A 144,179-nucleotide genomic window follows, 5' to 3' on the forward strand; every position below is an offset into this window, starting at 1 on the left:
TTCCACAGCTTCATTGTACCATGTGTGGTAGTATATGCGAAGAACAACTCCTTATGAGGAGTCACATGAAAGCTAGCACCCGAGTCTAGTATCCAATTCTAGGCATAACACTTGTCAAGAGCTAAGAGTGTATCAGGACTCAAATCTAAGGTGAAAATCAACACATCTGATGGCTTCATGACATCAGAAACAATCTCAACAGTAGGAGACTCAACAACATTCAATTCTTCTATCTTCACAGCTTTTAGGTGTGTCAAACTTCACTTTTTCTTTGCCTTTTCCACATTGTAATGCACAACAATCCTTCTTCATGTATCCCTTTTTATGGCAATGACAACATTCAACATTTTTTATAAATTATGGAAAATATATATGCATCACCATGCCCACTCACATCAAGAGACTGACGTCTAGTCTCCTCCGTGAGCAATACACTAGTAACATCACTGAAAACTAGCTTGTTGCCAAGTGTTGAGTTACTTATGGCTATATTGAAGGTATCCCATGACAATGGCAACAAACACAACAAGAAAATGTTCTTCATCTCATAATCAAAGTTAAGACCGTTGGAAGTAAGCTACAAAAAAACACTATTGAACTCATTCAAATGAAGCTAACACTGCTGCATGCTTCCATATTCATGGGCATAAGTTTCTTCATGAGAAAAACTTTGTTCGAGGCATTTTTACCGTCCCATTCTCTACATAAGGCATCTCATAAATCTTTGGCATTGGTCTTATCCATTACTGTGAAGTAAACGGATTCAATAAGGTGCTCGCAAATGGTCGCCATAGCACGCTGATTCAACTCTTCCCATTGATCATCAGTGTATACATTCTCTTTTCTCTCACGCGATGGTGCTATCAATTCCTTCTTGATTAACACATCTTGCATACACTGGTACCTAATCACAAACTTTGTGCCATCAAGCTTTTTGATGTAGTATTAGCAGCCATATTTCAAGAGAATGTGACAAAAGACTTATGGCAAAAAAATTGGGAGAAGTTTGACAGAGTTTTCCATGTAATAGTAGAAAAATCTCTAAGACAATATACAACAAAATCACTGTGTAAACAATCAAATGTGCCAACAACGCACATGGACCAACTGTGGCCTCTATTTGGGGAGCAATATCTCTGTTGGGGGGTAAAGACGTTTGTGACTTGCCCGACTGCCCAAGCCATGGGTGACCACCCACTGCTCACCTTATTGTGTATACATATATACAACAATAAGGAGTAGCTCATTAGAGTCTTGCTCCACCCACACACTATCTACTTTCTCCCTCTCCCCTTCTTGCACCCACACATTGCACAACACATGCACGCATCCGCACACACACGCTCTTCAATTGGTATCAGAGCTACTATAGTGATCCGCGTGTGCGACAGCTTCCCAGTCTGACATAAAAACGACGGAGCTCGGGGCTTCGCGACACCAAATCAGAGTGGTTCGAGGCAGACCCAGCAAGGATCGGTTGCACTCAGAGGAGATCGGTGGATCTGGGAGCCCCTAGCTCCCGCTCTCTTGGGCTTTGGGAATCTTGAGAATTCTCGGAGAATCTCCTCAAAAATAGGATTCTATAGAGTCTGCATAGCAGTGAAATAGAGGAGCAAAGCCAGGTTTTGGGATCTTGGAGCATAGAATCAAGCAATGTGTGTGAACTCGAGAAGGCAAGCGAGGGAGAATCGATCAGTGAATTGGCCACAATAGCAAATCGAGCAAGGCTCTGCAAGTCGGGCAACAAGCCATTGGATCGACTTGCACAAGCATGAAGTGCAGAGCATTGTGAGCCCTGGAGAGCTTGAGTGCTACAAAATTCAGTGTAGAGCCAAAGCTTGGGAGCTTGGAAATGTGTGGTTGTGATAACACACACACACACACACACTTGGCACTTGTAGGGAATCGAGCAGCAAAGATAATGAGTAGCAAAGATTTGGAAGGCTTGGAGAGTCGAGGCACCAAGGGCAGCTTGGTGTGAGAGCACTTTCTCTATAGTGCAATTGCAAGGCTTGCCATAAGGAGAAGAATCCGGCACAAGGTCTTGGAAGCATTGGTAGGCAAAAGGGAAAGAGAGCGGTCAAAAAGCCATTCAACAACATTGAAGGGGGATCATAGAGCAATCGGGCAGAAAAGTAAGCACTGCAAAAGCAAGCAAATTGTGTGTGTTGTGGGTACACACACACGCACAGTCCTCGGCTCTGAAGCAGACATCAAAACAAAAATTGAGTTATTTTTTTTAATGTCTCTCTCTGTAAGACTGAGGGAACTGCTGTCAGGTTTCATCCGCCCCACCACCCTTTATATAGGCCCTTGGCCATCCGTATTTAGAAACCCCTGTCCACACCTAGAAATTGGCCCTTGGCCTGGGGCTGGGAACCCCCTGGGTTTGCCCTTGGCCTTACATTACTCCCCCCTTGGAGAAGCATTTTCGTCCTCGAAAAAACAGAAGTGGTTGTATCTTCATAAGAACACTGATCTTGTCCACAGTGGCATCCGTCAGGGATCCAATTGTTCATTTTTTTAGAACACAATTCAAAAGGAGGTTCAAGGAAATCGAGACTAACATCTTGGTTTTCCACATTTTTGTCCCTTTGCAACCGTCTTGTGTAACCGGCCCATAACCAACATAGCGTGTAAACTCCATTTAGAACCCACATGAGCCCGCTAAACCAGTTATAACAATACAGATGTACCGCAAAGAGTACCTATTTTCACTTACTTATGAAAGTAACTGGCTAACGTAACTCATCGACAAAACTTAAGTCCTTGACTTGTTATCTTATTGTCTCTGTAAACAACCCCACCATAACTAGTGTTCAAGGTTGAGAATCTTACTTAAACATGAAGAGAAACCTAGTCGCAAACATGCTTTACATTATGGTTAGCAAACTCCAACTTAGAGCGATACATTCTTTCTAATTGGATTGTTTGATGCTAACGTACTCGCTTCGTATATCCTTTAGCATAAGACTACACTTTGTAATCTACCTACAATTTGTAATCAATCTATCCTCTTTGGATAACTGATAGTAGTGAGGTATGTTTTACCCATTGTTTACAGTCAATCGTCTTCAAATGAGTGGTAAAATAGGAATCATAGTGTTGTACAACATTGTTGAGGAATCAACAATGTGATGAATAACCATCTTGGTTAACTTGAAAGATCCACAAGCACCCAACCCTACTCATGACCTCTATTGGTGATTTGTAGATCCAAAAGTAATCGCATAGAGATATTGCACATAGAGTGCAAGATGATTTATAAGCAACTAATGTCATGATTGTGCATGCTATTCCAAACCAGCCTTTGCTAAACATTAGGGCTAATAACACTTAATGTGCATGCATTTAGCAAAAACATATCCGAACCTGCAAATCCATGTCGTCCCGGCCATTGGCCCTCCATTGGACCATAATGTAACGTGAAAATCAATCACACCTAAGTACCAATGAAACATGTTTATCAATAGAACAGAGCCTTTGCTACATGTATAAACAACCATCCGATAAAGTTGTTTAACAACACTTGTGCCTTAACAAGTCTGACTAGGTATCCGACAATTTCTGGCCATTGAAATTGTTCCTGATACGACGTGCGTAAATGGTCTTATAAACGGATTTGACCAGCACCTAGGGACTTTGTTGCAACACATAATTGAAATAGCGGGCGCCAATGTCAGTCCTAAAGACTCATATTCTCCACATGTGGAATATGTCTCAACTAAGGATGTCTGAAAAAAGAACATCCTTAAAGTACAAGATGTACTTGTGCGTGGAGGTAGCTGGAAACACTCGACATTAGTGAGAGGGACCCTCATTAACCTTGCTCCACATTGGCTAGACTAAACTCCTTCAGTTCCTAGACCATGTTGTATCCCATGTGACAACATGTGCCAAAGAAAACCATTCAAAATGAAGGAATGTATTTGGGACACTGCGGCCTAAAATTCTTGGCTCTTGTATGACCTTGTCATCTTTCTGAAGAGCAAAAATGGATGAAAGCATTCAAACTTATTCATCCGACTTGAAAAAATCAAGCAAAGCATATTAAAAAAATTAAACCAAATCATATGCATACCTAGAGATTGAACATAACGTTCACTTACCTATAGTTAGGTGCACTTTGCAAACCTAAAACATACAACTGGCAAGGTGCCTTACCATAAAACCAGCCTTGAATCTATCCACTACCCCTTGGTAGATTGCAGACTTATTTCCTTGAAAGTACAATTATGTTGAGCTCAAATCATGACTCTCAACACCTATGGAATGATTGTGTATTAGTGGAGTCATACTCTTGAAAAAACCACTCTTAGAGACATAATCAATGTTGTAACTAAGCAATGGATCTTTTACAGTTGGAATCTTATTCACAATAGTCATGAGATAATCTTCTTCCTCTATGAACCGAGGAGAAAGATGTCAAATAGCCCCAAAGAAAAATAGTCATAATAGATTTTCTCCAGTGTTTACAGAAGAGACTACTTGCATGGAGGTTCGCTTAATGTATTCATGTCTTCCCATGATTTAATTGTTTGATAGCTAGGCCATGCCTACTTGCTACCCATAAAAACAGTCAGTGGGATTGGATTCACCTTGTGCATAGAGCCAATAATGTAAAGTGCTCACCATTATATACATATACAATGATCGGCCAGTCTTAAATCTTCGTAGACAGAGTAGCTGATGGTATTGTGTAAGCGTATTCAATGATGGGGTGGTTGTATTGCCATCATATTTGCATGCCATACGTGCATATCAAAAACTAAATTGGTAAGCCTTTGGCTTCAATAACAATCTCAACTTTGTGAGCTACTACTATACATGCCTTGCATGATTTAATGGCATGGATGCATCACACTGCATCGTTGTCAAACTCCAATTGTGAACTTATATCCACTTAGTGCCAAATATTTGTGCCATTATCCTTGATCTGAAGTCAATTGATAATACCTTGGCACATAAGAGAAGCCTTGCTTCACATGAAATCTGGTAAAGCACTTTGCGTTGCACAGTAAAGAAATCTTTTTGAACTTGGAAGGTTAAATTGCAAAAAAACAAGCACAACCTGAAATTGACTAACCTTGTTGCCCCTTTGAGACGAGTGGTCATCGCTTGAACCTGGCTCATAGCCATGTATGCTGAGAAAGTGAGAGCTATTGGATGTACCCTACGTGCCATCGTGGCATGGGTCATACCGACCTCTAAGAGAAAATCTAATAGTCATGGTGCCAAGTTTCCCGAAGTCCGTATGCTAATAGCATATTCCAAACTTTGGAAACTTCTATGAAAAATGCCTTGAAGTGAAGCCTTGCTTCGCATACGTTCATCAAAAGGATGCGATAGAATGCAACCTGAGTGCTCATAGCTAACAGGTTCTCCTGTTGACACACATATGTCAAAGCAGAAAAGAGTCAACCTTGTTGAAATTGCATAGAGAAGCGGCCTTGTTGGAATCGTGCAACTTATTGAGAATCATAAGATTATCCAATATTGATAGAGATAGCATTGTGAAAATTCCTACAAAAGTGAATAAGATCAAACTTGAAACTTGAAGTTAACATACTTATCAACTGCCCTTGGCAGCATTGAAAGTCATAGCATCCCGTATGCGTGGTGGTTGACATTGGATTCAACTCATAGCTGTGGATATCAATGTGATTTCCGATGTTCTTCCTGTACTTATGTTGCTTGCTCCCTGGCAAGCTACAATGGCAGCATTGAAAGTCATAGCATCCCGTATGCGTGGTGGTTGACATTGGATTCAACTCATAGCTGTGGATATCGATGTGATTTTCGATGTTCTTCCTGTACTTATGTTGCTTGCTCCCTGGCAAGCATCCAATGTAAGGAGTCATGCTCTTGAAAGGATTTCTTTCCCCCTCCTCTAGGTAGCACAAGGAGGAGATATCAAAAATATAATAGCTGATGTAATACGCAAGTCAGTTTCTTGAGTGTCAGTATATGGAGCCTTGCTCCCGTAATGTATCTTATGGCAATGGTAGATTAAACAAAATAGAAAATTAACTTCATCAATTATCAACCTTGTCGAATAAAATATCGTAGTGGAAGCATAAAAATATGGACAATAAGTGCATAAACAAAGCGTACATGCCCAATAATGTACCGTATGTACCTGTGAAACTCGTCGGATCACGCTTGGCAACAATGGGTGGATCATATCCTTGTCTGAGTGCATCACATGCAAACAACTTGCCTAGGAGTCAAGCCCTAGCAACTTGCTTGAGAGTTTTGTGGAATTGTAGTTAATGGTCGGCCTTGCCGAGTACCTTGACCATACTAGTCATAGGTTTACCATTCAAGCCACAAGCCTTGCCTGCACTTGCACTTACTGCTAAGCAACCTTGTTTAAATTTCATGAGCGTCATAGAATCTCGTGTTGATCTTAGCCTTGCTATAAGCCAAACCTATTGACACTCGTCGGGACACTGTGTGCTCCCTCTGCTTGAGAGGAGCTTTGAAAGTGGTTGAATTTCCTTGAAATCCACAACCGCTTAATACATATTCCATGTAGAGAAATGGAATTGGCTAGGTTCAATAACAAATGTGTTGTAACGACAATTAATCCATGCATGGTGAAGGCCGACATACCCCTTAGGTGGAAATCATCACAAGTCAAAATTCACAACCCTAAAGAACATGCATATGATTGCATAATCAATGCGAAATTGAAGCAAAGAACATGAGTACCTAGATGTACCAATATGCCTTGCAACACAACGAAGTTTCTTCCATCGATACAAAATTTTGTTCGCAATCTTTAAGTACTATATCCCTTGGATAGTCGTGCATGCATGTGGAAAAAAATTCACCCGATTGTGTCCTACACTATCTTTGAATCCATCCCCAAAGCTTGATGCGTATCTTGGTTGGATAACATGTTCCTTGGAAACTCCTCGCAGTCGTATGACCATTCCTTGGTCAACTTGCCTTGTCTTCCAACAGAAGATGTGTATAATTTTTGTGTATTTTGAAATTTTTGAAATTTTTGAAATTTCTTTTTTGCGTCATTGGTCCCTTCGTCCAACATGGCGGCTTGCCGAGCTTTGAGGCCGACTCAAGGACCAAATGAGGGGGGGGGGGGGGGGGGGGGGGGTTGACCTTGTATGTGGATACCCTCTCTAACCAAATTTGAATTGCCATAAGGCCTTATGGACTTGGGCAATTTAGTGTGAAAGAAAAGCCAACCCATAGTTGGCAACTATGGTGGGCACAACGACGCAAGAAGAAAGAGAGAGGGCGTTGCCTGTTGTTTTGAGCCTGTGACAAGATTTGCTCCCCTCAACCTCGCACTCACAACAAGCCCTCTCGCTCTGAGTTTGCTGGTGGTCGAGCTTGCTCCCTCCCCACCACAAGCGGCCCTGCACACGTGGTGCTTCTCCAGTTATGCCTTCCTCGCCTGTCAAGGGTTCTTCTCCACTGCTCAAGTTTTTAATGAGCATGCAAAATCAAGCAAACAAGTGAAGAGGACCACACCCTTCCCCCCAAAATTAGCCTAGCTCTGATGCCAATGTAAGACTGAGGGAACTACCACCATCACGTTTCATCGGCCCTACCACCCTTTATATAGGCCCTTGGCCATCCGTATTTAGAAATCCATGTCCACACCTAACAGTCGGCCCTTGGCCTAGGTCATGACCCCCCTAAGTTTTCCCTTGGTCTTACACTCTTAGCGTGTGTTTACGCGCGCGCGCACACACACGTGACTCTCAAAAGCGATAGAGAGTGTGAAGAGAGATTAGAGAGCCGACATCAATACGCAAACGGAAAGGAAAAAGAAAGATAGGGGGGAGAATTTTTTTTCTCGCATTTCGACGTTATTTTTGGCATCAACCTGACTCCCCACGGTGGCCTCTACTCTCAACCTTAGCTCTTGACATTGGAGAGCTATAGCATCCCGGTTGAGAGAGCATCTCCTGGACAATTTCTTCTCGGCATAGACGATTGGCATCAGTCAGTGCATCGGTTTCGACAAAGATTTGGTGGGTTTTTTTTTGGCTTTGGCATTCTTCTTAGCATTGACAGCTATGACCTTGGCGATCGCTTCCGTCCAGCAGCAAAAGGCAACACCGGCCAGGTTTTTCTTGACTCCGACATAGTGAGAGCGAGTGAGAGCAATTTCATCTCTCCTCCAATGTAGCTTCGCCAGCAACTACCTTCCCACGTGGTCAGTCCGGAGCGGATTTTCTTTGCCGGACATTCCACAGCATCTTGGCCTCAATCTAGCATTTCGGTTTTGACGAGTCCCATTTTCCAGCTTTGACTACATATACCGATGCATAGCGACTTTGATGGTCCATTTTGGAGCAATTTTTTCCGTGAGCGCACCTCTCAAACGATGATTTCGACCACAAGCATCTAGTCGTGCTTTGTGTTTGGTTTTCAATCAACGTGTTTTTCCAATCGATGAGGTAGCGTGCCAAATTACCAACCACTTTGCTCACTGTTTGTGCTTTCTTGCAGTGCATACAATGTATGACTGTGTGGGTCAGTTCAGAGAGTAGTTTCATCACGGTTTTGTGCAGTTTCATGCCATGTATGCATTTGCGGATACAACGTGAGCTAGGTATAGCTCGCAAATAGAAGGTTCACAAGTTTGCAGCATTTTTAGACAAGTACACGTCCATAGAGCCACTTTTTTAGGAGTGAGCTTGTTTGCCAGGTTTTTGGCATTTTATGTATACTATTTTGTGGATCTTCTACATGGTATTGGTGAGATTTTTTGAGTTTTCACTCAGTTTTCAGGGGAAACTGTCGGATTTTTCCCAGATTTTCGCCATGTTCTATGCGTATCTGCAGTTTTTCTCTTTGATGGTTTAGTGGTCAAGTTTGACTCCCACTTTGACAGGTTTTGTCAACTTGGATGTGGTTTAGTGTTCTTGTACCCACTCTCACAGGAGTGAGGATTGCGTATGCCTGTGTGGCTATAGACACACAACCACAAGTTTCACAGGTTTTTTGCAGGTAGTTTCTCTTGAGGAATGCATTTTGAGCTAGTTTGCTCACTACTTGCGTATATTGTTATGCGCTTTACGCTCAGTTGAGTTGTTTGTCCTAGATTGTATGCCCGCAGTTTGCAGACTGTGGAGTTGTTTTATGCATATTCGAGCATCGGGTTTGTTGCATTTCACCATGGTTTCCATGATTGTCTAGTGGTCATTTATCTCCCACTTTGTTGCTAGTTTTGGCATGGTTTATGGTAGAGATTATACTTGAGTTTTTTTGCTCAGTTTACAGAGGAGACTCTGCAAGATTTCTCCCAGGATTTCTTGCCATTGTTTGGTTTCTTGGCATCCAGTTAACAGACATGTGTGACAGTTTAGAGTCTACAGTGATGACTCATGAGAGATGACGGTCTCGTAGTTTCCGATACATGCGATGTTGGCATTGTGGTCACACAGGGTACATTAGCGCCATTGTTTCAGACGTATGAGACAACAGTGGAGATCTATCAATGGTGCAGATGAGGTTTTGACACATGATAGTGATGATGATGTCACGTTTGTCTTTAGCGTTCCTCCTGATTACATGTCTTTGAGAGGTGACACTTCTCCACGTTGGTTGTTAGATGAGGATGCAGTTTTCCACATCACACCACATCATGAGTGGTATAGCACCTTCTCTAGTGGGAGCTTTGGTTGTGTGCACTTGGTCGATGGTTCGACGTTTGATATTGCAAGTGCAAGAGATGTTTGCTTGTCATTGCTTAGTGGTGCATCATATACGCTACGCATGTGCGCTACGTTCCTCAGCTAAGATAGAGCTTGATCTCAGTGAGACAGCTAGCAGATTGAGGGTGTCAGATACTGCTCAGAGAGTAGTCTTTTTAGATGCATTGCGGTTCATTAATGATTGCCTGAGGAGCCCGCAATGGCTTGGTATATCCTATGTATGTGTCTGAGATTTGAGACGGCATGGTCTCGGTTTTGTTGATCGCATGCGTTGAGAGAGAGATGAGACATGTCTCTTCGCGGGCGAGCTCCACCATGCTCACGAAACTGAGCATTTAGATGTGCATGACGTGCCAGTAGACTCTATAAAGATAGAGATAGAGCGGCAATGCTCTAGTTAGACACAACGGCTTTTGTTAGAGTCTGTGCAGGCAGAGGTAGAGCGGGTCTACTCCCTAAAGACACAGGCAGAGATGGCAGGCATGGAGTTCTTTGATATGATCATGCTGGAGGTTGATAAGTTGGTGCCAGGACGTAGAGTTCCACCTATGAGTGAGAGGGACATAGCCATCCCAGTGTCGATGTTGATCCATCCATATGCAATGGATAGTCCTGATGATGCAACGATTGCAAGGGATGTGAGCACAACCAGGTTTGTGCAGATTTTAGGCAGCGTTCGGGCGTCTCATGTACAACCTACTAGTGTCGGTGCCCGACCTAGCAGCTGCAATGGGAGCATTTGCAACAGGGATTGTGAGTCGTATGGTGACTGACACTAGCATGAGGCATAGTGGAGTTTTGTAGACCATACAAAGTAGTTTGCAGGATTTACATACACACTCGCCTATCGCTAGAGCCGATACAACTGCATGTAGATCGACTAAGTGAGACAGTGGGCATAGGTTGAGAAAGTATCTCACCTGTTTTCTTGTACATACTACTAGTTTCTCTAGTAGGACCCACTTATTGGCACATTCACCTTTAAGTGGAAGATTGTTGGAGTAAAGAAGCGCGTCCATTGCTCACCTTAATATGTGTACATATATACAACAATAAGGAGTAGATCATTAGAGTCTTGCTCCACCCACACATTGTCTACTCTCCCCTTCTTGCGCGCGCACACCACACCACATCCGCATTGCGCACACATGCACTCTTCAATCTCAACCCAAAACAAATGTAAAACAATGCATATACAATATCAAATGATCTCAAATCATGTACTCACAATGCATATACAATATCAAATGATCTCAAATCATGTACTCACATAAAATGGTAGCATAAACCACTGACAGAGCACGTATAATCGCCAACTCGGCATCAAAAGCACCTATATAAATCTATACATAACCTATGGCAAGGCCACAAAAGGGATCTCTAGTGATCTAATCCACCTCACACTGGGTAACATGCCCCCAAATGCTCGGCTTTAAAAGACCTCACACAACGGCCCTCACAAAAAAGGTTATGCAGACTCAATGACTAGCCACAATCTCAGAAAGGGCTCTTATAGACCGAATCTCGAAAACGACCGAGTAACTGCCAAAAAAACACCAAAAATGGCTCCACAATGTGTACAATACGCAGTATCTGTAACTCAATGTACATGTGTAATCACGCACAAACAGGCACCAAGAATTGTTGCATGCAGTAAATAAAATCCATGCGAGGATATCTACCCTCAAAAGAGCTCAATAGCACTGTGTGTGCTCAAGAAAAGGTGCATCTATCAAAGCATAGCCATTCATAGAGAAACTGCGGCCGAAAGTGCTACCAAGAATACCTGTGAAGGCGATGTGCCTATAAGTGTCTGAAAATATGGAGAAATTGGTAGATGTGGGCTCAAAAGCCCCCTCGAAACCTGCATGTCGGTATAGACTAGGAATTTGATGTCAGTTTTTCGTCGTGGAATGGAAACGCTAAAAACACCAAAGACCAAAGCCAAAACCGTGTTGAAAATGTGACCGATGTGCTTGATGCCAATAATTCCGAGTGTCACTCTTTTATGATAGAGGCACCTCACTCGCGCATGTCATGAGCACTATTGTCCACGGGAAATCGCTCATCCGTGAGAACGCCAATGATGGGGAAAATGCTCAAGAAAAAAGCCGATTGTGTCAGGCCGATGTTGATGCTGCAATTTTTGAAACCCAAGCTCAGCCTCATGCGTGTACCATTCCCATGATCTATCTCTCCAATGTTGGGAATTGGTGAGAATCTGAAGCTCTCTCGGCCTTGTTTTTTTGTAGTGTTGAATAGAGGACTTCCTCTTTGTCTCTCTCAATTGAGGCCAAACTTTATGCTAAGATTGTGTGTGTGTGAACGCACCCTCACACACACCTTAAACAAAAAAAATTGTTATTCCTTGCTCGATGCTGATGTGCAATATGTGTGTGTGTGTGTGTGTGTGTGTGTGAATTTCCTAATCACTCTACCCGTCTTGCAACTTGCGCTATTTTCCTATGCTTGTTTGCTCTCTTCCCGATTCTCACATCCCTGCAAAGCTCACTGCTCAATGCCCTGTAGACTAAGCTCACTACTCGATGCCTTGCAAACTCAAGCAATGATAAATTTGGAGTGTTGTTGTTGATGTGGCAGCAACAGTAGCCATTGAAAAGTTCAAAGTGTTTGAAATCAGCGACGTTCAAAGCGCTCAAAATTTATCCGTAGGTTACAGACTTAACTAAATTCGCTGCTCTAAGCTTCAAATGCACAACTTGCTCATGAGCTCCAAGCATTTCCAAGCTTTCAATCTTTGCTTGCTTGAGTTTGCCTACACAGTGCTGCCTGCTTGATTTTGAGCTTGCTCTCTCCGCTGCTTTTAATCCAGCGCTACAAATCCTTTAAAGAAAAAAAATTCCAGTCCGATTACGAGCTTGACTATAGATTTTCTTGACTTGCTCCATTCTCTGCAGCTTTCCAAGCTTGTTGTCTGTTGTCCAAAAGCTCTCCAATTTGATGTTGAAACCTGCTTTCAATTTGGAGATCTTTAATTACTATGAGATTTGCTAGAATATCTACCCCTTCACAACTCGTTAGCTGCTGCAATATCAAGCTTTGCTCACAATTTTTCAAAACTTCAATCCTAGACAAAGTAATCACCTCCCACTTGCCCCGCTCCTCTTTGTTATCCGTTCACATCCACTTGTGACTTCACTCCTCGGGGGCAAACAATTGCTGGCAAAATTGTTTGCGGACAATTCTTTGCTCTTCATAAAAGCAAACTCCCAGATGTCAAGAAGAAAATCAAGATCATCCAACTGTTTTCTACTGCATCAAGCTCTAAGTGCATCATTGAAAAATCAAGCTTGATATTACTCATTGAAATCGACTCATTTGAGGAAAATTGTCTCCAGTGAGAATGTCTTGAGATACCTTAGGGTGCCTCTTGGGGTGCACATTTCAGAAAAACGAAGATTCGGCCGTGTCTTGACCAAAATCAATAGTAAGATGAGAAGGTGGGAACACTCGCTCCTCCCTTCCACAACTGTGATTAACTCTTTCACGATTCCTTACACTCATTTCATTAAAAAGAAGAAGCAAAAAGCCAGTGTTTGTAGACACTTTTTACTACTTTCTTGTTGATTTGATTAGGAGTAGGGAAGAAGAGCAAACTTAGAGTGTTGGTGGAGCTCTCAGTGAGGATTGGAATTACCTCACTACTCCTTATTGTTCTATTGAAAATGGACAAATGTAATAGGAAAGAAATTTTGAAGCCCATCAAACAGTTCTATGGAGATCTAACACAATAGACATGACTCTTGGCAGTGGGGGAATATTGAAATGGGTGGTGAGACCCAAGAACCAAGGAGGCATTGGAGTCGTGGATCTAATAGTAAACACAAAAGTGATGTACACAAAGCTAGCAGTGTCCTTGACAAATAAAAGGTTGAATTGGGTGGTCATGGCTCGAGATATGATTGACAAAGCAAAGCTTTACTCGCAAGGAGGCCCATGGAGGGAGGCTAAGGTGCATATAACAAAATTCTACCTCCAAACCGATCTTTTCTAAAACTAGGGGGATGCATGCGGGAAATTTAAAACCCCTTGGTTTTCCAAGCTAGGAGGAGGATCCTTGAATACCTTTTGGAGATAAATTTCTAAAAGGGTGAATAACAAAGGGATCTCCAAGTTGGGACGTTTTTGAGATGACATCAACTTTTATTGGAAGGATATGGACCAGTTGGTGGTGCAACATATTTTGAATCTAATGTAAGGCTACTAATGAGTAGAGTCTCATAAGTGCTATGCAGTAGCCCAATGCTCGCCAAGACAGAGGCTTGATTGGAAAGCTTGGAATTGGCCCAACGACAGGATCTTTGCTCTTCCAAAAACTTTGGGAACTTATAACAAGATGACTTGTAAAGCAGATTGGTTCATCTACTCATCATATTGTGGAAAGTGAATTGGTCAAAAGAGAAGTGGTCGAAGTGTGCAAACAAAATTGGGGGGGGGCGGGGGGAAATGGCTCAATGAAGATCTTCACTTGGAAGGGGGTTGATCCCCATTGGGAATGGGATTCTTGAGAGAGGGCCTATATGCAAAGCTTCGTTGAAGAATACCGTGCATCTATTTGAAGACTAGCCTTCCTTGCCGGGTCTTGTTGTCAAGGTTTGCAAATGGGTGCAAGAGACACAAAAGGTGCTATTCTTTAAGAATGACTTAGTTTTGGGAGGGAGAAAATTTCAAAACCAAGCCATTCCAGTGTGCACACAACTAACAAGGTACTGTTATATGAAACAGATTTGGAAATCTCGAAACCAAATGATCTTTGAAGGACAACTTCTGGTAGCTCACTTCAAGGATATCGTGCATGAAAGCACTAAGCTTATTTATTTGCTAGGATCTAGAATAGGGTCAGTTGTAAAAGTCAAAGAATGGAATCATGCATCAAGTTGCTTCGTCTGCTAGGGTTATGGCCTCTAGGGGAGAACAAACCGCTGGTCTATGGCATGATGGTTAAGAAAAAATCAAGGTTTCATGCTTATGTATTGTACAACCCCTTTCCATAAAAGTTGTCCCCTCGAGGCACACGTAGTGCTTGAGGTTCTTTGCACAGTCTTTGCTCTGTTTATGGCAAAAAAAAAGTAAAAAAACATTGGCGAGTTGTTTCATTCCACTTACCTCAACATTATATTTTTTCTCTCTTCTTCTTCACCTCATCCCTCTCTCTCTCTCTCTCTCTCTCTCTCTCTCTCTCTCCCCCCTTTTTGAAAAAATAAATAATTAATGTATGAAGTTATATTACAACTCTTGTGTGACAATTACATCCTCTACATGAGGTGCAGAGTCTCATCTCTAAACTTCCCAAAAGGAAGTGCCCATCAGTCTTCCATCACTCAAAGTTTTATAGCCTCCCAAGGAATAAGATAAATGGGAAACTTCTCATTATCATAAAGCACAACATTCCTCTTTCATGAATGAACCACAGAAAATCATAGAAACCAAAATGAAAAAGAGATCAGACATAATTGCACAACGTATGCTTGCCTTTTGCAAAACCAAGTGTCACGTTGGACTTAAACAATTTAAGCTGTAGCTAACACTTCCACAAAGCAAGAAACCGTGTGAACCTATGAGCAATGCCGGAATGCATGCTTTACAGTTTTCGATTTATTACACCTGAGGTACATTGTCGTATAGAGTCTTTTTTTGAGCATGCCATCATCCAACGGCAAAGCTCCTACCAAAAGTTGCTGGATGAAGGCCTTATGTTTGAACATACATTGTTCTCCAAATACTAGCCAATAAATGTTGCCACCATGATTGGGATCGAGCGTATCCCCAAGGTGCGGTACATTTGTGGTATATAGACGACAGAGGGATAAGTCATAGAACTATTTGGTTTTGGAGGAAGAATATGTTCTCATGTAGTTGGCATTATGGGGCACCTCAAGTTTGAATGTGAGCGCACACAAAGTATGCCATGCATTTCTATATCCATTGGTGAATCTGTAGATTCTCATATCTCTCTCTCCCCCCCCCTCCCCCCCTTCTCTCTCTCTCTCTCTCTCTCTCTCTCTCACACACACACACACAAACACACACACAGTTTGAAGTGCTTTCAAAATCTGCAATAAACACTTCAGTACTAACTCTGCAGGAGGTATGGCCGCCACCATATTGAAGCCCGCCATATCCACCCATTCTAAGCAGCAGGAGAGGCTTTGCCAGCGTCACTCGTTGTACTCTTCCAGTTTTCTTAACGCGGAGCGAAATGTGGACTGTATCTCAATGGTCAAGAGAAGGGCAGTCTGCGCTGCTCTGGCAGAAGAAGCCCTTACTCCTCTTAACAAAGTTCCCGATTCCTTACCTTCTAGATTACCCTCCAAGTAAGAGAACCAGCAGTTCTTTTCGCTCTCTCCTTGTGCATTTAAAAGGACTGAAGCACTACTTAACATGCATAGACTGAAATTAGCCTCCTTTAATCTTTTATGGTTCTTTTTGAGCTGGATTTTCTGACCTCCTTTTGGTTTCTACTTTGCTCTTGCAAATCTTGCTAACAAGTTGTTGTCCTTTCATGGATGAAAACAGAGTCAATCGGTATACGATCTCTGTTTTTGTTGGCGATGAGAGTGGCATGATAAATCGCATTGCAGGGGTGTTTGCAAGAAGGGGCTACAACATTGAGTCTTTGGCAGTTGGACTCAACAAAGATAAGGCTCTCTTCACAATAGTGGTTTCTGGTACAGATCGAGTACTGCAACAAGTGATGCAGCAGCTCTACAAGCTCGTCAATGTCCTGCAGGTATGTCTCTGTTTCTTATGAGTGTGTGCTTGGGTGGTGTAAGATAGAACAAGGATGGGGTTACATATGTAATACGTGAGATGATGTATGGTATGTGAGACGTTATATCTCCTGGATCTTTACCTACATGTAGGATAGTGTGTGTCTGTGTGTGTGTGTGAGTGTGCTCGCGCTTGCATGTAGTGGTTGTTTGTGGGCTGGCCCTTCTTTTGTAGACTTTGAGGAAGGCTCCAATGATGGGGGCACGTAAGAGGGCCCATACTCTCCAATTTTTGTAACCATAGCTTTGAAGTATGGAGACCTATTAGAATTTACAAATAGAGAATCCAATTAGTATGCTATCAAAGAGGCCTTGCAATGTTGTTGCATAGAACTAGAAATTTTGCTCATCGAGCTGCATGAAAGGCAATGTGGTCCTAGTAGAGAAGCGAGCCACCAACCTATCCACATCTTCTTTGAATGTGATATTCCAATTCTCTTCGAGGGTGGATTGGCGATGGGGACGATCGGCAACGGAAACACCCGATGCGGAAGGAGCATGATGATGTGCTTGAGAGTTTAAAGGTTCCTCAAAATTGAAGCCACCCTTCATCTCCATGGCGCCGATTGCTCTCTCGGTCTCGTCATGGTGAAAGGATCAATGGCAATACGTTGGCCTCTCTTCGTCGCCTCGGTGGCTTCAAACAAGTGAACTGAAGAGATGCATGGCACATGAGACACGGAATGGCGGAGTTCCATCCCAAGAGAGCACTAGCCCAAGGATGGCGCTGCTTTCGGTAGTTCTTTATATTGCTTGAATAGTGTACAATTTTCTGGCTCTGCTCTACTTCTTCACGTGGTACAATGCTAGATGGAAAAGAACAGATTGAACAGACTTTAAACGCTTCAAAACAAGTGAACTAAAAGAGATGCATGTCACACGAGACACGGAATGGCGGAGTTCCATCCCAAGAGAGCACTAGCCCAAAGGATGGCGCTGCTTTCGGTAGTTCTTTATATTGCTTGAATAGTGTACAACTCTGTGGCTCCGTTCTACTTCTTCACGCGATACAATGCCACAGAGAGAGAGAGAGTCCACAATTTTTATTTAAAGGCCCTTGGCCCTCAAAAGCAATTTACACGAAAAGCAAATTATCTAAAAACATCTGGTGTTCCAAAAGCTAGTGCTAATGGGCTGTCTGTACAAATTGCCACATCATCACTTTTAACGCAATTCGTGGAAGTCCATAGAGCTTGCCACGTCAGAAGTGTAAAATTCCATAAATTGTTGCGTCAGCATGTCAGTTGACTAGGGTTAGACTCGGGGAGCCCTAACCGAGGCGGTCTTCAGTGGCTTGTGACAAGCATGCACTTTTTTGGCGGCACACTATCTTGGCATCGGTGGTCCTCTTGTAGGAGTAAAGCTTTCAAGCCCAAGCTCTTGCATCACCACCTTGGCCTTCGCCATTGGAATTCACCTCATCCCACCATGTCCATGTTTGCACAGCGGGGTGTCTTCAAGAGGTCCCGGGTTGAGAGGATGCCATTGATGTGGAATCCGGATAGAGTAGATAGACTCTAGAGAGTAGATAGAGAGATCAGGCCTTAAGAGTCGAACTTGAAGCCTTGATGCTTGAGAGAGTAGATACTAGATAGAGAGTAAATAGAGAGATCAAGCCTTGGGAGCTTGATGCTTGAGAGAGTAGAGGGAGCTTGAGAGCTTGCCACCAACAGCCAAGGCCCAAGTGAGCTTACAAGTGAGGCTTGAGACTTGAGCTAAAGTATAGGACTCAAGAGCTTGAGCTTGAGGTTTGAGTATCGCATTAAGGAGGCCTTCTTTTAAAGGACTCCAGAAAAACACCTAAAACTTGTGTAAAAGGGTCTTAAAGATCCCCAAAAAGTAGTTGTTTTCCAGCTATTGGAGGTTTATAAAACTTGTTCGTTGGCCGTCCCCCTGGCGTTCTGGACGGCAAGCCCTATGATCTACCGGCAAATGGGTCAGCCCGGTCCGTTTCCAGCCTTTGTCCTCGTCCGTCCGTCCCTCGGCCTCAAGGATGCAGTTCCCTATTTCTATGCAAAAAACACAAATTTGGATTATTCAACACAATATCAAGAGACCAAGGTTGGATAAGTGCTTTATAACAAGAGATAGGACTTAAGAGTAAAGAAAGAACAATGAATCTTGCTGCTGAAAGCAAATGGCAACTTGAAGATAACAACTAAGAAGAGGTCTCTTGCTCTACTTCATTACATGGATCACACAAGCCACCCCATTTACATATAGAGGATACAACAGCCACATAGGTTGTTGCCTGCCATTTGATGGATTGCAAGGTTTACTTAGGTGTGTGTCCTTTTACCTAAACTCGGCTAAGCAACCTGAAACTCCTCGTTTCATATATGTGAAACGTTTTGAAACGCCATGTGATAGCCATTTTGGAAATCTTGAAACGTTTCGAAATGGGAAACGTGTCATGGAGGTTAAATCTGGCGTTTCATCCAAGGGGACCTTTCTGGGTGTTTCTTGCAACTATGGTGACACATGGTTTATTGTAAAAGGTGTTTGATGGAGTGCCATGAGCCTCCTTTGTTGGGAATAGGGACATAGAGGCGACGAGGGTGTTGAGAGATACTTCTATTACACAACTTGAGAAGGATGCGGATGAGTTTGTACGTATTGTTTGGTATGCCAGAAAGTAAGGTATGGCAGGCACAAAGTGACAAGATTCCTACAACCTTTTTCGACTCCAGATCGACCAGAGTATAGATATGGCTTTGATCTTTTCAAGACCGAGAGTGGGCATGATGATATTTGGACTCTTGTAGACTTTGGACTCAGTACGCTGAACTTCTTGTTGATGTATGTTCATGTGTGTGCATGTGGTGTGTTGTGTCTGGGACATGCACTTAGGGTTAGTTGTGCACGTGACATCTAGACATCTGCTAAAGATCGGTGAGATCTGGATGCGATGGCTAAGTGAGTCAGGAATGTGATTCTAGTGCATTGAGACTTCAATATGGATGAGATGACTGGATACGGATGACTGGATATTGATCTTCATGCATCAAGAGTTCCGAAAGGATGAGATAGCTAGATAGTGATCCATGTGCACTTTATACTAGATGAGATGACTAGATTGAGTGTGTGCACCTCAGTGTTTTGGTGTGAACTAAGTGTTTGATTTGTCTTGTGGTTGACTACCATGGGTCTATACCTTGCACTTTCCTTTAAGGGTTAATCTGGGCTTATCTTGGATTCATTTAGGTATATAGGTGTTTGATTTATGGAATACATGCTCTATGAATGTACTCTCTCATGGGGATGGTTGATGGAATGCTTGCCTAAAATGTGAGAAAGGATATGCATTTGATCGTGACCACATTTAGTAGATCAAGACATCCGTGAAAGGATCAGTGTAGTCTGGATGTGATTGCTAAATAAGTTACAATGATCATGATTTGTATTTGAGATCTCGACAGAAATGTGATATGAACCTGCAGTTATTGTCATCTTTGTGGCATGTGCAAGTTTTGGATGTGTGCAGTTTGGTGCATGGGTACATAGAGTCAGTGTCTACTGAGCTAGTTTTTGTCCTTTGTTTGTTTTACAGGTGTAATCGAGGGTGATTACTCTTCTTATAAGAGGGGGGTATGTAACAAATTTTGATGATGTGGCACATACCCTAGAAGGGCTAGAGGATCTGGACAAACTTGATCGCAAGAAAAACAAGCCGTAAAAATCTACTGACGTGGCAATTGCGTACAAGGTGGATAGGTACGATAAATACGATACTAAAAAAATGATAAAAAACATTGTACAGTATGGGTAATCACAACCAATAGGAAAAATACGTTAAGCACTAATTACAAATAGACGTACATGTCTACTTATGCATGGTTGCATACATGTAAGTATGCATGCTCACGCATCGACATACATTCACACGTATGCATATATACATACATAAGTCTATAACCTAACAAAGGATTGTGGAAGTGTGAATTTTCTACCTATTCTCTCAATTTCGATGCATCTAACATTTAATTTTCAATTTTTGGGTTGTCTTAGCATGCATTGCGACCAATTTAAATCGCTACTTTCCAAGGTTTGATTGCACATTGGCTGGCCGCCAGAGCAGCCCCTTGCAATTTCGACCTTTGCTACAACCACTACCAGCTAGCACACTCGACGTTGCTCTCCCCAATCAAGCCTAGCTGCGTGCGCTTCTATTGGTAGACTCGCCCTCTTGTGTTGCCCTCATGTTGTAGTTGGATGCCTTGTTATTCTCAGGCATTTAGTTTAACAAACTTGGACACCCCCACTCAAGATTCTGTCGCGACACAACAGAGATTCACTTCAAAACACTTCACAAATTTAAGAGTCGACACGGCCCGGCGTAGTTTTGTGCCAAGAGATATTGGCCCCAAAAACTGGCGCCCCTTTCGGTATTTCTTTTATATTAATCTTTGAGCAAAATATACTTCCCGTGGGTGCTCGCTCTCAGACTTTGCGTCTAGATGCTCTGAGAATTTCTTTTATATTAATCTTTGAGCAAAGTGTCACTTCCCCCGGGTGCTCCCTCTCAAACTCTACGTCTAGATGCTCTGAGAAGTGAACCCCCTTGGGTCACTTATAAAGATTACAAGGGTTGCTAAAAGCAGAGCCCCAAAAGCATGAAACTCAAAAGCACTTTAATCTCAAAAGCAACTTGTCTTCCAAAGGCTGAAAAGCACCAGTGCCAATTGCGGAAATTTGTACAGGCAGGCCATGTCAGCAGCCAGCGTAAAACGTGGAAGTCCGTACACTCTGCCACGTTAGCTAATCAACGCAAATCGCGGAGTTCTGTACAGCTGCTCCGTCAGCCAGTCAGCGTTGTTTGCGGGCGTCTGTATTGTTTGACACGTCAGCAGTTTGTGACACGTGCCAAGAGATATTGGTCCCAGAGATTGGCGCCCCTTTCGGTATTGTAAGGTGCAGCGGAAGTGAATATTGAACTTTGCTCAAGATGAGTGCTCCGAACTGTGCTCAAGGGTTCCTTTTACTTACGGAAGGGAGAGCCTTCCGTTCCTTTAGTGAGAGAGTGCAAATGATCACAAACAAAGTGAATGACACTGTAAATGAAGGAGCTGCGAGAGAGAGAGAGAGAGAGAGAGAGAGAGAGAGAGAGAGAGAGAGAGAGAGAGAAGAATACGACACCAGATGGTTGTCAAACCCTCCTCCAAGGGCCCCCCTGAAACCGGCCCGTAGGGCGGTAGGCGTTGGCTTTCACCCGTAATTCTTTACTTTAGACACACACACGGAGCACTTCGCAAAGGAGACCTGTAGCGGGAATTAACACTTAATCACACACACGGCTGGGAAGCTAGAATGCTCCGAGCAGACACCGACAACGTGTAGGCCCCAAAATTGGCGCCCCTTTCGGTATTTCTTTATTCTTTAGGAGGGTAAATCACAAGGTAAAGTCTTGGGAATCCTTCACGTGTATCCACCTAGATACCATTTGATTTGGCCAAATTTCAACAGCATAACAGCCCCAAAACTTGCGTGAAACCAATTCCCCTGCTAGAACTCACTTGCCTGGCGTATACCCTCTGATTCCTGCCCAAAAACAGTAAATTCAGCACACTGTATTTACTGGTTTTTGCCCTGTTTTCAGCCCCAAACAGTCCCCTAACTGTCCTCTGCCAGTGGGGCACGATTCCCAATGGTCCTGACGTCCGTATGGCTAAAAAACAGTCAAATTACAGCGCATACACAGCGCTGATTTTGCACCTGTATGGTGAGGTTATGACCCTCACCAGTGCCTGCTTTGGAGTAGCAGCTAGCTACCTCTGTTCCTGCTCAAGGAGGCTCTTGCCTCAACACAAAAGCATGAACCCACACAACTGTACATCAGTCAAATGAGGAGCCCTCTTGTGGGGCATCACATAACTGCACGTAGGGGAGAGAGAGAGAGCAGTGTGTAGTGTGCAGGGCATCACTCCTAGCACCACATTGTACATGAGAGGGAAAGGAAGCACTCCATAGCTCTTAACCTGTGATGACAGAGAGTGAATGAGTCTCCTCTCAACTTAAAATTCAGCGCCCATTTTTCTGGAAGAGGCAAGTGCATGAAAATGTGACACTTGGCGCATTTACAAGCATTTTCCCGTTTCGGGTTCGCCGCTAAAAAATATCTTGACCGGTTGCCCAGTTGACTTCGTGGTAGAGTTGTAAAATGTTCCCCTAGTCATACCGGAGGTAATGACGCGAACACATTTCACGGCCCAAAATAGCAGTTCCCTAAATTTTAGGAGATGCTTCCGTTGGGCTCCCATTGGTCTTCTGACCATCTATCCTCATTGGGACCGCATCCAAAAGTGCAATATGGCCCAACTGTCGGATACTTTTTGTTGGTAGCCCCACCTTGACTTTACGCCTTAATTGAGTTCACTTCCTAGTATCCACCAACTTGCTCAGTGTGACGGGGGGACCTATATGATCTTGCTCTGAGCTTAGACATCCTCTTACCATACGAATTCCAGTGTCGACCACTACCCATCTGCGGGTGAAACTACCATTCACATTGGCCATGCAATGTCCGACCGTTTGCTACTTCAAAAAGAGGGTCTCAAACAAAATAAAACAAAACCCCATTGGAAAGAAACCAACAACGAAGGTTAGCAGTTGCCACATCTTTGTGACATAGTTAACAGTTGCCACGTCCCCGTGACATACCCCCCTCTTGAAATCGCAAACGTCTTCAATTGCATACCATAAATACACGCCACTGATGATCTTGTGCTATCAACACTCTTTTATCATCGCATGTATCCGCAAGAAAGGTCATAACATATAGATACAAATGACTTAATGAGGCCTTCATACTTTTGTCATTCCCATCTATTACACTGAATTCATATGTACATATGATGTACTAGCTCTATCATTACCCCTCCTTTGCACACGTTGTGTTGGGGCATAAGTAGGATGTAACCCAAAGGCTTCAAGGTAAAGCTGCAATACATTTGGTGACTCTGACAGTTCATGCTCTTCCATCCACTTTGCATCCATAGGCGGATAGTTCTTGAACTTCACCAAATAGCGTCTTGCAACTTGTCCTTTAACTTTTCTGTCCTTATGTGCCAAAACTTGCTCAGGTACCAGGATCTCATCAAGTTCCTCAACTTCTGGCTGATCCTCAACTGGCATATCTTCTGGCGCATCACCCAGGAAGGGTCTTAGAAGACTCACGTGAAACGCATTATGAATCTTCCACGCATCAGGCAATTTCAGCCTGTAAGCCACATCGCTGATCTTGTCAAGCACTTGAAAAGGCCCATAGTAACGCATGCTGAGCTTAGGAAACAGCCGTTCCTTGCCCTTCATCTTTTTTAACCTTGCCTTTTCTAACCTTAACAGAACCCAATCACCAGGTGATAACAGCAATTCATGACGGTGACGATCAACAACCTTTTTCTGCTTTGCCTGAGTCTTCTCCAAGGCAATTTTAATCTTCTTATATATCTCATCCATGTTCTCAACATATCGATCTGCCTCAAAGATCTTGTCCTTTGTATGCAAAATGGGAGGAACCTTTTTGTTGCCTTCAACAATCTCAAAAGGTGCTTTGCCAGTAGACGAATGCACCGTATTATTGTACGCATACTCAAGCATAGGCAAATACTGTTCCCACTTGCCCTTATTATCTGACACGTAGCATTTCAGCAGATCTAAGACAGTAGAATTAGCCTCTTCTGACTGTCCAACCATCAGTTTGTGGATGAAACGAAGACGAAAACTTGAGCGTAGTGCCCATGTTCTCAAACAATCCTCTCCAGAACAAACTGGTCATGCGAGGATCACGATCACTGATAATCGATTGTGGCATTCCATGGTACTTAAACACATTGTACATGAACAAGCGTGCCATTTGATCAGATTTTATCTTCTTCCTGACAGGGATAAAATGGGCCTGCTTGCTGAACCTGCAGATAATGGTCCATATACCATCATTCCCTGTTGGCGTCCTTGGAAGATCAAAGATAAAGTCCATAGCAATGCTTTCCCATGGCTTATCCGGAATCGGCAGTGGTTGTAACAACCCTGGTGCCTTTTGCTTGTCAAACTTTTGAACTTGGCAAACTATGCATGCTTGCACAAAGGCATCCACATCTCTCCTCAAGGTAGGCCAATAGAAGAATGTCTCTACCGCTTTAACTGTTGCATCAATGCCACAATGCCCTGCATATGGTGGGACATGACTCTCTTCCATGACCTTATGTCGCAGTGGCCTAGTGACACAAAGTCTGCCATGCATCATCATAAAACCATCTCTGAGGAGGTAGTGCTCGTGATGTTGCCCCTCTTGTAACTGTTCAAAGATCCTTGCAAAATCTTCATCAGCGGTATACTGTTCCTTCATGTCATCTAACTCATGATGATAAGGAATTGACACAGCTGAAATTTGTGGCTTTCCTGATAACGCATCAGCCACAACATTCTTCTTGCCTTCCACATGCATAATCTGGAAGTGGAACATGGAAAGAATGTTTGCCCATCGCATATGCTTTTTGGATAACTTTGATTGTGTCAAGAAGTATCGCAAGGTCTGATGATGTGTTTGGACAACAAAATCAGCACCTAAGAGGTAGTGCTTCCAGCTAGAAAGCGCATGAATCACGGCCAAGAGCTCTTTCTCATAGACTTTCATAGTCCTCTCTGGCCCTTGCAAAATTCGGCTTTCATAAGCTACTACCCGTCCGTCTTGCATTAGCATTGCTCCGATGCTACTGCCACACGCGTCACACTGGACCACAAATGACTTTTTGAGATCTGGCAAAACAATAACTGGATCTGAAGTCAACTTTTCCTTTAAGAGACTAAAAGCTGAAATCTCTTTTTGGGTCCATCTGAAAGTGACCTCTTTCTTTTGCAATGCGTGAAGAGGCGATGCTATCTCTGCAAAATTTCTGATAAACCTTCTATAGTAGGAACACAATCCCAAGAAGCTTCTGACATCGTGCACAGTCTTCTAGTCTGGCCATGTCTTGATAGCTTCGACCTTTGCGGGATCCATTCTAACACCATCCTTTGAGACTATGTGGCTCAGAAAGTGGATCTCTTCGAGGAAGAATTCACTTTTCTTAGGATTGACAAGTAACCTGTGACTGCGCAGCTCTTCAAACACAATGGTCAAGTGACGCCTATGCTCCTCTTCATTCTTCGAATACACTATCATGTCATCGAAGAACGTGCCAACAAACTGTTGATGCGAGCGGAAAATTTGGTCCATCATTCTGTTGAACATGGCAGGAGCATTTGTTAGCCCAAACGGCATCACTAGAAACTCATAAAGACCAAATGTCGTTCTAAACGCAGTCTTGTGCACATCCTCTGGCCTTATACGAATCTGATGGTACCCACTCTTAAGGTCTATCCTGCTGAAAATTGCAGCACCCTCTAAACGATCGAGAATATCATCAATTCTAGGAATAGGGAACCTATTCTTGATGGTATTCTTATTCAACGCACGGTAATCAATACACATGCGCCATGAGCCATCCTTCTTCTGCACTAGGAGCACTGGGGAGCAAAAGGGTGAAGAACTAGGCTGAATCAGCCCCTTCTCTAATAACTCCTCAACCTGGCCCATAATCTCTTTTTGCTGCGCCGCACTAACCCTGTAGGGAGGTCTATTTGGTTGGCTACACCTTGGCACCAAATCTATCCGATCGTCCTCAGGTCTCTCTGGCGGCAATTGCGACGGTAATGAATCAGAAAAACAGTCACTAAACTTTTGCAAAAAATGCTGACCTTTCTTTATCTAACACCGATAAATTTGATTGATCACCATCTGAGACATCATGTGCAAAAATCAAGTACACAGAAAGATGATTCTTTATTACAGAAGTGATAGCAGAAGCAGATACAATAGGGACTGACTCTCCTTTAAGCTTTACATCCAAGATGTGAGTTTTGCCCCTATGCTGTACAATGATCTTTTTGTTGTAGGCATCCAAGACTCCATGCACTCGGAACATCCACGGGATCCCCAACAAGGCGTCACAACCTTCCAGCGGCATGATGTAAAACTCTTCAGTGTCCACATACGACTGAATATGCAGACGCAGTTTTCCAATGATGGGAGTAACACACTCTGATTGGCCAGGACATGCCAACCCTGCCTCTGCTGTGTACCCCATCTCTTCAGCTCTGATGCCCAGCTTCATAGCTAACTCTGGTGAGATAAAGTTGGCTTTGGCACCTGGATCAAAGAAGATGAGTGCCGTCTGATCCCTAACTTTACCCCATGCCCTGCATAACTCACTGGCATCTGTGCCGGGCCTGTCACCCACCATGTTTAGCACTAAATCTGCCGTGGGTTTTGGCTTCTTGCCTTTCTGATCTTCTTTATCCTCTGAGTCAGCTGGCCTTTTCCTTTGTGGACAATTGATAGAAAAGTGACCAGGCTGCTCGCATATAAAGCATTTGTTCTCAGCCATTAGGATCTTCTTTTCCTCGAGCGACTTGCGCATAAAAGGCTTCCTTTTCTGTTTCTTTGCCTGCGCTCCAGAAGTCCCAGTTGAATCCTTGTCTTTGGTGGCCTTTTCTGACCCCTGTGACGCATGAGGAGCCCTTTTCACAAAGGGCTTCTTCGCTGAATTTTTCTTTTGCTGCCCTCCTTTGTCACTGCTCGGAAATCCACTGTCCTCTCCTTTCAACAAGGCAAGACCAGTGTTCGCAACTTCCATAAGTTGAGTAAGGGTAGCCACTCTGTTCTTTGTACAGTAATCGCGAAGCCCTCTAGGCAGCCCACAACAATACTTCTCGATCTGCTCTGTCAATGGCACAAATCTATAGGAGGTCACTGAGAGTAACACTTTACAAAACCTCCTTTTGTACTCCAGCAAGCTCTTGCATGAAGCTGAAGTAAGCTGGTTCCAGTCTGTCATGACGTCTGCTTCAAATTCATTTGACAGCCAAGCAGATGCAAACATTTGCTTGAAGTAAACCCAAGTGGCGGGTGCCTGTCCTTGCATTAACAATGTAGTCCACCATGTAAGCGCATTGTCCTTTAAGAAAGTGGCAGCTTTCCTGACCTTCGAGTCCTCTGTAAAATTCCCTCCCGCATAAGCTGTATCAAACTGCTGGAGGAAAGTGAGGGCCTTTGTCTTATCCTCGAAACCACTGAAGGTACTGAACTTTACTGCTGCACCACTTTCCTTGTAAGCGGCTTCTCTAGTGCCCCCAAGTTGTCATACGGAGTGGTCTGCAACATGGGCACTGTAGTAGGCATGATCGACACGTGTTGGCCATTCACATTTTGCATCAGAGGTGCGATATCTGGCTACCAGCCATGCCAAAATGACCTTGTGGCACCCCAAACTGGCCGTGGTTGCTCTGAAAACCCTGCTGCATGCCGATACTACCATACATGGGGTTTGGCATGATGCCTTGCATACCTCCGAACACTGTTTCTGGCATGTACGGTTGACTTCCAGGCGCATAACCAGCCATACTTTGGAACACTGATCCACCCCCGAAATACCCAGGATGTACCGTGGGTGGCGGAAAAACTGAGTGCATTGCTTGGTATCCAGCTCCCCATCCATTCAAAACAGCATGCTAGCTCTGAAAGGTGGCGGGCTGAATTGGCATAACCTGTGGAATAGGTGTTCTAGCCACCTGTTCAAGCACGGGAGGAACCTGCTTTGGAGCCCCCGACTCCGCAACATGCGAGTGTTCCCTTTCCTCCAGTGCCACATGAAGTACCTGGCCTTGAGCATCAACAAGCTCCGTACGCGGCGTAGGTTGCCTATTTTGCTGTTGCACTGGTGGCACTTGCAAGAATTCCATAAACCTCGGATTCTGCACCAGCTGCAAAAAGACATTCACCGCGGCAACTAACTGAGTCTTGAACGCATCATCCTCAAGTTGCCCAGTCATAAAGCCCTGTACTACTGGAGGGACATTCACATTGACAGGAGGTATAGACTGACGTGGCCGAGAGCTCTCGCCAATCTCAAAAACCATAGGAATCTCCTGCATGTCCTTTGAAGAGGAACCCTCTTCCATAATTCCCTTCCCCTTGTCGGCCATAGTGTAATCCCCGCGTTCCCGCGCTCTTGTCTTTATCCCAAAACAATCCAGGCTCACTCTTTAAGGAAAAAGTGATTGATGTCCCGGCAACGGAACCATGAAACCGGCCCGTAGGGCGGTAGGCGTTGGCTTTCACCCATAATTCGTTACTTTAGACACACACACAGAGCACTTCGCAAAGGAGACCTGTAGCGGGAATTAACAATTAATCACACACGGCTCGGAAGCTAGAATGCTCCGAGTAGATGCCGACAACCTGTAGGCCCCAAAATTGGCGCCCCTTTCAGTATTTCTTTATTCTTTAGGAGGGTAAATTACAAGGTAAAGTCCTGGGAATCCTTCACGTGTATCCACCTAGATACCATTTGATTTGGCCAAATTTCGGCAGCATAACAGCCCCAAAACTTGCGCGCAACCAATTTCCCTGCTAGAACTCACTTGCATGGCGTATGCCCTCTGATTCCTGTCCAAAAACAGTAAATTCAGCACGCTGTATTTACTGGTTTTTGCCCTGTTTTCAGCCCCAAACAGTCCCCTAACTGTCCTCTGCCAGTGGGGCACGATTCCCAATGGTCCTGGCGTCCGTATGGCTGAAAAACAGTCAAATTACAGCGCATACACAGCGCTGATTTTGCACCTGTATGGGTAGGTTATGACCCTCACCAGTGCCTGCTTTGGAGTAGCAGCTAGCTACCCGTGTTCTTGCTCAAGGAGGCTCTTGCCTCAGCACAAAAGCATGAACCCACACAACTGTACATCAGTCAAATGAGGAGCCCTCTTGTGGGGCATCACATAACTGCACGTAGGGGAGAGAGAGAGCAGTGTGTAGTGTGCATGGCATCACTCCTAGGACCACACTGTACATGAGAGGGAAAGGAAGCACTCCATAGCTCTTAACCTGTGATGACAGAGAGTGAATGAGGCTCCTCTCAGCTTAAAATTCAGCGCCCATTTTTCTGGAAGAGGCAAGTGCATGAAATTGTGACACTTGGCACATTTACAAGCATTTTCCCGTTTTGGGTTCGCCGCTTAAAAATATCCTGACCAGTTGCCCAGTTGACTTCGCGGCAGAGTTGTAAAATGTTCCCCTGGTCATATCGGAGGTAATGACGCGAACACATTTCACGGCCCAAAATAGCAGTTCCCTAAATTTTAGGAGATGCTTCCGTTGGGCTCCCACTGGTCTTCTGACCATCTATCCTCATTGGGACCGCATCCAAAAGTGCAATGTGGCCCAACTGTCGGATACTTTTTGTTGGTAGCCCCACCTTGACTTTACGCCTTAATTGAGTTCACTTCCTAGTATCCACCAACTTGCTCAGTGTGACGGGGGGACCTATATGATCTTGCTATGAGCCTAGACATCCTCTTACCATACGAATTCCAGTGCCAACCACTACCCATCTGCGGGTGAAACTACCGTTCACATTGGCCATGCAATGTCCGACCGTTTGCTACTTCAAAAAGAGGGTCTCAAACAAAATAAAACAAAACCCCATTGGAAAGAAACCAACAACCAAGGTTAGCAGTTGCCACATCTATGTGACATAGTTAACAGTTGCCACGTCCCCGTGACACCCCCTCTCTATGAGAGAGGTCTATGCTATTGATTGCACAAATCTGGTACAATGGTCTAGATGCAATGGACTTGCCGACGATGTGACAACGAGACATGCTGAAATCTGAAAACGTTAGGGGCTGAAATCTGCAAATTCTGCTAACTGTTGAATTCTGACACTGTGTCGGCGAGGACGGCAATGGCGACGACGCGTCAACGATGCACTGAAAATGTAGATGCTGAAATCTGTGGACAGCGGGCTGAAACTCAGAATGCTGGCTGATTTGACCGTGCGTCGAGGAACTGCTTCGGGTAGGTGAGATCTGCGAGGCTAGAGGCAGGATCTGCTGTGTCTAAGTGCTGAAAATTGAAAACCCTGATGCTAGGGACCGATCTGACGCCGGGAAATTTGCAAAACGCTAGAGTAGCCTGTAAACTGCAGAAACGCCAGGCTGAGTCTAGGATCTGCAGAACGCTAGGCCTGATCTGTTGCCAAAACGTTGGTCTTGATCTGTTGTTGGCTGGAAACGCTAGGTCATCCGCTGGTCTTGTTGAGAAGGTGCACTGTAAGTTGGTGAACTTTTGCCGCCTCGTCTGCCAGATAGTGCTAGGCTAGGTTTCTTTTTTAGGACTTGGCAAATTTGCCCTACCCAATTTCCCAAACAAAGTCACTTATTAATAATAAGTGAAAAATGGATAAAATAGGGAAAATGGATTCTGTGGACTGAAAAATGCTCATGATGGGTACTGATTGTCATGTTGATGATCATGCTATGTGCAACCAGAGCATATGTAACTACTGGACATGCACGGCCTGCGAATAGGCTCACAAAGGTGCCAGAACACTTCCTAAGCTGACATGAACCGTGGACCTGAAGTAGCTTGTCCACATGCATATAGGGTTAGATGTGCACGTGACATCCTCTCTTTTTCTAAGTGAGGTACTCGTACCGAGCTGTATGGCGTCGAGGGAGAGCGCCAACAACGTCTGGAATCCTGGGAAGGACTCTTCGTCGGCCCACTCTGATGTGTGGGTCGTGCGATACTTGAACTTCATGAAGGTCTGCAATGCTTGCTTCTTTGGGCCGTGCCGAAAGCGACACAAAGGGATCTATGGCTGCTTCGAAGTTCCAACTTCGGCTATGGACGTAGGTCCACCTTCTTTAAGAATCTCCGAGGAGGAAAATTCCTGAAACCACTTCCAACACAAAATCATGAACATACCCATTTCATGTAGAGTGACTGCAAAAATACTATGCTTCCTCAATGACTATGTATGCAATGGAGATGAACAAAGTGACGGAGTGTCAAACCATTCATCAGACACATGCAAAAACTGGGATCGGAACTTGACTTTTCGACCTAACTTTATCAACTGTTGCAAATCACAACGGAAATGCCGATGCTTGATGGTCAATTTTTCTTGTGCTCGTTCTGAGACTGTGCCATGCCAAGGAAGAGACATGGAATGTGAATTCCTTGAATGCAAGCATTTCTTCTTTTTGATAGTGATGGGGCCACCTGCTACAGCGTGAGGCTCCCCTGCTGACGTAATTCTGTCCAAAAGAACCTCTGAATGAGCTGCCCCTTGACTGGTCCTCATCTCAGCCATTGTAATCTCGGTCTACTGCCACCAGCCCCTTGGGTGATGTCCCAAGCCCCCTAAGCCTCTTGAGGCACTACTGTCCTCCCTTCTCACTCTCCACCACCGTGTTGTAGGAGATGGCGCCCGTCGACCTCAAGTCAACTATGCCCCCCTGCTGCAGTGTTCTCCTCGGCTCGGCCTTTCCATTGTTTGGCGCCATTAGAGCTTGATGACTGTTAGGTGCAGCGGAATAATTGTTTGCGCTTTGCTCAAGATGAGTGCTCCGAACTGTGCTCAAGGTTCCTTTTAGTTCTTATGGAAGGGAGAGCCTTCCGTTCTTGATGGAAAGTGCTATGATCACGAACAAAGTGAATGGACAATGTGCGTGCAAGTGTATGAGACTGAGAGATAGAGAGTCTAGAGAGAAGAGAGATACGACACCAGAGACGTTGTAAAACCCTCCTCCGAAGGCCCCACTCTCGTCGGCGAGAGTGGTCTACTTTTGATTGCACAAAGTGGTACAATGCGTATGGAATGGACTGATGCAACTTGGGACTATGCCGACGACGACGACGACGACTTTAGGGCTGATCTGCTGCTATTTCATCCGCTGAAAATCTGCGTTTTTGACTGCTGAAAATGGGGGTCTTGTGCAACCAACTAGGGCTGAATGGTCTTCTGTCCAAGAAGGCTGAAAACGCTGCTCTTCTGCTGTCGCTAAGGCTGAAAACCAAAAACACTGAGGCTGATGTGTAGCGTTAGTAAAACGCTAGGCCAAATCTGGGACTTCTGCTGGCGATTGGGGGGATCTGCAATTGCTAGGGGACTGGAGAGGATGGCGATCATGCAAGGGCTGAAAAACGCCAAGTGACGGAAATGCCCGGCGATGAAGGAAATCCAAAACGCTGGGGGAACTGCTAGGGTTCTGCTGAGAAGGTTTCTGTTGAGCATGTGCTCCTGTTGCCTCTTCTGCCAGAAAGTGCTAACTTAGGTTTGCTTATATATTAACTGAGCAAAATTGCCCTACCTACTTTTGTTGGAAAGTCACTTAAAAATAATAAGTGAAAAATACCAAAAATAGGGAAAATAGGCTAAATGCACTGGAAAATTCCCATGATTGAATCTGATGGATCCTAAAGGGAATACTGATTATCATGCTGTGTGCAACCAGAGGATATACATCTGAAACACTCGAACAATGCGTGCGTATCAATGATGCGAACACATAATACTTCCTGGGAGGGTTCTTTGGACCTAGGCTTGAGAGCCAAGATCGCTTCTTCCTGAATGATCGAATCATCCTGTGGGGGTTCTGTAGACATCGACTCGAAAGCCAAGATCGGTTCTTTGTGATTGATCGTATCTACAACGAGATTAGTTTCGCTAGAAAAAGCATCAACTAACACATGATCCTTGTGAACAATCACATCATCTTCATGTAACTCATCATGCTTGTGAGAAATCACATCTTGATCATGCAAATCATCATGCTTATCATTGTCATCCAGATCATCATGTAAATCCTGTGTGTCATGCTATGGAGAAAAAGAGACTGAGAGAGTCTCCTTATCTTGAATCCTTTGAATCTTGTCCTGCATATTAGCAATGAGAGATGGAGAAGGAGCAATGTCCTCTCCATGAATGACAATTGGAGAATCACTTGTGGCATTGAGAGTTATAGTGTTAGTCTCAAAATCCATGAGAGTGTCATTATCACGAAACCATCGAATGCCCAAAATCATATCACATCCTGAGAGAGGAGAAACAACAAATCTTCTAGTGAAGGCAGTCTGTTGAATTGCAAACAACACATCAAGGCACTTCTCCGTGATGAGAGCGCCCATATCGGGGCGAAAGCCAGAGACCTCGATAGGAGATCTCAGACTAACTTCGAGGCGGGCTCTCTCAACAAGAGAGGAACTAATCACATCATGCATACTACCTGGGTCAAACAATATGACAAAACGGTGCCTTGACGTACGACCATAACATTTAATGAGAGGTTCATCAATGGGAGGGTCCTGAGAAACTTGGGACACACTCGTGTTATCATTCATTGCATTGACAGAGGAAGTGGGTGCTGTGGGTTCTTTAGATTCATTTGATTCAAGCTTAGGACATGTTCGTTTTATGTGACCCTTAACGTGACAATGAAAACAACGACCTTCCTTAGAATAAGTGCTTTGTTCTTTCGACGTGATGTATCCTCCTACAATTCCTTGTGCTACCTTTTCATCTGGAGTAAGCTTAGGTTTAGCAATTGTGTTAGCCTTACCCTTAGATTCATTGGAAGAATTCTTTGCTGAGAGACTGTTGGAAGATTGGTTAGAAGAGTTATCATTCTTACCATTCTTACCGTTCTTACCGTTCTGAGGGTTCTGAGAAGTCTGCGAGGTACTTGTGGTAGTCTTGTTCTCCTTAGGCTTTCCCTTGTTGTGCTTCATCTCCTGTGCGAGAGCAATCGCTACCGCCTTGTTGAGATAGAGTACCTTGACATCGTACTTGATATACTCGTCCAATCCAAAGAGAAAAGCCTCTTTGCACTCATCATCCGATTTTCGTAATTGAGTACCGAGTTGCAAAACATGATTAGAAAAAGACATAATCGGCATACCATTTTGCTTAAGAGAGCGCCAATCGTCCTTCAATCGTGCGAGGTACTGAGGAGGCATAAACCGCGCCTTGAGCTTGTCTTGGAATTCAGCCCAATTGAAGGAAAGGGGCCTGAATCCGTCGGCTTCTTCTAGGTGCGCGGCTAGCTGTGCCTCTTGCCATGCGTGGTACCAATTAATGGCATCACCAACAAGGTACATAGCTGCCGTCAAAACTATGCTATTTCCTGTCTTCTTAGTTGTCGCAAAAATAAGCATTAAATTGATGTAACCAAGAATGAATAACGGTAGCATCCATCTTACCGTCATACTTACTGAAAGTCAACTTCTTTGTGACTGGATGGTTGGAATCCGCATCGTGGCTTGCGCCACTCAATGAACTCCCACGATCTTTGGGTGGTTCGGTTTTCGAGGCTAGGACTTGGGCAAGCAATTCTTAGAGTGCGTAGCTCCCTTCGAGCTTTACGCTCGGCCTCCAAGGCCGCGCTTCGTGCTGCCGCTTCCTCCTTTCTTAGTTCTTTTCTTTCTTCTCTTGCGTCGCGTTCGCATTCTAAAGCAAGGCGCTTGTCTTCTTGTTGTGCGGCAAGTCCGGCGTTTCTTTCGTCGCGCTCGCGGTCCTTGGCTTCTTGTGCATGGTCCTTTGCTGCTTGTTCTTCTGCTTTACTTGTGAGTTGTGCCAATGCAACTCGATTCGTTTCTTGTTGTTGTGCCATCATGTCCAACATCGACTTGACCATCATCTCCATAGGAGTGAGTGCAACTCGTGGCGTAGATGGCAAAGGGGGAGGGTCGAAAAAGTCTCCTGGTGGGGAAAAATTCTCGCCGCCTCTCTCATGCTCATCACCTGTATGCGAAGTATCCATTCCGCTTCGTGCGACGACTATGCACTATGATCTTTGGTTCTTAAGTTCACGAGGAACTTGGGTTCTTGAGGGTCTTGGTTCTTGGGTTCTTTAGGATCTTGAGGTTTTCTTTCGCTTGCAAATCGCGTTGAGAAGGATTTTCTCTTCACCCGAGTTCTACTCTTTTCTGCGGGCGCACCCCTTGGCGGCCTTGCGCTCACACCAAGGTTGCTTTTTCCCATCTCACGTTGATTGGCCGGCCGCTAAGTGCACGGTCCGTTCTCAATGAGTGAAAAGAGACACGGGGAGGCTGGACAAGCCCTTCTTTCTTGGGAGTCCTGTCACTTTTCAACAAAACACGATTAGGAATCGACATGCCCAAGCGAACTTGGGTTCGTGCGACCTCAACAAGCAAAAAAATTCTTGTGGTTCTTTCCTTGAGTGATACAGAACACTGTCAAAGCTCTGATACCAATGATTGGTGCAGCGGAATGATTGTTTGCGCTTTGCTCAAGATGAGTGCTCCGAATTGTGCTCAAGGTTCCTTTTAGTTCTTATGGAAGGGAGAGCCTTCTGTTCTTGATGGAAAGTGCTATGATCACGAACAAAGTGAATGGACAATGTGCGTGCAAGTGTATGAGACTGAGAGATGAGAGAGAAGAGAGATACGACACCAGAGAGGTTGTAAAACCCTCCTCCGAAGGCCCCACTCTCGTCGGCGAGAGTCGTCTACTTTTGATTGCACAAAGTGGTACAATGCGTATGCAATGGATTGATGCAACTTGGGACTATGCTGACGACGACGACGACGACTTTAGGGCTGATCTGCTGCTATTTCATCCGCTGAAAATCTGCGTTTTTGACTGCTGAAAATGGGGGTCTTGTGCAACCAACCAACTAGGGCTGAATGGTCTGCTGTCCAAGAAGGTTGAAAACGCTGCTCTTCAGCTGTCGTTAAGGCTGAAAACCAAAAACGTTGAGGCTGATGTGTAGTGTTAGTATAACGCTAGGCCAAATCTGGGACTTCTGCTGGCGATTGGGGGGATCTGCAAACGCTAGGGGACTGGAGAGGATGGCGATCATGCAAGGGCTGAAAAACGCCAAGTGACGGAAATGCCCGACGATGAAGGAAATCCAAAATGCTGGGGGTACTGCTGGGGTTCTGGTGAGAAGGTGCTTGTTGAGCATGTGCTCCTGCTGCCTCTTTTGCCAGAAAGTGCTAACTTGGGTTTCCTTATATATTAACTTAGCAAAATTTCCCTACCTACTTTTGTTGGAAAGTCACTTAAAAATAATAAGTGAAAACTACCAAAAATAGGGAAAATAGGCTAAATGCACTGGAAAATTCCCCTGACTGAATCTGATGGATCCTGAAGGGAATACTAATGATCATGCTGTGTGCAACCAGAGGATATACATCTACACTAAGTGACTAGGCATGCACTGTCTACGAATAGACTCACAAAAGTGTCAGATCACTGCTAAATCTAGACTGACTGGACTGACTGAACCCTGCTGTGGTGTAGCTTGTCCACGGATACATAGGGTTGGGATGTGTCACGTGACAATGACACTGCCTCTTGACTTTCTCCTCTTGGCTTTGCCTGCACAAGGCTCGACTCACTCTCTTCCCATCACCTGGTGGTCGCCCCTCATCGCCCAAAACTATCAGCCCCTTTTGTGACGGAAGACCTCGTCTATTGCAGTCCCCAACACCTCCGTCATGACTGGTTGTCGGATGCCTCTCTTTCTCTTTCAACCTTCCCAAGTTGTTCGGAAGATCTTCTTCCCTGTGTGGCTTCTCCCCAAATAGCCTCAAGCTGCCCCTATGTTGTCCTCAAAAGCTACTGTCCTTCTCAGTCTGCCTCGAATCTTCTCGTTTTCCCTCCCTTCAAGCTTGCTGCCCTGCATCACACCAAGCGACCGCCCTCTTCTCCATTGTTGCCTTCCCCATGGGCGCTTCAGCTTGCAGAACTGCAACCCTCGAGTCTGCTTGCCCCAAAGCTAGGCGCCTCCTCTCTGCTCGCCATACCGCCTTCTATATATGGCAACGACCTCTCTCTCAATTGTTTTTTACATCCTCTACAGTTAGTCCTTCTTGCCTCTTCATCGGTTGATCTCCCAATGATTGACTCCCATGATAAATCAGTTGACCATGCTGCCCACGTGTACAACACAACCGTGATAGCTGCCAGCATGTATCACATTAATATGCACACCAGGCGACGAGCAAGAAACGTTTAACTCTACATCTTGGGCTACACACTCAGTAAGCCACCAATGCACTGTGCAAAAGCATGCTGGACTCTTTCTTCAGCTTGGACGAACGAGAATGTACCCCCTGAGACCTCACATATGGCATGCATGATAGCGGCATCATGATCAGATCCAAAGCCAAAAGCCCGACATGCTCCCATTGGTATCAAGCACGACAACGAGATTGATAGGGGCATGGGATTGAGGCCTCTCAGGACAAGAAGAGGGAGATGCATGCATACCACGACCACAAAGCATACCAACTGTCTGACCCAAGAACCCTTGCCATTGCATTTGCCCTCATTGACCAAGTCGAGACCACCAACTGCAAGCACACATAACTCATGAGACGATTTGACAAACATTCCAGCGCTAGAGATTGACTTTTTGCCTATTCCAAAAAACGCTTGACAACGTGACATTGATAACATCGACCTTCCTTAGAATAAATGACTTGTTCTTCTGCCATTATGTATCCTCCTATAATTCCTTGTGCAACTTTTTCATCTAGGGTGAGTAGGCTTTCCCTTGTTGTGCTTCATCTCCTGTGCGATAGCAATCGCTACCGCCTTGTTGAGATCGATTGGATAGAGTACTTCGACATCAAACTTGATATACTCGTCCAATCCATAAAGGAATTCCTCTTTGCGCTCATCATCCGATTTGCGTAATTGGTTGCCGACTTGCAAAACACAATTAGAGAAAGACATAACTGGCATACCATTTTGCTTGAGACTGCGTCAATCGTCTTTCAACCGTGCTAGGTACTTGGGTGGCATAAACCGCGCCTTGAGCTTGTCTTGGAAGTCGGTCCAATTGAAGGAAAGGGGCGTGCCTTCGTCGACTTCCTCTAGGTGCACGGTCAACTGTGCCTCTTGCCATGCGTGACACCAATTAATGGCATCACCGGCAAGGTACGTGACTGCCGTCAAAACCTTGCTATTTCCTGTTTTCTGAGTTGTCGCAAAGTAAGCATTAAATTGATGCAACCAAGAATGAATAATAGTAGCATCCATCTTACCGTCATACTTATTGAACGCCAACTTCTTAGTGAATGGGTTATTGGAGTCCGAATCTCAGCTTGTGCTACTTAATGAACTACCAACATCTTTGACCGGCTCGAGCTTCGAGGTGAGTACCTGTAGGAGCAACTCTTGCATGTGTTGGTCTCTCTGCGTCTCACGCTCTAACTCCAAGGCCGCTCGTCTTTCTTCGGCCGCCAAGCGCGCTTGCTCACGCTCACGCTCCAAGGCTACCCTTCTTTCGTCGGCCGCCAAACGCGCTTGCTCGTGCTCACGCTCACGCTCCAAGGCTAACCGTCTTTCTTCGCGCTCACGATCCAATTATGCCTTTCTTTCCTCGGCCGCCAAGCGCTCTTGCTCACGCTTGAGGTTCAAGGTGGTGCGTTGTGCCTCTTATTGTAGCATCATGTCCATCATCGTCTTGACCAAAGTCTCCGTAGGATTTGTTGCAACCCTTGGCGTAGATGGGGAAGGGGGAGGGTCGGAAAAACCTCCTAGTGGGGAAAATTCTTCTTTGGCACCTCCATGCTCATCACCTCCACGCATAGTATCCATTCCGCTTCGGGTATGACCATACACTAAGATCTTGGGTGCTTAAGTTCACGAGGAACTTGGGTGCTTGTGGTTCTTGAGTTCTTGAGGTTCTTGAGTCCTTGAGTTCTTGAGGTTCTTGAGTCCTTGAGTTCTTGAGGTTCTTGAGTTCTTTCTTTAGCTTGCAATCTGTGTTAGAGAAGGTTCTCCCTTACCCGAGCTCGACTCTTCCCTGCAGGTGCACCCCTTGGCGGCCTTGCGCTCACACCAAGGTTGCTTTTTCCCACTTCACGTTGATTGGCCGACCGCTAAGTGCACGCTCCGCTCTCAATGAGTGAAAAGAGGAACGAGGGGAGGCCGGACAAGCCCTTCTTTCTTGGGTTACCTGTCACTCTTCAAACACGCCCAAGTGGACTTCGGTTACGTGCGACCGCAACAAGCAAATTTTTTTCTGTGGTTCTTTCCTTGAGTGATACAGAACATTGCCAAAGCTCTGATACCAATGCAAGGTGCAGTGGAAGTCAATGTTGAACTTTGCTCAAGATGAGTGCTCCGAACTGTGCTCAACGGTTCCTTTTACTTATGGAAGGGAGATCCTTCTGTTCCATTAGTGAGAGAGTGCAAATGATCACAAACAAAGTGAATGACACTGTGAATGAAGGTGCAGGGGGGGAGAGAGAAATACGACACCAAACGGTTGTCAAACCCTCCTCCAAGGGCCCCCTCCCTATGGCGAGAGGGGTCTATGCTATTGATTGCACAAATCTGATACAATGGTCTAGATGCAATGGACTTGCCGACGATGTCGTCGATAGTGATGACGATGACGAGACGGGCTGAAATCTGAAAACGCTATGGGCTAAAATCTGCAAATTCTGCTAACTGCTGAATTCTGACACTGTGTTGGCGCAGACGGCGATGGCGACGACGCAATGATGATGTGCTGAAAACGCAGATGCTGAAATCTGCGGACAGCGGGCTGAAACTGAAAATGCGGGCTGATTTGACTGTGCAGCGAGGAAATAGATCCAGCAAGTTAGGTAGCGTTTTCAGTTTTCAGCCTTTAACCTTTGCAGAATCAGCCCCTAGCTTCGCAGATATCACCTACCCGCAGCAGATCCTCGCCGTACCGTCAAATCAGCCAGCGTTTACAGTTTCAGCCCGCTGTTTTCAGATTTCAGCATCTGCATTTTCAACGCATCGTCGCTGAGTTGTCGTCCTCGCCATCCTCGCCGACGCAGTGTTAGTGTTCAGTGTAAAGTCAGTGTTTCCCAGATTTCAGCATTTCAGCCCTGCCGTTTTCAGTTTTCAGCCTGTCCTCGTCGTCATCATCATTGTCGTCGACATCGTCGGCAAGTCCATTGCATCTAGACCATTGTACCAGATTTGTGCAATCTATAGCATAGACCTCTCTCGCCATAGAGAGGGGGGACCCTTGGAGGAGGGTTTGAGAAGCGTTTGGTGTCGTATTCTTCTCTCTCTTTCTCTCAGTCTCAGCACTTTCATTCACAGTAGCATTCACTTTGTTTGTGATCACTGCACTCTCTCTCTAAAGGAATGGAAGACTCTCCCTTCCATAAGTAAAAGGAACCCTTGAGCACAATTCAGAGCACTCATCCTGAGCACTATCAACATTCACTTCCGCTGCACCTTACATTGGTATCATAGCTTTTTGCCAGTGTTTTGTATTGCTCAAGGAAAGAACCAACAAGAATTTTTTTTGCTTGTTGCGGTCGCACGTAACCCAAGTCCACCTGGGCGTGCCGATTCCTAATCGTGTTTTAGAAGAGTAACACGAAACCCAAGAAAGAAGGGCTTCCAGCTTCCCCTTGTTGCTTTTTTCACTCATTAAGAGCGGACTGTGCACTTAGCGGCCGGCCAATCGACGTGAGGTGGGAAGAAGCAACTTTGGTGTGAGCGCAAGGCCGCCAAGGGGTGCGCCCGCAAGAAAGAGTTGAGCTTGGGTAAGAGAAAAGCTTTCTCAAACACCGATTGCAAGCTAAAGAACTCAAGAACTTCAAGAACCCAAGTTCCTCAAGAATTTAAGTACCCAAGATCTCAGTGTATGGTCATCGTGCGAAGCGGAATGTTTACTTTGTGTGAAGGTGATGAAAGTGGAGTTGGTGAAGAAGAAGTTTCTACACCAAGAGGATTGTTCCCTGATCTTCTCCCATCCCCATCTACGCCATGGATTGCACCAAATCCTATGGAGGCTTTGGTCAAGTCGATGATGGACATGATGCTACAACAAGAGGCGCAATGCGCCACCATGGATCGCGACCGCGAAGAAAGAAGGGCAGCTATGGAGCTTGAGCGTGAGTAAGCACGTGAAGCTCAACGCATAGCGGCTATGGAGTTAGAGCGTGAGGTGCAGAGACCAACGCATTCAAGAGTTGGTCCTATAGGTACTCACCTCAAAATCCGAGCCAATCAAGGATGTGGGTTGTTCATCAGGTAGCACAAGTAGAGATGCGGACTCCAACAATCGAGTCACTGAGAAGTTGACGTTCAGTAAGTATGACAATGAGATGGATGCTAATGTTATTCATTCTTGGTTGCATCAATTTAATGCTTACTTTGCAACGACTAAGAAAACAGGAACTAGCAAAGTTTTGACGACAGCCATGTATCTTGCCGATGATGCCATTAATTGGTATCATGCATGGCAAGAGGCACAGTTGGCCGCGCATCTAGAGGGAGCTGAGGAAGACGTGCCCCTTTCTTTTAATTGGGCCGACTTCCAAGACAAGCTCAAGGCGCGGTTTATGCTACCTCAGTAATTAGCGTGGTCGAAAGAAGATTGACGCAATCTCAAGCAAAATGGTATGCCAATTATGTCTTTCTCTAACCGTATTTTGCAGCTCGGCACCCAAATCGAATGTTGAGCGCAAAGAGGCATTCCTTTTCAGGTTGGATGAGTATATCAAGTTTGATGTCGAAGTACTCGATCCCATAGATCTCAACAAGGCGGTAGCAATTGCTCTCGCACAGGAGATGAAGCACAACAAAAAAAAGGCCAAGGAGAACAAGTCTTTTCACAATACCTCTCAGATTGTCACAAACTGTTGACGTGTGAAAGCCTAAAGAATGGAGCCAACTTGCGGATGCCGGCCGAGGGGCCTAAACCCTAAGAAGAACAAGTAACAGAAAAGTCCTCCCAACTTATGGAGACCCCGTCTGATGGGGCCCCAAGTGACATGAAGGAAGTAAAGCAGGACTCACACACACACACAAGAACTCGCGAAGCAGGCTGATGACGTGGGAGATTTTCGAAAATCACTTTGGCTGATGACGTGGCAGAACTGTACGGATTTCCGCTTTTCACGCTGGCGGTGCTGACGTGGCAGGATTGTACGGATTTTCGTAAATTGTGTTGGCAGCTTTTTGGCTTTGCTTTTGGACTGGATGCTTTTGAGTTTGAAGGCTTTTCACTGTAATTGCTTTTTAGGCCAAGGGCCTTTAAGTATGAGGTTATGGCTCATTCTTCGACATGCTTCCTGGAGAAGGTGGAGAGTCTGGAGTACCGGTTTGTATATTGTTGATGCAATATAAAGAAATACCGGAAGGGGCGCCAAGGTTTGGGGCCAATACTCTCTGGGGTGGAATTCCGCCACTCCGTGTCGCGTGTCGTCTCTCTCTGTCAGTTCAGTTGTTATTGAAGTGCGAAAAGTCTATTCAGTCTATTCTTTCCTATTGGCACGTGGTGCTCGTCTTGTGACAATGGTATCAGAGCATCAGGCGTGTGCTTTTCTGAAAACACACCGGTCCCACAAAAGAGCAAACAGAGCAAATCAGAGACTTTATTCGAGGTGTCTTCGCCCTCCAACCCGGACTTATAGCCACTCCCATCCTTACTTCATCGCGCATCGAGCGTGCTCCCGTCTTCATCGCTGCGTCTTACAGGGCATAAGCCATAAAGAACCCAAGACTTGGAATTCATGGATTTAGCAAATATTTGCAGTTTTTGCTCAACGAGCTTCCCGACATTCTTTCGCGGCATCCTTAGTAGAATCCTCCGATGCTGCAAAGTTTTCAACAATTTGAGCTACATGTTACCTCCTCTGATGCCCCATGTGGTACCTCCTCCGACACCAGAAAGTACGAGAGCTTCCAACCGACAACCTTCTTAGCCGTCTGTTCCAATCGGGGGAGTCTTCAAAAATATGGTGCAGCCATCTGACCCTGATCCGCCTTTGCCACCGCCATTGCCCCGACCTCCACCACCACCGCCACCAGGCTACAATGGTTGGAGCCCATATGGATACCCTTATTATCCATACCCGGGATATGCGCCTAACTAATCCAAAGATTTCAAAGATGGTGGCACGACATTCAAATTTTTCAGTTTTTCCGGGGTGAAAGATCGCAAGAAAGCATTGCAGTTCCTACAACAATTCGACAACATCTATACTTTGGGGAAGTGTACAGAAGAATCCAAGATTTCTCGAGCAACGGGATTTCTTAAAGATAATGCTATGCAATGGTGGAGTTCAATTGTGACAACTGCATGCTCCAAGGACTTGGCAAGCTTTCAAGAAAATTTTTGCACGTAGTTACATGACTTCGATGTTTAAAGTCCGGATTTTGGCATAGTGGGGTAACTTGAAAATGCTTGCCACCGAAACCATGGATGACTGTAACCAAAGGTTTCTCGACGTGTACCTTCCGGTGTCCTTTCAAGTTCATTCCCTTGGAGGACCAGTGCGAACGCTACAACTGTTAGGTGCAGCGGAATGAATGTTGTATTTTCTCAAGATTAGTGATCTTTATTGCTCAAGGTTCCTTTTAGTTCTTAGGGAAAGAGAGAGCTTTCCGTCTTGTAGAGTGCTGTGGTCACGAACAAAGTGAGTGGATTGTGCGTGCAAGTGAATGAGACCGAGAGAAGGAGAGAGAAGAGATACGACACCGAGAGGTTGTAAAACCCTCCTCCGAAGACTCTCGTCGGCGAGAGTGGTCTACTTTGATTGCACAAAGGTGTACAATGTGAATGCAATGGACTGATGCAATGGGACTATGCCGATGACGACGACGACGGTGACGGCGACGACTTGGCTGAAATCTGAGATCTTCTAGTTGCTGAGTTTCTTGGACTGTTTTGGGGCTGAATTGGTGTACTTCTATCTGCTGTCAAAAGGGGCAACTTCTGTGGTTCTGAGAGGTCTTAGGGCTGATTCACATGGCTGAAATTCCCTGTTTTGACGAGGAATTTAGGGCTGAACAAAATGCTGGAAAACAGGGTTCAAGGCTGCGTTTTTGAAGAAGCTGCCTTGGCTGAAAACGCTGGCTTATTGCAGTTCTAAGGGCTGATCTGTACCTGTTATTGTGCTTGCTGAAAACGCTGCCCTTGCTGTGGGTTCCAGGCTGAAAACGCTACACAAAACGCTGATATGGCTGATTTGTTTAACGATTCCAAAACGCTAGAGATGGGGGCCGCTTGTAGGTGATGAAGATTTGAGATCCCAAAACGCTAAGGCTTGGGTGTTGATGCAAAAACGCTAGGGATGGTCTGAGGGTGGTGTCTTGCCCAACGAGGATTGGATCCAAACGCTGGGGGTGCTGGGGGGTACTGTTGAGAAGTTGCCTGTTGAGCGGGAAGCTCCTGCTGCCTCTTTTGCCGGAAAGTGTGAACTTTGGTTTGCTTATATATTAACTTAGCAAAGTTGCCCTACCTACTTTTGTTGGAAAGTCACTTAAAAATAATAAGTGAAAATCCCAATAAATAGGAAAATAGGCTAAATGCACTGGAAAATACCCCTAACTGATGCTAATGGATTCTGATGGGAATTCCGATGATCATGCTGTGTGCAACCGGAGGATATGCATCTATGCTAAGTGACTGGGCATGCACGGTCTACGAATAGACTCACAAAAGTGCCAGATCACTGCTAATCTAACTTGATCGGATTGACTGAACCTTGCTGTGGTGTAGCTTGTCCACGGACACATAGGGTTGGGATGTGTCACGTGACAACACCATTGGACTACCATCACCATTGCAGGAATATTGTCTCTCCAAGCAAGTCTCTACCATGCAAGAGCTTATGGACCATGCCACGGTCGGCTACAAGCTCATGAAAGGAAAGTTGGAGTTTACTACAGAAGAACCTCTGGCCACTAACCAGAACTCTTGGCAACAACAGACAAATTCTTGGGAATCCCGTGAAAACCAACCTCAACGGCCTCGTCTGACACAACGTCAACGAGATGCCTTGTTACAAGAAGGCCGATGCTTCGAATGTTTCCAAACAAGGCATACGTTCAATACATGTCCTGAGCGAGCCTCGACGTCCTCAGTGCAACCTTCTGCTCCCACGACAGGCAGATCCCTGGGGCCACCTCCGGCCAAGAAGGCTAGACCTGCTATTGGACTAGTACTCGATATCTATGGTATACACCTGGAGAGTTTTTATGAATTATGCAGAGCTTATGGAAAAGTCAACGGCTTGAAAGCCCTTATTTTCTTTGACCCCGGAGCTATGGAGAACTTCATCCATCCAGAATTCTTGAAGCAGATGCACTTTGATTGTGATGCAGAGGGTGGAGAAATTGAAGCTGAGCTAGCCACGGGGCAAACTCAGAAAGTGGTACCGCTCATTGGTGCACTTCCAGTGACTATACAAGATTATCATGGAAAAGCCGATTTCCACATTATGAAGTTGGGCAATTGCGACGTTCTCTGGGGCATGTCCAAGAATGAGTGCAACTCTCCAGGTCCGGAACCAAACCATCACCGTGATGCAGAAGGGCAAGTCCGTTGTCCTCAAAGTTCGGTTGTCCGAACAAAACCCTGAATGACCTCTCTAGTTGTTTTCTAGTTAGATACTTTTGAACATTGTTTAAGAAAGTATTGTTTGAAATTTGTTTGAAATGGATGCTATCTGTTTTAAACTTGTCTTGGTGCTGATTTGAATTGTTTGACTTTGGTTTTAATACTGGTTTCAATGATTGGCGATTTTACTCCCGGGTGGAGAAGTGAGAAATACTGTTTTGGTATTGTTTGAACCTCGGAACAACGCAGGCTGATGCCCGAGGAGTGTTCCGTTGTATGCTAGAAAACCTCTGAACGACGCAAGCCGATGCTTGGGAAGCGTTTGGTTGTATGCTTGAACCTCCAAGCGACGCAGACTGCGATCTGGGGAGCGTTTGGTTGTACAGTCCTTTGAGCTCATGGCCCGGACCTTTTTAGGTTATTTGCGGGGGGAGTGATGAGGTAGTTGTTGAGTAGCTTCATACCGTAGACCGTTTGTCTCGGGGGAGTGCTCAGCGGTGCTGTTTGTTGTGTCTTGTAACATGCATATGTAAGCATTTGTGTTGCATTGTGATGTGCCAACTAGTGAATATTCCTAATTGGATGAGATTGTGTGGATATGTAATTTTAGTGCATCAAGACACTCGTGGAAGATCAGTACGGTCTGGGTGTGATTGCTAATTTTACTACGCCGGAATATCAAGAGTTCCGATCTGGACGAAAGCAGAAGCTAACTCTGTGATCAAAAGATTCAAAAGGAGAAGCTAACCCCTTGATCAAAAGAGCCGAAAGGAGAAGCTAACTCCGTAACAAAAAGAGCAAACTGATTGTTCCTCGGAATGACCCTTGGAAATTTTTGAGCTAATTTGAGTTGTTTTGCAGATTTGCTGTAATCGCGGACGATTACTCTCTCTCAAGAAGGAGAGATGTTACAAACTGCGGACGTGTCAAAGACTAAAGAATGGAGCCAACTTGCAGATGCTGGTCGAGGGGCCTAAACCCTAAGAAGAACAAGTAACAAAAGTAAAGGAAATAAAGCAGGACCCACACACACACACACACAAGAACTTGTGAAGCAGGTTGATGATGTGGCAGATTTTCGAAAATCACGTTGGCTGATGATGTGGCAAAACTGTACGGATTTTCGCTTTTCACGTTGGCAATGCTGATATGGCAAGATTGTACGGATTTTTGTAAATTGCGTTGGTAGCTTTTTGGCTTTGGTTTTGGACCAGATGCTTTTGAGTTTGAAGGCTTTTCACTGTAATTGCTTTTTAGGCCAAGGACCTAGGTTAGGGCTCATTCTCTGGCATGCTTCCTGGAGAAGGTGCAGAGTTTGGAGTACCGGCTTGTACATTGTTGATTCAATATAAAGAAATATTGAAAGGGGTGCCAAGGTTTGGGGCCAACACTCTCTGGGGTGGAATTGCGCCATCCCGTGTCACGTGTCTTCTCTCTCTGTCAGTTCAGTTGTTATTGAAGTGCTAAAAGTCTGTTCAGTCTGTTCTTTTCTATTGGCACGTGGTGCCCGTCTTGTGACACAGATTCCTCAGAACCCATAGAACGGTAAAAAGGGTAACTCTTCTAGCCCATCTTCCTCTAATCCTTAGGAAAAGAACTCTCAAAATGAATTTAAGGGTAAAGCTAAAACACCTGCTAAACCTAAGCTAACCCTAGATGAAAAAGCTGCACAAGGAATTATAAGAGGACACATAACACCAGATGAACAAATCATTTATGCAAAGGAAGGTCGATGTTATCAATGTCACGTCAAGGGTTATATAAAGAAGGCATGTCCTAAGACAACACCACCTAAACCTAAGCTAACCCTAGATGAAAAAGCTGCACAAGGAATTATAAGAGGACACATAATGCCAGATGAACAAATCATTTATGCAAAGGAAGGTTGATGTTATCAATGTCACAAAGTTGGTGGCCAGGGGATTCTTACGTCCTAGTGTAAGTCCTTTTGTTGCTCCTATTTTATTTGTTTGCAAGAAGGATGGTTTGTCTCGTTTGTGTGTCGATTAAAGGGCTCTGAACGAGATGACCGTCAAGAACAAGTTTCCGATGTCTCACATTGAGTATATTATCCATAGACTCAATGGGCAAAGGTTTTTAGCAAGGTCGATCTCAAAAGTGGATACCATCAAGTAAGGGTATTCAAAGGCGATATCTATAAGACCGCCTTTCGCACAGAGTGAGGGCAATGGGAGTATGCGGTTATGCCTTTTGGGTTGACAGGTGCCGTGGGTACATTCAACCGTCTCATGGTAGGCCGTTTTGGCGATATGATTGGCGTGTGTGTTTTTATCTTTCTTGATGATATTCTCATTTTCTCTGCATCGTGGGAACAACATGAAAAGGATGTAGAAAGGGTTTTAGCCTGTTTGGATGAGTGTTGGCTGTACATTGCAGTTGAGAAATCTGAATTTTTCCTCACTAAAGCTACTTATTTGGTTTATATCATTTCTGTAGAAGGTGTCAAGGTCAATCCTGCGAAGGTAGAACATGTACGTAATTGGGATTTACCCAGATTTATGTCATGCATATAGTTCACACAAAGAATTTTGCACGCATTGCCGCACCCAGCACCCATGATAGATGTTTTGAAAGGAGCTAAAACTCGCCGACAGCGCGTGGTTTTGTCTGAGGTAGCCGTTGAGGCTTTCGCAGCTCTCAAGGTTGCGGTGATAGAAGCGCCATGTCTCATCCTTGCCTCTTGGGACGACCCCTTTGAGGTATGGACGGATGCGAGCAATGTCGCAATAGGTGCTGTGCCTCAGCAACATGGCCGTCTAGTTGCATTTCTCAGTCAGAAGTTAAATAGTGCCGAAAACAATTATTCAGTTTATGACAAAGAACTTCCTGTTTATCATTCACTCTCTCAAGCATTGGAAGCATTTTTTGTATGGTAGAGAGTTCATAGTTCGCATAGATCATCAAGCTCTCAAGTGGCTCCAGTCTATGTCTAGTGCACATTGGAGTGATCGCTAAGCACGGTGGTCACAATTTTTTGAGCAATTTGGTGATTTGATTGAGTATGTGCCTGGTAAAGCTAACCCTGTTGTAGATGCGTTAAGTCGCAAAGGACAGATCTTGGCTCTTGAGTCGAGATTCACAATTTCTATTCAGGGTGTCGCTTTCGACAGCATGAAGAACCAGCATGCGGACTCCGAATTTTGTAAGCAATGGTTGCAGGCTCTTGCTCCTGAAGGGCCCAGCAACTATCTCATTCGTGAAGGTTGTATTTTCGTCATCGTCTATGTGTGTTGTTCTCTCTCAGGACAACCATATTGCACGATGCTCGTGACTCTCTCACGGGTGGGCACAAGGGAATGAACACCACTTTGGAAAAGATAGAAACATTCTTTTATTGGCCTAAAATGCAAAAAGATGTGTTTTGTTATGTCACACAATGCACCATTTGTCAAAAAGTAAAAGCTCCTTGGGGTAAGCAGTAAGGCCTCTTGCTAATGCTGCCTATTCCCGACGGGCCTTTTTAGGACATTTCTATGGATTTTGTGACTAACCTTCCACCTAGTTTGCATTCAAGGAACACTCAATGTTTGACAATTGTTGACCGTTTTAGTAAATTTTGCATGTTGATTCCTTGTAAGGCCACAGTCACTGCAGAGGATGTAGCATGGTTTCATTAAGCATTGGTTCCCCCTCTGTGCTTTGCCAAAGTCAATCGTTTCAGATAGGGATGTTAAGTTCACGTGAAATTTTTGGCGAGCTCTCTTCGAAAATTTTGGCACAAAGTTAAAATTTTCATCCGCTTTTCATCCACAATCGGATGGTCAAACAGAAATTTACAATCAATTGGCTTTTGATGTTTTGAAGTCATATGTGCATGATCAACAGTCTCACTGGGAGCTCTATCTCCCATTGGTCCAAGCAATTTTGAATGACTCTTATTCCTCTACCATTGGTAGAACTCCGTATGAGGCAGCTTTTGGCCATCCGTTCCAGTCACTTTTGACTCGCCCGGTCAGTCAAATGCTTGATGCCAATGCTGAAAGTCAGTCGTTGGATGAGATTTCTGAGAGTGTAAAGGTTCGGCTAAGTAAGGCTCAGGAATCTTACTCATGACAGGCTAACAAGCATTGTCAGGATGTTACTATCAAGGAAGGGGATCGTGTCTATTTGAGAATCATGAAGCAACGTCTTAAGCAAGTCAGAAAGAAGTGTCCTAAGTTGTCTTTCAGAATGTATGGTCCATTTCCTGTCATTAAAAAGATCAATGAGGTTTCTATGAAATTACAATTGCCTAACTCATGGTCAATGCACAATGTTTTCCATGTTTCTTGGTTGAAAGTGTTTCAAAGTACACCTCCAACGGACATTTCTGAAGAAGAAGAACCAGATATCATCGATGAAGCCGAAGTCATGGAACTGGAGCAGATCTTGTTGCATCGGTTTCGCCATGGTTCAAAGAAGCAAGTCAGACATTATTTTTTGAAGTTCAAGGATCGAGGAACCCACGAGGCAGTGTGGGTCGATGAAGAATTTTTCAAAGATTATCCAAAGTTGTTGGCAATCTACAAGGAAGCCATGCAGCAGTACCTCATTTAAAAAAGGAGGGGATGTCCCGTGCACATCTAACCCTATGTGCATGTGGATAAGCTATCTCAGGTCTAGGGTCCAGGTTAGCCTAGGAAGTGTTTTGACACCCTTGTGAGCCTCTGCGTAGGCCGTGCATGTCCAGACACTTAAGAGAAGTTGCATATCCTCTGAGTGCACACCCAGTACCCAAGCAGCATGTCCAAATTCCGGTTAGTTTGGGGGCAGAATATTTAACGGGCAATTTGACATTTTATTTATTAAAAGCACCATTTTCCAGGGTCGTGGGGCTGGAGGGGAGCTTGCTCGACCCAACATGAGATGGCTATATAAGGGGAAGAGGGGGCTCTCACTACAGTCAGAAGAGGCAGCAGAAGAAGTTCCGTCAACTTGCGGTGCATCTTCTCACCAAGATCGACAGAGAGCTCTAGCATTTTCAGCCACAAGAGCAGCCCTAGTGTTTTCTATTGCAGATCAGCCCCAACGTTTTTTGGCGTTTTTAGTTGCAGACTAGACCTAGCGTTTGCAGTTTTCGTAGTCAGATCCAGCCAAGTCAGGTAGCGTTTTCAGTTTTCAACCCTTAACCTTTGCAGAATCAGCCCCTAGCTTTGCATATCTCACCTATCCGCAACAGATCCTCGCTGTACCAAGGTTGGACCAGTCTGTACGTGCTGATCCGTACAGTACGTACAGTACGGCATGTCCGTACTGTATGTTTTTTTTTTTTTTTTGACGGCCTCATGGCAGCTACCAGGGTCCATAATTTTTCACATATTTCAGTAGGGTGTTTTTATTTATGTATGCTTTATTAGGAGCCATTTTGGCTTGACATTTGTCATGAGTGTGGGTCGCTCCTTATAGCAGTTATGGGCTACTTGAAGCAATGTTATGTTCACACTTCTGACTCTTTATTATGTAGTATGTGCACTTTCATTGTTCAATTGTGAGCAGGTACTTCTATTGATGAATGCTTGAAGGTTTTTCATTGTTCTTTTGTCACTAGATACAAATGTTTAATGTATGTTTTACACGATCCTTACAAAGGTACGTATTTTTATGTACATTTATCCATACAGAACGATGTACAGATACGTACCGTACATTACGTATGGTACCACCTTGCGTCGTACTGTCGGATCAGCCTGCGTTTACAGTTTCAGACCGTTGTTTTCAGATTTCAACATTTGCGTTTTCAGCGCATTATCGTCGAGGAGTCGTCCTCGCCATCCTCGTTGACGTAGTGTCAGTGTTCTGCAGAAAGTCAGCGTTTCCCAGATTTCAGCATTTCAGCCCTAGCATTTTCAGTTTTCAGCCCGTCCTCATTGTCGTCATCATTGTCGTCGACATCATCGACAAGTCCATTGCATCGAGACCATTTTACGAGATTTGTGCAATCTATAGCATAGACCTCTCTCGCCATAGAGAGGGGGGCCCTTGGAGGACGGTTTGAGAACCGTTTGGTGTCGTATTCTTCTCTCTCTTTCTCTCAGTCTCAGCACTTTCATTCACAGTAGCATTCACTTTGTTTGTGATTGTTGCACTCTCTCTCTAAAGGAACAAAAGGCTCTCCCTTCCGTAAGTAAAAGGAACCCTTGAGCACAGTTCGGAGCACTCATCCTGAGCACTATCAACATTCACTTCCGCTGCACCTTACAACTCCTTCCTGCGGGTGCACCTCTTAGTGGCCTTGCGCTCACACCAAAGTTGCTTTTTTCCACCTCACGTCGATTGGCCTGCCGCAATGTGCAAGATCCGCTCTCAATGAGTGGAAAGAGGAACGACCAGGAGGTTGCACAAGCCCTTCTTTTCTGGCTTACCTGTCACTCTTCAAAAACATAGGTTAGAGGGATTGACACGCCCAAGTGGGCTTGGGTTACGTGCAATCTCATACAAGCAAAATTACGAAGACTCTTTGAAAAAGAAATGAGAGATACTGTGAGTGAGGTTTTGTGCACGAAGGGGAGAGAGAAAGGAGACTCACACCATATGGGATCCCAAAAGCCCTCTCCAAGGGGCCCCTCTCTCTCTCTCTCTCGCTAGAGAGGTATTTGCTTAAGATTGTATAAATGTTGATACAATGGCCCGGGATGCTGATGGGATCTTGGGGTTAGATGCTTGGATCTGAGAGGCTAAGGGTTGGAAATGCAAAATGCTAGGGATTCTGAAGGGATGTGCTATTGGCGACGAGGCTATGGGTTGATTTGCTAATGCGGGTGTTGATGATGAGCTGAAAACTGAAAATGCTGGCACTGATGATGTGCAGGAGGCTGATCTGGAACAAAACGCCGATGGGCTGGCTGATGCTGATGAAGAGTGCTGGCTGAAAATGCTGATGATCTGCTGGTCCTGCTGGATATGGCTGAAAACTCTAGGTTGGGGGATGGGTGTGTTGAAGAAGAGGGCGATGATAGCTGAAAGCTGATGCTGGGCAAAACGCCAGGGTGCTGAAGAGGTACTGATGATGTGTGGGAGGCTGATCCGATGCTGCGGCTGATCTGGAACAAAATGCCGATGGGCTGGCTGATGCTGATGAAGAGTGCTGTTGAAAATGCTGACGATCTGCTGGTCCTGCTGGATATGGCTGAAAACTCTAGGTTGGGGGATGGGTGTGCCGAAGAAGAGGGCGATGATAGCTGAAGGCTGATGCTGGGCAAAACGCCAGGGTGCTGAAGGGGGACTGCTAGCCAAAAACTCTAGAGGGCTGATGGGTACTATGGGCTGGCTGCCCATGAGAACGTACTGCTGTTCTGATCCTGAGAATGGTGACCTTGGGGTCATCTATATAGGGAACCAATCCTTGGCTGAGCAGGGCAATTTGACATCCCACGACTTGCTAAAATATTGCTAATATGTCACTTATTAATGAGTTAAAAAACCCTTAATAAGAGGTGCTTCACATGCTGATACTACCTAGGGCATGGAAACACTCCCCAATGTCTACACCTAGCAGACATTGGCTGTGCTCATGTGCAATTAGAGGGTATGCAACTACTCTAAAGTGCTTGAACATGCATGCCGTGGGTACAAGCTCACAAGGTGCCAGGGCACTTCCTAGTCAGTCCTTAATCCTAGGTGTAGGAGTTACACGCACACAGGGTTAGATGTACACGTGAAATCTTCGTTATAGCCCCCTGGAGATTTCCAGCAGATCTAGTGAGACCGGGGCCCTCTCGTGGTTGATGTATTCTTCATGCAGTACTCTGGAGGGGTCAGGACGACATGGTGTAGATTCAAGACGATGTATGACCACCAGCAATCAATGATCTTCTTTGGGGGAGTTGAAGGAATAACTTGAATGGAGTTGCGACAGAAGCAATTCTTCAAAACATAGTAAATGGGCAGGCAATTATGAGTACCCAAGAGAGGCCCATTCAAGAATTTCTAGTTGACGCCATGAAGAACAGTAGTTAAAAGAAGTGGAACAATGGCTAAATTGGACTCTGATTTGTCGAGAAAGTTGTGTCCTGTTTTGCTTTCTTGTTTTGTATGTGATGGTGAAACTGCAGTAGGGCTTGTTTTATGCTTTCTGTGCCTGTTTTATTTTTTCTGTCATCTTCCCACTTTTATTAAGGATAGTGTCTGGCAGGTTGAAGACTTGTCAAAGGAGCAGCGAGTAGAAAGAGAACTTATGCTTATTAAATTAAGCGTTTCAAGTGCCCATCGGACTGAGGTTTATGTTATCTTTTTGTTTACCCCCATCGTTTTTTGTTGTTAGGAAGGAGGATTTTTATAGTTGAAGCTCATGCGTGCTTCAAGATATATTCAGGGTGTTAAAGGGATCATTGTGTCTTACTTGAGTTTTTCCTTTTTCACCAAATCGGTATTTCAGGCTCTTGGGCTTGTGGATATTTTCCGAGGTAGAGTTGTAGATGTGTCAGAAGATTCGTTAACAATTGAGGTATGGCTGTTAGTAGTGAAGTTTCTTTATACAGAACATAGTTTTTGCAAAGAAATGTGAGTTAAGATGCATGGGCACTGTTGCTCAAGTGCAGGTAACAGGTGATCCAGGAAAAATTGCAGCTTTCCAGCGATCAACGATCAAGTTTGGGATAAAAGAGATAGCGAGGACTGGCAAGGTAGGATGGTACATGCAACCTTGAAAAATGGAAGCCATGCAGAGTTATAATTATTGAACATGATCATGCAGATTGCCTTGAAGAGGGAAAAATTGGGTCAGAGTCTTCCATCGCGCAGAATGAATGTCAGCTCATCAACAGAGAGTGATGGTGAGACTTCACGAAGTGAGAGCTGGTTGGTTGATGGAAGCTCACCATCGTCTGTCAGATATGAATTGCCTTCCAAGGTTTATTGTTAAGTGCCTCTCTTTTCGGAAGTTGAGTTTAATCACTTTTGAGCATCAAATTTGGAATGTTTGTTGTGACCCTTGATACTAATATTTGAACATCTCTACTTGCATGTTGAAGCTATTTGCATCAGTACTCTGCTGGTAGAAGCAAATACAATATTGATCAAGTTCTTGTTGAGCAACTTAAGCAAGTTCTCCTCTCATATTCAATGGAGAGGTGTTTACAACTCCTTCGTATAGGTGACGAAGGAAGCTGGATCGTGGTGGCCGTGTGGTTGGTCCACATATGTCAAAATGCCCCATAATTCTTGACTTTTCTTATCTGCTCCCTTGCTTTTGTTGTGCAACTTGTCAAGCACTTTTGTCACTTTTGAAGCGAAAAGTCTGTAAATCGCTAAGGGTACTCTTTTAGAGGGTTCAGCTTTTACCAAGTCATGAAGGAAAAATTGAAAAGTTAGTTACTCTTTGAGTCTATGCAAGAGTGACCCTGGGGTTGTAAGCTAATTTCAATTTACAAGGGTGTCCAAACCTATGTGCATTTGTGAAGGAGTTCACCTCCCAAGGATCAACTTTCCACCCTCATTTGTTGTTAGATAGATACCTATTGGGTGCTGACAATAGCAATATAGGACCATTGTGTCTCTCTGTTCTCTCTTTCACTCTCAGGTCAATGCTACCGTGAGCTTAGGGCACCTTATCATGGGAGGGGTTACAATGTACATACTACATTGTAGTGGCCCATGTGTGAGTTCCTTCCATGATTGATGGCCAATATCCTCTTGTTTTTGGGGCTCGTCCATTGTATGAAACTCTAGATTCATCACTCCATATTCCTAGGTTGTATTCAATGACTTCACTTTCAGATTGGAATTAGTGACTCTCAGATAGCCCGGGCCAAAGTGGCTTGGCAGGTCATCACTCTTCCTTGTTCTCAGGGGGGGTTGGAGATCATAGACCCGGCACAGCAGAGCAGAGCCCTTCTTGGGAAGTTTGTTATCAGAGGATTGCTTCTAGGGGAGGAGCCCTGGAATGAGTTTTTGCCTCAACGGCTTAGTGCTACAGTGCCTCAGGCTGGAGGCCCTTGGAGACCTTCGACTAGATGGATTTTTACAGAGATGCGCAGAGTTGGCTTGAGCAGGAGACTGGAGGACCGTTTTGCTGTGAGTTTGCTCCGCTCTTGGGAGCAGTTGAGGAGAGGCCTGGAGCAGCACCAGCCTACTTGCACGGAGGAGCGTCTGCGATAATCCCTTGTTTGGAACCCCATGGTTAGCACTCAGAGAGGCCACTTGGTTGGTAGTAGGCCTCATGTTTCTTGGGGTCCCATAGCAGAGGGTCTAGCACACACCTTAGGTGAGTGGCTGCAGTTCTCAGGCTTGTCAGAGGAGCTTCAGAGCATCCAGCTACTACAGGGCATGAGAGGAGTGCAGAGCATGTGTGAGGACATCACAGAGGCATCACGATCTGAGTGGCTCACACCTCTCGAGTCAGTAGCGCCCAGATGGATGGGGGCCTTCACGCGACCGGAGGTCCTCATCGCAATTCGGGCTTGTTCAGAGACTGTACCTTCCCTGTTTTTCCAGCTACAAGGTGAGGGTCGTTTACACCGAGTTTCAGTTGAGGTTCCACAGGTTACAGAATGCTGTTTTCAGAGGATCTAAGTTGTGGGAATCTGTGGGAGGACTTGTGTCATAAATCTTGACCCAACAGCTCTTGAGATTGGCCACTGGAGGCTGAGGGCTTGAGAGAGCTGTCCACTGGCATGAGTGCAGTGGGATCCTGGAGAGTGGTTTTGGCGGGGACCCTTTCGCCTCAGCCGACTATCCAGGTGTCCCTTTCTTTCAGTACACTGTTTGACTGGTACGTCACATACTGGCAGCTCGGAGAGAGGCTCGTCTTGTTGCAACACCTCATTGGCAGGAGGAGGGTCTCACAACTGAGTTCTTGTCAGCTTTTTGGGCGAGGTTGTGGGACGCCAGACAGCCGCGGCGAGTCACACTGTTCCAGTGGCTGGTTGCACATAGAGCTACAGCAGTGGGGAGCTGGCTTGTACATAGTGGTCTTTCGGTAGCATGCGTAGCTTGTGGCCACCATGTGCAGAGTCAGCGTCATTGTCTTTGGGGCTGTTCTATGGCACAACAGGTTTGGCTTCGTGTCCTTTGGCAGATGCCAGCTTTTTCCACAACACGACAGTACACGTGGGGGGCAGCTGCTTGGTCCACTCTCACAAGCCCGACATTACAGTTTGAGCTATCCTCCACCAGCAGGATGATAGTGATCCAAGGGGGTCGACCTACACTCCAGCTTGCTACAGAGCTTACTCCACAGGAGTGGTGCAGTGAGAGAGAGGAGTATTGGGAGCTCATCTACGGCCTGACACTTTGGTTCATCTGGCGGGCCCGCTACCGCATCTTCGAGACTCGCCCTGTACCACCAGCAGAGAGTTCGAGATCTTTGTCTAGAGCTGATCCATACTCTCAGGGGACAGATAGACCTCCGACCGCATGCGGGAGCGTAGAGGGGCTTTCCTTTGACTCTGGTGCCGTGGGCCTTTCTTCACCATGGTCTAGGGTGGGCTCAGATGGCACTACCGTCCACCTGCGTGGCTTTTCCCTCCTCCCATCTCCTAATGCAGCCTCATTGTACATATGGTGTTTTTTCATTGGGAGTCTCCCCTTATGATTGCTATAACCCTCTCTAGTAGAGGTGGTTGTAGCCCTATGGGCAGTTTCATTAACTAATAGAAGGATCTTTTTCTTGGGAAAAAAAGTAAGATTGGAATTAGTGACTAAGCTTCAATAATCCAGGAAATACAGCTTAAAAGAGATTTCGAACGAGTTTCATCTTCTAGAATGTTTGACATGGAAAGTTCTTAGATCACAAAACACAACTAAATTTGTTTCAAATGTGGTTTAGATTAGGGCATGTCACAAGTGAGATGATGGTGGCATGCCCTTATGGGCACCTAAGGGGCTAACTGAAGGGAGCAAGGCTTGGCCAGACATAAAAATGCGTAGAGACCAGCCCAACCAAAAACAGGCTTCCGTGTGTTAGTCCGAATGGCTAGATCTGGGGCAGCTTTTGCATGAGCATTGTAGGAGCTTTTCGCGTGGAGCTTTTGGAGCAGTTGAAAAGCTAATTGGGCGCCCTGTTTTTAGGGGCCCATGTAAACCTATATAATAGTGCCATGGGGTCTCCCTCTGGCAGATTACCTTGGGAGCAATTGCGGAGGAGGAGCATCCCTAGCCGTTGTACTTTTGCAATCATCAAGAAGAAAGAAATACCGGAAGGGGTCCTAGACTTTGGGGCCAATGCATCTCGGAGCGGACCTTTCTGAGTCAACAAGTGCAAAGGCAAAGTTATCTCTGCAAACTTCCGAATGAACCGCCGATAGTAAGAACACAAGCCCAAAAAGATTTTAACTTTAGGACCATTGTTCAAGTCAGGTCAATCGCGGATAGTCTTAATTTTGGCCCGACCGGTCCATTTGTACTCCTGTTGTAAAACTCTCTAAAAATCCCAAAAGTCGTCCTGAAAGCTGTCTTGTAGACGTCTCCAGGAGCAATTCAGATTTGATGATAACCACTCTTCATATCAATTTGGCAAGTAGAATTCTGAACTTTGTCGAGTATATCATCGATTCTCGTAATGTGGAAATCTGTTCTGGCTCATTGTTTCTTTTTTTTGGCCTCAGCTAACTCTGTAAGATGACCGGTTGGGTGGTGTACTTCCAGGAATTAATGATGTGATCTTCAGGACGTGAAGGAGGCAACACGCTTTGTACGCCTTCAGAGAAACAATCAACCTCTATTGCAGAAAATCTTGGTGTTCCTTTTTGAGGTCAAACATATTCGGCCTTCAATCATCATTCAGTTCTTTCAAGAAAATCGATTAAAGAAAACTGGATTTCATCAAGTATAATCTCTTTGCCCTTCTCATTTGTCAAAGTCGCTTTCTTAGCCTAATACTCAACCACGACGTTGTTCTTGTGGTACCAAGGGATTCCTCAGAGGACATCACACCCTTCCAAAGGCATGATATAAAAGTCCTCGTGCCCTAAACATCCTTGACATTGCAAACGACGTTTGCCGATGATCGTTGTAATGGCAACATCCCGTCTAGGTGCCGCTAGAACAGCCTGCGCCTGTGGCCTCAGCTTGTCATGCATAATTCCAAGTCGAGTTGCCAATTCAAGTGAAAAGAAGTTGGCCTTGGTTCCTTCATCAAAGAAAATGAGGGCTTCCTGATCTTTCACTTTGCCCCATGTGCAACAAAGTTTTGTGCTTTCGTTCATCTGATTCGGGTCGGTCCCCACGCAATGTGGTACCAGTTCTGCTTTCATCTTTCCTTTTCTTCCACACTCGTCTGTTGCTTTGTAACTCTCAAGCAATATGTTAATATATTGCAATCCAGTAGGGTTGGGAAGGATTATCTCCCTATTTTGGAGGTTTCTTATTGCGTATTATGACTTGGTTAGGTGTTTCGCAAGTCTCGGGTCTATGGAGTACTTGATCAATTTTTTCACAGATGTGTCAACCTGTAGTTGACGTTTGTACTCCGTTCTGGTAGAATTTTCCACCAAGAATTTGTGCAAATCTTCATTCTTTTCTTCAGTTCCAGCGCCGGATTTCAACTTTTCTTTGCCTTCCCACTGAGAGGTGTTATCTTTGTTAGATTCTCCACGAGAATCCATGTGTAATTTGGGATTCTTTATGGCTTTATACTTTGTAAGACAGAGCGATGAAGACAGGAGCGCGCCCCATGCGCGATGTACGAAGGGTGGGAGTGCCTAATCAATCAGGGGTCGGGGCACGAAGATTCTTTCACAAAAACCTCCGTGTGTTGCAAAAAGGATCGGATCCTCTGTAGAAGAAGAATCTTTCTGTGCTTTGATACCATACTCCAGCACGACGAGAGAGAAAAGAGGAGAGACGAGAAGTACACAAGCACTGGGTTCAATCTCCCCCCGTGCAAGAGTGAGCATTTCCCTCTTGCACGTATTTATTTATAAATTCTCCAATGCTAAAAAATGAAAACACATTGGTCGGGAGGGCATAAATGGCCATAGCTCATAATGAGCACTTGAATAATAAAGGTACATAAAATGTGATATCTTCGCCTAGCCTTAGCTTTTACCACCTGTTAGCTACAATAAATAAACAATTATCAATTTCCATTACATACCTCTCCATTAGAAAGCAACTGTCCTTAGTTGCGAAGATAGGAATCTGCAAACTATACTTTCAAAGACAATGGTTAGTATTTTGTGTCAAAAATATCACATATTGAAAGAAAAAAATAAACTTAAACACCATTGCTTATGCATGTCGTCATACACATACTACCTATTCTAGTGTCCCATTTCACTAGAATAAGCACGTTATGCCATACCCTGATGAATTAGGATATAATTGGTCACTCATCGTTTAGTAAATCAATTCTCATAAATCTCAATTCCAATCTTATAAGTACTATTGCAAAAGGAAATCATCAAATACCAATTTTAAATCCAAGATATAAATCCAAATTCAATGCAGTGTCATTATATACCCAAGTTAACAAAATCATACCAAGGACAATGGTGGCGAGCCACTGCAACATGATTTTGTGATCGGTGTTGCCTCAACCGACAAATCTACACCAATGAGACGTGCTGTCTAAATCGGCGAATCTGTCATTATGTTGCCCAAACCGGCGAATCTGCATTTAGTTTTGTGCTACCTAAACCGGTAGATCTGCACGGACATTGATGTTGCCTAAATCGGTGAATCGACACCATGATGAATATTTACACACTGCCTAAATCGACAGATCTATACCACCAGGATGAGCATTTACACGCTGCCTACATGGGCGAATGTATGTACACGTGAGCAATGGACTAGACAAGGTAGAAAAGAAAACGGTATATAAATTACCTGTTTGATATCAAATTGGAGTACGCTCGAATGTTGAAGCATGTATCAAATGTTGGCGATCGTTGCAAATGACTGAGCTCACGTAAGTAGTTGTATGACAAGTCATCTTGGTAAAAATTCCAATCAAAGTAAGTACAAGACATGACGTTAGAAACAATGGATTTTTCAACACAATGTAAACAAGTAAAAGAAGCTTTGTCTTCTAAAAGTGTCTGGCATAATGGTATAACCTTTTTATCACCCAAGTATGGTAGATTGGTTATGCCATTTCCCTCTTGAATAACAAGTCTTGAGTTCAATTCTCCTTGTCGGATAGATCTTTAAGGTCTCTTGGGATAGTTTCCTACAATGTTAAAATTCTCTTCTTCTTCTTCTTCTTCTTCTCTCTCTCTCTCTCTCTCTCTATATATATATATATATATATATATATATATATATATATATATATAGAGAGAGAGAGAGAGAGAGAGAGAGAGAGAGAGAGAGATCAGTTGCTGCAGTCACTGTTTGTGTGTTGCTATTGATTTCTTGCTTGGGTGTCCAAACTTGTTACAACCCTCTTGAATATTATGAGTTTTCTCTGGTTTTCAATTTAAAAAGGGAGGACCAGAGGTTAGTGTAAAACATATATCAAGTGTGGATTTTGAAAATTAGGCTGCATTGCATGTATATCATAAAGTTCTACTGGGTATAAAACGTGAGTACCTGGCCTAATTAGGCATCGTGCTGATGGCTTCTGAATTTCTGAAGTCTCTTTTTACAGGGAGATGTGTATCCAGTGGAGCCAAATGAAGATGAAGTGTGGCGAAATCCTGTGCTAGATCCAGATTGGGGACAGTTGGAAGGTGATGAGGTATTCTTTTTTGTGTTTTGTCTAGCGTAAATATGATTGCCATATCATCGTTCTCTCAGTAGTGCTTGCCAGGTAAAAGAAGAGTGTGAGGTCCCTTCAATGAAAACTTGTGTTTGAGCTGGGTTAGCTGGTCTTCGTTTGGAAAAACGAAATCCCCACACTTGCATGAACACACCTGAGCCAAAATTACGTCCTGTGTGCAATTGTGGGTCCGTATTATGCCTTGCACCCTTATACAGAGGCATACTCACATGCATTACTTTTCTTCTGTTTGCAGACCTTGGTATGAATGCAATAAATCTGTAAATTATTTGTGGTCTCAAAAGGAGTACAAATATGAAAGCTCTGACTGCTGGTTATTTAGAGAGGCAGATGATTTTGACCAAGTTTACCAGCCTTTATGTTTGTTCTTGCTTGCTCATAAGAATTCTTTTGATGGATGAATTGATTCTCAATTATTGGTCTTCGTTTTCTCTCAGAGTTTCTTCATCATATCACCACTGTCTAAGGTTGGTTTTGAGCAGTAGAAATCCAGATTATTATGCTTTTCTGTATGCCCAATTCACATTTGACAGAAAAAAGAGCTGTATCCAACTTGTCACTATGCAAAAGGTCATCACAGTACATGCATGCTTCTGGCAGGATTGCCTAGTTTATCCCATATTTATAAGTTAGGCTAAGTGGGGTTTTTGACATTGTCTCCACTGCTATATTACTTGTCAAACACTTAATATTGGTGGCTGGTGTGTGAGCCGGATTAGAGTGGGCACCTGTTTTTTAGTAGAAATCATTCCCTTTTGATGTAGGGTACTGGCTGCCTTCTTCAAATGACATATCTGTTATTATGTTGGTTTGTGGCAGCCCAGTGGCTTCCGTTCACACACTCTGTCGATGTTGGTGAATGATTCTCCTGGTGTTCTGAATAGAGTGACAGGTGTATTTGCAAGGCGAGGCTACAATATCCAGGTTCAATTTCATCCTGTTTTATTGACATATACCTTTTTAAGCAAATAAAAACGTTGTAACTGCCTTCCTAAGGGCACTCACACAATTTGCCTTAGCATTCTTCAACCACCCTCGTGCAAATGATGTTTTGCCAGCTTTAGTAGTCTTAATTGCGCATGGAAAGTGTTAACCCTCAAAGGAAGTCTTTCCTCCAATGTATGTAAGGGCTTGGTTCCTCTCTCTCTCTCTCTCTCTCTCTCTCTCTCTCTGTGTGTGTGTGTGTGTGTGTGTGTGCGTGCGCACGCATGCGCGAGTGCACGTATATGCACACGCGCAAAAAAGAAAATGCTGGGTGAATTTCGAGTCTTGATGGGTGAAAATGCCTTACTCTTTCGCTTGCTACCCCCCCCCCCCCCCCCCCCCCTTGCAAAAAAGAAAATGCTGGGTGAATTTCGACTCTTGATGGGTGAAAATGCCTTACTCTTTCGCTTGCAAAAAAGAAAATGCTGGGTGAATTTCGACTCTTGATGGGTGAAAATGCCTTACTCTTTCGCTTGCTATCCCCCCGCCCCCTGCAAAAAAGAAAATGCTGGGTGAATTTCGACTCTTGATGGGTGAAAATGCCTTACTCTTTCGCTTGCTACCCCCCCCCCCCCTTCGCTAGTGCTGCCAGTGTCCCTAGCTGCGCGCGATGCCCCTCGTCTTCCCCTTGCGCTTCCCCCCTGCTCGCCTCTTGTGCCCGCCCGCCCTCGGCCCCCGCTGCCCGATGCGTCACTTGCCACCATTGCGTTGCCCCTGCCCGCTGCCCTCCACAGTGCTGCCACTTCACCCGCTGCCCGCTGCGTCCCCCCCCCCTGGTTCATTTCGTCTGCCGTTCTTTCCCCGAGGTTTTTTTTTCGATTGGCTCTGGCAGTGCTGGTTCTTTGACAGTGCTTGTCGGGGTCCTTTTGCAGAGAAATTGCTTTACCCACTCTTTTTCCGCCACAGCAGCAGACATATGGAGGCTCAAGCTCTGCCACAGAGGGACTTTGATGAAGTCCCCTCGCCCGACCCCGCTGAGCCCACCATTCGACTTGCTCTCTCACCGACAGAGCAAGCGAGCCTAGCCGTAGAGGTGGACCGCCTACATGCGACTTCTGTCATCTGCAAGATTCTCGGCACTCGACCTAGCAGAGGAGAGCTGCGTGACCTCCTCCAGGCAAACCTTCTTGCAGAGGTGGGTAAGATCTTGGACGTGCAGTTCCTTGGACGAGGCTACTATCAGATCGAGTTTGAGCCCTCCGAGATTGCGTCCAAGGGCATCGCCATGAGTCCTTTGACCATCCGAGCAGTTCGAGCCCACTTTCGACAGTGGAGACATGGTTTTGACCCAGCTTCAGATGGAGGCAGACCTCCCCATCTCAGTCTGCTTTCCTTGTTTGAGGAGAGAGTACCTACCTCTTTTGTCCAGGATCGGCTCAACGATTGGGACCGTCCTGGAGACACCTCGCATGGCAGCGTTTGTAGCTGCCAAGGCGGCCGGCATTCCCTCGGTACGCGTTCTGGTTAGGCATACCCACACTCTTCCGAAGGTCATCCTACTTCCTCGGGTGAGTGGGGGTTCGTTTAGACAGAGCGTGGAGTATTCGGGCCTCCCGAATCAGTGATTCATTTGTCGACAGATGGGCCATCTTGCGAAGGCCTGTCCACGGAGGAGGCCTCGACCTACACCACAGGCCTAGCCCCAGCCTTCAAGGGCTGGCCAACAGCAACAGGCAGAGACACAGAGCACACAGGCAGAGCCACCCTTCGAGCTTGGGGCTCAAGCGGAGGAGGGTTGGTAGACAGGTTCGTGGTCGACGACGGCAGGGGCCTTAGCGCCAGCCTGACACTCAGAGTGGTCCTCAGGCGCCTGCCCAGCAGCAGTGGGTTCCCGCGGGGAACCAATTTGGCCCTCTTGAGCAGGACGAGGTCCCCACTCCAGCCTCCACCTCAGCGTCACCCTCGACAACCCCCCCTCCCCTTGAGAGTTCCCCCCATCCTCTTCAGTCCCCCCCCTCCTCCGCCTCTTGCTCCCTCCTCCTCTCCACCTCGCTCTCCTACCTTTGCCGATCCCCCTCGCCCTCCCTCTCCACCTGATGCCCCTGCTCCCCTCGCCCCCACCCGCTCTAGTCCCTCAGTCGACCCAGGGGCAGGGCCATCCTCGGCTGCTAGGAGATCTCTGGATAGCGCCTTTGCCACGAGTCGCTTGGCGAGAGAGAGACAGCCTTTCTTGCGACCCCTTCTCCTGATACATACGTCTCTCTTTGCAGCAGTCCCTGCCACGAGTCGCTTGGCGAGAGAGAGACAGCCTTTCTTGCGACCCCTTCTCCTGATACATACGTCTCTCTTTGCAGCAGTCCCTCGTGGTCTGATGAGCTTCGACATTCGGCGTCGGTGGGACTTCTTTGCCTATGACTTTACACAGTTTCTCGGCGACTCCGCATCTAACCTTGAGGCAGCCTGCTTCAGGGTTCATGTTGTGTTCCTTGCAGCTAGGGGGGGTAGAGGCCTTAGACTCAGCGGTTGGCTTCTCTTTTCCCCTTTGTGGCAGGGACCAGACTGAGTGGACTTTTGACTCAGTGTTGGAGTGGCTACAGACACCGGCCCTAGAGTTCTTTGATCACATGGGAGACCTAGGGGTTACAGACATGCTTCAGACTTTTTGGCCATTAGCCAAGTTTGCTATGACACCTCCAGACGCAGCAGGATGTAAACACATTGTGGTTCACTTTTTTGCTGATATGCAATGCGTGCCTTGCTATGTAGACATACATGAGGACTCCTGGACAGAGGAGGTGGCTTTACGCACGGCTCGGTCTACTTGGGCTTGGGCTAGACACTCTGTGCAGTCACGCTTATCTCGAGGACGCCCGGATGCGGATTACTCCCCATCCAAGCCAGCCTCGAAGATAGCACGTTTAGCTGCTGCGGCAACAACTGTTCTCTCTCGCTCCCCATGAGGATCGTCTCATGGAACGTACAGGGATTAGGTGGGTCCCAGTTTCAGCGTCAGAGGGGCGGACTGCGCGGCAGGAGCTTCAACAATGCCTTGTGGGAGAAGAGATTGACATTCTGATGCTACAGGAGCATCATCTGTGTGAGAGCCGCATTAGACGTTGTGGTCATCTTTTGCGTGGACGATATGATACTATCTAGTGAGCTGCTTTTGGACCTGGAGGCATCCAAGGCGGGGTATGTATGACTATTGCGGATTCTTTGCAGCAGGCCATTGTGGGCAGAGGGATTATTGTGCCAGGCAGGGCTCAATGGATCACTATGTAGGTTTAGGGTTGTCTTGTGAACTTCCTGAACATCTATGCGCCCTATGTGGCGAGTGCACGAGTAGAGTTTTGGTCACAGATTGTTGAGTCTCTGCCGCAGGCAGAGCAATGGTGCACAGGGGGTGACTTCAACATGTTGGAGGACCCCTCTGACAGGATTCTTGGTAGCCATGCTACTGTGCATGGAGTTGAGCTGGCAGCTTGGGAGAGGTTTTCTATGACTCTGAGGGTTTCGGATGTGTGGCAACATTCTAGCTTTGTGAGACCCCCAGACAGCTTGGCCTTCTCTCATTTGGACCGCAGAGTGGAGGGAGTGAATCTATCGCGGATAGATCGCTTCTACACTAGTGACCACTTCTGTGACTTGGGTGGGACAATTGGCATTCTGGCAGGGACTTCCTTTTCGGACCATGCACCAGTGATCCTTACAGTGACAGATAGGCAGAGGAGGGGGAGCACGATGCTTCGCATCCCTGAGAGGGTCTTGCTGGGCTGTATGCTCAAAGAGCGAGTGGAGGCTCTTTGGATAGAGAGCTTAGACATGCAGGATTCTCTTGTTGACAGAGTGGCCTCAGGACTAGGTCAGCTTAGTCGATTCTTTCTTCAGGAGTCTTTGGCTCGCGTGGTTGCAGGGAGACAGGAGGAGCAGCGTCTCCGACGGGGCGTTGCTTCCTTGCAGAGGATGCAGGAGCAACATCCAGACAGTCCTTGGTTGGAGGAGAAGTTACAACAGGCTCGCCAGGAGCTTGTTAGCACAGAGGAGAGGCGCCATGAGTTTGCTTTCCATCGACAGGCATCTCAATGGACCCAGGTGGGTGACAGAGTGACCGGTGCTTTCTTTGAGACAGTGGGACCTCGGCATTCGCATGCCAAGGTCAATCGGTTGAGGAGGCTCGATGGGTCAGTTGCTTCAAAGCCAGAGGACATGCGTGCAGTTGCTACTGACTTCTACCGTGATTTACTATCTGCAGAGCCTCAGTCGGAGTGTCAGGATGCATGCAGAGAGTAGGTGTGGGCACAGATGCTTTGTCTTGTGACTGAGGAGATGCGTCAGAGGCTTGAGCTGCCTCTTCAGCTAGAGGAGCTGCACACGGCTCGTAGTGCACTCCCCCGTGGTAGCTGTCCAGGTGAGGATGGCTTGACTCCCAGTTTTTTCTTGGAGTATTGGGACTTGCTTGGCCCAAATCTCTGTAGTGCTTTTCAGTACATTCTGCACACAGGAGAGATGCCTGACAGAATGAGTGAGGGCTTGATCTACGTCATTTCCAAGGAGGGTGGCTCCTTGGATGAGATTCGACAGTGGCGCCCCATCACTATCCTCAACTCAGCCTACAAAATTCTTGCCAAGGCTCTGAGTTTGAAGATTCAGCCACTTCTAGAGAGCATTATACATGGGACTTAGACAGGTTTTGTCAAGGAGCGTAGTATCCTTAACAACAAATTTACTTTTTGGGAGGCTTCTGTCCTTGCGCGGTTCCGTGGTGAGGATCTAGTGATTCTTCTTCTCGATTTTGAGAAGGCTTACGACAGAGTTGACTGGGACTTTCTGGAGGGCACTCTACCTAGGATGGGCTTCTCAAATGCTTGGATTAGAGGGGTGTCAGCTTTGTACAGACGGGCACACAGTCAGGTACTGCTGTCAAGAGGTAGAGGTGATCGCTTCATGCTCACACGTTCGGTCAGACAGGGCTGCCCTCTTGCCCCCTTCCTCTTTCTGTTCTATGCTGAGGCAATGAGCAAGTTTTTGGTGTCGCAGCAGGTTGGTTTACGTGGCTTAGCACTTCCTATTCGGGGAGATGAGCTACTGGACGCTGAGTTTGCAGACGACTCAGCCTTGTACCAACCTTCACAGGTGTGAGCAGGCTCTTGAGACCTTCTGTTGTGCATCTGGTTCATTGATCAACTGGAGAAAGATTGTGGCTTTCTTGGTTGGTAGTGCTCCTATACCCGATTGGATGCCAGGTGAAGGTTTCAGGTGGTTTCCCACAGGGGCTGCAGTTCGGTACTTGGGCTGTCAGGTTGGTTTGGACTTGTCTCCCGAGCAGCAGATTGCTCCCCTCCTCCTGTCTATTAGGAGGAAATTGTTACATTGGAGCTCCACACGACTTTCTCTGGCAGGCAGAGTTATAGTGGCCAACCAGGTGTTGTTGGCTACTATGTGGTACATCACTTCTTGCTCGGCAGTACACTTGGGGGGCAGCTGCTTGGTCCACTCTCACGGGCCCAGCACTTCAGTTTGAGCTATCTTCCACCAGCAGGATGATAGTGATACAGGGGGGGCGACCTACACTCCAGCCTACCCCAGAGCTTACTCCACAGGAGTGGTGCAGTGAGAGAGAGGAGTGCTGAGAGCTCATCAGTGGCCTGACACTCTGGTTCATCTGGCGGGCCCGTTGCTTCCGCATCTTTGAGGCTCGCCCTGTACCACCAGCACAGATGCTTCGGGATCTTTGGCTAGAGCCGATCCATACTCTCAGAGGACAGTTCGAGAGACTCCAGGGCAGCTCCGACCGCATGCGGGAGCGCAGAGAGGCTTTCCTTCGACTCTCGCACCCTGGGCCTTTCTTCACCATGGTTCAGGGTGTGCTTAGATGGCACTACCGCCCACCTGTGTGGCTCTTCCCTCCTCCCATCTCTTGATTTAGCCTCATTGTACATATGCTGTTTTTTCATTGGGAGAGTGTCCCCACCATGATTGTTGTAGTCCTCTCTTGTTGTAGACGTGGTTGTAGCCCTATGGGCAGTTTCATTAACTAATAGAAGGATCTTTTTCTCGGAAAAAAAAAACTTGTATGATGGGAAATCGCATCCGTGACAATACCCCCTCCTCTAGTGACTGTCACAAAGCGATACGTGGCTGCCCGCTCTGCAGGAAACCCTAATTTTCTGAAACCCTAACCCTAACCCTAACCCTAACCCTAACCCTAACCCTAATTTGCTGAAATCCTAACCCTAACCCTAACTGCAGAGAATCAGAAAACCTGATTTTGCTGAGATGGCAGTTGACACGTGGCAGCTGTACGGATCCCCGCGTTTTGCGGCGCAAAATGCGAAGGAACAAAAAAAAAAGATGCGGCAGATTTTTAAAGGTTTTGGACAGCTTTTGGGCATTGCTTTATGCTACGCAATTGAAAGGAGGGATAGAGCTCTTTTGTTTTGCTTTATTGCCCTCTCAAGAGAGAGAGAGAGAAATTGTGGAAAAGCAGAAAGCTTTTAGGCTTTTGATTTTCAGCTTTTGGGGCTCTGCTTTTGGCATCCCTTGTACCTTTAAATACGTGAGTAGGCTTCTCACAACTTAGAGCATCTGGACGCAGAGTTCGAGTGTGAGCGCCTGCCCGCACTCTTGTACTTTGAACTCTGATTAATATAAAAATAAATACCGAAAGGGGTGCCAGTCTTTGGGGCCAATATCTCTAGGCACGGAACTCCGCCGGACCAAGTGTCGAATAAATTGTGAACTGTGAACTGTTTTGAAGGGTTATTTGGTGCTGTCGCGGTAGATTCTTGACTTGGAGTGTCCAAGTCTATTATTGTGGTATCAGAGCACGGCCGATTTCTCTTCTACGGGAAATCCGATCCCAATTTTTTTTCCGCGGCACCTATGGCGTCAAGCAAAGATCAGTTGACTCCCTCTGCATTCGGAGATGCGGGAAGGGATCGCAACGAAGAATCCGGCAAGGAGTATAGCCCCCCTCGGCCTACTTAGGCGGAGCGTCGAGAGATGGAGCGTCGTCAATTGATTGGCGATGCAACAAAGATGATGCTCAATTTTGCGAGGACCCAAAATTTGCAAAATATATGAGCGAGACCTCTTTTCAAGAGGTGCATGCGCAATGGCAGAATACCACACCACCCCCCCCCAAAACCCACTCTCAAGAAACCTTCTGCTCACAAGAAGTATTCAAAGAAGGAATTGGAAGAGGTGGTTGATGCACGAATTGCACAGCTTTTTGACGCGCAGAACAAAGCTAAAAAGCACGGCAAAAAGCAAAAGAAAGGCAGTGACTTCCCGGGTTATTTGGGACGTCAGTCCACATTTCAAAAGGCAAAGAAACAGAAGAAGCGTGTTCAATTTGAAGGAGTACCCAATTCTTCTTCTTCTTCTTCTTCTTCTGACAGTTCTTCTAGCTCATCTGATTCGAGCGAAGAAGACCGAAAAGGCAAAAAGCGAAGCAAGAAACAACGCTTTGGTAGGGCAAGAAAAAGGCAAAGAAGTCTAAATCTTGCCCCGTGAGTGACTACAGAGGACTCGTCTACAGACAGTTCAGACTATGGTGACAACAACTTTTATGCAAAGTAGAAGAATTTTTACAAAGCCAACCAGTATGACTTTCTGGAAGACAAAAGCAAGAAAGTCCAAGAGTTTAAAGAAGGTGGACAATCAATTAAATTTGACACGTTTTCGGGATATAGAGATGCTTCGAAGGCTTTGTCTTTTGTACAGCAGTTTGACATGTCTTTCGCGGGAGGACGTTACTCAAAGCACTCTAAGATTCGGAGAGCTGCCTCTTACTTTAAGGGGAATGCTCGAACTTGGTGGTCCACGCTTCTATTAAGCAAGACTGCGCCAGTTAAATGGCTGAAATTCAAGAGGCTTTTTATTTCTCCTTGGTTGACTCGAGAGTATGAACGGGATATCCGAACTGCTTCGAACCATCTTCGAATGACCAAGAAAGATACAGTGGACGCTTATTGCGAGAGATTCGGAGCTCTTTTCTACCCGCCTCTTCATTTAAGATCTCGTTCAAGGAACAGATTGAACGATTTACCTTGGGTCTACCTACAGAGATCCGAGATCACTGTTTGGAATAGAAGTCAGCTTCTATTCAAGAGTTGATGAGTCATGCGAAACGGGGTTTTTCCATCCACTCTGACTTACCCCACGGATGAGATCATGACACAAAGTGCTGAACCGACTTCGACAAATGAAAGTAGAAAGAGAAAGAGCAACTCAGAAAAGAAAGATGCACGACCCAAGCTTACTCCTCAGGAGAGAGCTCGCTTCATCAGGGAGCAGAAGTGCTTTGGATGTGGGGAACCTGGACATATATATCTCCACGAAGTGTCCTAAAAAGGCACAGAAAGAACAGAAAGAACAGGACGACGAAGACCTGAGAGTTCGAGAGTAGCTGAGGAACGTGGAAGAAAAGGCAAGATGAAAATTGGATTGGTTCCAGATTGCGTGGGTATCGATCCGAGCACGTTGGACGAGAGTACATAACTTTGCCGAGCTTGGGGCAAAGTGAAAGATCAAGAGACCCTGATCTTCTTTGATGGAGGAGCCAAGGCCAACTTCATTTCACCGGAATTGGCGGCGCGGCTCGAGATCACTCCCGATCGGATGGGACCACTTGCGGAGGCAGTTCTAGCGGCACCCGGCAGGAACGTAGCCATCACACCTGTCATTGGCAAACTACGGTTGCATTGTCAGGGGTATTTGGGGCATGAGGACTTTTACATAATGCCTTTGGAAGGTTGTGATGTTCTCTTGGGAATTCCGTGATACCACAAGAACAACGCCGTGGTTGACTATCGGGCGAGAAAAGCGACATTGACTACAGAGAAGGGCAAAACCATTGTACTTGACATTAAACTGAAGGGCGAGTCTGTCCCCATTGTATAGACTTCGGCCATTTCTAAATTAATAAAATCCAGTCTGCTTGCTTACTCGATCTTTATGAAAGAGTTGAGGATGAGGATAGGACAAATATGTCTAAACTTGATAAAGAACGCCAATATTTTCTCCACTCTCATGCCGATTGCTTCTCAAAGGGCTTGCCAAGCGAGTTACCACCTGCTTGTCCTGAAGATCATACCATTGATCTGATACCTGGAAGCACACCACCGAACCGACCACCTTACCATGTGAGCCGAGCACAGAATGAAGAGATTATGAACCAAGTGAAAGACCTCTTGGAAAAGGGTCTTGTCAAGCCTAGTACTTCACCGTATTGCTCTCCAGTGTTGTTGGTTTTGAAGAAAGACGGATCTTGGAGAATGTGCATCGATTATAGAGCTCTCAACAAAATCAACATCAAGAACAGATTTTCGATTCCTAGGATCGATGATATACTTGATAGATTACAGCGATCCTCGTGTTTTAGCAGGATTGATCTTAAGAGTGGATATCATCAGATCCAAATCGCGCCGGGAGACGTCTACAAGACAGCCTTTCGGACAACTTTTGGGTTGTTTGAGTTTTTGGTCATGCCTTTTGGCTTAACCAATGCTCCTGCGACATTGAACCGGATGATGGACATGATTTTTCGGGAGTACACTTTCTTTGATGATATCATTGTTTTCTCCAAGGATGAGGCAGAACATAGAGATCATCTGCTTCAAGTCTTTCAGACATTGCAAGATCACAAGCTAGTGATTAATGCGAAGAAAAGTGAAATTTTCCTACTTGAGATACACTCTTTGGGACACATTGTGTTAGCAAAGCAAGAGTACAAGTGGATCCGGCCAAGATAGAGACTATCTGTGATTGGCCCGATTTGAAGAATGTCCATGAAGTTAGAAGCTTCTTGGGATTTTGTTGGTACTATAGGCGGTTCATTAGAAAGTTTGCTCAGGTTGCTTCCCCTTTGCATATCTTGACGCAGAAAGAAGTCGCTTTCTCGTGGAAGACCCACAGAGGTGACTGCCTTTTAGACTTTGAAACAGAAATCGACTACGGGAGCGGTTTTGACTTTGCCGGATTTGCAGAAGTCATTTGAAGTATATTGTGCTGCTTGTGGTCGTAGTTTGGGTGCGGTCTTAATGCAAGAAGGCCATGTCATTGCTTACGAGAGCCGATTGTTCTCAAGGCCAGAATTGATAGCACAGATCTATGAGAAAGAGCTTTTGGCGGTGTCAGGAGTTTTTTGGAGCAAGAGATTGCGCATATGTACATATACATGCATGGTGCATCAAATAAAGAATTGCCCATTTTTCAGAGCCAGGTGGTTACGTGGGGCCCACATGTGTACAGGTAGGACAGGGTGTACATAGTGCATCGATTTTCACTATTACCAGCTACAATAAGGAGGAGTTGGTAGCGCGTAGAACTTCTCGAGGAAGCTATCCGCGGGCCGACGACATGAGGTAAGCAGGTACGTCAAATGGCATCGAGTGGCGTCAGGAGGTCGAACGGGGTCAATACTTGCACTCGGAGAAGTATGGACACGACGTGGGTGTTTTCTTGTGATACTTATGCAGAAAGGTCATCATGAGGACCACTTTTTGGGGCCACTTCACGTGGTTGCAGGATGCATTATTTGGAAAAACTGAGTGCCAGGTGTACGGATGATGTAAAAAGGTGACAACTATGCACTGCGAGGTCGGTTTTTGGCTTGTTCGGGGTCCGTTTGAGGTCATCTAAAAGGCCACGGGTGCCCAACTAATAAAGCTAAGTGTGGGAACTGAAAAAACAGAGAGAAGACCAGAAAAAACGTGGAGAAGAAAGGAGGAACAGCCGCAAGTGTGTTTTTGCTGTTTTTGGAGCATTTTTTGGCCCTAAATTGCTCATTCGAGGTCGGATTTGAGCACTGTGACATTGTAGGGTGGGTTTTTTGGGCGTTTCGGACGCAATGGAGCTGTCCATTTTGTCAAATTCCTCACAGATTTTCTGCTGTTTTTCTGTGTAATCTTCTCCGGTGAGTGAAGCCTCTGCTTAACTTTGTGGTTGTATCTGGTGTATTTCCTCAATACTGTGTAAACTATTTGCCCCATTGGTGTTGGGCTGAGCTTCATTGAGTCTAAACAACAGCAATTTGCCTCCTTTGAGCTGAATTGAGAGTGTGTGTGTGAGTGTTGAGTGGGTAAGTGGGAAATCTCTCTCTTCTCACTCCGTCTGTGTGTTTCCTGTCTCGGCCAGGCTGGTTGTGTAAGCCGAGTGGTGCCCCATAGTGTGTGTGTATCTTCCCAAGAGTGTGTGTTGGGTCATTATAGAGGCGCTGTGTGTTTTTTCATCCCGTTGACATTCTTTTGGCGCCCCCACGGAGGATCTTCTTCGAGTACCTTCTGCTTCGAGCTTCAAGCTTCGAGATTCGGGATTACAGGTTACAGGTTACAGATTACAGGGATAGGTACAGGTACAAGTGATTCACACATGTACATGTAGCTGGAGTACAGTGATATACTAGCAGTGATGTCACTTGCAGTTGTTGTGGGTATGCATCACTTGGCGCCTATTTGAGCGCATTGTCTGCTGGATTGTACGTTACTTGTGGAAACTGCCATTGTACGTATTTGTGGAGCCATACTTGGTTGTATTTGGCAGTCCTAGCCATTTATGAGACTTGGTCTGGAAGATAGTCATTTCTGAGACTTGACTATACGCGATTTGCATTAGCCTTCGTGTGAGGGTCGATAGCGTGAGGTTTTTATTGAGCTGGCGGATTTTCAAATGTAGAGATCCTTTCGGTGATACAGGTAGCTGGAGCACCCTTTTTGTGACCTCGCCATAGGCTATGTACTAGTGAGTCCTACTTGATGCTCGGGTTCTATCGTTGACAGTTTATGCATACATATACAGTCTATATTTTGGGTTCCTAGTGCTCTATTTCTGGGGAAACTCTGCCAAAATTTTTCCAAGTTATGATGGCTGGTATTTTTTTCTTTTGAGCCATTTATGCTGTTATGTTGTTGAAATTTTGGCAAAATTAGAGGTTAAGTCAGGTGTGCCTTCTTGGGAGCTTCATGGTTGGCTTTAATGAATGATCAAAATGACCCTCAATTCACTCCATTTCATTTAACTCAAAGAATCCAGATAAATGTTCATGTGTCTAGGAAGATTTTTTTTCAGCAGCGCATAGTCTTTATGTTCGGGCCAAGAAGATTACGAGAGATCTTGGAATGTCCTTTGCCTGTTGTAATTCCGATGATCAACTATGAAAACTCATTTGATGTGCATGTGTTTGTCCTTATCTAAAGTTGAGCTCCATTGAAGTTTTTGGGGATTGGGTAGTCAAAAGTTTTGGGTTCTTGCACGTGTGTTCAAAGGGGTTCTCAAAGCATTGAAACTTGGGTAGCCATGGCTTTCTCTTATCCGGAGTTTCATGGAAGAAGTGATGAAGATGTGGAAGACTTTCTGGAAAAGATGGAGGTTGCCTCCATTAGCAATTAGATTCATGACCCTGCGTAGATGTTACGTGTTCTCCAAATTTGTTTTGAAGAGTGATGCACGAGTTTGGTCCAAAGCATTTGAAGAGGAGTTGCGTGTAGCGGATCCACCTGTAAGATTGAGTTGGGACAATCTACGACATGGGTTGGAAGTGGAGTTTATGAAGATAGAAGATCCTGACAAAGTGTGGCAAGAAGTACAGGCTTTGGTGCAAAAGGAAGGTGAGCCAGTAGATGCGTACATACGTAAGTTTTCAATGGCATGGGAGTGAATGTGCAAGGCCTTAGCACCACAAGTACCTCCGCCTGACATGATGAAGAAGGACAGGTTCTTAGCTGGTCTTTGGGAGAATATACGTTGGAGAGTAGAGCTAAAGAAGCCTAGGACATATGAAGATGCACTAGAGGTAGCAAGGAACAACGAGTGGAAGTTGAGGAAAATGAGCCAGTTAGGGGTGGAGTCTTTGCCAATGAGGTCTGAATTTCAGCCTATAGAGTTTTTACAAGGTCTCATGTTAGGGGTTCATCATGAACCAGTGGTTTCTGTTACTACTCAGGTTATGCCAGCAGTGGTCACTACATCGGTGCAAGATGATGGGCTAAGACAAGACATGAGGCAAGTGGCAGATTTGATGAAGAATCTCAGCCTAAACATGCTAGGTCAAGTGGGAAATAATCGAGGTCGAGGGAGGTTTGAAAATCAGCCAAGAGGTGAAGAAAGGCCTAGGAATGGTGTTGGACAAAGCAATGGTAGGTACTGGAGGCAGACGTCCACATGTTATAATTGTGGAGAGTTGGGTCACATCAGTCCGCAATGTGATAAGCCACCAAGGATGGGGGGAGACATGTATCCATTGCCAAGACAGGTGCTAACTAGGTCAAATGATTATGGCATCGAAATTAAGGGAGACGAAGAAACCAGTGGACTGACCCAAGAGGAAAAGGGAAAGACAAGAGTGCTAAGTGTAGTCACCTTGGAGAAGGCATCAAAGCTAGAGGATACATTAGTGATGCCTACTGGGAAGAGGACCACAGAGGATAAAGAAGGAAGAAGTGCCCCAGGTCCTAGTAAGAAGAAAGGAAAGAGCCATGAAGGCGAGGATATCAAGGCCAAGAGGAAAAGGAGAGCTCGTCGAAAGTTTCATGTTTCAGATTTTCCACTAGGGGATGGGCAATTAAGCTATGACTTGAAGGAGGATCTGACGAGCAGGAAGGCAGATGTTACTATTGGGCAGCTTATAGAGATGGTGCCTAAGCTAAAGCGACAGTGGAAGAGGATGGTTAACCCAATGGAGAAAGAGCTAGAGAGAGGTTCAGTAAAGGTGTTGGCAATGGATGAGCTACCAGACATTTGTCCAATAGTAGATGTGTGGCATAAAAGGAAAAATTTGGGACAAGGTTATGTGGATGGTGGAGCCCAAATATGCGTCATAACACACTCATGCGTTGAGAAGATGGGTCTCACAGTGGCCGGGGTGTCAGGTTTTCGGATCAGATTGGCAAGCCATCAAAAAGTAAAATGCTTGGGTGTTGTAAAGAGCTTAGAAGTGGAGGCATATGATGCAAAGGCAGTGGTTGATTTTCATGTGATGCCAACAGGGTTGGGAGCATATCCTATTATATTGGGTAGACCATGGTTACGTGCAGTGGGAGTTGTTCAAGATTGGCGACATGGTACGATTAACCTCTATGGAAAGACAGGTACCAAGAAGCTTTATAATATGGACACAAGGAAACGATTAGAGGAGCTCTATGAAGATGAGGATGAGTCTAGTGATGAAGACTCTTCCACGGTGACAGATGAGGACAGTGATAGCACTACCAACAGTGATGAGGATGCTGATGTTGCATTTCTTTTGATGGACAAAGAAATCCAAGAGTTTGGTTTAGTTGCATTTGCGAATGAGGTTGAAGATGAAAGTGAAGGGCCTTATGAAGTGATTGAAGGGCTGATGCAAACCAAGGTTGAGTTGTCAAAGAAGCAGGAATTGATGACACAAATGATCAATGAAAACCTCTCAGCTATGGAGAAGGATATATATTTGCACATGCTGGCTAGTTTTCCTGATTTGTTCATTACTTCATATGAAGAGATCAAAGGGTTCAAGGGAGAAGAGATGCATATAGAGCTGAAAGAAGGTGCTAAGCCAGTGCGGCAAAGGCTAAGAAGGATGGGTCAAGAACAAATGGAAGCCTTGCGAGAAGAGGTGGACAAGTTGTTGAAGGCAGGGTTCATAGTCCCTGTGGAGACCACAGAATGGGTGAGTCCAGTTGTAGTCAGTCCAAAGAAGGATGGGAAGTGGAGAATTTGTGTAGATTTTAAACCCTTAAACGCAGCCACTAAGAAGAACCCATATCCTCTTCCATTCATCGATCAGATCTTGGATTTAGTGGCAGGTTATGAGAGGTACAGTGTGTGATGGTTTTTCAGGCTATTTTCAATTGAAGATTGCTCTTAAAGACCGCACAAAGACCACGTTTATTACGCCATGGGGCTGCTATTGCTACACAGTATTGCCATTTGGGTTGTCAAATGGACCTTCCTTCTATCAAGAGAGAGCAAATTGGGTGTTGGAACCATTCATTGATAGTTGTGTTAAAGCTTTTATGGATGACTTCTGTGTTTATAGCAGTAGGGCTGAACACCATGAGAAGCTGCAGATGGTATTGGCTCGATATGATGAATGTGGAGGACAACTAAATCCAAAGAAATGTCATCTAGCACAGCCAAGGGTGAAGTTATTGGGCCATATGGTGTCAGAAAATGGCATTGAGGCTGATCTAGATAAGATTAAGTCTATTATTCTTCTTCCATCACTTACGAGTACGAAGCAATTGGCAACTTTTATACATGAAGTGAAGTACATTGCACGGTTTATTCCATTGTCTTCGCAGCTTCTTTATCCATTACAACAAGTGGCAAAGCATGATCCATTGCAATGGGATGACAAGTGTGAAGAAGTGTTTCAAGAGGTGAAAGAGGTGTTAGGGGGGTTTTTCAGCCATGCAGGCTCCTGATTGGGAGAAAGTGTTTTATGTAAATCCATCAGTAGGGGATGATGCCATTGGAGCCATGCTATTGCAAAAGGGGAAGGGCAGCCATTATATGAGGCCAGTGTATTGTGCAAGCCGAGTGAAGTTGATAGCGGAGAGAAAGTTCTCGGAAGTAGAGCTAGTGATGGCCAGTGTAATATTTGCTTGTCGACGATTTCGTCATTACTTGCTACCACGGCCTTTTGTTTTCTTGACGAGTTATGCCTTTTTGCCACAGTTAATTAATGGTACTAACATGTCAAATGTGGTGAAGAAATGGGTAATTGAGCTGCAAGAGTTTGAGTTCTCTTTTCTAGTGGAAGATAGTACAAGGGCTGCCCTAGCTGATTTGTTGACCTACAAGGAGAATCCCCTTATTGTTAAGGAAGAGGTGGTGAGAAAGGTAGTTGAAGAAGTGCCACAGATCAGCAATGCACATGTGTTGTTCTTTGATGGTTCATACAGAAAGAGCCATGATGCAGCTTCAGGGGGTATAGCACTTTATGATCCAGAGGGGAAGCTAGTATGCAAGAGAGGGTTCAAATTGGATGCTCATAGTAACAATGAGGCTGAATATGCTACTCTGGAAGCCGGATTACACATTTGTTTGAAGCATGGGGTTCGAAGATTGAGCATAAAAGGTGATGCCTTGTTAGTGGTGAAGCAAGTGCTAGGTGTGTGGAAGAGCAAGAACACCTCATTGAAGAAAATGTGCTTCAGAATTAAAGGCCTGTTAAAAAAGTTCGAAGCATGGATCATCAGACACATTGAACGTGCTCTAAATGGAGAGGCACATGAAGCAGCTCAAGGCATGATTGGGGAGCTATTTGTGTTGAGGACCACTTTACCTCTTTATCATGGCGGGGAAAGTTTGGCTCAAGAAGAGGAGTTTTTGCTAACAGGAATCATTCCAAACGAGATTCAGAAGTCTAAGAAGTATGGCTTTGTGCGTAGAGCATACAGGTACAAATTGATTGGTGATGTCTTATACATGAAAGGGGCTGATCTCGTGTTGAGATGTGTACCTTGGCGGGAGGAGCTTTACAGAGTGTTGGAAGAGAATCATGAAGGCGCATGTGGTGGCCATTTTGCTCTAAAGATCACCTTGCATAAGATATTGCAAGAGGGGTATGTATGGCCTAGTTTGCACAAGGATGTTCACCATTGGTGTAGGTCTTGCAATAGGTGTCAAGCATTTGGGAAGAGAGTGTTGAAGCCAGAGCTACGAAAAACCATTATGGCGTTTGATGTGTTTGAAAAGTGGGGGATTGATGCAATAGGCCCGTTACCTATCACAAGCCGGGGCAAAAGCTATATCTTGACGGCAGTGGACTATCTCTCTAGATGGGCAGAGGCTATAGCAGTAAAACAGATCACGGCAAAGGATGTGGCAAAATTTGTGTATGATGAAATATGTTGCAAGTTTGGGGTGCCATTAGAGCTACTTTCAGATAAGGGGCCAGGATTTAGAGCTAAACTGCTAGACTTCTTATGCACAAAGATGAAGATTAGGCACCAGCATACCACTCCTTATTACCCGCAGTGTAATGGCTTAAATGAAAGATTCAATGGTGAGTTGGTACAAATTCTTTCTAAAGTGACAGAGCACCAAGGAAAGAAATGGGATTTGGAATTGCCTAGTGCATTATGGGCTTACCGTACTTCGGTGAAGACAGGTACAGGATTTACTCCATTTCATTTGGTGTATGGAAAGGAGGCACTATTGCCTGTGGAAGTAGAGTTGCCTGCGGTCAAGATGTTAGAGAAGTTGCTTGGGCCGCCTAGTGATGCATTCAAAGAGAGGCTCTTGCAGTTACAAGAGGTCCAGTTGGATAGGATGAGCGCATTGGAGCATTATGGACAGATGCAGGATAAGGCTTTAGCAAAGATAAATGAAAAAGTCAAAAGTAAGGGTATCAAGAAACATGACTTGGTTTTGCGCTACAACAGTAAGCTGGATAACACCTTCCAAAAGAAGTTTCAAATTAAGTGGGAAGGCCCTTTCAAGGTACTGGAGTGTTTTCCAAATGGCACATATCAGCTGGCTAACCTGAATGGTGTTCTACATAAGTCAAGGGTAAATGGATTGCGTCTTAAATTGTATCATGCTAGATTGATGATGGTGGAGCAAGATGAGTTGTCTGTGGATCAAGCAGTGTTGGTGAGGGATGAGGAGACCTGTGATGCGGCGAGTCTCATATCTCTCTTTGTGGCTACTGATCATGAATGATCTAGCAGGCTAGGGGATGGGTAAATTATGTCAGGAGTTTTTTGGAGCAAGAGATTGCGCATATGTACATATACATGCATGGTGCATCAAATAAAGAATTGCCCATTTTTCAGAGCTAGGTGGTTACGTGGGGCCCACATGTGTACAGGTAGGACAGGGTGTACATAGTGCATCGATTTTCACTATTACCAGTACCACTGTGTTTTTTCTACAATAAGGAGGAGTTGGTAGCGCGTAGAACTTCTCGAGGAAGCTATCCGCGGGCCGACGACATGAGGTAAGCAGGTACGTCAAATGGCATCGAGTGGCGTCAGGAGGTCGAACGGGGTCAATACTTGCACGCGGAGAAGTATGGACACGACGTGGGTGTTTTCTTGTGATACTTATGCAGAAAGGTCATCATGAGGACCACTTTTTGGGGCCACTTCACGTGGTTGCGGGATGCATTATTTGGAAAAACTGAGTGCCAGGTGTACGGATGATGTAAAAAGGTGACAACTATGCACTGCGAGGTCAGTTTTTGGCCTGTTCGGGGTCCGTTTGAGGTCATCTAAAAGGCCACGGGTGCCCAACTAATAATGCTAAGTGTGGGAACTGAAAAAACAGAGAGAAGACTAGAAAAAACGTGGAGAAGAGAGGAGGAACAGCCGCAAGTGTGTTTTTGCTGTTTTTGGAGCATTTTTTGGCCCTAAATTGCTCATTCGAGGTCGGATTTGAGCACTGTGACATTGTAGGGTGGGATTTTTGGGCGTTTCGGACGCAATGGCGCTGTCCATTTTGTCAAATTCCTCACAGATTTTCTGTTGTTTTTCTGTGTAATCTTCTCCGGTGAGTGAAGCCTCTGCTTAACTTTGTGGTTGTATCTGGTGTATTTCCTCAATACTGTGTAAACTATTTGCCCCATTGGTGTTGGGCTGAGCTTCATTGAGTCTAAACAACAGCAATTTGCCTCCTTTGAGTTGAATTGAGAGTGTGTGTGTGAGTGTTGAGTGGGTAAGTGGGAAATCTCTCTCTTCTCACTCCGTCTGTGTGTTTCCTGTCTCGGCCAGGCTGGTTGTGTAAGCCGAGTGGTGCCCCATAGTGTGTGTTTATCTTTCCAAGAGTGTGTGTCGGGTCATTATAGAGGCGCTGTGTGTGTTTTCATCTCGTTCACAGCGGTTATCCATGCTCTTACTCAGTGGCGACATTACCTACTCAGAGCGGATTTTACTGTCTTTATAGACCATGAGAGTTTACGCTACTTCTTGTCACAGAAGCAACTTTCAGAAAAGCGGATGCGGTGGGCGAACATCTTGTCACAGTTTCACTTCCATATTGTCCATGTGCAAGGACATAAGAATTTGGTGGCAGATGCTTTGTCTTGGAAGCCGTTGGTTCTGGTTATTTCCGCGATGCATCATAGGAGCTTCGAGGATATGGTCGATCAGTATGCCACAAATACAAATTTTGTAGACAATTTCACATTGATACGGGATGGGGAGACAGTAGCAGGATATTCCATTCGGGATGGCTACTTGATGAGGAAAACCATGTTTTGCGTTACACAGCCGTCGAGGGAAAAGGTTATGACTGAATGCCACTGTCCGCCTTGTACGGGTCACTGCGGCATTGCTACCACCATGAAAGGGGTAGAGAGATACTTCTTTTAGCTGAGACTCAAGAAGGATGTGGACGAGTTTGTGCGCAATTGCTTTGTATGCCAGAAGGTCAAGTTTGATAGGCATAAACACAGGGATTGTTACAGCCTTTGCCCATACCCACCCTCCCCTGGGAAAGTATTGCAATGGATTTCATTTTTGATCTCCCGAGAACACCGAGTGGTCACGATGGTATCTAGATTGTTATTGACAGATTTAGCAAGCATGCTCATTTCATTCCAGTGAAGAAAACAGTCTAGCCGGATCAGTTAGCGAGACTGTTTGTGGCCTAGATTTTCAGATTACATGGCATGCTTGAGACGATTGTCTCCTACAGGGACCCCCGATTTACGAGTTTGTTTTGGAAGGCAATTTGGGAGAACATTGGCACGCGGTTGCAGTTCTCGTCATCTTTCCACCCGCAGACTGACGGGCAATCTGAGATTGCCAATTTAGTGGTTTTAGATTTAGTGAAGTCTTATATCTCGGATCAAAAGACTCAATGGGAAAAGTATCTACCTTTGGTGGAATTTTGCCTACAATAACACGATACACTCTTCGACGGGGAAGGCGCCATTTGAGATTGTTGAAGGTGCTGCAAAGGTTCCACTCTTCCTAAGCACGAAAGATAAGATTTTTGAAGCGGATGAGTATACCCGCGACTTAGAGATGGCTTTTGCCAAGGTCCGCGAGGCTTTGCAGAAATCTCAAGAGCGACAGAAAAAGGCGCCATCATCGCGGTTTGAAATTGAAGGAGGATGATTGGGTGCTCTTACGTTTTGAGAAGGCACGCCTGAGAAAGAAAAAGGGAAAGGAGAGGCTACGAACCTTTCTAGATCTCCGAAAAGATCAATGATGTCTCCTTTCGACTGAAACTGCCTGACACTTGGAGGATTCACAATGCATTTCATGTGAGTCTCTTGAAACCTTTTAAAGGTGGTGTGCCTGATGATGGGGAGCCCGATGAGCAACCCAAAGTTGAGGAAAACGAGGAGATCCTTGTTCTTGAAGAGATTTTCGCACATAAGGACACAAAGAATAAGGGTAAAGTACGAAGGCGGTTCTTGGTTAAATTCAAGAACTATCCTGCATTGGATGCGAAGTGGATGGAGAAGGAGGACCCCGTTTAGCATAGTCTACTCCCAATGGAACCTAGAATTCAGCTTGGCCGCAGATATGGTGCAGTGGGATGCACAAGAGGGGAGTTACTCTGCTCCTTTGTCAACAGATGCCTTGATTTTAGAATACTAGAGTCCTTGATGTCTCTTTGAGCTTTAGGGATACTGAGAGCTGACAGTATTCTGCTGTATGACTTTATGAAATGGAATTCCGGAATATGAAATTGATTTGTTCTTGACTTGTTTTTAAGTGCAGGGACTGATAGATGAAATGACTGCAGCATTTTGGTCTAATTGATCTCGAATAGACATGGTTGCAATAGGGGTTAGTCAATCGGGCATCAATGAGGTCCCGACTGGATCTAGATGCGATTGCTAGCTACATTGCCAATAAATCATGGTTTAAGATCCGATGAATGTTGAATGTCATGTGATGTCCTGTGATGTCGAGTGATGTTCTACGATGTTGTGTGATGTGACTGTCGATTAGTACATGTGCTAGATGTGTGTTTTCTAGTGCGTAGGTACTAACAGTCAGTGTCTGCTAAGACAGTTTATGGCCTCTGTTTGTTTTGCAGGTGTAATCGAGGGCGATTACAATGCTCTCAAGAGGGGGGTATGTCACAAAGTGATGACTGGTTGCCCGCTCTGCAAGAAACCCTAATTTATTGAAACCCTAACCCTAATTTGTTGAAACCCTAACCCTAATCCTAACCCTAACTGCAGAGAATAAAAAAACTTGATTTTGCTGACGTGGCAACTGTTCCGATCCCTGTGTTTTGCAACGCAAATTGCGGAGGGACAAAAAAAAAGCTATGGCAGATTTTTAAAGCTTTTGGACAGCTTTTGGACATTGCTTTATGCTATGCAATTGAAAGGAGGGAGATAGAACTTTTGTTTTGCTTTATTGCCCTCTCAAGAGAGAGAAAAATTGTGAAAAAGCAGAAAGCTTTTAGGATTTTGATTTTCAGCTCTTGGGGCTCTACTTTTGGCATCCCTTATACCTTTAAATATGTGAGCAGGCTTCTCACAACTCAGAGCATCTGGACGCAGAGTCCGAGTGTGAGCGCCTGCCCACACTCTTGTACTTTGAACTCAGATTAATATAAAAAGAAATATCGAAAGGGGTGCCAGTTTTTGGGGCCAATATCTCTAGGCACGGAACTCCGCCGGGCCAAGTGTCGAATAAATTGTGAACTGTGATGTCACATGACACATCCAACCCTATGTGTCCGTGGACAAGCTACAGCATGATCAGGGTTCAATCAGTCCAGTCAGTCTAGATTTAGAAGTGATCTGGCACTTTTGTGAGTCTATTCGTAGACCGTGCATGCCCAATCACTTGGTATAGATGCATATCCTCTGGTTACACACAACATGATCAGCAATATTCCCATCAGAATCCATCAAGGGAATTTTCCAGTGATTTTAGCCTATTTTCCCTATTTTTGACATTTTTCACGGCTTCCCAACAAAAGTAGGTAGGGCAATTTTGCTAAGTTAATATATAAGCAAACCCAAGTTAGCACTTTCTGGCAGAAGAGACAGCAGGAGCACCTTGCTCAATAGGCAACTTCTCAGCAGAACCTTGGTGGATTTCTTCCAAGCAAGATCCCAAGCCTTGGCGTTTTCTCCAAGCAGCAGATTCCTATCCCTAGTGTTTTCAACAGCCTTCATCGTCGGAAAGCCAACCCCCTTGGCGTTTTTGCATCAGATCGTCGCCGGAAAGACCAGCACATGCCTGGCGTTTTTCACATGCCCAGCGTTTTTGGAAATGCAAGATCAGCTAGCGTTTTTGGTCAACCTGTCTCTAGCGTTTTGGATTTCAGCAATAGAAGACTTGCAGATTTAGCCCACAAGAAGTAGCAGATTCAGCCCCGTAAAGATCATCATTTTTCAGCCATGAAGAACCTTAGTTTTCAGCCCTAAACCTGCAGATTTCAGCGTCAAAGAACCACAGAAACAGCCCCCCAAATCAGCGTTTTTGGACTAGTCGCAGATTTCAGCCCATAGCGTTTTTGGACAGCAGTAGAAAGATTGCAGATTTCAGCCTTAGGTCGACTTCTTCATCACCGTCGTCATCACCGACATAGCCTAGACTTGCATCAGTCATGCATACCATTTGTACCAGATTGTGCAATCAATAGTAGACCATTCTCGCCAACGAGAGTGGGGCCTTCGGAGGAGGGTTTTACGTCTCTGGTGTCGTATCTCTCTTCTCTCTATCTCTCAGTCTCATACACTTGCACGCACAGTGTCCATTCACTTTGTTTGTGCACTCTCTCATTAAGAACGGAAGGCTCTACCTTCCATAAGAACAACAGGAATCTTGAGCAAAGTTTGGAGAACTCATCTTGAGCAAAGCGCAAACATTCATTCCGTTGACCTAACATGTGAACTGTTTTGAAGGGTTATTTGGTGCCGTCGTGGTAGATTCTTGACTTGGAGTGTCCAAGTCTGTTTCAGTGACGAGTTCCAAGAGGAACGTTTTTGCCCCTTGAGGTCGTGGCAGGCTTTGATGGATGGATATTGATCAAGATACTGAAGGCTTCGACGATAGATATTGGAGTCAAGGATTTTTTTCGACTTTATATTCTTCATGACCATTGGTCTCTATGGGCAATGGTGGCTGTGAGCATCTCTCAGGAATCTTGGACTGATGACAAGGCTCCAATGAATCTTCATAGATTGGGGTAGCTAGAGACAAGATGTGACTGGATTTACTTGGCCAATTATCTTGAATGATCCAAGTCTATGATAATCCTGCTTTTGGGAAGCTCAAGAACTTCAATGCCCAATCTAAGAACTACGTGCAACCAATGTATGCCAAAATCCACATGCGGTTCAGATAGTCCACCACAACAAAGGAAGGAGCCCATGGCCAACCTACCTAAAAAGTTTGATGGGACAAGATCCAAGTTTTAGAGGCTTCTTTCAACAAAGTGAGGTTGTTTATACGCATGCAACCAGAGCATTTCCTGGATGGTGCCTCTCAAGTTAGTCTCATCAACACTTCTCTCAGCACGTCTTGGAGAAGTAGTTGTTGAAACCAAGTTCGCAAGCTATGAAAGGTCTATTGCCTCGCTTCAATCGCTCAAGAATGAACGATGAAGTTTTTTTTGGAGATTATCTACCACTATCATGGGCTTCCAAATCATATTGTTTCAAATCAAGGACCACGATTCATATCAAGCTTTTGGAGAGGATTGTTCAAGCTTCTAGGAGTAAAGATTAACCTCTCACCAACCAATCATCTACAAAGTGATGCTCGTCAACCAATCATCTACAAAGTGACGGACAAACAAAGAGTGTGAATCAAGTTCTAGAGCAGTATCTCTGATGCACAATCAATTGCTGGCCTTGGCCGAGTTTGCTTACAACAACACTAGTTATGCTTCTACTCGACACAACCCATTCTTTGCCAGTTATGGTCAACACCCAAAGATGGATGCCACATGAATCATCAACTGAAGAATCTGGTTGCCACAGATTTAGCGACACATTTACAAAATATTCATAAAAAATTTGCATAGAATATTAGAGAGGCTCAACAGATGTATACAAGTAACGTAGACGAACACAGAATGCAACATCCACCATACGAGATGGGGGATCGAGTGTGGCTTCTCTGCCACGACCTACATTGATCTCGCCCTTCCCAAAAGCTGGATTATCAATTGCTTGGACCATTCAAGGTAATTGGCCAAGTAAATCCCATCACATATAGTCTTTAGTTATTACAGTCTATGAAGATTCATCTAGTCTTGTATCAAGTTCTCTTAGTCGAGTATTAAGTCTTGTAATCAAGATTAAGTTTATGATCAAGTCTCAAATTCTTGTTAATTGTGAGCACCTTCTCTCTCTCTCTCTCTTTTAGCTCGTGATGTGCTCATAACATTGTGCAACACTCATCGCAACAAATTCAACCGATTGATTTGATGTGCACCTTTAGAATAGATATAGCTAACCAAAAGCCTCTAGCTAATGCTGTCACAAACTGTTGACGTATCAAGCCACTGAAGAATGGAGCCAACATGTATATCCCGGCCGAGAAAAGGCCGAGAAGCCTAACCCTAGAAGCAACAGAAGAAGTTTCTCCAAGCTGCAAAGTTTGGCCGAGTGGCCTATTTTTAAAGAAGAGTTCCCACCAACTTATGGGACCTCGTTCGATGGGGCCCACGCGACCTAAAGGCATTAAAGTAAAGCCCATACACACACAAACACACACGCATGCTTACGCGGCAGATCTGTACGGATTTTCAAATTTTGTGCTACCATGCTGACGTGGCAGACCAATACCGATTTCCGCAATTTGCGCTGGCTGTGCTGACATGACACGTGTACGGATTTTCACAAAACGCATTGGTAGCTTTTGGACGCTAGTGCTTTTGGGGCCAAATGATTTTGAGTTTGAAGCTTTTCATGTAACTGCTTTTCAAGACCAAGTGCTTTTAGGCCTTTAAATATGTGCAGAGGGCTCATTCTCTTGCACTCTTTCGGGTGAAGGTGCGGAGCGCGAGTACCGGCATTGTATTGAGTTCAAGCAATATAAAGAAATACCGAAAGGGGCGCCAAGGTTTGGGGTTAGTGCTCTCTCGGGGTGGAACTCCGCCACTCCCCGTCTCGTGTGTCATCTATCTTTTTCAGTTCAGTTGTTGTTGAAGTGCTAAAAGTCTGTTCAGTTTTTCTGTTGGCACGTGGTGCCCGTCTTGTGACAGTGGTATTAGAGCTTTGGGCGTGTGTTTTTTTGAAAGCATACCAGTCCCACCAAAGAGCAGACAGAGCAAACCGGCGCTTCCAAAGTCTACTGGAGTTTGATTCAAAGAATCTTCGGGTCTGGACTCCGGACTTAGCCAGTCTCACCCTTCATTGCGCATTGGGCGCGTCCCGCCTTTATCGTCATGTCTCACAGGGCATAAGCCATAAAGATCACTTGTAAGAGAAGGATCAAAGATTTTTAAAGCCGCTGTTTTTGTCAAAGGCAGTGCCATGCAGTGGTGGATGTCTATAGCTACCAAGCCGCACACTCCAAGGACTTGGCAAGCTTTCAAGAAAGTTTTTGTTCGAAGTTACATGCCTTTAGACATCTTCCTTGGGATTGCAACCTCTGGGGTATCCTGAAAAGCTTGCCACAGAAACCCTAGTAGATTAAAACTTGAAATTTCTCGACATCTCTCACCAAGTCTCTCTTCTAGCGCTGATAACCTTGGAGGCGAGTGTGATTGCTATGTCTTGGGACCACCATCACCACCGCATGAACATTGTTTATCGAGGCTTGTTTCAATTGCTCAAGAGCTTATGAAACCATGCTGCAGTCGGCTACAACCTTATGGAAGAGATCTAACCCTAATCTTGGTGCAGGTTTCAGGATGGTGTTGCTAATTGGACTATTTTCTTATTTTTAATGATTAAATATGATATTTTATTATGTGCACTAAGAAATGTTAAAAGATTGTAGCTACAGGAACTGCCATCAGGAACGGACAACTCTAATGTGTCATTTGATGGGTGACGGTAAACATCGCGAAGGAGTTTTCGTAAGTTCGGTGGAAAGGGCCGGGTTACGAGTGTCCCTGATGCGTCACATGATGGGTGACGGGTGCATCAGTAAGGGGGCATCCCGTAGGCTAAGGAGGAAATCCGAACTGAGTAAGAAAGTATGCGTAAGAACGCAAGCACAAGAATAAAGATGGGTTCAATGAAGCTTTTTTACGAAAAGCAGGAACAGTCGCGAGAGGACAGATGTTTTCCCGCGAGGAGTCTGTGTTTGCATTGCATCTGTGTCGTATCCTGCACCCGGGGACGCATGGAATGTGTTCGTATAGCATTGTTTTCACTAACTGAGTGAGTTTTTAAAGTTTGAACAGGTTCACACTTTATTTTATAAAGTGACTGGGCCCCTTTATTAATAAAATAAAGCAAGCAAGGCTCTTATAAAAAAAAGCCAGCGCTAATAGCTATGCAGGGGGCTGAATTGCGATCTCTCTCTCTCTCTCCTCTCTCTAGAAAACGCGATTTTCTCTCTCCTCTCTCTAGGAGCGCCCAACTCTGCTTTTTGGACCCCTATTCCTGCCAGGTGCCAAACCCTATAAAAGGGTAGCCAGCGTTCAGTTTCTAAGGAGCCGGAAGCAGCAGAAAAACACCAGCGCTAGGATTCTGGAGCAGAGTCTGGCGACGGAAACTGCGAGTGTTCGCGTGACGACTGAGTACGGAGGTCGATTCTTCGAGCAAGAAGCGACAGGTATAAGGTGTTGATACGCATTGAGAATTGTTGCTCTGTGTGGTTTGTTTTGCAGGAATCTCCCGTCTTACGGGAAGGCCCTTCACGGGAAGGTACGGCTTCACGCCTAAGTCCCTTACGGGAAAGTACGGCTTCACGCCTAAGTCCCTTACGAGAAAGTACGGCTTCGCGCCTAAGTCCCTTACGTGAAGGAACGGCCTTGTGCCCAAGCCCTTTACGGGAAAGCACGACCTTTGGGTCTAAGATTACAGAACGGAGGGGTTTCCTCGGGTTCTCGTGCTTGTATACGAATTCTCCCTGAATAAAAGAATACTCTTAACGGGGGGGGGGGACCAGCCCATCTTCTGGTCCCCAATACTGTGTCGATCTTCTCCCTTCTCTCATATTTGCAAAGTATTTTAATTTTCAGATTTTCAAGTGCTCTTGTACGCTCCCGTTTTGTGACAGATGGAAAGTCAGTCGACTTTTCGAGCTTGACTGATGTTGAGATTGTTGTTTAAGTTTGAATTTTGTTTGAGAACTTGTTTGTGATCCTGTTTGGAATTTGTTTAAAATGGATGGTATATGTTTTGAACCTGTCTTGGTGCCGATTTGAATTAATTGACTCTGGTTTTAATAACGATTTCAATGATTGTTAATTTTACTCCCGGGTGGAGTACTAAGAAATGATGTTTGAGAATGCTTGTTCATACTCATGGCCCGGACCCTTGTGGTTATTTGCGAGGGGAGTATTGAATGTTTGAAAAGTGCCGTTTTTACTCATGGCGCGAACCCTTGCGGTTATTTACGGGGGAAGTGTTAAGAAGTTTGAGCAGTGGTTACTCTCAACACCCCTAAACAACGTAGGCTACGGTCTGGGGGGCGTTTGGTTGTAGAAGGCCTCTATATCTCCCGGCCCGGACCTTTTTAGGTTATGCGGGAGGAGAGATGAGGGAGTCGATGAACAGCTCATGGCTCGGACTTGGATGGTTATTTGCGGGGGGAGTGTTTATCGACGACTTTATTGTTCTATGTCTTGTAAACATGCATATGTGAGCATTTGTGTTGCATTGTGATGTGCCAACCACTACAAGGCAACCATTGAATATTCCTTATTGGATGAGATACTTATGGGAAGTCAATGACCCAGGATATCAAGAGTTCCGATATGGAATGAGACTTCTTATTAGATGAGATACTTCTGGGAAGTCAACGACCCAGGATATCAAGAGTTTCGATCTAGAATGAGACTCCTTATTGGATGAGATTCTTCTGGGAAGCCAACGACCCAAGAAATCAAGAGCTTTGATTTGGAATGAGAAAACTGAATGTCCCTCGGAATGTCTGTTAGAAATTTTTATTTTTGAGCTAACATGAGTTGTTTTGCAGATATGTTGTAATCGCGGAAAATTACTTTTTTTCAAGAAGGGGGGATGTCACAATGTGCTGACGTATCAAACCACTGAAGAATGGAGCCAACCTACAGATCCCGGTCGAGAAGCCTAAACCCTAGAAAGAGCAAAAGAAGTTTCACCAACTTGCAAAGTTTGGCCGAGTGGCCTATTTCTAAAGAAGAGTTCCCACCAACTTATGGGACCCCGTCTGATGGGGCCCACGGGACCTAAAGGCATTAAAGTAAAAAGCGCGCACGCGCGCACACACACACACACACGCGCGTTGAGAGCATGCTGACGTGGCAGATTTGTACGAATCTCCGGATTTTGCATTGACATGCTGACGCGGCAGACCAATACGGATTTACGCAATTTGCGATGGCTGTGCTGATGTGGCACCTGTATGGATTTTCGCAAAACACGCTGGCAGCTTTTGGGGCCAGATGATTTTGAGTTTGAAGCTTTTCATGTAACTGCTTTTCAAGGCCAAGGGCCTCTAAATATGTGCAGAGGGCTCATTCTCTGGCACTCTTCTGGGTGAAGGTGCGGAGCGCGAGTACCGGCATTGTATTGAGTTCAAGCAATATAAAGAAATACCGAAAGGGGCGCCAAGGTTTGGGGCCAATGCTCTCTCGAGGTGGAACTCCGCCACTCCCCGTCTCGTGTGTTGTCTATCTCTTTCAGTTCAGTTGTTGGTGAAGTGCTAAAAGTCTGTTCAGTTTGTTCTTTTTTGTTGGCACGTGGTGCCCGTCTCGTGACAAATGCTCTAAAATTTGAGCAGTATTTGCTAAGCCTTTCTCCTCCATCCACTTTGCATCAAGAGCTGGATAATTCCTGAACTCGACCCAATACTTGCGAACGAGCTTACCTTTAACTTTGCTTTCTGTGTGCGCTAGGGCTTGTTGTGGTATAAGAATCTCCTCGATCCCTTCTACCTCTAGTTGCTGCTCTTGGCTCCGTGTTCTCAGGTACTTGACCCTTGAAAGTTGTCAATAGACGCACGTGAAAAGCATGGCAAACCTTTCAAGTATATGGCAACTTCAGTTTGAAGGACACATCATTGATCTCTTCTGGAACCTAAAGGAGGCCATAGTATTTACTTTCGCATACTTAGCTTTGGAAAAAGCCTCTTCTTACCCTTCGTCTTTCTAAGCTGTGCCTTCTCAAACCGTAAAGCACCTAATCACTCTCCTTCAGTTGCTAGTCTCTTCGATTACTTGTCTGCTGCTTTCTTATGCCGTGCTTGAGACTTCTGCAAAGCCTCCTATATCTTGGTACAAGCTGTCTCCAGATCTTGTACAAAGTGATCTGCTTGAAAAATCTTGACCTTGGGGCACAAAATAGGTGGAATCTTTTTGCCACCTTTGACAATCTCAAACGGTGCCTTCCTTATAGAAGTGTGAATAGTGTTGCTGTAAGAAAAATCCACAACGGCAAATACTTCTCCCACTAAGTTTTGTTGTAAAAAATATAGCATTTCAACAAGTCTCATACCACAGAGTTGGTTATTTCCGGTTGTCGATCAGTTTGGACATGAAACCATGAAGAGAATTTGAGCATAGTACTCACATTCTCACACATTTCTCTCTAAAACAAACTAGTAAAGTTGGGGTCTATATACGAAACAATGGACTTAGGCATCCCATTCCATGTAATTGGAAGATGTGTGAGACAAATAGATTTGCCAATTGATCGGCCTTCAGTGTCTTCTTTACTGGTACGAAATGAGTGTGCTTGCTGAATCCGTGGAGCGTTGTCATGTCTACCTTGAGTCTTGAGAAGATCGAGGATGAAGTCCATTGCTCAAGATAGATCTGAAGTGCATTAGGCATTGCTATACTCTCTCTTATGGTTGGTCTGGAATAGGGACAGCGTGTAGGATTCCTATCATTTTGTGCTTGTCGTACTTCACTTTCAGACATACCATACAAGCTCCCACAAACTCGTTTACATCCTTCTTGAGCTATTATCTCTCAACATCCTTAATCATCGCCCCTATGCCCCTGTGCATAAGAAAGGAGGATTCCGACACTTTGTCAACACCTTTTGCCTTAACCCATGTGCCACACACCCCATGGTTTTCCAAATCAAATAACCTCCTTCCTTGAGAGAATATATTGAAATTCTCTCCCCACTCTGTACCTTATCAAAATTCTCACCAAAATGTGGATCTGTAGCATACTACTCCCCTTCCTGTCAAAGTCTTGATGATGTAACAATGGATATCTGCTGCTTGTGAGACAATGCCTCTGCCAATACATTCTTCTTTCCCTTCAAACATTCAATCTCACAATGAAACTGCGTCAAATTGTTCTTCCATCTCATATACTTTTCCCAAAGTTTATTATGGGACAATAAGTATCTCAACTTTGATGACCCATGTACATTGTAAAATCTCCCTCGAGCAAGGAATGTCTCTATCGAGTCAAAGCATGAATGACTGCTAAGAGCTCCATTTTGTTAATTTGTTCAATCTTCTTTGGCTTGGACAATATCTAACTCTCGTAAGCTATAATAGAGTCGTCGTGCATTTAGATTGCACCCAATTAATTTCCACAAGCATCACAATAAGCTTCAAAGATTTTTGTGAGTCTTGCAAAATCAAAATTGCTAGAGTCTGCTTTTGCTTGAGTCTCTCGAATGTTGTAATATGTGAACGTCCCCAGGTGAAAGGTCTCCTTTCTTGAGGGAGGGTATGCAATTGTGAAGTAATCTCTCAAACTGTCTGATAATCTGCTTGTAGCAAGAGCATAGCCTGAAAAAGTCTTGAACATTGTGTACATTTCTGAATGTAGGTCAATCTTGAATAGCGGCCGCTATACTAAGTTCGAGTGTCAACATGAAATGCGTTTTGACAGGTCGAGACATGTGAAACGTTTTAGGCCTTGAAACGTTTTGCTCAGCAAGTGAAACACAAGTCGTTTCATTGACAACAAGTAACCGTAGTTTTAGTTTCAAAGTCGCTAAACGCATGTTTCGGTCTCACGTTTCATTGTGCTCTAATTTTGGATTGATACGTTTCGTGGTGAAACACCACGTTTCAGGGTGAAACGTGTCGGCCTTGAAACGTTTTGCGGTTACGGTGTTACTAACTCCATGGGACGAAACAATGTGTTTCAAAAAGTAATTCTCTGGCCTGTCCATCATCTTATCAAACATTGCAAGAGCATTTGTGAGACCAAAAGGCATCGCCAAACACATGCAATTCGAAGGATGTCTTGAACGTGGTCTTGTATACATCTCCAAGAGCGATCATGTGCAACCGACAATCCATTTTGGAGGCAGATTAGGCACAACAAGCACACTAATAGGACTAAAAATAGGTAACACTTGAACTTGTAAACTCTCTATAGTGGAGACACGAGATGGCGGAGTTTCACTTCCAAATTCATTGGGCCCAAAGTTTGGCGTCCATTTCAATACTTTATTTAATATTGATAAGTCACAGTGTACAAGTATCGATGAGTCACTCTGTCATTGTACAATCATGCACTTGTAATATTTTTAATCAAGGCTACAAATGAATGAAAATGATTTTTGTGCGCACATAATTAATTTATGAAATAATTTAAATGAACGGATAAATTTTCTAGTTCAATGTGCTTTGTGGAAATATCCGTTTTTGGATAGTATGATAAGTAGAAGTTTGATAGTTGTTGTGTGAAGTTTGATGTCTTATCCTTTTTTTTTTTTGCTTAAAGTTGAGTACTTGTTTTAAGCCAAATACGTTGCGTCAACTTATTTTGCACATGCTTTTTTAAAAACATTTTTAAGTTAATAATGTTTTTGTTATATCTAGTTTTGTTTCGTAGCAAACAAAGTGATTTAGTTTGTTTGTTTTTGTTTTTCTTTTCTTTTCTTGTGTCCCTTGCTTTTATAGTTTTATGAGTGCTTTATTCCCTCTTATAATTCGTGAGTTCAGACTATTCTGAACTTATGAAGGTATATATGATAAGTAGAACATTAGATGGATGCAGTGGACAATAGATTTGAGCAAGCACATGAATAAGATGGTGTTCCCACTTCGCCCAGAAAAGTCACGATTCAATATTTCACTGTGATAGCCCTAGAAAGTGGCTGGCTAGTCACAATGTAAATACATCCCGGCGGGACCTGATATATAGTCCTAAGAGGCATGGAAATAATAGAGCTAGTTATGCTCCAGATCGATCAGAAACCCGTGTTTTGACACTTTTTTTTAAGTTTAAGGTGGCCAGGTCAATCTGAACGCGGCCAAGTGTAATAAACTTTAAAAAAACTCTATTGTAGCGTGAGAAATAGAATGAGGGTATCGCTGGTTTTTCTGCAAGCACTTTCTCTCTCACATGGAGTGCCAAGGACGCAAACCCAAAGATTGGGAGGAGTTCAAAAAGCATTTCTATGCTTAGTTCCTTCCCCTTGACTTTGACACAGATGTAAAGAAAGAACGGGATTGGCTCTCCCAAAAAGAGCATGGAGTTGTTTTTGACTACGTTGACAAGTTTTGGGAGATCCTTCTCAAGGTCACTCCCTTTATGCAAGTCTCGATGAAGAGAAGATGTGGAAATTTGAAGCTGGACTCAAGCCGACACTGCAGAAAGCTATGAAGCTTTTTCGACGAAGCACTCTCCAAATTATGATGCAATCTCCTCTAGTTGCGGGAAATTTGCATTCGCAAGGAACTCTTCGAAAGTAGGAGTTTAGTACCTTTCATGCAAAGCAATAGGCTCTCTCTACTGAGACAAAGACTCCCTCTCGAAAGCGGCCTTTAGATCAATCCAAAGGCCAAGAAAAGAAGCTAGAGGGGGCTAAGCAAAGCAAGTACTTGACTCCCTCTCAGTTGAAGACCTACATGGAAGAGAAAAAATGTATCTTTTGTGGTGAGAAAGGCCACAAGAAACCAGATTTCCCAAATCCAAAGAAAGATTCTTTGCCTCCTGCGTCAAATTCAGTCCTTGATGTACAAGCCAACACCACGAAGGAGAAAGGAAAAAGGCAGCTACTAAAGGGGTGGGGCCCTGATCTTGTTTGATCTAGGCTCGACAGACAACTTGATCACGTTGGACACCTCGGAATCTCTCGGTCTCACTCCCGAGAGGGTGGGAACTCCAATCAATTCTGGTTTAACCTTCGAGGGGTTGACCACGAACTCTACTCCTGTGCAAGGGCATTTGAATCTGAAGATCATAAAGTACTCTAATCGAGAGTCTTCCCTAGTTGCTCCAATACAAGGATGCGATGTTATTTTAGGAGTGGCTTGACATTACAAAATTCATCCTATCCTAGATTATATAACCAAGAAAGTGTCCTTTTTGTTTACAGGGCAACAATATGATGTAGATGCAAGTACTAGTGATTGGCCTATACCCATGGTGAGTCACATCATTGTTAAAAGAGAAATAAAGAAGTGTCTTTCTGCTTGATTTCTCTCAAAGAGAGAGAAATGAGTAGTGAAAATGTCTTATCAAAGCTGGATAAAGATCGCCTAACTTTTCTTAATCAGTATGAGGATTGCTTTATTGACACTCTCTTAGATGAATCACCTCCTGAAAGACTGGAAGATCCTATCGATCTAATTCCAGGCATTCACCCCCAACTCAACCACCTTACAGAGTTAGTCTCTTGCAACAAGAAGAAATTCATAAACAAGTAAATGAACTTCTAGAGAAGGGTCTTGTTTGACCTAGTACTTCTCCTTATTGTTCACCAGTTTTGCTTTTCCAGAAGAAAGACCACACTTTTCGAATGTGCATCAATTATCGTTCTCTAAACAAGATTACGTTCAAGAATGGATTTCTGATTCCTCAAATCCATGATATCTTAGACAAGCTACAAGGGGCACAAAGTTTCAGCCAAATAGATCTCAAGGGCGGCTATCATCAGATTTGTGTTGCTTTAGAGGATATACATAAGACTCTGCATACGATCAAGAATGGATTTCCGATTCCTCAAATCCATGATATCTTAGACAAGCTACAACGGGCACAATATTTCAGCCAAATAGATCTCAAGAGTGGTTATCATCAGAGTTGTATTGCTTCAGAGGATATACATAAGACTGCATTCTGTATAACTTTGGATTGTACGAATTTTTAGTAATGCATCTCGGCCTTACTAATGCTCCAACAACTTTCAATCGAATGATGGATCAAATCTTTTGTCCTCATTGACAATTCACAGGAATTTTCTTTGATGACATTTTGGTCTTTTCTCACACAGAGAAAGAGCATAAACGACACTTGTAGACCGTGTTCGAAGAATTGCAACAGCATAAACTTCAAGCTGATGTTGAGAAGAGTGAAATTTTCTTAACAGAGATTCACTATTTGGGACACATAGTCTCCCATAATCAAGTACGCATGGAACCCGCAAAGATTCAAGCTATTTCAGATTGGCCCCAGCCAATTTCGGTTCATGATGTCTGAAGCTTTCTTGGACTTTGTTTCTACTGATGATGTTTCATTCGCTATTTGCACACGTCGCTGCACCTCTCCATGATCTCACAAAAAGAAAAAGATATCCTTTGTATGGGGGACTAAACAGAAGGAAACTTTTGAAAAGCTTAAGTACCTTCTTACCCATGGACCAATGCTCATTGTATCTGATCTGTAAAAACCATTTGAAGTACAATGTGATGCTTCAGGCGATTGCATTGGCTCAATTCTTAATCAAGAAGGCCCCGCAGTAGCTTATGAAAGTAGATGACTTCGTGATGCGGAGCCTCATGCTTCCATCTATGAGAAGGAACTCATGGCAGTTATTCATGCTCTCTCAGTTTGGAAGCATTACCTTCTGGGAGCTGATTTTATAATCATGACTGATCATCAAAGTCCTTGGTACTTTCTGTCCCAACGTAAGTAGCCTGAGAAACAGATGAGATGGGCTAATTTCCTCTCCATGTTTCACTTCCAAATACTACACACTTTTGGAAGTAAGAATGTAGTTGCTGATGCTCTTTCTCGACGGTCCCAAGAAAATGCTGTAACGAGCATACGTCATCAGGAGTTGGAATCTCTACCCGAGATGTATCCCGACGACTCCGACTTTGGTGAAATGTGGAAACGGCTACAAATTGGTATTGAAATCTTTCCCTACTCTATTAAAGATGGATATCTTTATTTTCGTCAAACCCTTTGTGTGGCATGTCCACTTAGAACAAAGCTGATGGATGAAGCACATGCTTCTCCTTACGCAAGACATAGAGGTATTGTGTCCACAACACAGGCCTTACTATATGTCAGAGAATGTATACCATGCCAAAAGGCTAAGTATGATTGCCATAAAACTCTTGGCTTACTTCATCCCCTACGAGTACCTTAGGTCCTGGGAAAGTATTGTCATGGATTTTATAATGGATTTTCCACGAACTCCCAATGGAAATGATGCAATCTGCACTATTATAGATAGATACAGTAAGCAAGCTCACTTCATTTCAGTAAGAAAAACCATCAAAGCTGATCACATGGCCAAGATCTTTTTGGCCTAGATTTTAAAACATCATGATCACGACCCACAAATGACTCGTAATCTCTGGCGAGCATTTTTTACGAACCTAGGAACTAAGATGAATTTTTCTTCAGCTTATCATCCTTAGATAGATGGACAAAGCGAAATCATTAATTCTAGAGTCCTAGACATTTTAACGTGATATGTCTTCGATAACCAATGAGAATGGGAGAAGTATCTACCTCATGCAAAATTTGCCTATAATAACACTGTACATTCCTCTACAGGCAAAGCTCCTTTGAGGTTATTTATGGAAAACTATATCTTCCCAATCCTTCTCACCAAGGATAAGATATTTGTAGTTGATGAATTTGTTCAAGATCTAGATACCGCTTACACGCAACTGAAATGTGCTATCCTTAGATCTCAAGAAAAGCATAAGAAAGCAACAGATAGACATTGTCGTGATCTCAAGCTAGTTGAAGGACAATATGTTCTTCTCAAGTTTGACAAAGCCAGACTCAAGAAACAAGCCAATCAGAAAGTTAACATTGTAAAACTTTTCAACAGATATTATAGCCCGTTTAAGATTGCATAAGAGATAAATGAAGTCACATTTAGATTGGATCTTCCATAGACTTTTAGAAAATCCATATTGCTTTTCACATGAGCCTTCTACGACCTGCCGTTGGCGAACCTCCCGCAAAACAAGTTACAGAAGATCCCCCTGAGGTTGATAAAACTGAAGAAATACTTCTTCGAATACAGATTATACACCATCATGAGCGCTAGCTAAAGTTGGAAGGACTCATCATAAGTACTTAGTACTTAGTAAAGTTTAGGAATTACTCCTCTCTAGATGCTCTTTAATGGATGACAGAATCAGAATTGAAAGATTTTTTTCAGACAACATGCATAAGTATCATGAAGCCCTATAGTTGAGGACAACTGTTTAGAAGCCAGAGGGATGTAATCTTTGTAGCTAAGGTTATAGATGAATGAAAATGAGCTTTGCGAACACAGAATTGATTTATTAACTTATTGGTACTAATTAATAATTTAAATAAACGGGTAAATTTTTTGGTGCAATGTGCTATGTGGAAATTTATCCATGTCCAATAGTGTGATACGTAGAACATTAGCAGGACGTTGTGCATAACAAATCAAAGCAAGCACATGAATAAGATGGTGTCCCCAGTTCGCTTAGCAAAGTGTCTATTTAATATTTCCACTGTGGACCGCCCAAGAAAATGGCTGGCCGGACATAGTGTAAATACGTCGTGACAAGACCAGATAGAATGAGTTGGGGAGGCATGGAAACAACATAGCTAGTTATTCTCCAGATCAATGTTTCCTTCCTTTGACGTTGGTTTTCAAGTTTAAGATTCAAAACCTTTAAAAATGAGTGGTTGGGCCAATCTGAACGCAACCAAATTCAATAAACATTAGAAAAACTCTATTGTCGCGTTTGAATTGCACCAACGACCATATGTCATGAATGAATTGCAAACTATGTTTCAAGGCACTTCATCGGAACTGACAGGAACACCACTTGAGAGAATATCACCCCACTCTCAGAATCAATTGGGAACACACATCCGATAGAAAAAAGTACACATCAATAGTGAAATTGCATCTAGATTTAAGAGATCGTGCTCCCAAGATTTGCAAGAGAAGAACAAGGTGCTAGACTGTTTGTCTTGTCTGCTGCACATGGAACCACAAGATTTGGAAGGTAGTAGTCCGAAAACTGATTCCCAACTCAAGAGAGAACTGTTGAACCATGGACAACTGCCACAACTTTTCAACAGTCTCTACCTGTGCAACTGGATCACCCAAAGTAGGTGACTTTGAAAAAAATATGCATGTGGAACCTCGAACTAGATCTCGGAGAATCGAAAAGACCGTCTCCCCATTATGAAGAATGCTCATGCCAATTGTAACTGGTTCCTAGTCCACGAAGGACCACTATCCACATGTACGAAACTCAATACAAGTTATGGATAAGGAAAGTAGGTGTGTCCAGGAGGGTACAGTTTCCAAGGATCAATCTGGAAGACAAAACATAGGTACAATTGCTTGGATGCACTAGGAAGAGCACTCGACACACCACAAATCCAAAAGACCAAGAAACCACCAAAGTGGCTCAATAAAACATTCGCCATGATACGAACTGCGTTGTGGGCAAAAGCACATGATCCAAAAGCCGCAAGAAGTAGGCAAGGAAACCAAGGACTAAAATGATTTAAGCATGGTACTCTACTGAATGGAGCACCGGAAGTCAAGTGAAGATAATAACTTGGAAGCCCCCTTTGAAAGAGAAGCATCCTCAACAGTACACTCTGAGATAACCATTGACTCAACCCCACGCGGAAATGGAGCAACCACCGTCATTGGAAGCTCCAAAGCTAAAGCCGGGAACCCATTGGCAGCCATCAATGGCAAGAGAAGGCCAATGTGTCATAAAGAGGACATAGATTGAACATGACTCAAATTACTGTCAAGCTGTTGTAGCTAACGAGCAAAGCACGTCCACCCATCTATACATAACGTGTGACGAGGTTGTGAAATGGGTACTCTGGCGACCCAACCCACCTTGTGTGGGTACCTAAGTTCTCTACACTCAGCTCACCATGGCGGTCACTACAAGATGACCATTGTGGTATGAATGAATTTCATTTAAGTTAGTGCTCTGATTTATTTTTGCCTCTTTGTTTTAACTTTTGTTTGATGTATTCTTAAATTGTTGTTGGCATGTTTCTTTTCACAAGGCTAAAATTAAAAATATTATTTCACTCGATTCAAATTTGAATCTTATACGTTTATGTGTGTCTCTTGATTTGTTTTGTGTAATAGTTTCAGCCCTTGTTACAATTTGTAAGCTCAGATATTCCAGGACTATGACATTCATGCCTTATGAACAGTTGGCAAAGAAGCCAACGGCACAGTGAAAATCCTCTGGGCTATGTATTTGGATGCCCCTGGCTTGGCTTGCAGGCTCGAAATGCACTTGAAACATATTTTGAAGACAAATGTCGCTCTTAAATGTTATAATGACCATTTCTATCTTGCCAATAAAGGGACAGGTAATAAGCCACTGATGTAGCCATTTTAAAATGGGCAAAGGTTAAATCTTTGATGTGTTTATTTGCATGTACTGTTTCCAGAGAAAAATTTATAACATTGCTTCAAAATTGACATTTATACTTGCTTCCTTAACGAATGTAATGCAGAGTCTTGCAGTTGGCCCGGCAGAGGAGCCTGGGGTATCAAGAATAACAATGGTGGTGCCCGGAACAGACGAGTCTATAAATAAATTACTGACCCAGATTCTTAAAGTCATAGATGTCCTGAAGGTAACTTCATCTGCAAAGAATTCAGAGAGCGAGTAGCCTTTATTAACCAAATTCTTGATTTCAAGACTAACAATTTGCAGGTGCAAGACTTGACGCATGTCCCATTTTCTGAAAGGGAGCTGGTTCTGATAAAAATTGCGGCTGATTCAAAAGAGCGAAGAGATATTCTTGATGTTGCAGCCATCTTTCGGGCTAAAATAGTGGATCTATCTGATCATTCAATTACATTAGAGGTATTTCCTTGCTCAGGCTTTGCTAATCTAGTTGATATACACGAATGTGAGATGTTAATATCTTTATTTTGCTATTGCTGTGAATTTTGTAGATGACGGGTGACTTGGAGAAGGCAGTGGCCCTGCAACGCTTGCTTCAAGCATTTGGCATTGTTGAGGTGAACGCCTATGACTCATCAGAAGCGTGTGAAGTGCTTGTGTGTCTGTTGTTGAGGACATTTTTGTTGCACGCCAGCAAGCATCTCTGACCTTATGAGGTCCTTCGGTAGATTAAGTGTAGTAAAGGGGGCTGCTAAGCTAATGATTGAAACATGGTAGCGGCTTGATGGGGAGTTATATGTGAGGACACAGCTGTTGAATCGGTGAAAGATTCCAGCTTGGAGGTCTTGTTCGATGGACTACAGCATAGTGTGGGTACTTCAGCTGACAAGGATTATTTTTGGCCTTTCGAATACATTAATATAACATTTCATTTCATCTCCATCTCTCTCTCTCTCTCTCTCTCTCTCTCTCTCTCTCTCTCTCTCTCTCTCTCTCTCTCGTTGCTAATGCAAGGCCGTTTTGTATGCTGCGTAATTTAGGTTGCACGGACAGGTCGGGTTGCTTTGGTGAGAGAGTCTGGAATCAACACGAAGTATTTGGGAGAGCTGGAGTTGGTCAACAAATTTATATAGCACTCGCCTGTATACCATGCTGGACGAGTCCTTGCAAATGAACTTGAAGCCAGATCTCAGCTTGATTTGGGACATGAAGTTCCAGGTTTCCATCTAGCAGCTCATGATTATGATTTTGTCAATTTGTGGATGGTCTGTGAGTGATGGTTGAAAGAACCAATCTCCAATCTCTACTTTGATAGCAGGGAGTGTGATACAAGGTTCTCCTATCATGTTCCATTCCTCTAAAATTTAAGCGACTTCAGGTTAGCTTTATCAAATGTGGTTAGGTCTTAGACGAGGTATGAGGGAAAACTTTAGGCCTTAGAACTAGCGTTGAGTGCACACAAGCCAGTTTTGTGGCTTTAATCTATCTTCATATTAGAATGAATTTCTTCCATGTCCTTTTTTTGATATGAAAACCCCTTGGAGGGATTTTCTCTAAGATTGAATTGGTGAATTTTTTTTTTGCAGGGCCTCTTTTTAAAGGCCATGATTGAGGCCTCTTAAATAGTTTTGAATCAACATATTTTTTAAAAGAAATAATTTCTATGATGTAATCGACTAACATACTATTTTAGTGTGAGCTCTTAGTCGCCTGAATATGTCAAATGATATCTAAATTGTACTCTATTTAGCAGTACATTGTTAAACCATGTTTGTGCTACATTTGTGTGACATGTACGAAACTTTCTTTTAGAAAAGAGAAATTTGTCAATATCCAAGTATACAACCTTGAGATGCACGTTTCTGAGTAGAGTGATGTGGGCAAACCATTGGTCATAACAAGCTTTTTCTATTGAAGTGAAGCACTATAGCTCCAAGTGATCAAACATGTAAGTCATTTGACGCATCTCTCGTAAGTATTCATGTGGAAGAAGCCATTGTATAATGCGTTGGACATCACAATTGTTGGAAACGTGAACCACACATTGTGATCGCAATAATAATGCAAACTTGCAATAGGAGTAGAGAATAAAATAGTATTCTTTATGCTTGGTAATTACATTGCGTTTATTTTACAATTCAAATTCCGCCGTTTGTGGTTGTAGGCGCTTTGTTTTCTTCTACAATAGAGGCATCATTTTCATACACAACTAACTTTCTTCCAGTTCATCTTGGAAAAGACAGCTTCTTACATGGTATGTTGTGTATGGAAATAAAACAATAAATAACCAACTCGAGGTAGCTTCACACCCTGTCATATGATAAGAGTGCAATGAAGGACATGTAAATGTAGTGAAACTTTGGAAATTTAATTTTGACACTCTAATCTCTTATGGCCTATTGAAGGATCCATCCTATTGTGTCAGCCATAATAGTAGCACTACTTAATTATGTCCTTGCAATTTAAAGGAAGTGACAGAAGATCATTGCCACAATTTATGACATGCAGATTATGAATGGCATGTTTCTTTCGAATGGAAGCAGGTTGTGGCCTCTCTCTCTCTATTGCCAATTTAATTAACAAACTTAGTATATTAAACATTCATGTCTTACCAAGTATCCATGTGAATTAGTGTTGAATATTGGTTGCTTCTCATTACATCAATTGCTTCTCATTTCTTGAGATTTTGAATAATTTATTGAAGGCTCTGTGTGTGTGTGTGTGTGAACAAATACACAAAACTTTACACGTGCATATAGATCATATTCCACCCATGAATAATGCTGTCTTTAAAATCTCTTCCTAAATTCTCTCCCTTCACACATTGTGGCTAGCAAGCACCAGACCAAACATTGCAAAACTTGAGAGACGAGATTCCTCAAACTTGTGCATAAGCATTAATGCACAGTCTATGCATCTCGGCTTGGGAAGCTCTTCTTTTGATTGAGGGAATGGCTTTCTTTCTAGATTGAGAAAGTTGGAAGGTTAGTTGTCCTGGCTCCTTGGACTTGAGAGCTCCTCAAATGGGAGGGCCAAATTCCTCTTGCAAAAATCCTCCAACTTTTTCTACATTGTACTCTCAAGTCACGCTAGAGTGTGCTCTTGGAATATCAAGCTGGTTCGGTGCCGTCATATTTACTCAAAACAATCCCTTGAGTTAATGTAAGCAATGCAAATTTTCACTAGAGGATATATACGCACCTTACTTTCAGTTGTCTTGACAAGTGAAAAATTGCTCTCTTTTTTGGCACTAAAGTGCTCTTATTTGTCATGGAAATGCGTGCTACTTGGGTTTTTTTTTTGGGATTCACGAAAAATATATATACGAGTCATACCCAATTCTATTTTAGTACAATTTAGGGAACATCCTCAAAGGTTTATACAATACTCCTAATACTTACTGTTTTGTTTTGAGTATTAAGACTCCTTTTGCAATACTAATGATTGAAAGTTTAGAATGCTTTTCCTCTTCTTAGTTTAAAGGAGTGAATGTGTGGAAAAGTGAAAGGAAAGTACTAATTAAGGGGTAGGGAATGGCTTGACAGAGACCATTCCTACGAATTGAGTTGACCACATGGTGATCGACGAGGAGCCAGGAGCCATGATGGAGCCTCATTCTTGGGGAATGGTCTTTGACAGACCATTCTTGGCCGTCATAGTTGGGGGTAAGGGGGCCAAGAAATGGACCCTGACATGATTAGGATACCTAATTTGGCAAGATGTGGTTCGTTCAAATGCAATGAAATTCTGCATGTTGACGTGGTGAAAGTTGTGGTTGCAAGGCGTCTCAAAAATCATTACGAGTGTTGATTTCGCAAGCAATCATTGGATGGCTACTCTCAGATTTTGGATGTTGAGCTGTCAAAAATTCAATGGTCGCATGTAGGGATTCCAACTCAGGATGTCACCTCGATGGATGGTCAAGATTTTCTGCCCCCTGACCCCCCGATTATGACAGAAAGAGAACAACCGGCACTTGTTATTTGCCAAAGGCCAAAATGAAGCGTGACACCTACTGATTCTTCAATTCAATAATATAGCTAAACATTGCGGGGCACGGCTCTAACAATTGGTAAGGAAGGATGATGAGTGACACTTTGCCATAGTAACATGTAGGATACTCCCTTCCATGACTTGGGAAAATATTTGGAAAAATTGAGAAGTGATGTGTAAAAGGGAAAAAACTTTACTATGAGGCCTATATCAATCCAATCGAGCAATGGCACGAGGAGTTGGATGTGGTTGCAGGCAACTTTCCAATATAGAAGCAAACGACTTGTGAACATATATGCCAAGATGGCAATTATATTGATGCATATCAAATGAGATGTTGCTAAAATTTGGGTCAATTCGAAGAAATTAGTAATCCACATGTATATTGAACATATGCTAAACCCTCAAATTTAGACATTGTTTATGAGGGCTAGAGAGCATAAAATCTTACTGCAGATATACACTCGCATGCATTTTTTGCTCTTTTCTAATAGCGCTTCTTGCATCCTTAACAATTGAGAGAGAGAGAGAGAGAGAGAGAGAGAGAGAGAGAGAGAGAAGAAGAAGAAGAAGAAGAAGAATAGAAATTTTAACGTTGTAGGAACATTCCCAAGAGACCTCGTGGACTAGTCTTGGACTCAAGACCTATTACTATAAAGGGAAACATGATAACCAATCTACCATAGGGTTGATAGAAAGGTTATTCTTTTTATTCTCTCTCTCTCTCTCTCTCTCTCTCTCTCTCCCCCCCCCCCCCCCCCCCCCCCCCCCCACACACACACACACACACACACACACACACACACACACACACACACACACACACACACACACACACACACGCGCGCGCGCGCGTGTTACTATTTGCTATGATTTGTTTTAAAACCTAAACCTACTATCCACACTCTCGCCTAATACACTATCTTTGGATAGTTTATGGGATACACTAATCCAGGCTTAGCTTGCTGCTAGCCCAATGACACATCTCAACTCAATGAAGTGTTTTTCTTCCCCAGGTAATAGAAAAATTCTTAAAATTTATACTAAAGTTGTGGAACATGATGGTCCACACACACACACACACACACCCCCTAATCCATTCTTGGGTTGCTGCTAGGCTAGTGAAGATCTTTCGGTTTTTCCCATTTATTGGGTGTGAGCAAACCCTTATATCGGGGATACAACTTGACCCCTATGTTGGGGTAACTCATGGTCCTCTTACTTTGTCGGGGAAACAACCTGACCGTTGTTGTTAATAAATACCCCACCCCCTCTTAACCTCTCATTGGTACTCAACCCTTTGTGCTCTTTTGCGGTATGAGGGATTTCTCTTAATCGTGTACACCGCATTTATCCCCCTGGCGGACGTTTCCTACCCCCAATACTCTGCAACTTCCTCGGATGCCTTCACGATCTCACGCACTCTCTCTCACCAACCGTACACTTGCTCTGAGGATCTGCAAGTGCTCACCGCGGCATGCCCTCTTGGGTGCTGTGTGAATCTCATCAGCTGATTTGGCGAGGATCTTTGCTTGGCTACTGGTGGTGGCTCCCCTATTTAAAAGGTGGGGGAAACACTTTCCCGTCACTTAACCTTTGATTGTGTTGTGTGTGCATGTGAAAGTGAGGAATGAGGGTGTTTCATTAGTGTGGCATCAACATGTTTGACTACTTACATCATAGATAATCGAGTATGACACTGTTTCTCCGGTTGGTGCCTGGCCTTGCTTGGGTATTTTTTTGATATGAACGACATGATCTTTAAAGTTTATGAGCTTACTAGTTTTTCTACAAACATTAGCGTTTACTATGAATTTATATGTATATTTCCTAAAAATTGTTAACTGATTGGATTCTTTCTCCTCGTGGGATAGAATTTCGTAATCCAAGCTTGTGTTCTCAATGCTGTAAATGGCCTTTTTCTAGTTTGTAATTACTATGTAATGGTTTTTTAGGATTCAACAAAGGTGCCACTTCTTCTGGTTTGGTTTTTTGAGGCCACGAGAGTGATTGAGCAATATATAGCTCCTTCTTGTGGCGTGGTTATACAAGTGAAAGAGCAAGCCATCCATACAGTGTTGATTTTAAAACTCAAGTTTTTTAAATATAAAGGGTAGGAGGTTTAATTTTTTAAAAACTGATTGGGTTTTAGTTCCCTTGGGCTGGAAAAATTGACCATAACTATGACATAAGATTATCAAAAGAGTATATTGCTTTACTAGCTTTGAAATGTAAGTTCTTTAAGCGGTTCTACTTATCTAGGGAAGGTTTCTTTGCTCATACAATCTCGTTTAACACCTTTTTCGGGCCTGTACTTAGGTTTTTTTGTACTTAGTTTTTTTTTTTAAAAGAGAAAGAGAACAACCTAATTGCCGATTTTTTTTTTATTATAAAGGATTGCATGGGAAGTCTTTGGTTAAAGTAAACTGTTGTAATTTTGTCCATTGATTGGCTTTGTAGCACCCACCATTGGTGTCTTCGGCAGACACTCAAACTCTCAAAATCACAAGTTACCATACTGAAATATTAAGTGGAACACTAAAGAATCATGTAAGGTGATGCGATTGGCAAACATAGACTTTGAAGGAAGTGACTTTTTGACCCAAAAGGATTTTTTTTTTTCATAACCACATAAAACAAAAAGTGCTATGGGACAAACATAGGGATAAAATACTTGGATAAGAAGGGACAGTGGCCTTTTGATCAAAATTTAATCCAAATAAATATTAAAAGTCTTAAAAAGTAGGGATAAATAGTAACCTTATTCATAACCTATTAACTTACTTGAATCTTAAAGGAGTGATAACCTTTTTGATTCCAAGGAAAATATGAATTAAAAAAAAACTAAAGAAAACACACCTTGTACTTCAAACAATAAAGCAATGGCTTTCTGATTGCAAAAAGAGAAGTAAAACTGTTCCAACGATCCACAATTATTTTGGATAGTTAGCTTAAGTTAAAAAAGGTTGTAAGGTGGACATGGATAACAATTGGTAGTATTCGTCGACACCTGTAATATGTATTCAATACTAACGAATCCGTTGTTTTGTTTGCATGGATGTAGGTGAAGACTCTATCCTTTCTTAGGATTTTTTTTGGCTTAGCTGATGTCCGTCATTAATGTACTTGACCTTGCCACATTATATACAATCATTGGAGATTACCCCATGTACAAAAACACTAGAATGAGACCTCATTCTCATATGTATGTACAAAAATGATTTAGTTTAAAATAGCACACATACCCATGAGAAGAGAAATGATAACGTCACAAGAAGTTTCTAACATTTTTAAACGCGAGAAAGAGCTCTTTTCTCATGAATATTCACTATAGGATTTAACATCATAAGCTACTGCTTGGGAGGGAGAGCATCCCTAGCTAGATGCGGTTGGGGGTAAGGGAGTGCCCCCCCTCCCTCCCGGTTTGTCACTCCCTTGCCTCCAACTAGGCATGCACTCCCGCCCTCGAAACAACTCATGATGTTGTCATTGTCTGCAATATGGGATTTATAAAGAGAATTTGTCTAAAATTTATTGTGTGTCGTAGGAATACTCCCAAACCTTGTATTAGTGTCGAGATGTCTTTCTGCCACATTTTGACATGTGGAAGAAAGCCTGACGAAGAACGTATGTCAACCATTGAACAACTCAAAAAAGTGAAGTGGCTAGGAATGTGGGAATGGCAATCTTGCCTTACTGCTTGAAGCAGGTTTTTGCCATTGAAAGTGCCACAAAGTACATCATTGATGCTTTCTGCTTTTGGATGTCAAAGTTTTCTGCAATGAATACCATCCAACAAGGCAACTCAGTTTCCAATTGCAAGCCACATTGACATGCAGATTTTCCATCAGTCCTTGTTTCTATTTCCATAACCCTAGGATAAACTGGCCATCTCATTATCACACACACACACACACTACAAATCTCCCTCTTTCAAAGGCAATGTTTGTTATTAATCACCTTATTAGACTGTATTAACCTCTGCTAAAAACTTTACAAATATTTCTGTCGATTTTTGGTTCAAATCTCCCTCAATCTATTTCATGTGGTTGGCGGTTTTGAGTTACTGCTGTGCATCCGTCTCAACCTTGGCATTTGAACCAGCAACTGCTTCACTTTGCAGAGGCTCAACTGTGGGTTTCACAACACTTGGCTGAGCCTCCAGGTGCTGGAATTGACCTCGCTCACTCATGCTTTCCTTGGTGTTGACAGCAGTATCATAAGAGGCATGCAGTCCAAAGAAGAGGTAATATACAAGGATGATAAGGGTCCAAACAGCAAAGCGGGCAAACGAGAGGTGATCGATAGAGCCAAGAAGAAAAATGTTCATTGCAATGGATATGGATGGAAGCCATGGGACCAGAGGGGTACCCCAAACTTGTGGTCGGCGCACTTGAGGGACGAACAAGGCAAGGCATAGTGTAGATAGAAACCATATGGGAAGTGTGATGGTGTAAGCAAGCCAGTCATCACTTACAGCCCAATAATATGCAGTAGCAGCAGAGGATAGCACGATCATTAAGACAAAAGCTTGAAATCGACGAAGCTGCCAGACGGTGGTCTCACCAGCAACATAGTAGCGACGGACAAGGAGGGCAATGGCAACAAGCATAAAAATGAAGAGTGTAGAAATGGACAGTAGGTTGGAAAGCACACCAAGGCTACTAAAGAAAGCAAGGACTGCACTAGCTAGCAACATCACGACCGTGGCTCGGATTGGGGTGCCCGTGGTCGAATTCACATGAGCAAACCAAGGAGGGATCATGTGTGTGCGAGCAATATGCGTGACATAGCGAGCTTGACCAACCGAGTTCACTAACAAAACAGTAGTCATACCTTTCAAAGCTCCTAATGCTACTATGAAACGTGCCCAATTCCATCCTGCACGACGCGCAAAAGCAAGAGGAAATGCAGCATTTGGGTCTATTTCTGTGAAGGTTTGCATTAGAGAGAGAGTTAAAGCCATTAAGCAATAAAAAATTGTTGCCAGTATCATCGAGCCGATTAAGCCCAAGGGGATGTCCTTTCCAGGGTTCTTCGTCTCCTCTGCCATAGTTGCGACTGCATCAAACCCGAGGTAAGCAAAGAAGAGTACTGATGCCGCCTTGAAAACCCCTCTAACCCCAAATGGTAGGAAAGGTGTCATATTTGAAGGATTTGCCTGTGTGAGGCCTGCAATTATGACAAATAAGAGAATTCCCATGTTTGCTAGGGATGCTATCCAGTTGAGCCGCGATGTAATACGGGTGCTCCATGTTGCCACTGCACCTGTAATCAACAGTGATCCTCATTAGATATCAAACATTAGATGTCCTCATTAGATCCTCAATGAATCTATTGGAGTGAGTCAATACAAGCAAGAGACATGATACAATTGAGATCATTGCAAAGATCAACCAGTCAAAACTGTAAAAGCCCCCTTTTGAAATCAGTCAAGGGAACCTGAATTTTTGACAAGCTTCATGAGAAAGACACCGGGAATCACAACATGTTCTCAAACATACAGACAATTTAAACTAGAGCAAGTCTGAGAAGCGTTTCTTTATATCTTGCTTCACATCAAGCCAAGCATCTCACATTCATACATTAATAAATCTGGTAATGTGCTCTGACTCTCTCTCGAGGTGCAGTTATAAGAAACCATCTATATCATGTGTGTTCGAATGGTATTAAAAAAACCCCTATACTTACAAATTGTGAGGCAATAAAATGACCCGTCTTTTCCCGATAAACTTACGGGCTTTTCCTGATTTTCAAATAAAAAACCCTTCTGCAAGTGTAATAATTTGGTTTACTGCAAATTTTATGAATTAAAATACCCCTCTTTTTGGACGCGCATTATACACTAAAATTTTGCGCCCCCCGAGCTTCGACTTCAATCAAAACAAAGTAAAGGCTCCAAAGAGGAAGCAAAAATGCCAAGATCATTCTAGAGTGAATGACCGGCAGTTGTCATCAAATGTGGTACATGTAGCAGAACATTTCCCTCTGGTGTAGTTTCAAACACTACTAAGAGTTTAAATGGTGACCCTTGGAACCTAAGAGAAGTGCAAGGCACCACATAGACATCTCACAATTAAAAAAATAAAATCATCTCAAGAGCATAGTTGCAACCATACATGTATGGAAAATTGCTTCCATACGGTTATGGAAAATGATATCATACTTGGCCAAAATTGGTAAGAAAAGTTCACGCTATGAGGTTGATGCAAGCATTAATGATGATCGAACTTCATAGTAGCTTCGAGACCAAAGTGAGATGTGAAAGTTCTATGGTGCTATGAGTGCTCACCATGTACAATCGTTTGTGTTTAATAAAATTAGGGTCACAACACACGTATGTTTCAAGTTCAAGGGTCAAAACATACTCCAATCATACTTCCATACCCGTATGCATTTGCCGTATTGACACATGTGAAAAAACTATGCGCAGGAAGCTATTTCTTAGGCCTAAATTCCCAATACTTTCTTCATTGGCTATACTCAAAACAAAAACGTGGAAATGTATGGGTAATGAGTAGTTGCAATCCAAAGGCATGGAATTATACCTGCAACTAGTAGTATTACAACTGCAATGGGGTCAAGCAAGCTGAAATCTTTTACCAAATTTGTTTGGATGCGGAAATCATCTGCATTGTCCCTGTTGCAGAGAGTGGTGAAGTAGGAGGTCCATGATCTTGACACTGCTGCCCCAGTTATCACATACTCCAGAATGATGTTACCTGCTGCAATGAAGGCAACAAAATCTCCCAGCTCCACTCTCAAGTATGCAAACGAGCCCCCTGGAGAAAAGGAAAAAAAAAAACGCCTTTTACACATCAATAAATAATGCTTATAGAGTTGTTTAAGCTGAGGGCTGTTGTCCTCAATATATGATGCATATAAAAAATAGCTCCAAAACTAGTTACCGCGCCCATACATAACTCCATGCTAAAAAAAAATCTAGGTTTAGTATATTCCACCTACAAATTTCACATTGACCTCTAAATTTTGAATTTTATACAAAATTTAGAGAAATTGAGTGTAAAACCCTTCAGAGTATAGTCATGCATCTAACATTTTCCGTGTGTAAGTTTTCCAAGTTTTTTGAGAAGAGCTTAGTTCAAGCTATGCGTAGGTTGTCCAAACGTACTCCACCATTTCCATTCTTGATTATGTATGTATGTTTCCAGATTAAATCCTTTTGCATGGATTGTCCCTTCTTAGAAGGTGACAATTACGTCTGCGTTGCCTCATGCAGAACCTGTTCTCAAGCTCTTCTAAATACCCAACCCACTACATTGCAAAGCTAAAGGTAGCAGTAAGCATACTTGTACCTCTCAGATTTCTCTAAAAATACATATACCTGCCACCGGAATCTCGATCGCAAACTCGGTGTAGCAAAACACTGATAGCATGGCAGATATGCCGGCCACAACATACGACAGGATCACGGCGGGGCCGACTTCTTGATTTGCTTCTTGTCCGGTGAGCACAAATATGCCAGCGCCGATGATGGCACCAACGCCAAACCACATGAGGTCCCACCAGTTGAGTGTCTTCTTCATGTCATGATGGCTTTGCGCCTTCACATCATGAGTCTCCAAAAAGTCGGTAGACCGGGCAAGCAGTCGATTGCGGAACCGTTGCGGAGTTGCTAGGAGTGCATGGCCGTAGCTATGGAAGCTCTCAAAAGAGGGTTCCGGAAGGAAGTCTTCCTTGCCAGGAAAACGATGTCTGAGCTTTCGCAACATGGAGCCGGGCTTTCTCGATGTGGTGTCACCTCAGCGTAACAAGAAGTTACGTAGCAGCAGCCTGCAACCCAGAAAGACTGACAAAACTGCCCATTTGTATGCAAATGATTGCCCATTGCAGAGAGGAGAAGGAAGGTAGTGGTTCGATAATTCCGAGAACAGCCTTCCTTCTGGGTTTCTCCGCTCCAATTTTTGTTTACACGCTGAGTTTTTGTGTAAAAAACACATAGAGGCTATGGACAAAGAAGCCCTTGCAATAATGACGAAGTCATAGAGGAAATGAAGCTATTTCTTAGGCTTGTATTTGGGACCTGTTTTTCACACCCCTTGAGGCCACGACTCAATGATATTTTTCGAGCGCTAACGAGCGCCTTTCAAAAATCCAAGATGAAGAATATCCCCGATAGTGCCACACAAGCAATACGCTCGAAATGTCTGGGATTAACGGTCGAAATTAAATGCTGTGGTGAGCCCACTGTAGCTAACCTCACCGTCTGTATTGCCTAATCGCATGCAAGACCTTTCACATTACTTTTTTCAGACAGTGAGGTTAGGTAAAGTGACATTGCCCTAGTGAAATGCTACTTGCGATTTGACTAGGGAATTCAAAGGGGTAAATGTGTGTGTGTGTGTGTGTGTGTGTGTGTGTGAGAGAGAGAGAGAGAGAGAGAGAGAGAGAGAGCTTGGGGGCACCACTTAAAAATTATGTCAGTAACATGTGAGTGTAGCAGGAGGGGTTATTAAATTTAATTTTTTCTCACATTTTCACATGTAAAAAGGTACTGTAACATAGAATTGGAATTTGTTTTACTAGATTGAAGAGGAAAAGGGTGTGTTTTATCTGTCAAAAATTTATAGATAAGGAGTTTTAAAATAGTCCTTGAATGCACGTGATATGCACAATTTATAGATAAGAGAATGCACGTGATATACACAATTTATACACAGTGACCCCGAGAGAGAGAGAGAGAGAGAGAGAGAGAGAGAGAGAGAGAGAGAGAGAGAGAGAGAGAGAGAGAGAGAGAGAGAGTAGTACACAAGTTGATGTTGCGCACAACTTTGACATTACATGCCCCAATAGGGAATCACACCATGAGAGCGAAGAAGATGCACTCTTTGCCTAATGGCTCCTGTGCAAGCTCCTAGCGCAATAGTGCAAGAGAGAGCAAAAAAGAGAAGAGAACAGAGATTTTCACGTCATAGGGAGAAGCCCATGAGACCTCAAAGATCTACCCGATGCGAGAGAGAGAGAGAGAGAGAGAGAGAGAGAGAGAGAGAGAGAGAGAGAGAGAGAGAGAGAGAGACTCTCAGTTGCTATTCCTTGAATAGCAACTTACCATATTTCATTCCATTCTTCCAATTTTAAAAATTGGAGCAAGAGGATCTTCGTAGATTCTACACAATCTATTAGTAACCCATGATGTGGGTACCCTTTTAGAAAGTGTTACCTCACATAAGGGACATATTTGGAGCACGCTTGGTGAAGCGAGATTTGGAGCGAATTTTTTTTTGCCACCCTTTTTGCTCACTACCACGTGATGCCATCCATTGCCGCCTCTATCATCAACATCAAGTGGCCTTGAGTCATCACAACCTCTCTTGATACTCCATGTCGCACCACCAACTTCCAACCCCCCTCTTCTCTCAACCTCCAACTCTCTCTCTCTCTCTCTCTCTCTCTCTCTCTCTCTCTCTCTCTCTCTCTCTCTCTCTCTCTCTCTCTCTTTCTCTCCATCTCTGTGTGTACTTAATTTAGGTAGCATCGTTTTTATCCATCCATCTCCATCTCTCTTCATAACTTTCTTAGAGTTATCTCTCTCTCTCTCTCTCTCTCTCTCTCTCTCTCTCTCTCTCTCTCTCTCTCTCTCTCTCTCTCTCTCTCTCTCTCTCCTTTCTTTTCTATGGCCCAAACAAAGAATGTTGAGAATGTGAGACCAAGGGCCAATGTAAAGCGGCTCTGGGGTTGCCTATAAGTAGGTAGACAAATGGGTGGAGAGCCATGCTTCACAGCCCCTCGCCTTAAATCAATACTAATCTTGAATTGCAAGCTATCTTGGGTGTGGATTTTTGCATTCATTAAACCATGGAGAAGAGGAAGGGAAGTCTCGGCTACACAGTGTGAGCAGCATCCCATGGGCGAAGGGTGGTAGGTTCGATGACCTGCGTCAAATCATGAGCTCTCTCTCTCTCTCTCTCCCTCTCTCTCTCTCTCTCTCTCCTCTCTCTCTCTCTCTATCTCTATCTCTCTCTACGAGTTAGTGTCGGCCCAAGAGCCTTTCTTGTTCGTGCAATGACCCCTCCTTAGCCCTGTGTCACCGGCCAAAGAAGCCTTTCTTGTTTTTGAAAACGAGCCCTCCCAACCCTTGTGTCGCTCTCTCTCTCTCTCTCTCTCTCTCTCTCTCTCTCTCTCTCTCTCTCTCTCTCTCTCTCTCTCTCTCTCTCTCTCTCTCTCTCTCTCTCTCTCTCTTCGACGCTGGACCTTACCGCCATAGTTCTTTGATGAAGCTATTTTCCACACAGTGGGAGCTCAAGAGTCAAGGCTTTGGCCATTTAAATTTATTAGGGTGCATGCTTACACCATGTGAAAGGGATTGGGGTTATGACAGAAATGAGAGTGAGCCATTTGTGGTACAATTAGGGGACGGGTATGGAGAGAACTTTTGAAGGAAGCTTTTGAGAGAGCGTTTTTCTATTCCTCCTCATGGGAAATTTTTTCTAGCCAAAAGCTTTCCACACCATCGCCAAAGAGAGCTTATTGGAGGGAGCTTTTTTGTTGTTGATCAATCCCTAATAATATTAAAACTACCATTGTTTGTGATAAAAATTATGCTTGAAGCACATGCGCAGGACAACAAGATACATCCCCACACTTTTAGGACATTTTATCCATAACACAAATCACAATTTAAACTCGGCACACAACATCTATTAGCAAAGAAATATGCTATGCACAAAGCAGACAAACTGAAAAACAACTTCAACCTAGCACATAGCATCTAAAAACAAAGTAATATGACAAAAGCCTAAAGCAGACAAATTGCATAACAACTAGCATCTATTAACAAAGACACATGTTACGACAAAGTGGACAAATTTCAATAAATATAGACATTACATCATCATGGAGACAATATTCTCATTAAAAGAGTTCCAATACCAAATCACCCCGCAATTACATACAAAGCAGCTAGTGCTCAATGGCAATTATGTAGCACGTCGACAATTGAACACACGTAGCAGATCTTCATTTGTAAGCTTGCTCTGATGGACGAACATGTTGTGGTTCGAATCCAAACCAAAATAGCGGAGTATATATGCTTGCAGGCCATATATGGTTACTTTGCGTGACTTGTTCTGCAAAGTCTTCACATGTACACATCGGACTACTTGCAACATGAACCTCGTACCTCTCTCCTTGAACTTGAGAAGAAGATGTCTCCACCATGAATTTTTCATGCATTCTTACCTTCACAATAGAGTGTTGTACAACATTTGCCTCCAAGGTTATTGCAGATTCAATTCTCTTAGAGGCCTAATCGATATTCTTGGCCGATAACGCACATTGTTGGTTTTTCTTGCTGCGATCTTATTTACGGTGAAGCCCCCTGACTCCAAATCCAATAGCTCCAAGGAATTTATGTTTGTTCACTTCTCCACGGGCCAAGTTCTAGGTACTCTTGTAGGGCATTGAATGATTGTGTTGCATATTGTCCACGTGTGATCCATACTATCATTGCAGAACCACATGAATTGTGCCTTTGAAGCGCTTCCTTGTCCAGTGGTATCCCCTCTCTCCTATGTACATAACCCCCAGAAAGATGGTGCAACCGCACATGCACCTGTGTTCTTTTAGTTTTTCTTGCATTTACCAATTCTAGATCCCAACCACCCTTGAAATTGAACCCTACTACCCTTTGGTATACGACGAATTTCCCACATTGTCTTATGAATATCCGTCTCTTCTACTATCAGACCACCCTCGGTTTCTTCGACCACTTGAGCGCCCTTGTAAATGTTGCAGGTTCTAGAAGAACTAGAAGGATCAAGAATTTTCTAGAAGCGTGGAGAAGATTCAGGAAGAATCTAGAAGTTTCTGGAAAGCTCTAGAAAGTTGAAGAAGGATCTAGAAGGTTCTAGAAGAACTAGAAGGATCAAGAAGGTTCTAGAAGATTCTAACCTCCTCAAGAAGAACCTAGAAAGTCCTAAGCTCCTCAAGCACTAGTATAAATAGGGGTCTTGGGCCACAAGCCCCCCAGTCTTTCCAACACTAGTTGTGAGGCTCCTATGAGGAAATCCCTCTTCTAGTTCTTGTCTTATGTGCAAGTCTTGTCCTTAATGTCCTCGATGATTGCGTGGAAGGGAACGTTCTGTGTAATATATTCTGGTTGGGGCGATGCATTCTCTTCCTCACAATGTACTGTCCCAACATTTTTGCACCTTGTGGCTACTATAATATTATCTGCCTCCATTGACGGTCTTTGATATAGGGGTGTACCTCCAACCCATCTTCAATCTCTTTAGCAATGGCGACTAGACCCGATGCTTTTCCTTGTTGCACACGATGACCAAGTTTTTCAGCTGAATGACCTGCTCCATGATATCTACCCTCGACAAAAGCAAGAATCTTCACACTTTGCAACAATGAGTTCGACATATCAGAAACGCATGCATCTTACAAGCTCAACAATTCTTTGTTTCCCTCGCCAGCAAGCCAACTTGAATGCTTTGTTTCTGCAAGGTTTGTACTGGAATGTATGACAAATCATCTACTTCTTGCAACAGAAAGAAATCTTGCAAATGCATTGAAGCATATAATTATATACTAAGATAGCGTCCCACATAGTTTTACCCCATAAAGTGCTTTCTCAAGCAAGGATAACACACTCTGATCCAACAATCCATTTGGGACAAGTTACTTTGGAGACTTTTCGAGTTGCCCACCAAGCTTGAATAGTCCTATACAAGCTTGTTGTCTCCTCCTCGCTCCTTGCACATCGTCAAAGTTCACATAGACGCTTATGCTCGTCCTAAAAAATTTTATGTACGTATTACATGGTGTGAATGTGCAAACTTTGTTCCTAATGAAACAAGCAAGAACATTCTCTTCCCTCCATAATATTGTCAGGCCCTCCATTGAATACAGTCCAAACAACTCTCCAATTTGCCCAAGCCTCATCTGCCATGAATCCTCTAAAATCTGCTGGAAGGTACCCACTTTCCAAAAGCAATGACTTCATCATTTCACAAAACATGGTTTCTGCTTGTGTGTCTTCTTCTTTCATCTCGCAATTATTGTCTGCATTTCTTGGATCCTGCAAAGTGCATTGATCAACCATTACTACGAACAAAAGAAGAAGAGGAGGGATGATATGTCAACAGGTCTTACGCAGGGTCATAGACATGGGCTGCCATTGTTGTCCACCTTGCCACTCTACGAACGTGATCAAAGCATACCCAGTTTTTTCGAAGGTCTCCACTATCGTCTCGTCGCATCTGAGTTAAAAGCTCAACACCAGATCCTGGTCCAATGACTGACATTTTGAAAACATGACATCTTCTGTTTTGATATGTGGATTGTCCTACGAAAAGAAAACCGTGGAAATACTTGTAGCCGCAACTGTTTTTCAGCCAAATCAATTGGGACTCTGCACCAACACCAATCCATGTTGATGTAGCTTCTCCCATCCAATGTTTGAATCTGCGTTACAAACAACAAAGAAGCAATCAATAACTTCCAGAGTTAGTGCAATTGATACATTTCTTAGACAACATTCAAATACCTCTGTGTATGAATTAGGGGCCGCATTTCCTCTAGTACAGAGAGGAGCTCATTACTATTAAGCTGCTCCCCATTTTCACACACTGTCGCTCCCATAACTATCTGCTTTGCAAGATTTAATTGCAAATGCCTAGGGCCCGTCACTAGGCTTTCAGACAATACACGTGACACAAGCTCTCTAGTTTGCCTGATTGCTGATCGCAAAACTCCCTTGGCCACATGATGATTATGCCTTTCGTGATGGATAAATAATTGGGTCTAGTCATAATCTGCTAGTAAATAATAGACAGTGCATGGACACTCCCGAAGAAGGATTGGATAATTACCACAATGAAAGCAACTTAGTGTCCCATTTTCAAAACTAAACATACCAACCGAAGCAATTGATGTTAGTAATTTCCCCATCCAAGCAGTCTCGTTTGGCAACCCGTTCACTACATTTATCGAACACAAGCTATTCTTACAAATGAGGTGCCCATCACTCTTGATCAAAGCTGGATATCTCATTCTAGATTGAACATGCTTAACCCAATAATGGCCATCATACTTCTGATCCATTCCCATCATTTTTGGAATGCCATTCGGCACCGTGTCTAGCTCAAAAATGCAGTTCCCATTGTATATTTAAGGAACTTCATCAATACGCTTCTTAATTGAACATCTACAGATCATCCGGCTTAACTTGGGGTACTTGTGGCTATTTAATGGTATATACTCCAATGTACTTTGTGTTTTGTCCATTTGATTAAAATCTGCTCTCTTTTGTGTGTTTCTAGTATGTTCCTCACTTAATTTACCTATCATTTCTTCTTTACAGGCATAAAAGGAATCCTTAACCTTACCAGATGAAATTTCGGCAGACCTTTCTCTTTGTTCTTCAATGGAGCTGGCAGACAACTCCACTATTGCCACCTCGACGTTGATGACATTTTCACACTGTCGTGCGTGACCAACAGAAACTTGCAAGACAAGGTTGAATCCGGCACAAATTGAAATTGTTGACCTACTTGCACACCATCTATCACCTCTGTCTGAATGTCACCTTCGGGAGTTGAAATGATGGCAAACATCTTACTGTCAGCACCACCGCCATAGTCCCGAGGATTCCCCATCGAATATCTTGCTGAGCAATCAAGCAACAAGGGGACAATGCCAACATTATTCAAATATAAACTCACCTTGCTCAACGAGGATGAAGCCATTTCTCAATAAATCCAAGAGAAACAAATGGATATATGTGAATTTCAGAGCTTTTCCCTTATTGTGTATTTATAGGCATTTGAGACACCTAGACAAACATTAGGTAGCTCAATCTATCATACCATAATTAGATTTGGAAATCAAATACCATATTAGATACAAGCCCAAAGCCTGACATATAAGATATTAGTTAGAATATGTCTATATATCCGACACTCCTACTTGTCGATCTCTGTTTGTCTATTTCTCTTCACAATGCACTCTATCATTTGACAATAACTGTTTTAGTACACTACTCTAGAGAATTTGGTACTCCTAGAATTACCCAAAATCCCCTTCAATTTTTCTATAATTTCCAAAATATCCCTAGTTGCGACATTATATAATCCCAAAAAAAAAAAAAAAAGGTGGCCTTCCATAAGAGGACGGATTGCTTCATTACTTCTCGACATCAATGCCTATTTTGTATTGCAAAGTATGAGACAAATTTTCTGCCAAGAAATCAAAATTGGATCTCAATTAGAAAAAAAGCAAAGAGACAGATGTTTTCCCAAAAAAAAATACTGGTAGCCTTCCATAAGAGGACGTCTTGCTTCTTTACTTCATGACATTAGTGCATTTTTTTCACTTGCCAAGAACTTAGAATTGGATTTCAATTGTCAGAAAAGGAAAAAGATTAGAAATCTTTTAACAAGGCTAACAAAAATAGTACAAAAGTATTTAAAATATTCTTAAATACCCCCACTATTTTGTCATAAATTCCCAAAATGCCATTCAAAATTTACAACACCCAAAACAACACTGTTTAGTAGATTATATATTTTCAAAAAGATAAAAAGTTGTAGCTTTACCTAAGAGGACTTATTTGTATATCAAAACATGCTAAAGTTACACTTGGGTGAGTTATTTAACTGATGTACTGTAATTGCTTCATTTATTGCAGCCATAGTTTCATTTTTTGTTATGTAATTTGTGACAAATCACATGATAAGCACTCAAAACGGATCTCAATTGTCGATAAGGAATAAAGTTCAGGAACAAAGATAAGAAGGCCTTGAACAATCAAAATACACCCTCACTATTGTCATAAAAATCCAAAAAGCCCTCAAATTTGTGAAAAATTACTTAGCTAAGCACTTAAATTCGGATATCAATTATGAAGTTAGAAAAATCCAAGAAACCCTTGCACAACTAACAAAAATAGATGATGCTAATTATAACTAATTCACAAAAAAATTAAAAGCTCAAATCTCTCCCTATTAATTTTCTCTATCTCCCTCAAGATCACCAAGTAGGCTGGGCAAGTAGGTGATGTAGGCACAACTGCCTCGACCCAACCAAGGAGTTCTAGTCTTCTTGGGACACCGAGGACTCGCAAGGCAATGACTATCTTTATAGACTTGGCAAAGAAGCTTCCAATGTGAATATCAGTGTCGTAGCTCGAAGAGAGAGAGAGAGAGAGAGAGAGAGAGAGAGAGAGAGAGAGAGAGAGAGAGAGAGAGAGAGAGAGAGAGAGAGAGAGAGTGCTTGGGCTGCTTTGAAATGTATCAATAGTAATCAAGCAAACACAAATATATATGTAAGAAAGAGAGAGAAGGGGGAAAGGGGTGCTTGTTGCACCTATACCTTCTTACAAATCTGTCATGACCAATCAAAGTGAAATTAGCATTTGTTCAACATAGCTTGAGTAAATTACACCACAACACATCACAAGAAAAGCCACCCCAATCACCGTCTTAAGGCCAGGGGAGTCCTCTCCACCTTGTCACCCAATACAACATGTGGAATTCATGGCTAAATTGATAACAACACTCGGAGACAATCTATCAAGAACTTAATAAAACACCAAAACACTTACACATCATTGTTGTCCATGACTTCACGTTGAAAGAGAGACAAAGTAGCCATGCTTAGTCCAAATCCACTGTCCTTGATTCAACAAATGTTGGGATCACACTTGTAGGAGAAATATAAGCCTCCTACTCTCAATTGAATGATCACTGTCCCTTACAATGGCATAGAGCTTCCTTGCTAATCACCCCTAATACAACACATGCATGTGCATAAGCCAATGGAATTCCACTCAAGAGCTCCTTCTCAAGAAATTGAGCTTGGCTTCTAAGCTATGGCATAGTGCTCTTGCTTATGGCTTCTCCTTTTTTGTGCTAGCTACACCCTATAGCATTTTTGAGGGCTAGGGCTACTCCTCTAACCATGGTTGGGTTAGATTTTCAACACTTTATCTATTTTTTTGCTTGGAATTATCAAGAGGTTGGTGGGGATAGATGAATAAAAGAGAGAGGAGAAAAATGGAGGTGATAGGACTTTTCATAGTGGATTAGTGTTAGTAGATTAGTAGAGTTAGTATTTTTATTAATTTACAAATGGATTTGGATATTTACAATGGGAGTATCCATGTAAGATACAAATAAAAAAGAAAAATTCTTAAGGGGTAAGAAAATATGGATTTCTTACAATGTTGATGCTCCAAGTGTCTTGAGTAGGGGCAATTTTGACGCTTGCTGATGGTCCACTAGCTTTGACATTACGTTTTTTTCTCCCATCTTGACCTACCTTGGGAGCCAAGGTAATTGAAGATGAGTAATCAATCACCATGATGTTGTTTTTCAAGAGAAGATGCTGAATTTTGTGGTTTTTTTGATAGATACGGGTAATTTGGAGGAGGAAAAATGAGACTAGGTGGTCAACTTTGGAATGGAAGTGTGTGTAGGAGGCATGAGTTCACCATGGTTTCTCTTATTCTTCAAGGTTGAGGAGAAGGTGAGTAGGAGGGTGCAGAGAAGAGAGGTGAGAGAGATGGGGATGATGAGTGGAGAAGTGTGTGTGAAAGAGGAAAATGATAAAGTAGAAGAGGGAGTGTGGCTGCATGGCATGGGAAAACTGGGGTCCACCAATAAAATCATATCTCACAGCTCGTAGCTCAAAACAATATAAAACAATTTGAGGCAAAATTTCAGCTCATGAGCTATAATTCTTGTCTTTATCACATTTTCAAATTCAGCAAGCAAGTGGTCTTTACAAATTCAGCAAAACCGACTGTCTTCTTCCATTGCACAAAGTCCTTGTGGGGTCCCTCTTTGGATGATTCTTTTGAACGCCTCCAAGAGTGAGTCCTCCATAATGCATGCATGCATACCACATATCCTTGAATTTGTGGGTCTATAATTGAAGATATTGTTGAGCTCATGATATAAGTGAATAATACAACTAAGAAAATCAAATATTGAGGGGTCTAAAAAATATGTACATGTCAAAATATAAATAACATAAGTGGAAAAATATAAAGTGGTCAACTTTAAAAGTAAATCTCTCTCATTATGAGGCTACCATAAAAAGATGAATATTTTTGGTGTTCTAGTTTATGACTCATAAGAGTAAAAGAGAATTATTGTAGGAAGGCAAAAATCACAATAGTGAAGATATATACACACAAATAAAAATAGCTTTTTTGGATTAGTGTTGGGGTGGAGTTACACCAAAACTAAAAAAAGCTTGCATGAAAATATTTCTATATGGAATAAAGAGTATGCAAAATGGTAAGAAAAATTGTGGTAATGGTGAGTCAATGTACATAGCATTCATAGGAAAATAACACACACCTAAGTAAAATTATTTAAATAAATATCAATTAAATTACAAAAAATAATTATATTTAGGCCCTATATATAATGAAATATTTACACACAAAGAGGCCATAATATACTTTTATTTTATTTTATTTATTTATTTTGGCTCAACTAGCCCAATGACTAACTAATTGAGGGTTTTTAAGGAGATATGGGAAAAGTCCCCTAACTTACACACGCCTATGTACAGTGAAAGGGTGAGGATAACCTAGTGTTTGAGTGATTTGATAGGGTGAGGTAGCTCACTATGGAAATTTTGAATAACCGAAAAATGACTATCACTACAAATGACTTTATATGTTGAAACCAAGAAACTATATATTTTTTTGGCTCCCTAACTCACTTAAATCTTGTTGCTTAAACCCTACCTTGAATTTTTTATTGTGTATAAACTCTTGAGAATCTTGAGTTCTCCATTATAACATTAAAACCAAGGTTTAGGTGCCCCAATTGTGTATATATCACATACTTTGATATATTTAGTCAATCTACATAGAAATTTTAATATTAGTTGAGGTTTGGAATACTTATGTCTCAAGAATGAAAATATCAAAGTTTTTTCTTACACAATTTTGAATATTTAAAGCGATCCAATAATTGTTGCATACAAAAGCCCTTCTACTTGTCACCTTGAGTCCTCAATGGAAAGGGTAAGCAATGTATCACTTTCTAAAACTAAAAAATACATCAAAAATATTTTTTTCTTTGTGTACAACGATATGCTTGAACTAGACATATCAAACACGTAGAACTTTCCATTATTTTATTTACTCTAGAGTATTTTTTTTGCACATGAAACTTTCAATGATCTATAGCACAATTGTGGAAAAGTCACGTAAACTTTTCTACAACATTGCTTAATTTTTTCTTGAGCTTATAAAGTCGATTTTGTCAAAGCATCAATCGCAGTCTTATGAGGGTCAATTTGATGAGTATAGTTCTTGATCATGGTAGATTTTAAAATGCAAGATTATATTTTTAAAAGACCCTCTAGCTAACATATTTAAGCATATCAAGAGGTTTTTCTTAAATACACTGTCTAAAGTAAGTAGCATTTAATTTAAATTTGTAAGGAAAGGACACTTAAGTGTCCTGTTTTGGTACCAAACTAGTGTTAAGCACTAGCACTTAGGATGAGGAAGAGAGCAGGATGAGGAAGCATTAAGCGCTAGCGCTTAGGCAAGGAGAATAGCATATAGTAGACCTACCAAGGTGCATAGCATAGGGTAGACCTACCATGGTGCATAGCATCGGGACATGGCAGTTTGTGGCAATAAGAGCGGGAGGGAAATGCCTATAAATAAGGGTACCTCCATTATGATAAAGAGTTTCAAGAAGGTGGTAAACAAGAACGGTAGCTACTTGTAAGGTGATAATCACTAACAAACTATCCCGCCCTCTATCTTTTATCATGATGTCTAACTTCCATCTCTCCCTCTCTCTCACATCCCCTCTACCTCCCTTGAGCTCACCAAGTGTGGTGAGTGCTAGAGGGGATAGAGAGAGAGGGAGAGATGAAAGTGTGCACCAGCCATTTTGGCATACCTCTAGCCTGCTCATTTTCAGCCCTTTCCTCATCAAGTACATCATGTACATCTGCATCAGTAATAGGCTGATCTGTAACATTTTCAGAAACCCCCATAGGCTGTACATTTGCCTCATTGGAACTTACATTCATATTTCCACCACTAAAAAGAGGCAACAAAGTGTCATAAATGTCCAGTGTGCTTACATTACTGTCTCTAGTACATGACAGCAAGGGCTGAACAGAATCTTCCACAAACACTACATCCCATGAAACCAGAATACGTTTTGTTTGCGGATGATACAACCTGTAACCTTTGCTTTCAACACTATAACCAACAAAAATACATCTGACAACCTTATCATCCAATTTTCTGCGTTGTGTTTGTCGCACCAAAGCATATGCCAAATAGCCAAAAACACACATGTGCTCAATAGAAGGCTTTCTATCATGCCATGCTTCATATGGAGTAATAGACTGCAAAGCTTTCATAGGACACCTATTTAGTACATAAGTGGCACACATGATGGCCTCAAGCCAAAAAGAATGTGGCAAAGCTTGACTTTTGACCATACACCGTGCCATTTCCGTAAGTGACCTGGTTTTTCTCTCAGCAACACCATTTTGCTGAGGTGTATAAGGCACTATACATTGGTGTTTTATCCCACAACTAGCCAGAAATGCATTGAATTCATGAGACATATACTCCCCCCCTCGATCGGAATGAAGGGTGCTCATAGTACGTTTCGAGACATTTTCAGCCATAGCCAGAAATTGTTTGAAGCACATAAAAACTTTGGACTTCGCTTTAAGTGGAAATACCATGCATGCCTGGAGTAATCATCAATGAAAGTCACGAAGTAAAGGTAATTGCCCAAGGACGGAGTTTGCATGGGCCCACAAAAAACACTATGCACAAGCTGCAACTTGCATGTGGCCCCCATCCTTTGGAAACTTAGAACGCTACATCTTACCCAAAATACAGCCTTCACAAACATGTTGTAAGAAAATAAGACGTAGCTAAATAGATTTTTGAGTAGATTACTTAATGGAGAGAGATAGATTTCACACACAAGAGATTATAGAGTAGAGAGAGAGAGAGAGAGAGAGAGAGAGAGAGAGAGAGAGAGAGAGAGTACACATGATATACGTGGTTCACCCAATGTGGGATACGTCCACGGGAAAGCAGCCACTCAATGGCTTTAGCACTTCAAAAGAAGAAGTAGTTTACAAAGGGATTAAACCCTTGATAGAGCTCCCGCCTTGCTTCACTCTCACCACCTCACACTCACCTTGTTGCATCAACTTCACACTATGAAATGTGTGTAGAAATGGCCTCCTTTTATAGGCCAAAAGGGCTGCCCTCTCTAATGAGAGACAGCCATGTGTAGCCGCCCTTGTGCGAATAAGTCCAAATCGGACCTTCCAATCCGCCCATGTGTGGCCGCCCTTGAGAAGACAAGTCCGCTTTTGAATTCGGCCACCGGCCATTGACTTCCGACCACAAGCCACCGGCCATTGACTTCCGACCACCGGCCATCGGCCATTGACTACCGACCACCGGCCAACCGACCGGTTGTTTTCCGACCACTTTCCGGCCGCCATCCGGCCATAATATTCCGGCGAAAAAAAGTCTCGGGGGCCTCCGCCCCCGAGGCCTCTAAAGTTGCCCCTAATTTTTGTCTGTGAAAATTTTGGTTTCCGGTGAGTGATTTTCCTTCACGCACGATGGCTTCTCCTCATAATGGGGGCCTTACAAATGTGCGCTTTTACCACAGAAAATTACAAGGATAAATCAGGCTCCATACTTAACAATCTCCCACTTGGAGACTGATCTCCAAACCAAACCTGTGACTGCTTTCCATTCTGGCTTCTTATCCTTGAATGCCGATTGAAGATGAGCAAAAGCTCAACTTCTCCTTGTTGACCACCTTTGTAAACATGGTTGCAGGATTTTCACTTGTATGCACCTTTCCTAGCTTGAGCTGTCCCTCTTCCAAAAGAGTGCGTATGAAGTGATATCTCACCTCAATGTGCTTTGTCCTTGAATGAAAGGCTGAGTTCTTCGCAAGATGGATAGCGCTTTGGCTATCACTGTACAAGACACAATTGTCTTGTTTGAATCCAAGCTCTTCTAAGAATCTGTGAAGCCACAAAATTTCTTTGCTTGCCTCCGTCATTGCTACATACTCTGCTTCCGTGGTAGAAAGTGAAACCACTTTCTGCAGCTTTGAAGCCCAGCTTATTGCTGTGTGTGCAACCGTGAACACATAGCCAGTAGTGCTCCTTCGAGTATCTTTGTCACCTGCCATATCTGCATCAGCATACCCTTCTAGAAAAATATCAGTTCCTCCAAAATACAAAGCATTTGTTGTTGTCCCTTTTAGATACCTAAGTATCCACTTCACAGCTTGCCAATGCTCTTTACCTGGGTTTTCCATGAACCTACTCACAACTCCCACTGCATGTGCAATGTCTGGCCTTGTCCAGACCATAGCATACATTAGAGAACCTACTGCTGCAACATATGGAACTTTAGACATATAGGCTATCTCCTCTTGTGTCTTCGGACACATATCCTTCGTTAGTTTAAAATGACCAGCCAAAGCTATAAAAACTGGTTTTGCATTTTGCATTTCAAACCTTTCTAGTACCTTCTTGATGTAATCTTCTTGAGATAGATTTATTGTCTTCTTCGTCCTGTCCCTTGATATTTTCATACCAAGTATCCTCTTTGCAGCACCTAAATCTTTCATTGAAAAAGATTTGGACAGATCCTCTTTTAGGTCTTTGATGTCCTACATGTTAGCACTTGCAATCAACATGTCATCAACATACAACATTAGGATGATGAATTTCCCATCTCCCAAATTCTTCGTGTAGACGCAGTGATCCGAGTTGCATCTTGTGAATCCATGATCCAACGTCCATCGATCAAACTTCAAGTACCATTGTCTTGATGCTTGCTTTAAACCATACAAGCTCTTCTTTAATCTGCAAACCATTTTCTCCTTACCTTTTACTTCATACCCCTTTGGTTGAAGCATGTAGATTTCCTCCTCTAAGTCACCGTGAGGAAATGCCGTATTTACATCTATTTGCTCGAGATTTAGATCATGAGCAACCACAAGGCTTAAGACAAGCCTAATTGAGTTCATTTTTACAACAGGAGAAAATATTTCATTGAAGTCAATACCTTTCTTTTGAGAAAAACCTTTTACCACAAGCCTAGACTTGTACCTTTCCTTCCCACCTTCTTCTTCCTTCAGCTTGTACACCCATTTGTTTTGAAGTGCCCGCTTACCTTTAGGCAACTCAACCAACTCCCATGTTTGGTTGCGATGTAGTGAGTCCATCTCCACTTGCATGCTCTTTGTCCATTGTTCTTTGGATTCATGTTGCATAGCTTCTTCGTATGATTCCGGCTCTCCAGAATCTTAGATCAAGAGATGGTTGAAGGAAGGAACAAACCTTCCTGGAGGTCTACTTGCTCTTGTAGATCTTTGGGGAATAGGTTGAGGCTCCTCATTTGGTTGACGTTGTTGCACATTGTCACCGTTTGCAGTCCTTGAGTCTTCACCGTCTTCAAGCTCCATGTACTCATCACCTGTTTCTTTTGTTTGTTTTCTTTCCAAGTAATCTTTGTACATATTTTGTTCGTTAAAAATTACATCCCTACTCCTTAAGATTTTACCATCTTCAGGATTCCATAGGCGATACCCAAAGTCTCCTTCTCCATAGCCAATGAAGAAACACTTTTTGGACTTTGCATCTAGCTTTGATCTTAGGCTTCTATCTATGTGCATGAAAGTCTCACACCCAAACACTTTGAGAAATGCATAATTCACCGGTTTACCTGTCCATGCCTCTTCTGGAACTCCCCCATCCAATGCCGTTGAGGGTGACCGATTGATTAAGTACACATACGTACTTACAGCTTCCGCCCAAAGCTCAAGCGGTAGGCCTGCATGTAGCCGCATGCTTCCTGCTCGTTCCATGATTGTCCTATTCATCCTTTCCAAAATCCCATTTTGTTGAGGTGTCCTTGGGGTTGTCCTCTGCCTCCGAATTCCATTGCTAGCACAAAAGCTTTCAAAAGATTGGCTGCAATATTCGCCTCCATTGTCGGATCTGAGGCATTTAACCTTGGTACCTGTTTCATTTTCCACAAAGGCTTTCCACCTTTGAAATATGGAAAATACATCGGATTTATTCTTCATGACATAAACCCATGTTTTTCTACTCGCATCGTCTATGAATGTTACATAGTACAATGAGCCACCAAGTGATGGTGTACTTGCAGGACCCCAAACATCAGAATGAACCAACTCAAGTTTTTTATTTTTTCTTTCATTTCCTGAATTTTGAAATTTTACCCTCTTTTGTTTACCATAAACACAATCTTCACAGAACTCTAAGTCCACTTCTTTCAAACCTGGTAGAAGCTTCTTTGTTTAAAGGATTTGCATTCCTTTGGCACTCATATGCCCAAGTCGGTAGTGCCACACCGCACTGTCAACTTCTGTAGTTGCTGCACAAGCTGAAGGTTGCGTGCTAACAGTACACAAGTAAAGTGTACCGACTTTTTCTCCCTTGGCAACCACCAAAGATCCCTTTGAGATCTTCCACCGTTTGTTTCCGAATGCAATGTTGTGACCTTCATCGTCCAATTGTCCTGTAGAGATCAAATTTTTGCGAAGAGAAGGAACATGCCTAACATCTTTAAGCTTCCATTCATTTTCGTTAGCAGTTTTGACAGAAACTGTACCTTTGCCGACAATCTCACAAGCTTCATCATCTCCCAAGTATACATACCCAAAATTACCTTTGGTGTAGTCTTGGAAATGTTGCTTGTGTGGTGTCGCATGGAATGAAGCCCCGGAATCTACTATCCAGGAATTAGACACATTGTCTAATGAGAGAATTAGAGCATCTTGCTCTACTTTACCTGCCACATTGGCCTCCGATGTTGGCTTGTTGTCTTGAGACTCTGTCTCCTTCTTCTTCTTGGACCAGCAATCCTTCTTGACGTGGCCCTTCTTGCCGCAGTTCCAACATTCAAGAACTGACTTTGTGCGTGACTTGCTCCGCCTTGAGCGATCGCGACCCTTTTGGTTTTTGAACCTCTCCTTAGGCCTTCCTCTTGTTTCCACTGATAGTGCAGCACTTGATGATTCTCCTGTGCTTCTCCTTCGCATTTCCTCGCTTAGGAGAACACCCACAACATCATCAAACTTAAAAGTATTTGTGCCAGAGATAGAATTACTTACAGCCATCACAAGGCTGTCCCAACTATCCGGTAGAGATGATAGTATAAGGAGAGCTCGCACTTCGTCATCGAAATTGATTTTCACTGATCGAAGTTGACTTATGTTTGCGTTAAAGTCATTTAGGTGTTCTGCAACTGAACCATTCTCTGCCATCTTTAGATTGAACAAGCGCTTCATAAGAAATACCTTATTGGATGCCGATGGTTTCTCGTAGAAGTCGTCAAGTGACTTCATCAAGTCCTCCGTGGTCTTCATCTCCGAAACATTGAAGGCCACCATTGACGCCAAGCTTAACCGGATTGTTCCCAGTGCCTTTCGATCAAGGACAATCCATGCTTCATCTGCCATTGTTGCGGGCTTCTTCGCAAGACCGCCTAGTGGCAAATAGAGGTCCTTCTGGTAGAGATAGTCTTCAATCTGCATCTTCCAATGTTGGTAGTTTTTGCCGTTGAACTTCTCAATCTTGAGCTTCCCTTCCTCCGCCATAACTCCCACTCAATTCAAGGAATCCTTTCCTTGAGATAATTTAGCTACGAGAAAACCTTGCTCTGATACCAGTTGTAAGAAAATAAGACGTAGCTAAATAGATTTTTGAGTAGATTACTTAATGGAGAGAGATAGATTTCACACACAAGAGATTATAGAGTAGAGAGAGAGAGAGAGTACACATGATATACGTGGTTCACCCAATGTGGGCTACGTCCACGGGAAAGCAGCCACTCAATGGCTTTAGCACTTCAAAAGAAGAAGTAGTTTACAAAGGGATTAAACCCTTGATAGAGCTCCCGCCTTGCTTCACTCTCACCACCTCACACTCACCTTGTTGCATCAACTTCACACTATGAAATGTGTGTAGAAATGGCCTCCTTTTATAGGCCAAAAGGGCCGCCCTCTCTAATGAGAGACAGCCATGTGTAGCCGCCCTTGTGCGAATAAGTCCAAATCGGACCCTCCAATCCGCCCATGTGTGGCCGCCCTTGAGAAGACATGTCCGCTTTTGAATTCGGCCACCGGCCATTGACTTCCGACCACAGGCCACCGGCCATTGACTTTCGACCACCGGCCATCGGCCATTGACTACCGGCCACCGGCCAACCGACCTGTTGTTTTCCGACCACTTTCCGGCTGCCGTCCGGCCATAATATTCGGACGAAAAAAAGTCTCGGGGCCTCCACCCCCGAGGCCTCTAAAGTTGCCCCTGATTTTTGTCTGTGAAAATTTTGGTTTCCGGTGACTGATTTTCCTTCACGCACGATGGCTTCTCCTCATAATGGGGGCCTTACAAATGTGCGCTTTTACCATAGAAAATTACAAGGATAAATCAGGCTCCATACTTAACACATGTTTGACAGGTGCTTCAAGAGGCGGCAAAGAAGCAACCATATCAGATTTCTGCAAACGCAAGAAACTGGCAAAATTCAGATGACCAAAACGTGCATGCCAATGTTTTGTATCTGAAATAGCCCTTGAATCTGCAACAGCATTTGCAAAATTTTGTCCACACTTGTCATACAAAGTGAGCTTATACAGCCCACGACACAAAAGGCCAGATGCAACAATTTCATCACCAAAACTGAGATCATGAACTGTACATCTGTCATCCACAAATTTGACTACAAGTCCAAGTCTAGCAAGTGCGGATATAGATAAGAGATTCTTCTTGATCCCAGGTACATAAAGAGCATCAACAAGCATGAAAGAACTACCATTAGCAGTAGTAAGCACAATCTTTCCAACTCCTTGAATCGGATAAGAGGCATTGTTGGCACAAGTGACTGAATTCACATGAGGGACAGACTCGAGAGAGGTGAACAATTCACGATGTGAGGTAATGTGCTTTGTAGCACCATTGTTGGAATACCACACATGTGAATCTGCAGCAACTGACAAGCATGCATCATGGACAACAGGATTGTAAATGCACTCTGCGCCAAAAGCCCATTCTGCATCAACATCAGCATTGTAGTCTCCTTTTACAAAAGACTCAACAATGGCTGCATTTGTAGTGGAACCAGCATTTGTAGTGGAACCACCCTCTTTCTTCTTAGCCTCTTTTGCCTTCAACTTAGGACACTGCTTGATCAAGTGATCATTAGCTTTACAATAATGGCAACTCATCTTCTTTTTGCCCTTATCACCAGAATTGCGAGACGAAGTGCTGCCAACAGAAGCATTGGGAACAAAAGTTTTGTCACTCGCAGCAGAACCATAAGAAGTGGCTGCATTGCTGTTACCGCCCTTTCTTTGAGAAGCAATAAAAGCATGTTCAACTGCACGCTGCCTAGTCCTGTTTTTTCTGGAAAGCGACTCTTGCAACAGCAATGTGCATAATGCATCAAACTTGACAACTTCTGGATTTCCTTGGGTCATAAGTCTCCAAGTACTAGCAACAGTCTGATAAGAATCTGGTAAGGCATCAAGAATAGTCTGCACAAGGGGACTGTCTGAAATGGATTCACCTGCAAAAATAAGTTGCTCATTTATATCCTTGACACTAGCAAGCAAAGTGTCCATATCATCTTCCTCATGCATAATCTTCGACTCCAACTCTTTACGCAGCAAAGCAATTTTAGCCTCATTGCGACTTGCATAAAGACTATATAGCACAAACCGTAGAAGACTATAAGGCACCTGTTATGCAGAAAACGACACTGACAAAAATTCTGCACAAAATGACAAAATTGCCTGTGCAAACCTGCCTGTAGTGGAAACGGAGGCCGAAATGAGCCCGAATCAAAAATCTGAGCAGACTGTAATCGGACAAAGTGAGCAGGTGTGTGCTGGAGCAGCTGACGACTACGCCCGGGAGGACATAACCTACACTGATACCAATTGTTGGAATTAGGGTTACAGAGAAACACACACATCTGGGAGAAGACGAAGGAAGCTCAAGGCACACAATAGAGAGTATGTTTCTTGGTGTGCAATGGAAAGATAGATAGCCCTAGAGTGATGGGCGTATATACAATGCACGGGGGAAAAAACCTCCTAAAGAGGGAAAAAATGCCACGGCCCTAGTGTGTTCACACACATCACTACCACATGTATATGGTAACATGCATTAAAGTCTAAAGCTTCCAGAAGATGGCTAAGACAATTGATGTTGGTGCATATGTTGAATTCATTTATAATGGAGAAGCTGTTGGCATTGGGAAAATAGATAAGACTTCAAATTTGGCCAAGCTTCATGGAAGAAGATTGCCGGCATGATGCTTCTCTACTACTGTGGTGGAGATATATGAAGGGAAGTACGCTCCACTACCTCATGTTCCTTCTGGAAATAGGAGATGACTACTTTGAAGAAGGCGGAGAACAGTTTTGTTGCATGTCCTAGAAATGATTTGGTAATTTTTGGTTTCATTTTACAAATTTCTAGACATTGATTTCCTCTGAGTGAATAGTGTATTGTGCACATCGTCAATGGGTTAACTAGTTGAATGATTTTTTCTCTCCTTATAGTTACATAATGGTTCACCAAGATTGCAAGGACTGAACCAACCCAAAGGTCACCAACCACTATTGTCGGACACTACACTAGTAGCAAACTAGTTAGTGCTGTCCCATCTCCACCTGTTTCGTCCGTGAAAAAATCTGAAAAGTCTGCTATGTGCAGGATGGGACATCTTCTGGGTTTGTGTGAGATGCTATCAGCTCGGATGAGCATCTTAAAAATTTTAAGGTAATTGTAGTCTTTATATTGAACTTAAGCGGTGACTTATGCTAAATGAGTTTTTGGAAATAAATTGTTTATTACAGATAGAGCATGAGACTCCGTTGCCAAGGGTTCCTCTATGCCGTTTGCTTAAACTAGAAAAAGCAAGACAAGTAAGTTGGGATTCCAAGCATCTCCTGCCCCACTGGCAGATACCTTTTTGTTGGAGGGGTATTATGAGCTCAAGGGATGCTTCATATGCTCTATCGATGCACCTAGCTATCCTAGCACCAAAGTCGATGATGCTATCATGCAAACATGGGATCCTTTGTGGCAAATGGTGAATGAAGAGTTTGAAGCCAAAATCAAAGATACACGTTGGGGTGACCTTTGTCGAAAAATGTTATATACGTGGGATGGGTACCACAGATTGACCGCTTGGATGGAAGTTCTTAGACAAAGTGAGTTTTGTTGTCTATGTAGTTAGTTTGAATGCATGTTTTGAGGTGAATTGCTACATGATATTCCCTATGATTGCAGGTATGGCCTACGAGAAAGATATCGATATGCATCCAAGGGTTTGTGTCAAGCTTGTGGTAGTAGACACTTTGAATGAGGTTGAAATAATGAGAATAGTGATGCGTATAAACAAGTAAGAACTTTTAAGAGGTTTTGATTCATGTCCTTTCTTTAGAAAAATATTGTTGTCAATCTATCGTTCTCAATCCAATGTAGATTGAATGAGACGGGATACATTGCAACATCCTACCTTGATATGTTATGGATGGTGTGAGCATGTGGCTTGCTTCGAAGGAGGCAATCATGGAGAAACTTCCATGCGTGGTCTATAGTGGATGCAAGTAGACATTGACAAGAGGGTAGGGAGAAAATCATGGCATAATGTGCATGTTTCTCTAATGTCTTAACTATTGCATCCTGTGAGTATCACTATGCTTTTTTGTAGTGGATTGCGTCAGATATTGCATATCGCAATAAGTGATTAACTAGAATGTAATACGTGCAGGAAAGGTACACTCTTGCATTGAAAAAGATCATCATCAAGAAAGATAGAATGCTTCCTTCGAAGTTTCAAAGCAGTTATTAAAAAACTTTCTTTGAAAGAGATGCATCGTCCAAAAAAATAACAAAACATGCCTTGGCATTGTTGATCTAGCTTTTAGAAGATGATTGGTGGAGGCATATTGTTTTACCCTTTCATGTGCTGAAAAATATGGAATTGATCTTTGTTGGCTTCAATGCAGGACATTGCGTACAATTGAGTGGACCAGTCGACCAAAGTGGCGAATGGAGGAAGGACTATACGGGTTGGCATTCCTTCTTAGTGCAATGGCTTCCAATGACCAGGCAGACGAATGGAGGAAAGACTATACGGGTTGGCATTCATTCTTAGTGCAATGGCATTGTTGATCCAGCTTTTAGAAGATGATTAGTGGAGGCATATTGTTTTACCCTTTCATGTGTTGAAAAATATGGAATTGATCTTTGTTGGCTTCAATGCAGGACATTGCGTACAATTGAGTGGACCAGTCGACCAAAGTGGCGAATGGAGGAAAGACTATACGGGTTGGCATTCATTCTTAGTGCAATGGCTTCCAATGACCAGGCAGACTTAAAGAGTTTGGACATGCCACATGCAGGTGATCACTTTTGGAAATTCTCTTAATAGTAAACCTGTCTAGCTTGGCGTGGAGTCCAGATGTCATGACAGATCTTTTCACAAACCAAGGGAGTCAGCTGTATTTAGAGAGTGGCTGAGGGTTGAGGTTTTCTGGGCATCAATTGCAAGAGAAACAGGGAATGTGTATTGTAGCATCCGTAGTATACATTTGACATCCATGCTTGGATTGTACCTTGATTCGTTCATCAATGATTCCAAGCTTGCTCATAGAGGAAAGAGCTTCGCTTATGAGATGGCTATAATGAAAAAGGGGACTCAATTAGAGATGGAAAAATCATTGGCGGACGCAGGAAAAAGATGCCTTTGCAGGTGAGATTGCTACATATTACTGTTTGACAAAAATGAAACATATTTTTGAGAGCCTGTGATTCTGCAACTGTATTAGATGGTTGTGAAAGCGTAAGTTCAACATAAGAGGTGTTTCAGGCTTGCAAAAAATGCTTGAGATTAGTAAACCAGAGCAAGTATTCAATCCGTTGCAACTGGCTCGCAACTTCAAGGGAAGAGTATACCAAGACCTACCTTGGTTCTTGGAATATGATGAGGGATGTTTCCCTGCAAATGAGGAAAAAGCACACAATGACGCAGTGAGAGAAAGAGCACGTGCATGTATAGAAATATCCATAGCAGCAGAGTCTAGAGTGCAATTTCATGGTGGAGAGGGATTTGATACGACTTCACAGGTATCATTATTCCATTGAAAATCTTCACATATGAGCATTGTCAATATGGTGGCATTTCAATTTTCACGATCAATTTAGCTTTGTTATGCAGATCGAACAGTCCATTCACTCTTTGGGCTCACAACGTGAGGCTAGAATGAAAGAGAAACGTGAGTTCTTTTGATTTACATAAGAATTATAGTCTTGATTGTTTTGCTTGTGAATATGGTCTTGTTGTTCAGGTGAAAGAAGTGAGATGTCTGCAGAGGAGGTGCTGGACTTTGCCACGAGTCTGGAGACTGAAATATTGCATGTCTCAGACTTGCCCCTTGTTACAATACCATCTAGTGGTAATTTCTAATCTTGGGTAAATGGTCAACCGTTTAAGTATGATGCAAGAGCATGCTTGTGTACTAAATGTTTTGGTTTTGCAGATGGCAGTGGCGAGCGTGTCCAGATTTTGCATCTTGGTTGGGACAAGACAGAGGAGGACTTGAAAAATGCATTGTTGAACACTGTCAAGCCTCACATGGTAGAGAAGTGTTTGATGCCAATGCGTGATGGGTCGGCCTCTGATTCATCGATAAATGCTTCTATTCTATTCTTGCCATCAAACGTGCCTGTGTATGGGCTGTTTGAAATAGATGTACCTGAATGGAATAAGATGGAATCATGCCATTTTGGACAACTTGCACGACTTGCATTCGCAACTGCCAATGACAAAGGTTTGTTCGTGGTTGTTTGTCCGTTAGATAGTTATGGAATGGTGCATGATATGGCGTCAACTGTTGGTTGGCAAGAAGACCACTTGAATGTGGTTGTGTGTAAGACACCTGTGTGCAAACAAAGAGTAGAACCATGCGCACGTTGTTGGTGTCAGCTATGAGAAAATAGCAGTCTTGGCCTTGAGAGGCCATTGAAATTCCATCAAATGATGCTTGGTATGATTCACTGCAAGAGGATGATTGGACACAAGATGAGGATGGGACACCAATGCGAGGTATGGTCCTTCTATCGTTGGCTCCAAGTATAGTTTTCTTTGTTGTGTAGGTAAATCCTTTGACATATATTTGTGGTGTAGGGGGCATGGAGCGTGGGCATTGGTTCCTTTGGAAATTGCTTGCACAGTACAAGTCTAATGAGAACAACGTTGTTGTTCAATACGGGGGTGACTGCGACGCCCAGATGGGACGTATGATGACAGTATTTGAGAGGAATGAGGATGTCTCCAATAGACTGAACAATGTTTTAGAGATGCAAGCCCATCGACTACGAGAGATTCAGGAGCAAGACAAGAGACTAGCAGATGAGGTCGAGCGTTCCCTAAAGGCAACGTCTCTTGTGGAGCTGCATCCAGACATTGTGGAAGTGGATCCACCAACCCATCCCATATAGTAGACTAGTTGCAAGATACCTTAAATTATGTAGACGATGATATTTGTGGTCTTCCAATGTATACTCATGATTTGAATATTCTCTGTTTCAATAGATGTGTTTTGTTTGCTCTCAAATACTTGTAACGATGAGATTTGTTCGTTGTGGTCAAACTTGATTGTTTCATTTTTGTGCAAACTTGCTAGGTTTTTGGTTCTTAAGTGCTATGTGAAAATTTGGCTACTTTGTAAGCTCAATAAGCTCACTTAGTCACTATGGTTGTCTTGAATAGGAAGAGCAAGAAGAGAGATTTTTTGTCTATTTGACTCAATCAACTAAAACGAGCATAGAGGAAGCTTTTTTGAAAAAATAATCAATTGTTGTGTTTTTTAAGAAAGACTTCCTCAAAAGCTCCCTCATCAAGCTTCCTCCAATCCCCTACTCGTACAATTAGTGGGTTAATTATACAAGAGACTAGAGAAAGTATCCAACACTAATACAAGTAGCAAATCATAAGTGAAATTAATTGAAAACTAGTATGCAATGATGGATACAAAGTAGGTTAGGATGATGGTGAGAGATACAAAGTGTGTAGCTTGGCTTCTTTTATAAAGTTGGGAGAGAGCTTCCAATGAGGTAAGTAGTGACGTCGTATGTGTAGATCTTACAAAGTAGAGAGGGTTCTCACTAGGTGGTGGCGTGGTTTGTCACATACCCCAACAAGCCTCCCCATGTGTGTCAAAGTAACACCAGATACAAAATGTATCCTCCCCTAGAGACAGTGAAGTAGGGTGTGGAAGTTAAAACATCTATCCTAGAGAATTTAATAGTAGGAGTAGATCAAAGTGCCTTCCCTTGAGAGAATGTATGCTAGTCAAGGTGGTTGGCCAACTACAAATGGTCCTTGTATGCTCTTGATGTCGGAGAGCCAAAAAGTGTGAAGCCTCCTTCAAATATTTAAATGTTTATGTCATTTTGTTGTGCATCCAATATTGGATGCAAAGTGTTGTCGCCGATGCTTCTCCTCTCCTCAAATTATGTAGTCAAAATCTTCGAGAATTCCGATGGTGGCATGGCATACAGATTGGGCTTTGATAAATGTGTGCAATTGAGGATGGTCTTACCCAAAATTGGGTAGTGTCTGATCCTTTTACAGGTGTTGTATTTATCAAGCCAAATGTGATCACGTTGTTGTGTTGTGGCACATTTACAATGTGATTTAAATGTTCATCTCTCTCTTTATGCGTTTTGATATGTGGGACCAAATGCAACAATGTACATAATGTCATATGCTTCACTATAAAACTTTCAAAACGTTTATTGCGGATCTTTATTGTGTTTTGTAGAGAGAGAAAGTCCAAAATGGGGTGGCCAAAGAAGAGAGAGGGAGCAGGGCATTTTTTTGCAAATTGAATGTCACCTCGTTTATTGTCATTGCTATTACCACGGCTATTACTATGTTTATTGTCACTAGAAGTACCACTCATATTACCAAACCTCTTTCTATTTTTCTTGTGGAAAAAATTTAAAGAACATGATATTTTTTTCAAAAAATGGTATTGAGGCATGAAACGATGCTTATTTGGATAGATTAGGTTGCGCAAGGTACTTGACTGCTTTGTCATTAATGATGGCCTGCAAGTAAGACATGCATTATGGCCCGATGTGAACAACTTTGCACAAAATAGAAGAGGCTTTCACTCTTTTCTTGAGCACCACACAAACTTCACCCAAGTGACTGCATCCTTGCATTTGTAGCACATTTTGAAATGCTTTACACAATGGTGGTGACAAGTTCTCTTGCAGTGAAGAGATGTTGAGTAAGTAGCACAATAAATGAACAATTCTTTAAAGCAGTCTTCATTAGCGGAAGCACTCTTGCACTGTGCACTACACAAAATCCTGGCTCCACTTGCACCCATAACTCTTCAGAATAAAAAACAGAAGAAAATGTGTGAAGGTGGATGTGAGAAAAAGAGAGAGGTTATAACTATCATTAGTACTTGTAGTATTATGCACAATGCTTTGGAGCCAAAATATTGAAAATTGAGTATTTCTTTCTATTTTCTAAAAAAATTACAAAGCATTTAATATTTTTCATAGATAATTGTACAAAAAATGATAGATATTTTACCATTAAATCAATCACACCCACTTGATTAACATAAATTAGCATGCTTGATACAATTAGAGAGAGAGAGAGAGAGAGAGAGAGAGAGAGAGAGAGGAGTTGATGAATGGGAGACATGAAAAAAACTTTTCATAGAATAAAATACAAATTAAAATCTTTATGAATCATCTTCCAAAAGATCTCTACAAGTAGCATCATCTAAAATTAAACCCATGGCTCCTAAATCAACAAAGACAAAAACTGAATCGTCGTTTGTAGACGTGTTGGCTTCTTCATCTTCAAATTCGTCATCTTCCATCTCATCATCATCATCATGTCAATCATCCTCCTTGCTAAGATTAGCAGCAGTGGGACTTGAATTATCGATCTCTCTCTCATCTGTCTTCTCCTCATCCAAATTAGTAGGTGGGAGTGGGTTGAAGATGGTCTCCACTTCATTAGTGGAAAAAATGGTTCTCCCATGTGAGGCCTTACTAGAACTACAAACCAAAGTTTTGGTTGGTGGATGTGATATAGATGACCTATAGAAGAGAAGTTCAAAGTGAGTGACATTGGTATTATGTTACAAGCAAATAAAGGTAAAGAAGATAATCACTCACCCGTTTACAATTACGTGGAAAAACTAAGTTGTCATACCTCCTTGTATGATGTGCAATAGAGTTCACTATGTAGATTCCATTCTCATGTCGTCTAAACACATTTGAAAACCACTTGCACTTGAAGATGAAGGCATGAAGGGTTCTAAAACTGACCTTTAGTATCCTTTCACTAGTCCCATGGTACTTGGCTTCATCACCATTTGTGTCAAAGTTGCCATGATACCACAATCCATGGTGATTTGATGTTCAATGTGGTGTGTATGCAAGTGTTGAAACTTTGACTGCATAGAGTTAAAGGAAAGACACTATAAAAAATTGAAAAAATTATACAATCAATTACAAGATAAAAATATTAAAAACTATAAAATATGGTTTAAAGCGTATGAGTACTATACCTTTGGCATGCAACCTCATGCATACTTCCATTCTTTGTCGATGATGTCCTCTACGCGTTCCTTTGCTTTGAGGGAATGCATTCTCAATGGCACAAATTGTTTCCATGGCAAGCATTTGAGCTGTAGGGATGGCATCAATTTCAATTTCTTTGGACTTGGAGTTGTGCCTTCTCTAGTGCCTCTATTTTTTGCTTAGTTACAAGGACTTTGCTGCCGTTTTAGATGCTTCTTTCTTGGTATCTTCTAACTCCAGCTCTCGTAGATTGTAAAGAGCCCTTTGACATTGAAATTGTAGCTTGATTTGCTCTAAGTGAGCATCAATGTCAAAGGATTTAACTATCTCCGCTCCTTCCTCCATAGCTGCTTGTGAGTGTGCCGATCTTGGCCTATGATGGCCTGTTTGGCCCTGATCCGATTGTTCAGCCGTCTCAGTTTTCTTTTCTCTTTGTTTTGAATCTTCTAGAGAAGCAGAGGTTGTGGTGGGCTTTGTTTGTGTGGACTTCGTTTCTTGATTAGTTTTGTGTTCCGTCTGCTTTTCCTTCGCTCCTTGTTCTGGCAAGCCTTCAATTTTTTCCTTCCCTTTTTCCGAAGTCTCTGGAGGTGCCTCAGCGTCCTTGGGAGAAACAAGGTTTTGACCTTGCTGGTCCTGTGTGTCTTGCTGTTCCTCCCCTTGCGAGTGACTTTCCTCTTTTTTGCTTCTATTAGATTCGTAAGATGATACGAGATCATCGACTCATGGCTTCTTTGATTCTTCTTTTTGCCTTTGCTCCATCTTTCGCTTGATTTCATTGTGAATTTGCTGCCGCATGGCACTGGCAATCTCTCGTTTTTCTTTAGCTTCCTGCCTATTCTGTTGCTTGATCCTTTCTAAAGCAGTTGTTTGCCTACGTAGAAGTGGAATATTTTCGGCTTCATCCTCTTCTTTCTCATCATCCGCTTCAAATCCTTGGGTTTGTCTCTGATCTTGCTTTTGTTGGTGGAGCCTTTCCCTCAATGCCTGAGCTTCTTCCATTTTCCTCCTGGCATGAGTAAGGGGGATAGCCTCTACCACGTGCACACTCTTTTTCCCTCAACTGGGTGTATCCAAGTGTGTACGGGCTGTCCTGCTCCTCCTCCGAAGACTGGTACTCTGAAGGAGTGTCTCTTGGTTGGGAACCTTCTTTCTCGCTACTCCGAGCATCTGACTTGGTCTTCTTGCTATCAGAATCCTTTAATGGTGCGCTTTGCCTCGTCTGTTTGACTTCTAGTTTTGACCTTGTAGAAGGTCCTACCACCACTGGTCTTACAACTCTTTTAGATATGTGGATCAGATCTATCTGCACTTCGGCAGGTGGTAGATCCTCAATCATTCCCAATGCCTGATAGGCAATACGTGTTAGCATTGGTCCCCCATTCATATAGTCTTTACTTCTTTGACTCCCTTTCAGGTTTGCTTCCACAATAATGTCAAGAAGATAGTTATTGCCAAAATCACAACGGACCACCCTGCCTTCAACCATGGCCATGTGCAACAAAGGTTCGGTATATCTGGACGGCTTCTGCACCTTGAAATGTTGCGATATAAGGCACAATGGCAGTTCACTTTCTGAGTATATCAGGTCTTGATACGTGAGCTTGTGGCCTCGTTGCTTCAAGAAGGCTTTATCATTGTCTATTGCCTTCGTCTTCTGCAAGAGATTGTGCATCCCTTGCGGCAGGTGGAGGGCTTCATAGATAATTTTCGCTGTGATCTTTACCTTGACGAGTGTCCCATCCTTGTCCATCAGAGTTGCTTCCCCATTGTACTGAATTGAACTTATGAGCTCGTGAGCTCGTTTGAAGTCCGTTCCCCAAGGAGGCATTTGTAAAAAGTTGTCTAGCTGTAGGCACCTGCCCCCTGCTTGCACTTTTGTATTTTGGTGCAAAGTCCACATTTCTTGTGGAAATATTGTGGCCTTTACTATTTCTCCATCTGCTGCTTGAAACCTTCCGATGAAGATGTTCGTCGGAATTGCTTCAAGTACCTGCTCGGTGATGTGAGTTTTCTCATTTGATGCGATATCGGCTATCTCATAGATTGCCGAATTCCACTCTTTTTGTGCTTTCCTTCGAGGCATCTTGTTGTCAATTTTAGCATTGAAAATAGGTTTTAGCCATTGATTAGAATTGTCAAAAAGTGTAAACTTGACCATAGAATGAAAAATGAGCATAACTTTGTCAAAACTACTCCAAATTTAACAAAATTTCACCAGTGCATCTAGGATTTCTATAGGCACAAGGATGTAATGTAACAGATGAATTTTGACAAAAAGGAACAGGATCGCGATCCATGTTGGGAAGAATTTTTAAATTCTAACTTTGGGAAGTTATTCTTGGGCATATGGGGATGCTACTAAGCAATTTTCTCTGGATTTAGGGTTGGAGGTACATGGATCGTGATCCATGTTGGGCAAAATTTTGAAAATCTGATGATACCATTCCGTAGGGTTCATCTAGATGATGCCTTGGTCCAAAATTTTTGGGATTTGGATCAATGATTTGACACTTGAGCTAAATTTTGGAAACCATTTGCAGATTTAGAGGCTTTTGGAATTTTGAAGTGGATTTTGGGATTCAAATGTCTTGAAACTCCATGGCTTGGCTTTCTTGAAAATACTGAATCAGATGGTGTGGTTTTTACTTATATTGGGAAAAAAGGTACATGGATCACGATCCATGTTGGACAAAATTTTGATGCAGTTCTTGTGCACATTTTTTCCTATAGGTTTTCCCAGTACACTGGTGAAATATTTTCAACTTTGGACACGTTTTTCCTTAGTTTGCCCCATTTTCCAGTTTATAGCTATGTTTTTTCCGTTTTGACCATATCTATTTATGGCAACCATTTTTGGCCTCATGTTTTGCATGAGATCTATCATTGTTTTGATTTCTGATGATTTAGGTCTGTAGCTCATAGCTTTGCCTGGCTCCCTGGCAAATTCTACCAGACATTGAATCCATTTGAGAAGACAAATTGAAACCTGCAATTTTTACCATTTTGCAAGGAAACCTTTTCTTAGTTTTGATCCTACCACCTTGCTTGTTGATAGGCTCCGAGGAGAGTGTGAAGTCTCCCAATTGACTTTAGCAGTAATTTGAAAACTTGCAGGACTCTGTCTTTAGTCTTTCTTTATAGGTCTTGTTGGCATCCCAACATTTGACCTCTGATGAGTTTTTCTCTGGGATCCCACCTTTTTTTCTTGTGAAAATGACCAAAAGACCATTTGCAGACTGAAAGTAGCAATCCAAGAGGATTTGATGATCTCAAGAGCACTTTTTGTGATTATTTTGCAACACCAGTACTATTTGTACATTATCCAGCTAGTGAGCCACTTTTACCCTGATTTTGGCCAAAAGGAACATGGATCACGATCCATGTTGGGATGCATTTTGAAAAACCAGTCATAGGAGTTTGTTCTGGGACCTCTATTGTTGCTCCTGTAGAATCTTCTATGATTTTAGGGTTTGGTGAACGTGGATCGCGATCCATGTTCCACCACTTTTTTCTACTGTTTTTACCTTGCCTGATTCTGTCAGCTAATTGGGGTCTACTGGTGAAATATTTTTGGTTTTTGATGGGTTTTGGACTTCCCCATTGGCCGTGTTAGTTTCCCGATTTTGTAACCTTGTACTGCTTTGATCTGTTGTTTTGGCATCGTTGA

General features: G+C 43.5%; 2 protein-coding genes and 1 pseudogene across 2 annotated transcripts; 1 reads left to right on the forward strand and 2 right to left on the reverse strand.

Annotated features, from left to right (window-relative positions):
• Nucleotides 1-15,467: 15,467 nt before the first annotated feature.
• LOC147453940 (acetolactate synthase small subunit 2, chloroplastic-like) lies at nt 15,468-102,397 on the forward strand. Its single transcript, XM_086515991.1, has 13 exons — nt 15,468-15,617; nt 15,802-16,030; nt 16,233-16,446; nt 53,814-53,897; nt 54,057-54,125; nt 54,220-54,303; nt 54,375-54,530; nt 61,212-61,301; nt 62,163-62,267; nt 100,944-101,066; nt 101,147-101,299; nt 101,392-101,457; nt 101,881-102,397. The coding sequence occupies exons 1-13, from the start codon at nt 15,581-15,583 to the stop codon at nt 101,971-101,973; spliced, it is 1,503 nt and encodes a 500-aa protein (XP_086372117.1). The 5' UTR covers nt 15,468-15,580; the 3' UTR covers nt 101,974-102,397.
• Nucleotides 37,066-37,829, reverse strand: LOC147453941 (uncharacterized; annotated as a pseudogene).
• Nucleotides 102,398-108,226: 5,829 nt separating the features above from the next.
• Nucleotides 108,227-112,841, reverse strand: LOC147453942 (cationic amino acid transporter 1-like). The gene is made up of 3 exons (XM_086517232.1): nt 112,179-112,841; nt 111,382-111,615; nt 108,227-110,101 (listed from the first exon to the last, which is right to left on the reverse strand). The coding sequence occupies exons 1-3, from the start codon at nt 112,564-112,566 to the stop codon at nt 108,897-108,899; spliced, it is 1,827 nt and encodes a 608-aa protein (XP_086373358.1). The 5' UTR covers nt 112,567-112,841; the 3' UTR covers nt 108,227-108,896.
• Nucleotides 112,842-144,179: the final 31,338 nt, after the last annotated feature.

Source organism: Adiantum capillus-veneris, chromosome 7, assembly GCF_014529385.1.
Source record: "Adiantum capillus-veneris isolate H3 chromosome 7, ASM1452938v2, whole genome shotgun sequence".
Classification (NCBI taxonomy): Eukaryota; Viridiplantae; Streptophyta; class Polypodiopsida; order Polypodiales; family Pteridaceae; genus Adiantum; species Adiantum capillus-veneris.

Bases quoted from the DNA above. Each gene is read 5' to 3' on its own strand.
- LOC147453940 (XM_086515991.1), top strand. From the start codon at position 15,581: ATGGGGCACCTCAAGTTTGAATGTGAGCGCACACAAA. The intron at 54,126-54,219 runs GTATGGCTGTTA...GCTCAAGTGCAG, and splicing joins AAGATTCGTTAACAATTGAG to GTAACAGGTGATCCAGGAAA. The intron at 61,302-62,162 runs GTATTCTTTTTT...GGTTTGTGGCAG, and splicing joins GACAGTTGGAAGGTGATGAG to CCCAGTGGCTTCCGTTCACA.
- LOC147453942 (XM_086517232.1), bottom strand. From the start codon at position 112,566: ATGTTGCGAAAGCTCAGACATCGTTTTCCTGGCAAGGAAGACTTCCTT. The intron at 111,616-112,178 runs GTATATGTATTT...CCTTTTCTCCAG, and splicing joins GATCGAGATTCCGGTGGCAG to GGGGCTCGTTTGCATACTTG. The intron at 110,102-111,381 runs GTATAATTCCAT...TGTTGATTACAG, and splicing joins TGTAATACTACTAGTTGCAG to GTGCAGTGGCAACATGGAGC.